The 126,245-nt window shown below is 44.1% G+C and overlaps 1 protein-coding gene across 3 annotated transcripts; it reads left to right on the top strand.

Annotated features, from left to right (window-relative positions):
* Positions 1-66,893: 66,893 nt before the first annotated feature.
* On the top strand, positions 66,894-121,148 carry LOC147443323 (histone acetyltransferase HAC1-like). 3 transcript variants are annotated; one of them, XM_086529207.1, is made up of 16 exons: positions 66,894-67,165; positions 76,470-76,867; positions 76,952-77,045; positions 77,131-77,881; positions 78,019-79,478; positions 79,576-79,872; positions 79,946-80,221; positions 80,346-80,474; positions 80,561-80,761; positions 91,607-91,749; positions 91,845-92,157; positions 92,318-92,460; positions 92,533-92,611; positions 119,417-119,809; positions 120,169-120,386; positions 120,475-121,148. In XM_086529207.1, exons 2-16 carry the CDS (start codon positions 76,716-76,718, stop codon positions 120,584-120,586), a joined length of 4,761 nt encoding a protein of 1,586 aa, XP_086385333.1. In that variant the 5' UTR covers positions 66,894-67,165; positions 76,470-76,715; the 3' UTR covers positions 120,587-121,148. The 3 variants fall into 3 exon arrangements, with proteins under 3 accessions (XP_086385333.1, XP_086385332.1, XP_086385335.1); XM_086529206.1 differs by having other exon boundaries at positions 76,476-76,867; XM_086529209.1 differs by having other exon boundaries at positions 76,490-76,867.
* The last annotated feature ends 5,097 nt before the right edge of the window (positions 121,149-126,245 follow it).

The following is a 126,245-nucleotide window of genomic DNA, read 5'->3' on the forward strand; positions in this document are numbered from 1 at the left end:
TATTTAAGGGTATACGCATTTCATCCCCCTCAGGTGTTACCCAGGTCGTCCCCCTATTTCCCCAAGTGTCTATGGTTGATGCTAGGTGGACCCAATCCACATTGTCTGATTCCGTCATACCCGGTAACACATCCATGTAAGGAGAATCTTGGCCAATGTCTGTATCCTTCTTACAAGTGTAACAATATTGTAGTGGGGCTGAGTGAACTGTGGTGTCAGAGCGATGATCAATAATGGTTTTACTCCCTAAGGGGTGTACCTTACCAGTCACCAAATCCACTCTAAGGACAGAGTCTTGGAATTGCAAATAGACATGATTTTTAGACCAATCGTGAACCATTTGTGCTTCCCTCATGAATGGTCGTCCTAAAATCATTTCATATGACATAAGGTGTTTAGAGAAATCCATTACAATGAACGTATGTCGTACCTTGTGTCCTAGAACTTTGATCTTAAGATCCTTGAGCATCCCCATAGGTTTGGCTATGGTACCATTTGCCATCTTTACCACGATGTTAGTAACACTGAGGCGGGGTTTTCCCATGGATTCCCAACAATCTTTTGTAACGATGCTAACTCCCGCACCACCATCAAGAATTCCCTTTATAGTTAATCCCTTGGTAGTGATGGGTAGGGTCGCATTAGACTCGTCGCCTTCAAAATACTGCCCTAATTCGTTAATGGGTACCTCGATCACAGACTCGTGTCCATCTAAGTCAAGTGATTGCACATGATTTTCCTCATCAATCATAATCGAGTCAGGCCTATTTGGTTGCGCAAACTGCGGTAATCCCGTTCGTAGCTCTCCGTTAAGGAATGCTCGAAGTGCAAGGAATAACTCAGGATCTCCATACAGCTTTGCTATGATCGTGGTTCGGACCTCAGAAGACATGAAGTCCACTAGTTTGGCAACATTCATTGGCGTTTTGCAGGGTGTAGGTCCTTGACTAGGAACTGGTGAGGATGGAATCTCATATTCCTCAATGGGATCAGGTATTCCTTCGTTAAACATCCTTTCCAATAAGAAGGGTGTATGCTCACTTTCTGATGTCCTGTCCTCACTCCCTTCTTGGATGATACTAGATATGGCTAACGGTCTATGGTTCATGTGGGGTGGATGAACTTGCGTGGGAAACACTGTGTCATGAATTTTTACATGCATGGGTTCTGGTTCTAGTTTCCTTTGAGTCTCCTCCACTAAACCTCTTAGATGTTTCACCTGCTTAATCTCGTCTACAGGGTTTGGGTACGTCCCAATCTTCTTTTTATGATTCTTCCCTTTTTGCCCCTGCGGTTTATCTTGGGGGTCTTGGATTGGATTTGGAAACACTTGTGGTGTTTTGAGAGGCTCTTTATGGTTTTCTCTCATTCGGTTTTCATTTGGTTCCATGTTACGGTTTTCTTTGTCGGTCTTTCCCTTTGTGGTATTGGTTCTAGTCTCCATTGTCTCGACTGAATCTGAATCATCCTCGAGGTCATTCATATACACGGGGTCATCTCCTGTTCCTATGTTTGTTTTGGAACTTGGCTTTGAATTTTCCGTATTCTGCGACTTCTTCCTTCGTGTCTTCCTTTTCTTTGCTTGGATAATTGACGCGGTATCTCTCTCTTCGAGGATATGTCCTGGCCCTTGAAGCATGGACCGTGTAATCGCATAAGCAGGTGCGACGGGTGGTATTGGTGACGTCACACTAGCAATTTCGACCAAATTCAGGGGTGTGATTTTAGGCGCATTTGGGTTATAGGGGCATTGGGCAATCAAGTGATCTATGCCACAACGATTACATGTGAGTATTGGCATTGCAGACGTGCTCCCTTGATTCACTTGCATCTGTGCAGCATTCTTTTGCAGCCTAATAGGGCACTCCGCTACTCGATGTGGTCCACCACACTCGTAGCATTGAAGAGGTGGCCTCCTAGCCTGGGTGTTGATATTTTGACCTCTGGATGCGAGAGCAGCAGCTTGATAAACCGGCTTGACTTGTCCCCAACAATCTTCCATGTAGTATATAGGACATTCTTCCAATGTATCAAGTCCGTAGGCAATACTAGTGTCTATTTCCTCCTCACAACCATCTGCATAAGCATTAGATGGCTCGCAACCCACTTGGTTCATAGGGGCGACTCTTGGATGCGGGGGCTGCGGTCCTAGCACAGGAGGTGGTAGCGGTGTAGCTTGTACAACATTTTGAGATCTAGGGACCATGTGTTGCGGTAGTTGCTCAACAGGTGGAGTAGGCATCAATACAGGAGCTCGAGGCGCATCCGTCCAGGCTACAGGTGGTCTATTTTCCATCATACGTTTGATCATTAAACAATCCTTAGCTTGGTGACCATACCTACCACATGCGTTGCAAGTTCCATTAAATTTTACTCTAAACGTAGGGCACTCACTAGTGCTATGTGGACCTAAGCAAATGGAACACCATTGTTGCTCCCTTCTTGGATACATGTGACTATTTTGAGGGGGTCGATTATCCTTAAGAGACTCTTGGATTGCCTTGGTGAGGTCTGTCAAGAATGTCTCAAATACCTTTGGCTCATTGGCAATGGGCTTTGCAGTCATGGGTTCATACTCAATGGCTTGTGAGCTAGTGGATCTCGTGTCAGTAGACACCCTCATGCCTGCTATCATCAAGTTGTCCTCTAATTGGATTGCATTGGCAGTGACATCTTCCCAGGTTGTGATACCTCTAATCACTAGTCCATTATAGATTCCTTCATTCCTCAACCCTCGAATGAATCGATCCAGCAGTTGGTTATTGTTGAAGCGCTCATTTACAGGGCAGCGAGAGTTTAAGTGCTTTAGACGACTAATGAAGTCCCTTACTGACTCTCCTTCCTTCCGTTCGGCCTTCTGTAGCTGAGATGCTACACCCCAAAGCACACCTTCTCGTATGTACTCCTTTAGAAACAACCTTCGAAGGGTAGGGTAGATTGTTTTCTCATCCACCCTTAGGGTCCTATACCAATCTCCAGCCTTCCCACTTAATGTCAAGCTTAAGGCATTGCACTTATGTAGTTCGTTGCGTTCCCCTAAGGAATCACATACTTGTTCAAACACTTCAATGTGTTTCCTAGCATCTTCGTCCCCATTGAATTTTTGCGTGAGTTTGGCAATTTGTACTGCCTTACTTCTAGGCTCTCTATCAGAAGCATGACGCATATTTTCCGCGATAGATCGACCTATGGTTTGAGCAAACGCTGCCAAGTCACCTATGTGAGGAGGCAGGGCCGGTGGAGGTACTCTTGGAATCATATGTGGGAGAGGAACGGGTACCGGTCTTGGCATATGTGTAGATGATGCAGGATATGGAACATAACCGGGCATAGGTCCACTCGGATAAGAGCTAGGGAGCGGCACTCGAGGAGCATAAGCAAGTGGTACAATTGGAGGTGTGGGGGCCATGTGTGCATAAGGGGCTAGAGGCACATATGGTCGAGGCCCCATATTAGGTACTACGACACTAGGTAGTGGCACTGCGCTAACCGTAGATGTCATCGGTACATTCTCTGTCAGGCTTATCCCTGGAGTGAGCACTGTGTTTTCCTTGATAGAGGGTTGAGCCAAGTTAGGGAAGCTAAAGTTTTCGCTCGGAGGCTCAGATTGCATAGAGACCCCAGGTGAAATGACGTAAGATGGGTCCATGGGGCTCATTAGAGGAGTCTCCATTTGTGATAGAGTAGGCTGTTGAGCCTTGCTCGTATCCAGAAATCTCATGGGGCCATTAGAGAGTATATTTACCCCTCGGTTTTGCCTTTCTGATTGAATAATGCCATGGATAACATTACAGATCATTTTCTGTTGATCTTCGATGCTCGTGGCACTAGAGGTGGATTGTACAATCTCTATCCATCCTACATGGTAGGCGTGGCCAGAGTGTAGATCCGTCAACACCTCAGTGTGGAGGTCGTATGTCCAATGATCATTAATGAACAATCCTTCTAGAGTCGACGTGTTAACGGTTTCTTGTGAGGTAGAAGCAATGTTGCTCCCCGTGGTTTTACTTGCCACCAACGGTACTCTAGAGGGAACTTCTGAAGGAGGCAGCTCAACAGGGCCTTCTTGGTAAGAGGTTGGTAGGATATCCACATGGACACTCTTTGGGGGTGTGGGGTCCACGTGCGATGTGAAAGGAGAGTCCACTTCCCCACCCCCTTCGCGTGCTTCATCTGCATCAGGTTCCGAGCGAGTAGCTCTACCTAATGTTTCCATGAAACGACTAAACATACTAGTACTAGGCTGTGGAGCTTCGGGAGGTGCATGGCCTTCTCTCTCAGTGTTTTGGGTAGGGTATGCTTCCATGATTTCTGAGTCGGAGGAGGAATCACTAGCGGCTATTTTAGGGTCTTGGGTGGTGCTACCTTGTGTCCCCGCTGAGGGTCTAGAGCTTATCGTGGATGGGTAATGGGTGTCCGTATGAACAGAGGCACCCTCAATATGCTCGTGTTCTAGCACCCGCCCAGAGCGTAAGTGCATGTGCTTTTGATACCCTAAGGTGTCAAAAAGCTGCTCTAGGAGGCCTTGTGACTAGTTTTTAGCGTGTCTTTTGTTTGTTTTTTTGCTAGATTTTTTTGGGCGTGTCGTGGAATGGGCCGTGTGATAGCTCAAAACGAGCGTATCGGTCAGAGGGTCGTGCCGTGCTTTACAGCCCTCCGTTTGGTCACTCTATGCCCTCGGAATCCCTAAAACTGTCAATTTCCAGTAGGGAACTAGGCCCAAACTAGAAAGTCTAAGGGTGCAAGTGGGAAGAGAAAAGGGGAGAGTGGAGGACTTGTCCCACATGCTCTCATTCTCTCTTGAGGGAGTAGGGTATATATATAAGAGTGAGTCTTGTATATATCATAAGATTGAGGACTGAGGCCTGGGCTTGGGCTTGGGCTTGGGCTTGGGCTTGGGCTTGGGAAAATGATCCCGATCTATCTTTTATACAAACCAAAACGTCCGTTTTAAGAGTCACGTTTTTTATTTTCGGAAAAATTTCGCCGCCCGTTCGCTCACGTTTTTAATTTCCGTTTTTTTTTTTATTATTATTATTTTTTTTTTTTCGAATTTATTTTTTTTTTTCTCAAAAAACTTTTTTTCCCAACAATTTTTTTTTTTTTTTTTTTTTGATGCAGAAAAGCGCAACAATTAAACAAAATGCAGAAAAACGCAAAAAAGCAGAAATTGCAGAAAACTGACAGAAAAACGCAGAAATTGCAGAAAATGCAGAAAAACCGCAAAAAAATGCAGAAAATGCACAGAAATTGCTGAAAACGCAGAAAATGCAGAAAAATCGCAGAAATTGCAGAACTTGACAGAAATTGAAAACGCCGAACTTGAAATTGCAGAAATTGAAAAACGCAGACAATAGCAGAAATTGAAACTTGACAGCAAATGTAGAAAACGCAAAAAACAGAAATCTTCCACACACTCCTTCCCTGCCCTTTCCTATGATACAAATTGCACCACAAGGAAGCGTAAAGTGCTAACCGAGCTTAGTGTAGGGCATATCCCCGACAGCGGCGCCAAAAATGTGCGCTCCTTGCCGCACTGTCGAAGCAAGGGACTTGCCAATACACCGTGTGCGAGCCACAAACGGCTCCAAGCACACAACAAGTCTAAACTAACAAGCTCAAGAAAACAAAGGGTGTGTCACTCACCGCTCTACGCTCGCCTTCGTGGTGGATTCCTCGCCGCGATGAAGAAGAAGCTGCAGTCGTGCCACGCTCAACCGCTTCGCCGCCGTCGTGCCTTCGTAATGCTCGATCGCACACACACTCTCCCTCTCTCTCTCTCTCTCACACACACACACACAAGGAGGTGAAGAAGAAGAAGAAGATGGAGATGGAGCAAGAGCACTCTTCAATTGCACAAATGAGAGAATGAGTAAAAATTAGGTTTAGTTGGCTTTTATAGGAGCTCACCCCATTCACACTTGGGCGCCCATGCTTAACCAACTAATCCCTTGAATGTCCAAGTTAAAGTGCGCCTCTCATTGGCGATCACTCTACCTTTCCCTATTGGTCCGACAAGCCCGGTACCTGACTCTACCAAATACATAATACGCGTCCATTGTAGGTGATGGGTGTCCGTGTGCCATGAGGGTTAACATCTAGCAACTCCAAAATATTCCACATATGGACATAGCTTAAATTTAAGCTATAACACATGTATCAAAACTATAACCTCTCCTCCTATGGATTCACACCTTCAAAACATCAATTTTGTGATTCCAACTAGTACAAACTCTACCACTACTCTGTCTACCTAAAAAGATTGAATCGAAAGATTATTAGGGATGAGCCTAGGAAGTTTAACAAAAGAGTGGCTCAAGTGAAAGGTGTGCTCAACTACTGTAGATGCCGCATCCCCGGTAATAATGCCAATCTTAGCAAGTCACCGCGATGGACTAATGTAGCATAGTTAGAACTGCTAAATATATGATTGTCTACGTGGATGTAGTGTAACATTTAATGGCCTAATAACTTATGTGTAGCGGAAATTAGCATGAACATAGTGGGCATTTCATTAGAATAGATTCCTAATGAGAATTACAAGAGTGCTTGGGTGGAGAGAGCAACAAAAAGCATAACACCTAGTTAGATAGCATCAACAATACTTTCAAAAGAGAGAGAAATTAAGCTATTGACAACAATTGAGGACCGGATTTGCATGGAGCCGGTCCCCCCTCCAAAAGGCTTTGTATTATGGTTTCTCCCATCAAGAGAGACATTGTACAATACAATTCTTTGTGTTCCTTCAAGACTAGCTAGTGCAATGAAGATGGAAACTTCATGCACTAAGCAAAACACTTAATCAAACACAACTTAATCAAACACATCTTTAAGCTTTTCGAAAGCATTGTTCTCCTTAGCAGACCATGTATACCTAACACTTTTCTTTGTTAGGTCATGTAATGGTCCCGCAATTTGTGAGAACTTTTCTATGAAGTGTCTATAGTATGCACACATACCTATAAAGCTTCTTAGTCCATGAAGATTCCTTGGTTTAGGCCATCCTTTTATTACCTCTAACTTGGATGGATCCATTTGGATGCCATCTTGAGAGATAATGTGACCTAAATACTGAATCTCTCCGCATCGAATTGCTGGATAAAGGCCAAGACTTTGTCCGTAGCACCAAAGGTACCATCATAGGTAAGGAAAGAGATGCTCTTCCCTCTCTCTTTGAATTTCTTCAGCTTGGACGACCTCTTCCATGCGGCATAGGATTTCCTATGTCCTCTTCTTTTTGATGGTTCAAAGGTTGCACCATCACTTTCTTCAGAGGGTGAAGAATTTGAAGAAGGTGGAGAAGAGGGTGACCTCTTTCTCGCCTTTTTCTTGTCTTGATCTTTGTCATCTTCACCATAGCTTTCATAAGAGGAAGAGGATGAAGAAGATGGAGAAGAGGGTGTCCTCTTTCTCGCCTTTTTCTTCTCTTGCTTTTTATCATCCCTCTTTGAATTGTGGTGAGGAGAAGAATACGATGGTCTTCTCCGCTTTGGTGGTGATGGAGAGCATTTAGCCCGCCGTCTTTGTGGAGCCATCTCCGCCGAGGTGGCGGGAGACTCGCTTCTTTCTCGTTCCTTCGGTGGAGGCTCTTGAGTTCTCCTTTGGGAAGGAGATACATCATCAAGAAGTAAATTCTTGAGCCCTTCGTATGGATTCTCTTCTTCTTCCCGAATCGGAGAGAGACCTCTTTTGGAAGTCTCACAAGGAGGCTTCCTAGGTGTTCTCTCGTCATGGTGGGGAGCTTGGAAAATCCCATGAGTACGGAGCTGCCGTTGCACTTCACTTTGGAGAGATGGATTGCCCATGGCTTGTTGAAGCCTAGAAACAAGATAGTTAACAAGCATTGAAGCATCATTAGTAGCTTGCTCATGAGCAAAATCAAAGTAATCAACATTAATTTCACTCTCTTTACTATTGTCAGCCATTCTAACAACTTTTAGGTGTAAACTTATTAGGTGTACTTTGGCACTTCAAGCCCTAGTTGCTACTCCTCTTTACCCCTTTAGAAAAAGCACTCAAGCTACTGTACCCGCGGCCGGAATACCATTAATTGCAAGGAATAGAAGAGAGGGTCTTTCAACACCAAAGCAGCACCGGCTCCTGTCAAGCTTCTAATAGCTCAATAGTGGTTAAGCCGTAGGCAAGCCCCGTAGGACTCCACTATTAAGACCATAGCTCTCAACGGTGATGCCCCGTTAACTGCACAAAGGCAGGCGCACTGCAAGGCTGAAAAATCCCTATTCTACTTACTCATAGGCAATTAATAATACCAACCATTTGTAGCTAGCTTGAGGACCTCCCTTCTTGAGCAAGAAAAGAGAAACCTTGAGCTCTGATACCAATGTAACATTTAATGACCTAATAACTTATGTGTAGCGGAAATTAGCATGAACGTAGTGGGCATTTCATTAGAATAGATTCCTAATGAGAATTACAAGAGTGCTTGGGTGGAGAGAGCAACAAAAAACATAACACCTAGTTAGATAGCATCAACAATACTTTCAAAAGAGAGAGAAATCAAGCTAATGACAACAGTTGAGGACCGGATTTGCATGGAGCTGGTCCCCCCTCCAAAAGGCTTTGTATTATGGTTTCTCCCCTCAAGAGAGACATTGTACAATACAATTCTTTGTGTTCCTTCAAGACTAGCTAGTGCAATGAAGATGGAAGCTTCATGCACTAAGCAAAACACTTAATCAAACACAACTTGAATTATCCCCGTTCTCAGACCCAAGACCTCACACACCTTCGAAGATGGTGAGAGCTAGCAGGGTATGAGAGTAGATTGAGAGGAAGAAGGAGTATCTTACGAGAAAGATGTACATCTCCTCACATAATCACTCATATTAGCATAGCTTAGCTTAGTAATTAGCTTGGTAGAGAAGATGAGCATGCATTGAAGCTTGGCTCTTGGTTGGATTTGCATCCACATGCCAAGAGAGTGTTGATGTAGGCTTCTATCTCACAAGCTTGGAGTAGGTGATGAGCTCTCCATTAAAGCTTGGGAGGAGATAGAGTATTCTTTCTTCACACATGGTCAAGTGTCAGTGTGTGTGTGTCCATGCCAAGCAAAAATCAGCCCCCTCTCTCTCTTGGGCGAGCCCTTCCTGCTAAATTGGTCTGGCTTTTGCCTCATTGGACCTCCCCAAGTCAAGCCAATGGGTGTTAAGCAACATAAGTGATAGCCTTCTGACATGTGTCCCCCTTTCCCCTTTTGTGAGAGCTTTAGGTAATTAAATAATTAAACTAAACTCTCATTGGACCCCTCCTGGCCAATAGGAATCAGGCAAGCCATTGGGCTCCTGAATGCTCATTGGACCCCTTGGGAGACTGCCCAATAGTCTTCTAGGAGACTTAATTCTCATTGGTTTCTTTTATTAAATGTTTTTAAATTAATTAAACTAGATTTACTCTAGCTTAATTCTCAGTGGTCCACTTCAAGGGTCTTCCAATAGGAATTGGGCACACCTTGTGGGCATCTGGCCTAGGGAGCTGACATGTGTCCCTAATTCCCTTTGTGTAAAGGGAGCCTGTGTGTGTCTGTGTGTGGCTTTCTCTCTCATCCCCTACTAAATGGGTTCGCCCCCTCCTTTGTAGGCTTTGAAGAAGACTTTTGTACACACACTAAGCATCCAATTTTCCCTAGGGTTGACCTTTGGACACAACCTTTGAATTTTGGAACCTTAGCATTTTGGAAGTCTTAATGGGCTGAACCTTAGGGTCTTTTTAGCCCATTGTTGCACATGGATCTTTTGCAGATGGCCCCCCCTTTTGATCCCTCTTTTGGATCCCTACTGTGGCCGGTCTGCTAGCTTAACCAATATTCTAGCTTTTTCTCCCCTGGTACCTCCCCACATTAAATGATCAGTTTAATATGAGAAAATCATTTAGGAGAATTAGATATTGATTATTATGACATGTAGCTAACTTGATTAGTGCATGGAAACTTTTAGCATGTGTCAAGTGCCTGATAGAATAATCTACCTTCCTCCTATGAGCTTGTGATTGGGCGGATGGGGAATCGACCTTGCACGGGAATGATTCTAGTGAATGTGAAAGGACTAGCGGATGCTCTGGATTGAGTTTAACCAATAGGATTGGGTGGAAATTAGAGAACTCACTAATTTTCACACTAATTACTAATCAAATAATTTTTATACATACACACATAAACGTGCAAAGAAGAGATTAATGATAAAAACTAGAGGGGAATGGCCCCTAATCTTTCTACACCCTTCCTAGAGTCCAAGTTATACTTCTATATATTCTAATCTTTCACTACTCACTTACTAACTTGCTAATCATACAAAGATCATTAGACATTTAAACTTAAACATCTAACATTCATTGGAAAGAGTGCAAGACAAGGAGAAACCTCCAACAAATGGTGAGTCGATCCAACAACCAGCATACAAGTAGTAAGAAATTTTTTTCTTGCTATTCGTGGCTTATTTGTTCAATTCTTAATCAAAACTTATAAAGATTAACCGGCATTCAGGTCCAATCAGTGACCACCGATGGTGCACTTTTGAAGTTTTGGAAGGTTTTATATGTTTATTATAAGGCTATCTGCTTGTATAAATCTCTGATAGTGTTGCAAACATTATGATTAACAAGTTAAAAAATCTTTTTAATAAAACCTAGAACAATATTGTGGCTTAAATAGAAGAAGGATGTGACCTAGTTAGTGGTCAACTATTATGATTGTCTACTGATTCTTTATATGCATATGAAGAGTGAAGTTTTAAAGAACTCATGGTTCATTTGAAGGTTTTCTCCATGAACATTTTGTTCTAAAACAGTAGGCATGCACGTTTGATTAAGGTTTATACATGATGAAGTATTCTCTATAAATAGGACATATAATAGGCTCGAACATGATCAAGTATTCTCCGTGAAGGAGGACATATGCTTAAAAGAGATGCATATGATCTGCATACATTTTTTAAAGGATACTTTTTGAATACCCAAAAACATGGTTATGATCTCTCATTGAAGCTTGAGAACTTAAGATATTGAAAGTTACAATTAAATCTAAATTGGTGTAATAAGATTGTTGAAATGATCTTATTCCACATATATTTATCTAATGCTCATGATGGTATCCCCATAAGAAAATTATGTACTTATGCAAATCCTCATGAGTGAAAAGCTCTCTGATCATTTTCCTCTGCTTGGAACCTTGATATTTTATTTAGAAGAATCACATCAGCCACCGCAAGGTGCCAAGAAACTTCTTATCACCTACCCTAATCTGTTTAAAAATGCTCACTTCAAGGCTCTAGTGTCTTGCATTGTGGAAGAGCTATACCAAGACACAGTCAAGGAAATGACCGACACGTGGAAGAGATTTAGTTTAAAAATCCAATCAGCAATCAAGAGAGTGGGTCCAATGCTGAAAAGGAGTAATAACCACACAATGTCAATCTACAAATCTAGGTTTGAAGAGCTAGGCCAGAAGAAAATGCAAGGTAAGGCCTCAAATCAGGAGCACATTGAATGGCTGAAGCTCAAGCAGACCCTGCACGAAAGGGATATGGAGGTGACAAATCTCCTTAGATTTCAATACAAGGAAAGTCACATCAAAATTGAGGATGTCTACAAACACCCTACTCAAAGTGATCAAGGTAAAGAAAATGTCAGAGTACCATCTCCTCTTTGATTGACCAACAAGGAGCTCAGATCAACAACCTTGATCAAATGGCAAAGTCATGTTAGATCACCTCAGGCAAATCATCAAAATGGAAGACTCCTCCTCTCCCATTTTCAGAGAAGCCAGAGTGAAGAATTTATTGGCCACCCCAACTTTAGTAGACCCTGAGTGAGAAAACTCTATGGAAAAGCCATTTATCCTAGATGAATGTTGGAGGATCCTTAAAAAATTGGATAAAGAGAAGTCGCCAAGATGGGATGGGATCACAATAGAGTTTTGTCCTCAAGAATTCTCGGACGTTCTAGGCCCGGCTTTCTTGCATTTGGTTAACAAAGCCTTTACAAAAGGTTCACTTGAATTATGGGTGAAGAAAGGATTGATTAAATTTATCCCCAAGAAACTTGCTTACTCTCAACTCAAAAACTGGAGACGAATTTCAATGATAACTATGGTTTACAAGGTGCTAGCTAAACTCATTACTAAAAGAATGTCCCAGTTGTTGACTGATGATATCTCTCCTCATCAAAATGTGTATTAAAGGAAGATCAATCTGTGACAACATCCTGGCGGTCATGATTGATATGGAATGTGCTAGGTTCAAGAAACAGGAATGTGTCCTGCTCCAATTGGACATTGACAAGGCGTATGACAGGATAACCTGGTCTTTCATGCAAGAAACACTACAGACTTTAGGGTTTGTTCCACAAATTTTTCAAGCTGTTAATACTCTTCAAGAAGGAAGCTCTTCACAATTGCTATTCAACTCTAGAATATTTGGTTGTTTTGAAGTCAATAGATCTATTCATCAAGGTTTCTCCTTACCTCCTCTTTGTTTTGCCACCTCCACCCACCCTCTTATTTCTATGTTGGAAGAAGCGGCAACAAGAGGTCGGATTCAAGGGCTGCAAGTCCAGGATGGCAAACAATTGATTGTGAAATGTTGCAGACGACTCGCTACTCTTCCTCCAAGCAAATGAAAACAATGTTAGGCAAGCATTGGAGATTGTCCAGGTGTTTGCCCCATAGCATCAAGGTCTCAATGCAACATAGAGAAATCAACACTGATTTCTTTGACGGAAGGTGACAACTTTGATGTTGCAGGTGGGACTAGAGAGGTTGTGAACAGAGGCATCATCTTTCATCACCTTGGGGTGCTTGTAGGAGAAGGAGTTACTCACAAGACTGCCTTTGACTGATTTCTTTGACGGAAGGTGACAACTTTGATGCTGAAGGTTGGACTAGAGAGGTTGTGAAGAGAGGCATCATCTTTCGCCACCTTGGGGTGCTTGTAGGGGAAGGATTTACTCACAAGACAGCCTTTGATTGGGTTCATGAGAAAATAAAAAAGAAAATGAAGTGCTAGGAATTCATCATGATCCCCTTCCACTACAGAGCTACAATAATCAATACCTTCTTCATCCCGTATATAACCTTCACATGGCCGCTCCTCCAATTATCTCGAAAAAAATGGAATTCCTTTTTTAAACCAATTAAGGAATTCTTATGGAGAAATAGGCTGACTGCTGGTAAACCCTGGCAATGGGATAAATGGGCGACGATCGCCCAACCAAAGGCTCAGGGTGGATTGGGTATATTTGACCCTGTCACGCACGACCTAGCGTTATGCGCTAAGTTTTTTCGCACGCTTGCCAATTCTAGTGAGAGTTGGGTTGTCATGGCAAGGGAAATGGTAATGGAAGCCTACATAAAATCTAAAGGTGGGTACGGTCCAATCTCAGCCTTCAAAATAGACTTCTTCCCCCTTTTGGCGTGAAGGCTCAAGTTGGTGGTTTTATCGAAAATTTTATTGAAAAAAATTATAAAGCAACCGTGGCACTCTAGTGGAAAGAGGAGATTAGATACTAGAAAGGAACAAGTAGGCTCTGGTCTCCATGGGTGTGAGGTCCCCATCTCATTACCAAAACCTTTTGGCAACTGGAGGGTACCTAACAGGTCGCTAGGCCCTAATCGCTTGAGAAAACAAAGTCAAGAAAGAATTGATTTCCAATGGACGACCTCTCATCACCAAGTAACTTGAGTCTGAACCATTGAAGAGGGCTCCTAGCCCTGTCTTGTAGGGAAAGCATGAACTAACACAAAACTAGTCTTGCTTGGTGGGCCTTGCTATATAACAACTATAAATGTAACAGGACATATGCAAATTGACATTTAGCATCTAGCACTAAAGGAAACAAGATTGTGTCTAACTCGGCAAACGACTGAGAGGGAAATAGATTTAGAAAATGTTATTATCTTTTTGGTTTGAGATAAATAAGTGGCATCAATTAATAAAGATTATAGGGTGATTTTTAAGAGAGTTAGTTGATTTTTAAAGAGAAGCATGCACATTTTAAAATTGTTATTGTGTTCATGGGAGCATACAAAGTTAAGTGCATCAATGAACTGCAACAAGAAATGAGGTGCTTTACTAACCTGCAATGTTGTACTTGTGATTTTTGTGGATTGTCAAATCCATAGGCCAACATTTGAGTCAAGCTACAAAAAAGCAATGTGAATAGTTAAACATATTGTTTTATAATGAAATCTTACATACTGAAAGTGCAAAATATAAAGTGCACGTCATGCAGAGGTGCCATACAAAAGTATGGTGGAGAGCTGGCAATGTGGTCTCTCCGAAAAATTATAAGAAACAAAAACTGTGCCCTGCCCCATAGCGTTTATGTGTTGCGCCAAGCAAAACACATGCGCATGGGAAATTGGATGCAACTAATGGACCTTGTAGTGTTGTTGAGATGGAGATGCGCTTGCAATCACAATGTCCAGTGCTCTGAATATATGTCCTCCTTGCCATACACAAAACACATATTAAGACAAATACAGAAGATGTAGGATAGTGATTAAGCTTAAAGAGAAGCAAATATAACTTTATGTTCTATGTCCTTTGATTGTGTATGGGTCTTTCATATCACATGGCATGCTGGTATATATTTAGATCCTACCCGCTGTTGTGGAATAAACTCCTACAATAGCTTTGTATCGTGTCGATTTTTGCCTTCACTTATACTATCATGTCTACCATCACCAATACATATGTTTCGGTCTTGTTCTTTCAACTTAGCTTCATGTCCAACCTCATTTTGTAGATCTTTAATTCTCCCTCAGAAAGCCCAAGGAAAAGTGAGTTTGAATGCTTAATTTGTTACTTGTCAGCCTCATGCTCAAGCTTATTTTGTAGATCTTTGGTTCTCCTTCTACCGTAAGGGACATAGAGTGCACAGAAAGATGAATCTGACTGTGTTTCTCATCTGGAGTCTTCATCAAGTCGTGATAGGCTACCGACAAAACCAACACCCAAGAAAATTCCAGACATGAAGAATGCCTAGAGGACATGATCTGCGTATTTGACACTGATGCTTTTCCAGTTGGCTATTGTTGGTTCTCTCCTCCCTTTCCCGTCACCAGCGCCTTCAGCACCCTCACTCTTGCATCAACCGTGGCGATGGCTCCTCCATATTGCTCGTCTTTCTTCCTCCGCACATTCGCCAAATCTTCCAGTCGCCAGAGGCTCGTGAAAACGCTAAAATTAGCTGCGTAATCCACCCCTTTCTTTGTGCTTGCAACGGGGTAAGTGCCTTCTTTCATGATGGCATCTAACATCGATGGCAAGCGATAGACAAGCGACCCAGACTGTGGATCAGACTGTGGATCAAGATCGGATATTTCGTGCGATCAAGCCATGGTAGACGTCTGTTCTAGTGCTACTGAAACAAAAAATATCAGATATTTTGTGCAATCAAGCCATGGCATAGGTCTGTTCTAGTGCTACTGAAATAGAAGATATCAGATTTCAATCGATGATCAATTGGCATAATCTGGACTCATCACCAAACCTGTTGCTTCTGGGAACCTGCAACTAGAATAGCGTGCGAACTACTTGTTGGAAACCTGCAAATTGCCTGCTGATTGTTGGAAAACTGCGAACTAGAACAACCTGTTGATTGTCAAGAACCTGCAAACTGCACGAACTGCTAACGGCTGCAACTGCACAGACTGTTCTACCTGCGAACTGCGCGAACTGCTGATTGTCGAGAATCGGTGAACTGCACGAACTGCTAACGAGTGCAACTGCATGAACTGCTCTGTCTGCGAATGTTATAATGTACGTTGTGGCGTTTTTATTTATTTACTTCTCTTTCTAGCTTTTTGCTGGCATAAAAGCTTCCAGTGAGAAGCTGACATGTGGTGTCTTGTGCGATTAGATAAGCGGAAAAGGGCCTTTGCCTCACCAAGTAAAAATTATATGTCCCTGATTCTCACCTTCCAAAAGAGAAAAATTTCAAATACCTTTATCTCTATAACTTTTAGATGCACGTATATTTGGGACTTCTCGATTCTTTGTACAATGAGTCTCTAATTTTGCTTCTCCTAACAAGAGGGAGTGGAGAGTTTCTCGACTAATGGAGACCACCCATCCTTGATTGGCAACTTGAGCCAATCCCCGCACTCACACTTTTTGCTTGTCTTCAACTTACTACCACACGATTGTTCACACACACAATTTCTTTTTAAGGTTCCCATCACAAGTTTGTTAAGACAGCCCTTCAAAAGTTATCAAATTGGCACCAAGAAAATCTTACCTATATAAAAACTCAACATACAACATTACTTAATTAAATTCCAATACTTTGGAATCATAGAAACTTCTTCCAAAGGATGTTTACTCCATCCGTTGTCGTTGGTTTCCCATAAAACCAATAGTGGACTACACCTCCTGGAGTAACTCTCTAGTATGCCACTTTATATGTTTATTGAATTAAACCAAGTTGTCTCATAGAAATGGATCAACTTATGCATAGAGATGCATGGCTCTTGCGTTGAAACACGAGCTACCTCCCTGTGATCAAAGGGAAGTTCTGACTAAATCAATATTGGAATAAAATAAAATAAGGTTGAGAGATTTCTTCTTAGGCAAACATATCTTTCCTATTTTAGACAATATATCCTTAAATAATTCCTTCCTATTAATTCAAACTTAAGAAAGTTAACAAGTTCAATTGATGCGGTTTCGAATTGGGGATGACCCAATGTTTAGGAAATATCTTCTTTCCTTATTACCCATGATGCAATGAACAAAAAAAAACAATGCTACCTAATCATGGGCAGTGACATCGCTTCCTGAGATAAATGGCACCTCTTCAATCATCGAGGCCTTTCCTTTGCTCTTTCCATCACTGGTTCTGAGATCCAAGGGAAGTAGGGTAAATGATTATAAGTGTTTTCATTCCAAAAATATATGGTTATTCCACACATCAATCCAAAAATGTATGCTTGCTTAATCCTACTGCATAATGAGTATCACGACTATGATTATGCAAGTAACATACTTGATTTGGTTTATTGTCATCTTGAAGAACCTTGAGTAATCATAGATTATATTTATAAGAAGTAGAGTTTCCATTGTCATCGGCAAGCTTTAGATAGATAAGAGTGAGAGTGGTAGTAGTAATTTTGGAGTTTCTCGAGAAGAGGAGAGAATATAGATGTAGAAGTAAATTGATGCAACAAATTTCCATTACCAGATTGTGCCTAGGAGTTTTTTATCTCTCAAGGCCTTGTAGAAGCTTCACCGATGAGTAGCCACAGCAGCAGAGTCTCCCTATTTGCAAGTGTGTCCCTTTTGTGTGTGTGAATTGCTCTTTATATAGAATTTTGGAGATCCCTTATTGCCCAAGTCTTGGCCATACCTCCCTACTTGCCCCTCCTTGCTAAATGTGTGTATGGAGGTGTCACAAGCTCCCCACTTACCCCTTAAGAGGTGTCCTGCCATGCCACATTAGGTGATACACCTCATGTAGTCCCCCATGTTCATAGTCAAATATTCGATAAAAGATGGGTCCATGGCTATGGATCATCCATGGGCATCCACCATGGACATGCCTACACATGCACATGCATACACATACATACCTTAGGCTATGAACAAATTACTAACATTAGGATAAGAATTAATTGGCTAAAGTAAGCTTAACCCATCAGAATTCAATTCTAAAAGTTGCTATTAAAAGATGAGCTTGAGAATGACAAGCTAAGGTGTCAGATGCATATACCTGCTATATTTAGTAGTTTTTGGAGCAGACATCTATTTTTATGCAAATTCAAGATGACGGTCGCGTCTAGGTGGGTGCAAGCACCTCAAAACTTACTATGTTTGAACAAAAATGACAAAAAAAAGTGAAATTGTCAATTTTGAAAGCCTTACTTTAATGTATTCATCTTTAGCTCATTAGAGGTGAAAATTTATCAAAATTAGAAACTTTCTATTTATGAACAAAATGGCGTGATATTTTTCCATTACATGGGAATCCCGTCTCCAAGGGTGACAGAGACCTTACATTCTCCCCAACTTGAAGAATTGAGATGTCCTCATCTCAAAGATAAGTACGGATGATCTTTAAGGAGAGATGTTTTAACTTCCCACGTTGCATCTTCTTCAGGGATATCTTTCCATTTGATGATGCTTCTATTCCTAAGTTTTCTCTCCCAAGTTTCTAGGATATATCCAGGTTGAAGTTCAAGGACTCCTTGGGTTGGAACAACTATTTGTTCGGTATCCAAAAGTTGATCGGGGTTAGAAACATAAGGTTTTAATAAACTAACATGGAAGACATCATGAATTCTGAGGTTATAAGGTAACTTTAACTTGTAAACTTGATCACTTATCACTTTGACAATCTCAAAGGGTCCACAATATCTTGGGGTGAGCTTCTTGTACTTTCCCAAGAATAGGTTGCTTTTCTTGGGTCTGCTGACCCACCCTAAGGAATACATAGTCTCCTTCTTTAAAGATTTTGTTTGATCTCCTCTTATCTGCATAATGCTTTTGTCTATCCTGAGTAGCTTGAATATCCTTACAAATCGCCTTGGTTTGAGCTTCCATGTCTTCAAGCATTATTTTTGAGGCTTCTACCTTGATAGTAGGATGTGAGAAGTTTAACGGAGCCAAACATTCTTGACCATAAAGAGCCTTAAATGGTGACATGTCTATGTTTCTATGGTCAGAGGCATTATATACATATTCAACCAAAGGTAGATATTGGACCCCATTTCTTTGGTTCCTATGAACAATATGCTCTAAGAATGTCCTCAATCACATGGTTTATTCTTTCAGTCTGACCATCTGTCTGAGGATGATATGTTGTGCTAAAACACAGTTGTGTCCCAATGGCTTGAAAGAGTGAAGTCCAAACTTTGAGGTAAATTTTGCATCTCTGTCGCTAAAAATTCTCTTAGGTAGACCATGAAGTCTAAAGATTTCCTTTACGAAGCTTTGGTTAATATCAGAGGCATGAAAGTAGTTTTCACTAGCATCAAGTGAGCTACCTTAGTGAGCATTTAAAAAACAACAAATATTGAATCATAGCCTCCAATAGTGGATAAACCAATAACAAAATCCATACTGATACATTCCCATTTCATTTGAGGTATATCAAGGGGTTGAAGTTGTCTAGGTAGTTTGATTCTTTTAGCTTTAATCCATTTGCAGGAGAGACATTGCTTCACATAGTGAAGAAAATACCCCTTCATTCCTAGCCAAAAAGTAGCTTCTTCTAACAACATTTAGGGTCTTTGCATACCCAGGGTGTCCTGAAGTTGACTATCATGAGCCTCAAATAGGATTGCTTTCTCCAGTGTTGGGTCCTTAGGTACACAAAGCCTCTATCAAAAATTAAGACATCCCTCCTGAATAGAGTAATCCTTTATTGAGAAGATCTTTGCTTCAGGTGTTATGCCTTGTTGAATCTGAAAGAATAATTGTTGATAATGCGGGTCTTTCAGGCTTCTTCCTTAATTCTCTCCTAGATAGGATTATTAGGTATAGAGATAGCACTAAGGAAAGCTTTGCGGCTAAGTCCATCAACCACCACATTGTTCTTCCCAAGTCTAAACTTTATGTCAAATCTATATTCTTGAAGAATTTCAATCCATCTCCTTTGCCTCATGTTGAGATTGGGTTGTGTAAAGATCCATTCAAGCTTTTATGAGATCAGTGACTAGCTAAAATTTGCGACTGAGAAGATAATGTCTCCATAACTTCAATGCATGGATGATTGCTAAGAGTTTCGGGTCATGGGTCGGGTAATTATTCTCATGATCTCCTAGCTTTTGAGAAGTATAGGCTACAAGCCTACCCTCTTGAGCAAGGACTCCCCCTAAAGCGAGTTTGCTAGCATCTGCTATAACTTCAAACTCTTTGTTGAAATCGGGAATCTTAAGAATAGGGGTGATACTAGGTAACCTTTTAACTTTGTGAAACTAGTCTTGTGTTCTACTCTCCATTTGATCCTCATCCTTTCTTCAATAATTCTGTCAGTGGTGTTGCAATAAGAGCATAATCCTTGATGAATATCCGGTACCATTTTGTGATCCCAAGAAATCCCCTTATTTCACTAACGATAGTAGGTTGAGGCCATTCCACAATGTTCTTGACTTTATCTGGGCTGACTGAGATATTCTTGGAAGATATAATAAATCCAAGATAGTTGACTTGGGGAGAACAAAAGATACATTTACTTTTCTTAGCAAAAAGTTGATGTTGATGTAAGAGTTGTAATACTTTATGAATGTGCTCTTCATGATCTGCCTCATCTTTAGGATAGATCAAGATATCATCAAAGAAAACCAAGACAAAATCATCTAGGTGAGGTCTAAAAATTTCTTGCATTAGACTATTGAATCTTGCAGGAGCGTTAGTAAGACCAAAAGACATTACAGTGAACTCATAATGTCCATACCTAGTATTGAAATCTGTTTTTGGAATGTCTAATTCTTTGATCCGTATCTGATAATATGGAGAGCAAAGATTAATCTTTGTGAAGATCTTAGCTTCATGTAGCCTATCCAATAGCTCATCAATCCTAGGAATGGAATACTTGCTCTTAACAGTAACTTGATTAAGTCCACGGTAGTCTATGCAAAGTCGTAAATAACCATCCTTCTTCTTTTGGAAAAGGACTGGAGCACGCCAGGGAGAAGTAGTAGGTCGGATGAATCCTTTCTCAATAAGTTGCACAAGTTTCTCTTTGAGTTTGATTGATTCAGGGAGTGACATTTTATACGGTCTCTTTAAAACGGGTTCACAACCAGGGATAGTCTCAATTTTGTGATCAACTTCTCTAGGTGGTGGTAGACTTGTAAGATCCTCAGGGAACACATCTGAATACTCTCTCAATCAATCAGGTTGAATCTATGTCTTCTACCTTGCTGAGTTTAATTGCATATATTTGTTGACCCTTCTGTAAGCCCTTTAGAAGTATATTACCCTAGACTAAGTGATCTTTAGGTTTCCCATTCTTTCCTTGAACTAGAACTTTATTCCCTAGTTCGTTCATAAAGGTAAAATTCCCTTGTGCACAGTGAATAAGAGCTCGGTTTTGCTTCAACCAATCCATCCCCACTATCCCATCATAATCCCTAGAGGCAAAGTGCGAAAGTGTGCGGAAGTAGAGTATCCCCCTAGTTCAAATTCTACATGTCTTACTGTATGTTGAGTTAGGACTTCCTTCCCTTTGCTAGTTCTACAATTAGCCTTCTAGCAGGATACTAGTTTAGTTTCAGCTTTCTCTTGCATTTAGGAGAGATAAATGAGTGTGTGCTTCCACAATCAATTAAGAATTCAATTTGTTCACCTTGGAAAGATCTTGAGCTTAATTGACTGCATACTGTTGGCGAGCACTAGGGTTGTCAATTGCGGTATGAAGAGTTGCTCTTTTTTTAGCTTGGTCTCCTACTGTTGGCTCTTCCATAATAATGGCATGAGTTCAATAGATCGCTCCTCTTCTATGACCTCTTCTTGCATTCCTTCCTCCATGATAAACAGGTTGACCTCTACCATTCAGTGATACACGAATGGCTGTGGTTGTTGCTATGTTTCTTCTAGGACACTGACTCCTATAATTAGCTCCATACACTCAAAGCATTGTATATTTGGATGTTGTGGTTTAGTTATTGTATTTGCTATTGCTATAGGCCGAGGTTGATAAGCCTGATTAGCATGCCTAGGGCTCCAATTTTTGGGCCTAGCCCTTTGATTTCTAAAGTTTCCTCTTCCCTAATTTCTATTCGTTTCTTTAGCCAGAGGTGTTGCTCTTAAGAGAGCATCCTAGAGTGATATGGGTCTCATCGCTTCAAGACAGGTATCCAAAGGTTGATTCAATCATTGACAAAATTGTGCTACCTGCTGCCCAATTGACATTTTTGGGGCATATATTTGCAAGGTTACGAACTTGGATTAATACTTCCCAACCGTTAAGGAATTAATATTTTAGATCAAAGAACTCATTGATTTTGGCACCCTAATGAGCGGGTGGAAGATATCGCGTTGTGACCGCTTCTTTAATATCCTTTCAAGATTAGGAAGATCCTGAAACACCCAAGTCCTTGCAATGTTGTTTCCATCATATTTTTGCATCACCAGTAAGACAAACATTGCAAGCATAGTTTGATTTACAAGTTGGGTCTCTACAGCTTTAAAATAGTCCTCCATTGCCTCAATCCAGGCTTGAGCATCACGCTCAATATGGGCTTCCTTGCCTTTGAATGTGGGTGGTTGGGCTTGTTTTGAGAGAAGTTGTTTCTCTGTTACGGCAGTGTATAAGACATTTGTTGGTGTCTACGCAATAATACCCTTGTCGATGGTTGATTTAAGAAACTCTCCACTCCCTCTTGTTGAGAGAAGTGAAATTAGAGAGCCAATCCCTGTTTTCTTTACTCCATCCGTTGTCAGTTGCTGCCCATACAACCAATAGTGGACAACACCTCCTGGAGTAACTTTTCAGTATGACACTTTATATATTTATTGATATAAACCACGTTGTCTCATAGAAATGGATCAACTTATCCATAGAAATGCATGGCTTCTGCGTTGAAATGAGAGCTACCTCCTTGTGATCAAAGGGGAGTTCCGACTAAATCAATATTGGATTAAAATGAAATAAGGTTGAGAGAGTTCTTCCTATGCAATATATCTTTCCTATTTCAAAAAATATATCTTCAAACAATTCCTTCATATTAATTCAAACTTAAGAAAATTAACAAGTTCAATTTATACGGTTTCAAATTGGGGATGATTCAATGTTTAGGTAATTTCTTCTTTCCTCATTACCCATGATGCAATGAATGAAATAAAAAAGTCCTACCTTATCTTGGGCAATGACATCGCTTCGTGAGATAAATGGAACTTCTTCACTCATTGGGGCCTTTCCTTTGCCCTTCCAATCAGTGGTTTCAACCTCGTGATCGTGTGAACCACCATAACGAGTCCTCTTGGGTGTCATTCCCACTACTAGATACTTAACTCGAGAAGTTATAAACTAAAGTATAAAGAATCCAATGGAAGTAGTGCAAATAATTATAAGTGTTTTCATTCCAACAATATATGGTTATCCCACACATCGATCCAAAAGCATATGCTTGCTTAATCTTGCCATAGTCTTATGATAAACATGCTTAGTCTTATGCTTGCTTAATCTTGCCATAGTCTTATGATAAACATGCATTATAAACCATACACTAATCACATTCCCATGCATTCATGTATGACCATAATATAAACTTGGCAAACTCATGCATACTATGATTACATTCCCATGCATTCATGTATGATCATAATATAAACTTGGCAAACTTAATGCATAGTATGATAATGCAATCATCTTATGTCACGTAGTTGATGATTAGATTTTATTCCATCTCTCAACTTTTAATGCAAATTAAACAAGACTCATGTACATAACAACACAATTGAATGCATAACGAGTATCACGACTGATTATGCAAGTAACATACTTGATTTCGTTTATTGTCATGTTGCAAGAACCTTGAGGAACCATAGACTAGATTTATAAGAAGTAGAGTTCCGTTTTCATCAGCAAGCTTTAGATAGATAAGAGTGAGAGTGGTAGTGGTAATTTTGGCATGTTCCTTCTCTTCACAAAAAATTAATCTCTACAAGACAATTGGACGATGAAGGTCACAACATTGCATTCGGAAACAAACGGTGGAAGATCTCAAAGGGATCTTTGGTGGTTGCCAAGGGAGAAAAGTTTGATACACTTTACTTGTGTACTATGAGCATGCAACCTTCAGCTTGTGCAGCAACTACAGAAGTTGACAGTGCGGTGTGGCACTACCGGCTTGGGCATATGAGTGCCAAAGGAATGCAAATCCTTCAAACAAAGAAGCTTCTACCTGGTTTGAAAGAAGTGGACTTAGAGTTCTATGAAGATTGTGTTTATGGTAAACAAAAGAGGGTAAAATTTCAAAAATCAGGAAATGAAAGAAAAAATAAAAAACTTGAGTTGGTTCATTCTGATGTTTGGGGTCCTGCAAGTACACCATCACTTGGTGGTTCATTGTACTATGTAACATTCATAGACGATGCGACTAGAAAAACATGGGTTTATGTCATGAAGAATAAATCCGATGTATTTTCCATATTTCAAAGGTGGAAAGCCTTTGTGGAGAATGAAACAGGTACCAAGGTTAAATGCCTCAGATCCGACAATGGAGGCAAATATTGCAGCCAAGCTTTTGAAAGCTTTTGTGCTGGCAATGGCATTCGAAGGCAAAGGACAACCCCAACGACACCTCAACAAAATGGGATTTCGAAAAGGATGAACAGGACAATCATGGAGCGAGCACGAAGCATGCGGCTACATGCAGGCCTACCGCTTGAGCTTTGGGCGGAAGCTGTAAGTACGTCTATGTACTTAATCAATCGGTCACCCTCAACAGCATTGGATGGGGGAGTTCCAGAGGAGGCATGGACAGGTAAACCGGTGAATTATGCATTTCTCAAAGTGTTTGGGTGTGAGGCTTCCATGCACATAGATAGAAGCCTAAGATCAAAGCTAGATGCAAAGTCCAAAAAGTGTTTCTGCATTGGCTATGGAGAAGGTGACTTTGGGTATCGCCTATGGAATCCTGAAGATGGTAAAATCTTAAGGAGTAGGGATGTAATTTTTAACGAACAAAATATGTACAAAGATTACTTGGAAAGAAAACAAACAAAAGAAACAGGTGATGAGTACATGGAGCTTGAGGACGGTGAAGACTCAAGGACTGCAAACGGTGACAATGTGCAACAACGTCAACCAAATGAGGAGCCTCAACCTATTCCCCGAAGATCTACAAGAGCAAGTAGACCTCCAGAACGGTTTGTTCCTTCCTTCAACCATCTCTTGATCTCAGATTCTGGAGAGCCGGAATCATACGAAGAAGCTATGCAACATGAATCCAAAGAATAATGGACAAAGAGCATGAAAGTGGAGATGGGCTCACTACATCGCAACCAAACATGGGAATTGGTTGAGTTGCCTAAAGGTAAGCCGGCACTTCAAAACAAATGGGTGTACAAGGTGAAGGAAGAAGAAGGTGGGAAGAAAAGGTACAAGTCTAGGCTTGTGGTAAAAGGTTTTTCTCAAAAGAAAGGTATTGACTTCAATGAAATATTTTCTCCTGTTGTAAAAATAAACTCAATTAGGCTTGTCTTAAGCCTTGTGGCTGCTCATGATCTAAATCTCGAGCAAATGGATGTAAATACGGCATTCCCTCACGGTGACTTAGAGGAGGAAATCTACATGCTTCAACCAAAGGGGTATGAAGTAAAAGGTAAGGAGAAAATGGTTTGCAGATTAAAGAAGAGCTTGTATGGTTTAAAGCAAGCATCAAGACAATGGTACTTGAAGTTTGATCAATGGATGTTGGATCACGGATTCACAAGATGCAACTCGGATCACTGCGTCTACACGAAGAATTTGGGAGATGGGAAATTCATCATCCTAATGTTGTATGTTGATGACATGTTGATTGCAAGTGCTAACATGCAGGACATCAAAGACCTAAAAGAGGAGTTGTCTAAATCTTTTTCAATGAAAGATTTAGGTGCTACAAAGAGGATACTTGGTATGAAAATATCAAGGGACAGGACGAAGAAGACAATAAAGCTATCTCAAGAATATTATATCAAGAAGGTACTAGAAAGGTTTGCAATGCAAAATGCAAAATCAGTTTCTACATCTTTGGCTGGTCACTTTAAACTAACGAAGGATATGTGTCCAAAGACACATCAGGAGATAGCCTATATGTCTAAAGTTCCATATGCTGCAGCGGTAGGTTCTCTAATGTATGCTATGGTCTGGACAAGGCCAGACATTGCACATGCAGTGGGAGTTGTGAGTAGGTTCATGGACAACCAAGGTAAAGAGCATTGGCAAGCTGTGAAGTGGATACTTAGGTATCTAAAAGGGACAACAACAAATGCTTTGTATTTTGGAGGAACTCATGTTTTTCTAGAAGGTTATGCTGATACAGATATGGCAGGTGACAAAAGTACTCGAAGGAGCACTACTGGCTATGTGTTCACGGTTGGAAGCACGGCAATAAGCTAGGCTTCAAAGCTGCAGAAAGTGGTTTCACTTTCTACCACGGAAGCAGAGTATGTAGCAATGACGGAGGCAAGCAAAGAGATTCTGTGGCTTCACAGATTCTTAGAAGAGCTTGGATTCAAACAAGACAATTATGTCTTGTACAGTGATAGCCAAAGCGCTATCCATCTTGCGAAGAACTTAGCCTTTCATTTAAGGACAAAGCACATTGAGGTGAGATATCACTTCATACGCACTCTTTTGGAAGAGGTACAGCTAAAGCTAGGAAAGGTGCATACAAGTGAAAATCCTGCAGACATGTTTACAAAGGTGTTCAACAAGGAGAAGTTGAGCTTTTGCTCATCTTCAATCGGCATTCAAGGATAAGAAGCCAGAATGGAAAGCAGTCACAGGTTTGGTTTGGAGATTAGTCTCCAAGTGGGAGATTGTTAAGTATGGAGCCTGATTTACCCTTGTAATTTTCTGTGGTAAAAGCGCACATTTGTAAGGCCCCCATTATGAGGAGAAGCCATCGTGCGTGAAGGAAAATCACTCACCGGAAACCAAAATTTTCAGAGTCAAGAATCAAGGGCAACTTTAGGGGCCTCGGGGGCGGAAGCCCCTGAGACTTTTTTTTTTCCCTCGCCGGAATATTATGACCGGACGGCGGCCGGAAAGTGGTCGGAAAACAACTGTCGGTTGGCCGATGGCCGGTAGTCAATGGCCGGTGGCCGGTGGCCGAATTCAAAAGCGGACTTGTCTTCTCAAGGGCGCCCACACATGGGCGGATTGGAGGGTCCGATTTGGACTTATTCACACAAGGGCGGCTACACATGGCTGCCTCTCATAAGAGAGGGCAGCCCTTTTGGCCTATAAAAGGAGGCCATTTCTACACACATTTCATAGTGTGAAGTTGATGCAACAAGGTGAGTGTGAGGTTGTGAGAGTGAAGCAAGACGGGAGATCCATTAAGGGTATAAATCCTTTGTAAACTACTTCTTGTTTTGAAGTACTAAAGCCATTGAGTGGCTGCTTTCCCGTGGACATAGCCCACATTGGGTGAACCACGTATATCGTGTGTACTCTCTCTCTCTCTCTCTCTCTCTCTCTCTCTCTCTCTCTCTCTCTCTCTCTCTACTCTATAATCTCGTGTATGTAAATCTGTCTCTCTCCATTAAGTAATCTACTCAATTATCTATTTAGCTACGTCTTATTTCCTAACACTTTCTTGTCCTTGTAGGCCATCTCGGAGTTTTATGACCATTCTCAATCATTTTCGGCCTCATGTTGTTGTCAAAGGCTGATCAACATTCTTTCTTACCTTTGACATTCTAGCCGTGTGTATATGGCTTTTGAGAAATGCTTCGTGAAGTGTCGTCATTTTCTTGGGCCTTCTTCTTTGTATTGCTCAAGCATCTCTTCAATCTTTTCATCACCTGGATTATGGAATTTTTTTCGGGGGTTTTTTTTGTGGAAAACCTCAAAAATAACGAAATAAAACCAAAAATCAACTCAACTCAAAAAGCAAAAATCATTTGAATAGAATGCTAAACCCTATGTACACTATGTACATGTCCCTCGGAGCTCATATATGGTTTTTGTCCCCGTACTTCTCCTTTAACGCTATTATGAGGGCATATACTCTAAAGTTTGTCAAAAAAATTATCACAATCAAACACAAAGATTCAATACAACTCACAAAGCATTGCCCTCTAATATTCATAATATTAGGTCCACATTTAGAATATCTCTCCCTCTCCTATTGGAGTCCTCCTAGACGATGAGGTATCGCCAAGGGTATGTGTTGTGCTTGGGCAATAAAATTTGTGTCAATGGAGGCCTTCTCTCATTGTGTGGATTGCAAAATGCAAGAGCTCCATCTCCTTCTCCAAGTTTGTTGAGAAGTGGAGAGCTTACACCAACACTCTTGGCTATGGAATGCAAATCCAACCAAGAGCCAGGCTTCAATGCTTAAGCTTGCCATCTTCTTCATCTTCATTACTATGCTATTATGCTATGCTAAGCAAGAAGAGTGATGATAAGTGAGGAACTATTTCTTTCTCGTATAAAATGTTTCTTCTTCCTCTTCCCTACCCTCATTCCCCGCTAGCTCTCTCCACCTTCGAAGGTGTTTGAGGCCTTGGGACTGAGGCTTGGGATAGTTAATGCTTTTTGCAAAGTTTATGTTAAGCTTGTGATGCATGAAGCTTTCCATCTTCATAGCGTCACCAAGGTCACAAAGAACACAAAGATTAAATTGTAACAAAAGTCTCTCTTGATGGGAGAATCTATAATACAAACGCCTTTTGGAGGGGGGACCGGCTCCAAGTAAATTCGGTCCTCATCTATTTTCATGTTCTGTAATATTCTCTCTTGCAAAAGTATTGTTCATGCCAAGTTAATTAAGTACTTATGTTGCTACCATCAATTAAGTTCACCCTCCAAGTTCTCAATGTAATCTCACAAAAATGCTCACTCCAATTCTCTTAATTCCACTATCCTCAAAGTTCATAGGCCATTTGCATTACATTGGTATCAGAGCATTTGGTTTCTCTTTTCTTGCTTAAGAAGAGAGGTCCTTAAGTAGCGTATGAATGGTTGATTTTGTTAATTATATTAGGGTAAGTGGGACTGGGATCTATTATCGGTTTTGTTGAGCCCACTATGTGGGATATGGTGCACACCTCGGGAGCTTTGGTGTTAATAATGGAGTCTTCTTAGACTTGCCTACAGCTTTACCATTATTGAACCATAAGAAGTCCGAAAGGAGCTATCCCTTGCAACTTCGCTATGTTAGACCCACTCCACTACTCTCTATAATTAACCAATTTGAGCCATGGGTTTAGATACTTAAGTCCCTATTTTCAAAGGCTAAGAGGAGTAGCAACTAAGGTTTTGAATTGCCAAAGCATACACTAAGTAAACACATAAGTTTAATTAACATGGCTGACAATAACCAAGAAAGTAGAATGAACATTGACAACTTTGATTTTGCACATGAAGGTGCTAATGATGATGCCCACATGTTTGTTAATTATCTTGTTACTAGGTTGCAACAAGCTATGGGCAACCCCGCTTTGCAAGCCGAAGCTACTCAACAACTTCGTGCTTATGGGATTTCCTTTCCTCTCTAAGAGGAGAGAGAGATTAGGAGGCCTCTTGACGAGACCCCCAAAAGAAGACTCTCTCCCATACGAGAGGAGGAATCCAAAGATCAAGAAAGTAATGAATCCCTAAGTTTCTCCGAATATGTGGTTCCACGAAGAAGGCAGACTAAACGATCGCCAACTCCTCCCAAGAGGAAACGATTAACCCATAGCCTTCTCCTCGTCACTCCAAAAGGGAAGCTGAGAGGAAACAAAGGAAGAAAAGGGCAAGAAAGAGGTCACCCTCTTCTTCTTCTTCTTCACCTTCCTCCTCTACCGATGAAAGCTATGGCTATTCTCCTAGAGAATACAAGAGGGGAGGACATCGCAATCTTACCCTGCATGGCGAAGGTCACAAAAGCTAAAGAAGTTTAAAGAGGGAGGAAAGAGTATCTCTTTTCTCACCTATGATGGCACCTTTGGTGCTACCGACAAAGTATTGGCCTTCATCGAACAATTTGATGCGGCCTTTGGAGACGAGGGCTTCATGGAGTCCTCCAAGCTACGCCATGTAGCTATGCACTTCCAAAAATCGGCTCATCAACGGTGGGCTAGCCTTCGTGGCAACGTCGAAGCCCCAAAGACATGGAAAACTCTACGAGTTTCCATCATGAAGCAATTCCTTGCAAGCGATGCAAAGGACAAAGTGCTCACTGAACAGCGGAGTTTGAGGCTTCTCTCACATGAGTCTATGCACAAATATGTGGACAAGTTTTGGGATTTACATCTCAAGGCTACTGTCTTTCAAAAGATAGACTTTGCCGAGCAAAAGCAACAATTTTATGTGGGATTACCTGAAGAGATGGCCGACTATGTCAACTCTCAACGGCCTAGTTCTATCAGCGAAGTAATCCACCATACCATGGTTGCTTCGCACATAAATTTTCAACAAGGGGCTAGACGGAATGTCAAGCCCATGGAAAATAAAGACAAAAGTGATGCAAAGGGAAAAATTAATGCCTAAAATTCTTCCCAAGGCCATTCAACAACAACAACAACAATCGGTCCATGGAGAAAGGAGTTTACAAAGGTAAAAATAAAATCTCTCCTGAAGAGCTTGAAACTTTTCGCAAGGATCACAAATGTTTTAAGTGTGGGGAGCAAGGACAAGGTTACCGTTCTTGCCCCAAAAGAAATGCTCGCAATGCAACTCCTAGAGCTTCCACTATCGAAGCTCCAAAAGAGGATGCTCATTGCAAAGCATCACCACTCTCCTATGCTTGGGGAAAGGCAAGGGATCATGATGCCTTCATCTTGTTTGACCCTGGCTCTACTCACAACTTCATATCAACGGAGTTGGCCACCAAGTTGGGCATTCAAGCTTTCGAGATGGGAGATATTGTAACGGCTGACACAGCTTTCAAGGGACAGCGAGCTTTCGTTACTCCCTTGATTGGGAAGTTGAGGCTTCATGTCCAAAGCTATGTCAACAAAGAAGACTTTTTCATCTCTCCTCTCCAACATGAGAATGCTATCCTAGGGGCGCCATGGTTTGATTGCATGGCTGCCAACATGAAGTTCCCTAAAAGGAGAATCTACTTCACCTACAGGGGAAAGAACATGTATATAGATGCTAATGAATCTGGTCATACTATACCACTTGTAAATCCACCAGCTTTTGATAAGTCAATAAAAAGCTTGATTATTGCATACATGATTTTTGTCAAAGAATCCACTAATGACGCTAATGGTTTATCAAGTGAAAATGGTAGGTTTCAAGAAGAGTTAGACTTGTCTAGCTTTCTAAAAGGATTCCAAGATGTGTTCGTCGATGATATCCCTATGGACTTGCCTCCAAAACGAGAGGATGATGACCATCGAATTGAGATCCTATCAGGAAGCTCACCGCCTAACAAGCCTCCTTATCGAGTTTCCCAAGATCAACAAGAGGAGATTATGAGGCAAGTACAAGAATTGGTAGACAAAGGGATGGTGAGGCCTAGATCCTCTCCCTTTTGTTCTCCAGTCCTTTTAGTGCAAAAGAAAGATGGTACATACCGCATGTGTGTGGACTATCACGCACTAAACCATATCACTATCAAAAACAGATTTCCCGTACCTTGGGTAGAAGATCTTGGGTAGAAGATTTGTTTGATAAGCTACAAGGGTCTACCTACTTCAGTAGGATTGACCTTAAAAGTGGCTATCAGCAAATAAGGATAGTGGAGGAAGATATCCTAAAGATCGTGTTTCGTGCCACGTTTGGTCTTTATGAATATCTAGTCATGCATTTTGGCTTCACCAATGCACCTGCCACATTCAATCGTTTGATGAAGAAAATATTTAGACCCTACCGCAAGTTCACTGGAGTGTTCTTTGATGATATCATCATCTACTCCAAGTCCTTGGAGGAACACAAGCAACATCTCCAAGTGATTTTTCAAGCATTGAAGGAGAACAAGCTTTTTCTCAACCAAAAGAAAAGCGAATTTTTCCTTCAAGAGATTCAATACTTAGGTCATATTATCTCTCAAGATGGTATCCGTATGGATCCATCAAAGTTAGAGGTAATAAAAGCATGGCCTAATCCAAGGAATCTACATGAGCTAAGAAGCTTTATTGGTATGTGTGCATACTATAGACACTTCATAGCAAAATTTTCTCAAATAGCAGGACCATTACAAGACTTAACAAAGAAGAACGTTAAGTATTCATGGACTGCTAAAGAGCAAAAATCTTTTGACAAGCTCAAAGAGAAGCTTACCTCTCAACCAGTCCTCATGCCTCCGGATCTCTCAAAGCCATTTGAGGTCCAATGTGATACTTGTGGTGATTGCCTTGGAGCAGTCTTACTTCAAGAAGGGCATGTCATAGCATATGAGAGCCGAAGGCTCAATACGGATGAATAGGTCTTGGGCATTTATGAGAAAGAGCTTTTAGCTGTTCTACATGGCCTAGACATATGGAAGCACTATTTATTGGGGACTCCATTCATTTTACGAACGGACCATCAAAGTCTCAAGTAATTCATGACACAAACAAAACTTTCTGAAAAACAAATGAGGTGGGCAAATTTTCTTTCTTAATTTAATTTCCACATTGCTCACATTGCTGGTAAGCATAATCAAGTGGCTGATGCACTTTCACGATGACCAAAAGTTAATATTGTGTCTATAGCAACTCACAATGATCTATCTTCTATGATAGATGAGTATGCTATTGACCGTGACTTTAAAGACATAATGTCCGCCCTTTCTTTGGGGAAGAAAGAGAAACCATTCACCTTCCAGGATAATTATCTTCTCCATGGCAATAGGCTATGTGTTACCCACTCCCTTCGTAAGAAATTCATGTATGAATCCCATGCTCTTCCCTATGCGGGACATAGAGGCATTCAACCTACTCTTTGAGGAGTAGAGACGTACTTTTATTGTCTTACCATGAAAGTGGACATACAAGAGTATGTCTCAAAATGTGTGGTATGCCAAAAGACCAAGTATGATAGAAGGAAGCAACCTGGATTACCCCAGCCATTGCCAATCCCTAATTCACCATGGGAGAGTATATCCATGGATTTTATCTTTGGATTACCTAAGTCTATCCATGGGAATATGGGAATATGGACAATAGTCTACAGGTTTAGCAAGCAAGCACACTTTATCCCTGTCAAGAAGACTATTAAGGCACACCAAATGGAAACTCTCTTTGTATCCCAGATTTTCAAACACCATGGATTGCCAACATCCATCGTATCAGATAGAGATCCTAGAATGACCAATAATTTCTGGAAAGGTCTCTTCAAAAATCTAGGTACAAGATTGAATTTCTCTTCGGCCTATCACCCACAAAAAGATGGCCAAAGTGAGATAGCCAATCTTACGATTCTTGATCTACTAAAGACCTATGCTACAGAAGTAGATCAACGCTCACAATGGGAAAAGTACTTACCTCTTGTAGAGTATGCGTATAATAACACTATCCATACTTCTACGGGAAAAGCTCCTTTTGAAATCATAGAGGGAAAACCTAAAAGTCCCTTGCTACTTAAAGTACATGGGAAGATCTTCATTGCCGATGAGTATAGCCGTGACCTGCAAGCATCTTTCAAAAGATTAAGGAGGCTATATCCATCTCTCAACTAAGGCAAAAAGCTGCTGCTGACAAGCACAAAAGGGCCTTAACGTTCAAAGAAAATGGCTGGGTCCTACTTAAGTTTCCTAAGGCTTGATTGAGGCAAACAACGGACAAAAATCCTACGGGCCATCAAAAGTATTATGCTAAACTAGCAAAAAGATACTATGGTCCTTTTCAAATTTTGAAGCCAATCAATGAGGTGGCTTATCAACTCAAGTTGCCTAACCATTGGCTCATACACAATGCTTTTCATGTGAGCTTACTTAAGCCCTACAAAGGAGAGCCTCCAAATAAACCAATTATTGAAGACCCTCCCGAAATCTATGACCAAGGAGAGGTGCTACAACCCTAAGCTATCCTTCGGCATGAAGACAAGGTACTACGACATGGTAATATTATCCAACGGTATCTTATTAAGTTCAAAAATTATCCTTTTGAAGATGCTAGATGGATGCAAAGAATCCAACTTAAGGATAGTGTCATAAAATCTAGTATCTAATATCTAACCAACCCAAATTATTTTCTCATATTAAATTGATCACTTAATGTGGGAGAATAAACGGGAACAAGTGTTAAGATATAGACATGTGCTTGTAGATCTATCTCAACACGGGGCCAATGGTACAGGGGCTTAAATAAGAGATGGTCTATCAAAGAGCAAGGCTAACAAATGGAGCATAAGACGTTAGGGTTAACTTCATCGAAGACCTCCAATAATGTGTGTAAAAGTCCTTTGACCTCAGGTAAGCTAGGGCTGAGCTTGAGGCGCGAGAACCCGACCCAGCTCGAGGTGCTTGTCCTCCTTGTCATGCTTGATGACTAAGGTGCTTGAGGTGCTTGATGATTGAGGTGCTTGAGATGCTTGAGGTGCTTAATGATTGAGATGCTTGAGGTGCTTGACATGCTTGAGATGCTAGGGTTGCACTTGAGGTGAGAACCCAGCCCAAGCTTAAAGTGCTTAAGAGCCAAGCTTGTGGTGGGAACTAGGCCTATGCATGAGGGGCTTGAGGTGTCAAAAAGTCAAATATTCAATCCCTACAAGGAGGGGGCGATCCCTACATGAGGGGGGATGAGAGAGAACACCCACACACTCACACAAGGCATGCATGGTAGAAAGAAAGCAAAAGGGACATTTGTCAAGTTCCTCCTCATGTTACCCTCATGGTGTGCCTGAAGCCTATTGGTTGGCCACCCAAGGGTCCAATGATAATTTAGAAGATTTAATTAATTGATTTAGCATTTATCTAGCCCTCTCTCTCAAAGGGTAAAGGGGGACACTTGTCTCAAGGCTACCCTTGCTGCTTGTAATGCCTCCTGCTTATGATTGGCAAGGCCTGGAGGGGTCCAATGAGCTTCAGGCATGAGCTACAAGGGGGGGGGGGGGGTTGCTTAGGGGGTATACTCACCCACACACACTCACAAACACTGCTATGCAAAGTGCAAGAGCTCCCTCTCCTTCTCCAAGCAAGTAGAAGTTGAGAGCCTACACCAACACTCTTGGATATGGAGTGCAAATCCAACCAAGAGCCATGATTCAATGCTTAAGCTTGCCATCTCCTTCTTCTTCATTACTATGCTATTATGTATGCTAGCAACAAGAGTTATGATAAGTGAGGAACTAGTTCTTTCTCGTACGATATGTTTCTTCTTCTCTTCCCTACCCTCATTCCCTGCTAGCTCTCTCCACCTTCGAAGGTGTTTGAGGTCTTGGACTGAGGCTTGGGATAGTTAAAGCTCTTCAAGTTTATGTTATGTTTGTGATGCATGAAGCTTTCCATCTTCATTGCATCACCTAGGTCACAAGGAACGCAAAGATTGTATTGTAACAAGTCTCTCTTAATGGGAGAAATCATAATACAAATGCCTATTGGAGGGGGGACCGGCTCCACATAAATCCGGTCCTCAACTATTGTCATGTTCTCTAAATTCTCTTTCTTGCAAAAGTATTGTTCATGCCAAGTTAACTAATTGCTATGATTCTGTTTCTATCTTCAATTATGTTCACCCGCTATGCTCACAATGTCATTTCTTAAAAGTACTCTGACTAATTTCCGCTGCTCTCAAATTAAATAGACCAATTCCATTACATTGGTATCAGAGCATTTGGTTTCTCTTTTCTTGCTTAAGAAGAGGTCCTTAAGTAGCCTATAAATGGTTGATGTTGTTAAGTATATTAGGGTAAGTGGAACTGGGATCTATTATCGGTTTTGTAGAGCCCACTATGTGGGGGATGGTGCACACCTCGGGATCTTTGGACTTAATAATAGAGTCTTTTTAGACTTGCCTACGGCTTTACCATTATTGAGCCATAAGAAGTGTAGATACTTAAGAGCCGATTTTCAAAAGCTAAGATGAGTGGCAACTAAGGTTTTGAATTGCCAAAGCATACACTAAGTACATACATAAATTTTTTTAACATGGCTGACAATAATCAAGAGAGTAGAATGAACATTGATAGCTTTGATTTTGCACATGAAGGTGCTAATGATGATGCTCCCATGTTTGTGAATTATCTCGTCACTAGGTTGCAGCAAGCTATGGGCAACCCTGCTTTGCAAGCCGAAGTTACTCAACAACTTCGTGCTTATGGAATTTTCCTTCCTCTCCAAGTGGAGAGAGAGCTTAGGAGGCCTCTTGAAGAGACCCCCAAAATAAGACTCTCTCCCATTCGAGAGGAGGAATCTTAAGAGCAAGAAAGCAATGAAAGTTTAAGTTTCTCTCAACATGTGGCTCCACGAAGACGGCGGTCTAGACGATCGCCCACTCCTCCCAAGAGGAAAAGATCAACACATAGTCCTTCTCCTCATCACTCTGAAAGGCAAGAGGGGAAACAAAGGAAGAAAAGGGCTAGCAAGAGGTCACCCTCTTCTCCTTCTTCTTCACCTTCCTCCTCTTCCGACGAAAGTTATGGCTATTCTCCTAGAGAATACAAGAGGGGAGGACATCGCAAATCATTTCTTGCATGGCGAAGGTCACAAAAGCTAAAGAAGTTCAAGGAGAGAGGAAAGAGTATCTCTTTTCTCACCTATGATGGCACCTTTGGTGCTACCGACAAAGTGTTGGCCTTCATCAAACAATTTGATGCGGCCTTTGGAGACAAGGGCTTCACAGAGTCCTCCAAGCTACACCATGTAGCTATGCACTTCCAAAAATCAACTCGTCAATGGTGGGCTAGCCTTCATGGCAATGGTGAAGCCCCAAAGACATGGAAAACTCTACGAGTTTCCATCATGAAGCAATTCCTTGCAAGCGATGCAAAAGACGAAGTGCTTACTGAATGGCGCAACTTGAAGCTTCTCTCTCATGAGTCTATCCACAAGTACGTAGACAAGTTTTGGGATTTACATATCAAGGCTACTGTCTTTCAAAAGATAGACTTTGCCGAGCAAAGGCAGCAATTCTGTGCAGGATTACCTGAAGAGATGGCCGAATACATAAACTCTCAACGGCCTGGTACTATTAGCGAAGTAATCCATCACACCATGGTCGCTTCAAGCATCAATTCCCATCAAGGGGCTAGACATAATGTCAAGCCCATGGAAAACAAAGACAAAAATGATGCAAAGGGGAAAACCAATGTTCAAAATACTTCCCAAGTCACTTCCAACAACAACAACAATCGGTCCAAGGAGAAGGGAGTTTACAAAGGTAAAAACAAACTCTCTCCTGAAGAGCTTGAAGCTTTTCGCAAGGACCATAAGTGTTTCAAGTGTGGGGAGCAAGGACATGGCTATCATTCTTGCCCCAAGAAGAATACTCGCAATGAGACTCCTAGGGCTTCCACCATCGAAGCTCCAAAAGACGATGCTCATTGCAAAGGATCATCACTTTCCTATGCTTGGGGAAAGGTAAGAGAGCATGATGCCTTCATCTTGTTTGACCCTGGCTGCTCTACTCTGAACTTCATATCAATGGAGTTGGCCACCAAGTTGGGCATTCAAGCTTTTGAGATGGGAGATATGGTAATGGCTGATGCAGCTTTCAAGGGACAACAAGCCTCTGTTACTCCCTTGATTGGGAAGTTGAGGCTTCATGTCCAAAGCTATGTCAACAAAGAAGACTTCTTCATCTCTCCTCTCCAGTATGAGGATGCTATCCTAGGGGCACCATGGTTTGATCGCATGGCTGCCAACATGAAGTTCCCTGAAAGGAGAATCTACTTCATCTATAGGGGAAAGAACATGTATATAGATCCTAGTGAGCGTGGTCGCACTATTCCACTTGTAAATTCTCTTGCTTTTGATAAGTCAATGAATAGCTCAGTTTCTGCGTACATGATTTTTGTCAAAGAGTCTCTAAAAGATACTAATGTTTCATCAAATGTAAATGGTAGGAATCAAGAAGAGTTAGACTTGTCTAATTTTCTAAAAGGATTCCAAGATGGGTTCATTGATGATATCCCTATGGACTTACCTCCAACACGAGGGGATGATGACCATCGCATTGAGCTCCTTCCAGGAAGCTCACCGCCTAACAAACCTCCTTATCGAGTCTCACAAGCTCAACAAGAGGAGATCATGAGGCAAGTACAGGAATTGGTAGACAAAGGGATGGTGAGGCCTAGTTCCTCTCCCTTTTGTTCTCCAGTCCTTTTAGTGCAAAAGAAAGATGATACATACCGTATGTGTGTGGACTATCGAGCACTAAACCATATCACTATCAAAAACAGATTTCCCGTGCCTCGGGTAGAAGATCTGTTTGATAATCTACAAGGCTCTACCTATTTCAGTAGGATTGACCTTAAGAGTGGCTATCATCAAATAAGGATAGTGGATGAAGATATCGTAAAGACCGCGTTTCGCACAACGTTTGGTCTTTATGAATATCTAGTCATGCCTTTTGGCTTGACTAATGCACCAGCTACATTCAATCGTTTGAAGGAGGAAATTTTTAGACCATACCGCAAATTCACTGGAGTGTTCTTTGATGATATCATCATCTACTCCAAGTCTTTGGAGGAACATAAGCAACATCTCCAAGTGATTTTTCAAGCATTGAGGAAGAACAAGCTTTTTCTCAACCAAAAGAAAAGTGGATTCTTTCTTCAAGAGATTCATACCTAGGTCATATTATCTCTCACGATGGTATCCGTATGGATCCATCAAAGTTAGAGGTAATAAAATCATGGCCTAACCCAAGAAATCTACATGAGCTAAGAAGCTTTATTGGTATGTGTCCATACTATAGACGCTTCATAGAAAAATTGTCTCAAGTAGCAGGACCACTACACGACTTAACTAAGAAGAACATTAAGTATGTATGGACTGCTAAGGAGCAAAATGCTTTTGATAAGCTCAAAGAGAAGCTTACTTCCCAACCAGTCCTCGTGCTTTCGGATCTCTCAAAGCCATTTGAGGTCCAATGTGATGCTTGTGGTGATTGCCTTGGAGCAGTTTTGCTTCAAGAAGGGCATGCCATAGCATATGAGAGCCGAAGGCTCAATACTGATGAACGAATCTTGGGCATTTATGAGAAAGAGCTTTTAGCTGTTCTACATGCCCTAGACACATGGAAGCACTACCTATTGGGGACTCCATTTATCCTACGAACCGACCGCCAAAGTCTCAAGTATTTCATGACGCAAGCCAAGCTTTCCGACAAACAAATGAGGTGGGAAAATTTTCTTTCGCAATTTAATTTCCATATTGCTCACATAGCTGGTAAGCACAATCAAGTGGCCGATGCACTTTCACGACGACCAAAAGTTAATGCGGTGTCTATAGCTACTCACAATGATCTATCCTCTATGATAGATGGGTATGCTATTGACCCTGACTTTAGAGATGTAATGTCATCCCTTGCTTTGGGGAAGAAAGAGGAACCATTCACCTTTCTGGATGGTTATCTTCTCCACGGCAATAGGCTATGTGTTATCCATTCCCTTCGTGAGAAAGTTATGTATGAACCCCATGCTCCTCCATATGCTGGGCATAGAGGTATTCAACCTACTCTCCGAGGAGTAGAGACGTACTTCTATTGGCCTACCATGAAAGTGGACATACAAGAGTATGTTTCAAAATGTGTAGTATGCCAAAAGACCAAGTATGATAGAGGGAAGCAACCTGGATTACTCCAGCCATTGCCTGTCCCAAATTCACCATGGGGGAGTATATCCATGGATTTCGTCTTTGGATTACCCAAGTCTATCCATGGGAATACAGGAATATGGACAATAGTCGACAGGTGTAGCAAGCAAGCACATTTTATTCCTGTCAAAAAGACTATTAAGGTACATCAAATGGCAACTCTCTTCATATCTCAGATTTTCACGCACCATGGATTACCCACATCCATCGTGTCAGACAGAGATCCTAAAATGACCAGTAATTTCTGGAAAGGTCTCTTTGAAAATCTAGGAACAAGATTGAATTTCTCTTCGGCCTATCACCCACAAATGGATGGTCAAAGTGAGATAGCCAATCTTATGATACTCGATCTACTCAAGACTTATGTTACCGAAGTAGATCAACGCTCACAATGGGAAGAGTACTTACCTCTTGTAGAGTATGCCTACAATAATACTGTACATACTTCTATGAGAAAAGCACCTTTTGAGATCATTGAGGGAAGACCTAAAAGTCCCTTGCTACTCAAAGTACATGGGAAGATCTTCGCCGCCGATGAGTATAGCCGTGACCTACAAGAATCTTTTCAAAAGATTAAGGAGGATATATCCGTCTCTCAACAAAGGCAAAAAGCTGTTGCTGCTGATAAGCACAGAAGAGCCTTAATGTTCAAAGAAAATGATTGGGTCTTACTCAAGTTTCCTAAGGCTCGATTAAGGCAAACGACGGGCAAAAATCCTACAGGCCATCAAAAGTATTATGCTAAACTAGCAAAAGGATACTATGGTCCTTTCCAAATCTTGAAGCCCATCAATGAGACATCTTATCAACGCAAGTTGCCCAACCATTGGCTTATACACAATGCCTTTCATGTAAGCCTACTTAAGCCCTACAAAGGAGAGCCACCAACTGAACCAATTATTGAAGACCCTCCCGAAGTTGAAGAACAAGAAGAGGTGCTACAACCCGAAGCTATCCTTCGGCATGAAGACAAGGTACTACGACATGGTAAGTTATCCTTTTGAAGATGCTAGATGGATGCAAGGAATACAGCTTAAGGATAGTATGAACCTTGTCAATGATTACAATGCTACATTAGAGTAAGCAAATGTACAAATTTCTTTTAAATGACTCATGTTTTTGTCTTATAAGACTAGTCCTCTTTTTAATTGTGCACAAATTTAACTAGTATGCATGCTTAGAATCATGTTTGTGATGACGACGTCTCTCAAACACCAAGTAGAATTTGTCACTCTAGTTTGGGAGAATGAAATGGACTAAAGAGCAGACATGCTTGCGGTAGCTATGTCTCCCAAGCACCAAATGGATTAGTCATCCATCTTGGAAAGATGTCGTAGGGTATAAAGGGATCCTCTACCCGCAAAGTAAAATTTACTAATGACTAAGGCTTTATCTCTTCTACCTCATAGTCGAGGACGACTATGATTTCAAGAGAGAGGTAATGTCATAAAATCTAGTATCTAATATCTAACCAACCCAAATGATTTTCTCATATTAAATTGATCACTTAATGTGGGAGAATAAATGGGAACAAGTGTTGAGATATAGACATGTGCTTATAGATCTATCTCAACACGGGGCCAATGGTAAAGGGGCCCAAATGAGAGATGGTCTATCAAAGAGAAATGCTAACAAATGGAGCATAAGACCTTAGGGTTAGCTTCATTGAAGACCTCCAATAATGTGTGTAAAAGTCATTTCACCTCAGGTAAGCTAGGGCTGAGCTTGAGACGCGGGAACCCGACCCAGCTCGAGGTGCTTGTCCTGCTTGTCATGCTTGATGACTAAGGTGCTTGAGGTGCTTGATGATTGAGGTGCTTGAGGTGCTTAATGATTGAGATGCTTGAGGTGCTTGACATGCTTGAGATGCTAGGGTTGCACTTGAGGTGAGAACCCAGCCCAAGCTTAAAGTGCTTAAGAGCCAAGCTTGTGGTGGGAACTAGGCCTATGCATGAGGGGCTTGAGGTTTCAAAAAGTCAAATATTCAATCCCTACAAGGAGGGGGTGATCCCTACATGAGGGGGGATGAGAGAGAACACCCACACACCCACACAAGGCATCCATGGTAGAAAGAAAGCAAAAGAGACACTTGTTAAGTTCCTCCTCATGTTGCCCTTATGGTGTGCCTGAAGCTTATTGGTTGGCCACCCAAGGGTCCAATGATAATTTAGAAGATTTAATTAATTGATTTAACATTTATCTAGCCCTCTCTCTCAAAGGGTAAAGGGGGACACTTGTCTCAAGGCTACCCTTGCTGCTTGTAATGCCTCCTGCTTATGATTGGCAAGGCCTGGAGGGGTCCAATGAGCTTCAGGCATGAGCTACAAGGGGGGGGGGGGGGGTTGCTTAGGGGGTATACTCACCCACACACACTCACAAACACTGTCATTGCGTGCTATGCAAAGTGCAAGAGCTCCCTCTCCTTCTCAAGCAAGTAGAGGTTGAGAGCCTACACCAACACTCTTGGATATGGAGTGCAAATCCAACCAAGAGCCATGCTTCAATGCTTAAGCTTGCCATCTCCTTCTTCTTCATTACTATGCTATTATTTATGCTAGCAACAAGAGTTATGATAAGTGAGGAACTAGTTATTTCTCCTATGATATGTTTCTTCTTCCTCTTCCCTACCCTCATTCCCTGCTAGCTCTCTCCACCTTCAAAGGTGTTTGAGGTGTTCGGACTGAGGCTTGGGATATTTAAAGCTTTCTTCAAGTTTATGTTATGTTTGTGATGCATGAAGCTTTCCATCTTCATTGCATCAACTAGGTCACAAGGAACACAAAGATTGTATTGTAACAAGTCTCTCTTAATGGGAGAAATCATAATACAAATGCCTATTGGAAGGGGGACCGGCTCCACATAAATCCGGTCCTCAACTATTATCATGTTCTCTAAATTCTCTTTCTTGCAAAAGTATTGTTCATGCCAAGTTAACTAATTGCTATGATTATGTTTCTATCTTCAATTATGTTCACCCGCTATGCTCACAATGTCATTTCTCAAAAGTACTCTCATTAATTTCCGCTACTCTCAAATTAAATAGGCCAATTCCATTACATATAGTATGAACCTTGTTAACGCTTACGATGCTACATTAGAGTAAGCAAATATACATGTTTCTTTTAAACGATCAATGTTTTTATCTTATCATACTAATTCTCTCTTTATTGTGCACAAATTTAAGTAGTATGCATACTAAGAATCATGTTTGTGATGACGACGACTCTCAAACACCATGTAGAATTTGTCACTCTACTTGGGAGGTTGAAATGGACTAAAGAGCAAACATGCTTGCGGAAGCTATGTCGCCCAAGCACCAAATGGATTGATCATCCATCTTGGAATGATGTCGTAGGGTAAAAATGGATCCTCTACCTGCTAAGACAAATTGACCAATGACTATGGCTTTATTTCTTTTACCTCATAGTCGAGGACGACTATGATTTCAAGAGAGAGGTAATGTCATAAATCTAATATCTAACCAACCCAAATGATTTTCTCATATGAAATTGATCATTTAATGTGGAATAATAAACGGGAACAAGGGTTAGAATATAGACATGTGCTTACGGATCTATCTCAACACGGAGCTAATGGTAAAGGGGTCCAAATGAGAGATGTTTTGTCAAAGAGCAATGCAACTTAATGGAGTTTAAAAGACCTTAGGGTTTAGCTTCATTAAAGACCTTCAAAAGTTAGTGTTAAAAAGTCCTTTGACCTTACACAAGCTAGGGCTAACCTCGAGGTGGGAATCGTACCCAAGCATGAGGTGCTAAGACGCTTAAAGTGATTATGGGAACCTTGCCCAAAGCTTGAGGTGATTTTTATGCTTAAATGATTAAGGTTTTTGAAATGTTAAATTCAAAGATCAGTTCTCAAGAGGCATGAAGGTCCATGCTTGATTGAATAAGTCCTTGAAGTATTCCATTCAACCAAATGACTTAATAAGCATAAAAGACACATGCTTGCTTGATTGAATAAGTCCTTGAAGTATTTCCATTCAACCAAATGACTTAATAAGCATAAAAGACACATGCTTGCTTGATTGATTAAGTCCTTGAAGTATTCCATTCAATCAAATGACTTAATAAGCATAAAAGACACATGTTCAAATGATCCTCCACATGTGGCCCTCATGATGGGCTTGAATGCTATTGGTTAGGTTTCAAAGGGGTCCAATGAGAATTTAGATATATAAAAATAAATTATTAAGTTATTTCTCTCAAAAGAGAAAAAAGAGGACACATGTCCAAAGGAAATAATAAAATAATACAAGAGAGGGAGAGAGAGAGAGAGAGAGAGAGAGAGAGAGGGGTGTGGACCAAGCATGAGAGGGGGTGGTATACTCTCCCACACACACACACACATTCTCTCATTGTGTGGATTGCAAAATGCAAGAGCTCCATCTCCTTCTCCAAGTTTGTTGAGAAGTGGAGAGCCTACACCAACACTCTTGGCTATGGAATGCAAATCCAACCAAGAGCCATGCTTCAATGCTTAAGCTTTCCATCTTCTTCATCTTCATTACTATGCTATTATGCTATACTAAGCAAGAAGAGTGATGATTAGTGAGGAACTATTTTTTTCTCATATGGAATGTTTCTTCTTCCTCTTCCCTACCCTCATTCCCCGCTAGCTCTCTCCACCTTAGAAGGTGTTTGAGACCTTGGGACTGAGGCTTGGGATAGTTAATGCTTTTTGCAAAGTTTATGTTAAGCTCATGATGCATGAAGCTTTCCATCTTCATAGCATCAGCAAGGTCAAAGAACACAAAGATGTATTCTAACAAAGTCTCTCTTGATGGGAGAATCTATAATACAAATGCCTTTTGGAGGGGGGACCGGCTCCAAGTAAATCCGGTCTTCATCTATTGTCATGTTCTCAATATTCTCTCTCTTGCAAAAGTATTGTTCATGCCAAGTTAATTAATTACTATGTTTATGTTGCTACCATCAATTAAGTTCACCCTCCAAGTTCTCAAAGTAATCTCACAAAAATGCTCACTCTAATTCTCTTAATTCCGTTATTCTTAAAGTTCATAGGCCATTTGCTTTACATCTCCCGACTCATAATTTCTCCAAGCTTCAACTATAGACTCTCCTTGATGTACTCTAACCAATCCAAGTCTCAATTTGTGATTCTGACACTTTTAGTCAAGTCTATCAGTCCTTTTTCCGTTTGGTTGTCTACAACTTCCAGGGAAGGTTTTCTAAGCCAAAAGTGATCCAAATTGAATGAAACTTGGTCTCTATGCCTATTTTATGCTGGCAAACACTTTTGTGACCTCAGATGTAAGTTTTGACCTCTAATTTGGCACTTGAGACATCATACGCGTATGATGTCTTTTGTGGCAAAATGAAGTGACTTTTGTTCCAGACACTCTTTATCACTCAAGTAAATCTCAGCAACTTCCAAAATTCAATTCGAACACTTCTTGTGTAAGTTATGGCCAATACAACATAAATCTTGCTCAATTTCTATCTTTTGGCCTTTGCAAGCTCAAATGTGCGCCAAATGCAATGAACTTTTGGCTAGGGACTTCTTTTATGCTCTAGGACACTAGGGTATACTTAGATGTATGATTTGACCCAAATGTGGCCCCTAAGACATCATACACGTATGATGTCTTTTTGCTCAGATTTCACTTATGCTTCTACCCAAGGTACTCCTTGATGCAAACAACAAGAATATGTGATCACGATAAATTTTGGATGCCAAAATTGCTCAAAATCACCACTTTTTCACCTTTACCTTCTTGTATCTGCAAAAATCTCTTTAAATGCAAAATTAGGTGACCAAATGAATTAAAATTTCACAAGCAAGCTTAACACATCATTCCCCAACCTCCTGTGTGGTCAAAAGTGCAATTGGATTGTCAGATCTGGCCTTGAGACATCATACACGTATGATGTCTATGTGCTTAGAATTGGCCCAAATTTGGTTTGTAAGCTTGTCTTATGGTGCTTAACACCCTGGTATGCTCAGATTTCAATTTTGGTCCCTAAAAGTGCCCTTTAGACATCATATGCGTATGATGTCTAATTAGTCAGTTTGAAGTGAATTTAACTCCATAGGTTCCTCACTACATTGGCAACTCAGGAGCAAGTTTCAAAATTGAATTTGACCACTTTTTATGCAAATTATGATCGATTCAAGCCTTTACTTTGCCTAGATGTGTCTTATGGTCTTTGGAAGCCCAAAAATGCTTCAAATTTGACGATATTTGGCTTATATGCTTCCTAAATACTGTAGATTACAAGGATGCACTCAATTGTAACTTTTGACCTCAGATATGGCCCCTAAGACATCATACGCGTATGATGTCCAAGTGATCAGAATTCAGTTTTGTTACTACTAGAGGTGCCCCTTAGTGTGTAGAACAAGAATATTTTCTCACCGCAAATTTTGGAACTCAAAAATGCACAAAATCATCCCTTTTTTATAAGCAAATGCACAAAATCATCCCTTTTTTATAAGGAAATCCCCAAAAGAGTAAAGTCCCCCCAATTTTCAATCTATAAGCCCAAATGATATGAAATTTGGTGTATGTGCTCAAAATAACATGCAGAATCACCCTTCAGACATCATATGTGTATGATGTCTGTTGATGAAATTTTGGACAGAATTCATTCACAAGCATCCCCAAGTCTCTAGTACTGGTTTCCAAGCACCTCTACCAAATTTCATGCAAAAACATGCTCAGAATCACAAGTTTTTCTATTTCTCGTTTCCTACACTCCGTCTTTTGTCTTTTGGGTGTCAAGAGTTGGTCAAAACTCTAGTCTCAATGTGTGCTTCGGGTAAAAACCCCCCTTTTAAACACTCTGGTGCAGTCAGATTTTTCAAATTTGGTCTCCAAATGCCTCTTGAGACATCATACACGTATGATGTCCAAGTTTATAGAATTTGAGTTTTCTTCACAGAACCCTTACACATGCTCTCTTATATGCTCATCATCAATCAATCATGCAAAAATGTCAACAGAAAGCTGTATATTGCAATTTTTTCTTCAAAAGCAGACTTTTCAGAGATCATGAATGCAAACAAGCACTTTAGCAAATGATTCAGTGATGAATAGCTCTAGATCAAAATCAGAATGTCCTACCTAAAGCTACTCCTACACATCATTTGGGGTTTTGCATCTATGAATAGAAAAATGCTTCAATGCCACACACGGACTAGCAAACGCTTTTATCACCTCACAAATCACTCAACCACCAACAACTACTCTAATCTACAACTAATACTACAAATCATAACTAAATCTACCTCGTCGCAGACTCTCGGCAAGACACACGCTTCCTGGCTATCCACTTGATCTCGGAATAACCTCTTTCGGATCCACTTAAGAAAAATGCTTTCTTTAGCCGAAACTAAAGCAAGCAACCGTCATATGAATGTTAGTATGAATACCTATCTAAGTCCTTGTATCCTTGGCAATGACACCAATGTTGCAGGAGCAAATCACACCTATAAAGTGCATGCAAAACAACCTAGACCAACATAATGTCAATCGAGGACACAAATGACACGATAGACACATGGAGGCAATCTCTTTAGCTTGTCAGGCTAAGACCATCCCATGCATACAACACTTTGGAAGGCTAACCAAACCATAGTCTAGAATGTCACTGCTCTCAACTACACCACCAACACACATGCACACAAACGGAAGGAAACTCACTAAATCATACCAGAATCGTATGAAACTTAAGGAACACCATCCCCTCGCTATGATACACCTGTCCTAAAGCCTCTACACTCAAAATCCTAACTTCAAATCCATATGCAAAAAACGCGTATGAAGAAAGAGCCGGATTTCGAAAGTGTCCGAAACTGAAATCTAAGAGTATCTATGCGTAGCTTATGTTGTCACGATTCTAATGACTACTTGCAAGCAGAAAATAGACATCTTTTGATATACTTACAGTCGCAAATAACTCATAGATGCACGAGCATGTTCGCTCTGTTCCGCGAGGAATGCTTGGCGTTGTCGTGTAGCTCTTGTTGAGCCTATCACAATGGTGCAATCGGATCCCCAATGTGATAAAAGAGTGGGGAGTTGCGTCAGGATGAAGCTCATGCTCTCTCTCTTCCTCTCTCACACACAATCGACATCAGCTTAAAACTTGATTATGATAAAATTTCTTTTACAAAATGACCTAGGTACCTTATATACTAAGGCTACCATAGGTTAAACCTAAAATAGAGTTCAATAGGATAAAATGGCTTTGTATGTACAATCTGGAAGTGCCATTGCACCCTGGCTTTTGCAACTAGACTAATTTCTCATTACAAATAATGTCTTTAACCATAATCCATAGCATTTCATAACTCTCAAAAAATAAGGCTTTGCTGAGTTATGTTGTGATGTTGACCCACGAGTCAACATGGATTGAATGACATTTGTGTTAGCTAATCAAGCAAATCAAAGAGAGAATGTGTAATGGTCACCGCTACAAGCATGTAAATTTGGGTATGAGGAACAAGAAGAGTACTGGTCATGGTTATTATGAAAAATGTTTTGATTGGTAGTACCCTATCTTAAGCTTAAAGATATTTGTTTGCTAAAAGAATGCTTTCCAATGCTATCTTTAATGCTTGATTGAAGGAATCACTGTGACATAAAGTTAAAAGAAACCATTATTTTAAATGTTAAAACAATGTGATAGTAATTAGAAAACAAAAGAATCATGTGTGAGTACGGGGTGGTAAGTGAGGATTGACTAAGGTTGTCAATCATGGACGGGTGGACCTGATTAGTCAGGTAACTATCCATCCCTGCGCACTAAAACGTTTAGAAAACTTCTTCACTTGGAAGAGGAGTCCTCACATCTGTTAGGGGAAGAAAAGCGTTGGTTGAGGATACCTTAGCCCAACTTGTGGATTCTCATAAATCTCAACTCCAATTCCATAAACACTGTAGTGACAAAAAATTATCATATACCAATTTCAAATCCAAATGTCTCCCAACATATACCCGTTTCAAATCTAAATCCAAATCCAAATACCTGGGTAACAAAATCATACTAAGGACAGTGGTGGTCAGCCACTACAGCATGATTTCATGATTGGTGTTGCCTAAATTGACAAATCTACACCAATAAGACGTGTTGCCTAAATCAACAAATCTGCACTAACACTGCCTAAATCGGTGAATCTGCATTTGGTATTGTTTAAAAATCATGAATTTTTAGTTTGTTGTTGTGCTACTTAAATCGACAAATCTACACTCGTGCTGCCTAAATCGACGGATCTGCAGCTTTCAATTATATTCTCGTCTTAGGGAAGAGATTATTTTAGCCTACTAATTCGGAAACAAACATGCACGAACTACCTAATATATGCATTAAGATTTCTCAATAACAAGATCTCTCTCCTAATATTTTTACGAAAGAAATAAACAAAAGAAAAATAGCAAGAATTGTGATAAGTACAACTTAGCTCCATATTTTGTTGCACATAAACCTTGGTTGTTATGATCCACAACTCACCAAGAACAACGCCCTACGCTCTGATACCACAGCTACAAAGGGGAGCGTAGCGGCCCTACAAAACATACAAATAGCACATAATCGATGATAAATTTAGTAAATTCACATACCTGCACAATCGTGTACGCAGGGAATCCATAGAAAATCTGGCACGAGATAGACATAGAGCGAGATAGAGAACGAAAGAGCACATGCAAGTGCACCTCCTAGAGCGGAGTGCTACGCCGGCACAACGAGAGAGAAGAGTGGAGAGGAGAGGAGAGAAGAACAACGCAGACACTGTGTGCAATTTCCCCACGTGCAAAAGTGACCATTTTCCTATTGCACGTATTTACTTATAGATTTCTTGAATGCTCATAGTGAGGACAAATTGGCCAGCCGGTCATAAGTGGCCAAAGCTCATAAAGAGCACTTGAATACTAAAATATACATAAATGTAGATCCGTTCACATAGACCTTTGCTCGGTTAAGCCTTTTCCACCTGTCATCTGCACTAGATAATAAAATATCAATTCCATTACACTTGTTGCACAATCCTGCAGGTAGTCAGTGCTTCCTTGCCACACGATCTTCATCAACCACAAAAACTGATGTGCAACGAGCAAGCAAAAGCTGAGAGCGCAGACAAAAATAACTGATAAATGATAAAGATAGGCGAGCTCAACGAAAATAAAACATTTGAAAAGGCGATGCCACGTGGACGAACGTCTTGTGAGATTTTTGAATCTCGCTATATGCTAATGAAGTAATAAATGAAAGGTCTACATTCTATAAAATTTTTGACTTAAGAAACCACTTGATACTAATTTTAATGAGGTTAACCAGTCACAAAAATAGTCCCCTAGAAGTAGGATACAAAAGTTACTCTCTAGGTAGAGATACATAGTGAGGCTTCCATACAATGAGAGGATTAGATTACCCCATAAACTCTTGCATTAGTCGTTGAAGAACATTATAGTGTGAGTGTTTATACGTGTGCTCGCGGATGATCTTGAAAAACTGTATAGGATTGGCCATCACAAAGTGTTCATAAATGAATTGCAAAGCGGCCTATTGTTAAGAGCGGGCGAGATCGATCATATAAAAAATTACATAGGGCTACTCTATAGCTGAAGTCAAGACTACACATTTCTTTTATTGATTCAGGGACTGCCACCCAAACTGCTACCCCTAGAAACAAACTAACGACTTCCTGCAAATGGGCCATAAGCCTCAGTCCATTATTAAACTCTCTCTTCAGCTTCTCCCTATCCGATTTGCATTCATCAATCATTCTCTTCAGATGCGAATAAGACTCATCCAACAGAACTTTCTGTTGTTTATTTATATTGGCGCTATTGTAGTAGCTCATGCAGTCCATTGGCACTTTATAGTTTGCTTGATATATCCGGCATTGTTCCAATTTGAGTTGATTAACCTGCACATAAAAATGTGAAAAAATCAGTCTCAGACTTTTAGTCTGGTAAGCCTCATCAAATAGACAGTTGTTCCGTTCTTTCCAAATGATCCAGAAAAAATCCCCTCGGATCCTATTCCATACTACTGAGAAGAGAGCAACTGAGTCTCCAATTAGAATTTGTTTCCAACTAGGAGTGAACCCTAAACCACTTATAAGAGGGGCTAAAATAGTTGTGTTAGCAAGACAGTTAATGAACAGGTGAGGTATATCTTCCTCGATTTGGTACATCGCTTACAAGTCCCTGCCCCCATGCCTGCACCCCACATTTTTTGACTTGTCCAAACAGCTTTTTGCATGATCAACCATAGTAGAACAAAGTGTTTGGCAGGGGTATCTGAGTGCCAAAGTGTTTAGAACTTAAAGTTCCATTGTCTTTTATCCATAGAGACATGCCATTTTCTATTGAGAGTAACGTGTAAAGGTTCTTACAGAGCTGGGGGTAGGTTTGGGGGATTAGGAAGAGCACCACCTCTTGACCAGTATAGTGCCTTGGGTGAAGGGTCCGACTAATTGGAGAGTGTCCACTCCATCTCTTCAGGGAACATGACTGTATGTGTATTGATAAGGGTCACCTCCCAGGGTTGAAGATGGAATCTGCACAGTAATTCCATGTTGGACATCCACCTATGTTCTGTTCTGTGCCACAGATCCCTCCAAGTGATGATCCTTTTGGCTGTCCTAAGTTGCCTCTAATTGAGAGGAGGAACTGGGGGGAAAGACCACCACATAGACTCTGCTGCTTTGAGATGAAAGCTATGTTTTAACTCCCAATTTATTCGCAATAGCTTTTTGTATCTATTCCAGGAATTCCAAAGTGACTTGAGTAGGTTTGAGCCGTTTGCTACCACATCAAAGGGCCCAAAAAAAATAGTGATCCCAAGGTAGGTTTCTGAACCCCTTCACTCCTCGGATTTGAAACCTGTTTAGGTTCTGAAATAGAAGTGAGGCCCATTCTTCCTTGGGTTGTTCTAGGGATCTGAGAATGAGCTTTACTGCCAACTTGTCGGCCCAGTGATTTATGTTGGTGAGACCCAGGCCCCCTTGCTCTTTAGGAAGACAACAAATTTCCCATTTAACTTTAGCCAATCCTTTCTTAAGAGGGTCTCCTGACTAAAGAAGGTTCCTGCAGATCCTAGTTATGTCTTTTAGATGGGAATATGGGGCCATTCTAGCCATGTCTTAGAGGTAGGTGCATTCAGCACTTGGCCATCATAAGACTTGTAATTTTACACAATGTTTGTGGGGTCTCCAGCATGAGGAAGAAGAGTACATAGCATGAAATGTAGTGCTTGATGACAACAGTGCTTCCTGCCAAATTAGCTTGAAACCCAAGCCATCTATTTTGTTTAGAGTAGAATTTGTCCATAACCCATTGCCACCTTTGTGCCATAGTGACTCTAAAGCCAAAAGGTATTCCTAATAATCTAAAAATAGTGCCATCCTAGATAATGGAGCACCCCTGCTCACCCACCCAACTTGGCAGAGGGGAACAGGATGCTCTGACGCCTGTTTTGGAATGATTGATCCTAGAGTTGAATACTGTACAAAACACATTGAGGCACTCCCAAAAGGCTTTCAGGGAATTGTCATCAATCTGTAGAAGCCCATTTGTGTCATCAACAAATTGGGAGAGACACTGCTGCCTCCCATCTGGCAAAGTGATACCTAGGAGGCTGCCTTCTTGAATCTTATCTTTCACCAGCCAGTTCAAAGAATTAGCTGAAGTGGCAAAGAGAAGAGGTGCTAGAGGGCATCCCTGTCTAACCGATCTGTCGAGTGAGAATGAATCTGACAAAGCGTTGTTTAATGCTACCCTGGCTTGGGCATTTCCCAGAAGAGTTTGAACATACCTTACTATCCTAGGGCCAAACCCCACCATGACCAAACATTCTAGAATGAATGACCATTCTAGTCTGTCACACATGCTTTGTTAAAGTCAACCTTGACAAAGACGAAGTCTCGATTAGAATCCTCCACATGCTCTATCCCTTCCCACATGGCTATGATTGCTTCCATTAACCTCCGACCTTTAATGAAACCCTTTTGTTCAGAGCACAACCATTCAAAATGAATTGGGGCAATCCTGAGAGCTATGGCCTTAGCAAAGATTTTGTAGGCTGAGTTTAACATTGTTAAGGGTCTCCAATTGGAGAAAATCTCTTTAGGGCCCTTTTTGTGCAGCAATTTAATAATACTTGTGTTCAGTTGTGTTGGGAGGGCCCCAAGTTTAACTCATTCTTCCCATACTCTGAGTAGAATTGGTGTAAGTACATCTTTGAATGTTTGATTGCTTCCATTAACCTCCGACCTTTAATGAAACCCTTTTGTTCAGAGCACAACCATTCAAAATGAATTGGGGCAATCCTGAGAGCTATGGCCTTAGCAAAGATTTTGTAGGCTGAGTTTAACATTGTTAAGGGTCTCCAATTGGAGAAAATCTCTTTAGGGCCCTTTTTGTGCAGCAATTTAATAATACTTGTGTTCAGTTGTGTTGGGAGGGCCCCAAGTTTAACTCATTCTTCCCATACTCCGAGTAGAATTGGTGTAAGTACATCTTTGAATGTTTGATAAAATTCGGCTGGGAGGCCATCAATACCCGAGGTCTTCTTTGGCTTAAGAGCATCGATGGCCCTTTTTATTTCCTCTCTCGAGAGCTTCGAATTGATTTGTGCACGCAAGTGAGGTGGGACCACTCTCTTATTGCACTTCCTTATGATTGCCCTTGCGAGAGTAACAGCCTCATCATGTCTTTTGGGGGGACTGAACAACTGACGAAGTGCTCCCTGGTTAGCTCTAAATTAGCCTCTTCAGAAGTGGCTTTTCCTTTAGGGCCTAACAGCAAAGGAACCAATTCTCTCTGATGTTTCTTCCTAAGATTCATGAGCATTACCTTGGACGGTTTGTCAACCTTTCCTGCCCACCATTCTCAAAAGAACATTGTTGTATGGTGAAGTGTAATGTCTTTATCTATCTTAAGCTGATGCCTAAGCATGGATATTTTAGTCTGGGTGTATGCATCCTCTGAGCTGGATGATTCTAGTTCTATTAGCTCGGTGTAGATGGAGTCTTTCCTTTTTGTTCTCATCTCAGTTACCCTTTTCCTATAGGTAACCAGAGAATGCTGAGTGTTGGCTATAGCCAAATTCCAAGCTTTGATTGGCGTGATGCCCTTTGAGAATGCTTGAACCCATATTGCTTTGATGTTATCCTGTACTTCCCCTAGCTGAAAGAGTGAGGAGTCAGTGTGAAACCAATGACTGCACATTTTGTTACATTTATCATCCAAAGTGATGATCAATGGGTATTGATCTGATGCACAAGAAGTGAGTCTTGGTGCTCCTTTTACCCTATTGAACTGCCTGGCCAGTGGCATGCTTACATAGCACCTATCCAGTCATGCCTTTCCGGAAAGCATTCTTTTTGAACAGTTTTGCCAGCTAAATTCTCCGAGAGTGCCTACATCCCAGAGATCTAATTTCCCCTTAAGTTTCCCCCATTCTTGTTGTTCAATACCTGACAGTATTTTCCCCTTCATTTGGTATCGGTCTTCCATGGACTCGACCATGTTGAAGTTCCCAAATAGGATGATCTGGCCCTTGAGATGAGCAAGATGACTCCATAGCCAGGTTCGGTCTTTGAACAGACCCTCCTGCATATATGGACACCATCAAACAGTTGATTGGGGACTCGATGGCTAATGCTACCCAATACTCTCCTACTGATGACAATTGATGATTAATCTTCCAGCTCAGGGGGAGCCCCATGGCAGTCCCTCCCGATCCTCTGAATGAGTTGAGTGATGCCACTTATGTTCCTTGGATATCGATTCAAGTCTTTGGCAGAGCTCCAGCCCTGCGGTTTTTATTTCCTGTAAACATATGACGTCTACAAGATAGTTGCTAATCCATGCTTTGATCTTCTTGGCTTTATTAGGGTCTCACAACCCTTTTATATTCCAAGATAGCACCTTCATCTATTACTTCTTCGGTCTTTGCGGTTTTTATTATGAGCCCTTGGTGAGGGCTGAGCTACAGAGTTGTGACTCCTCTTATTATCTTTGTGAACCTCCATAGGTGAAGGGCCTACATCGGGGTTCCCTACCTAGCTAGGGACAACGTTCTCCTTGTTGTTAATGTAACATTTAATGGCCTAGTAACTTGTGTGTAGCGAAAATTAATATGAACATAGTGGGCATTTCATTAGAATAGATTCCTAATGAGAATTACAAGAGTGCTTGGGTGGAGAGAGCAACAAAAAGCACAACACCTAGTTAGATAGCATGAACAATACTTTCAAAAGAGAGAGAAATTAATCTATTGACAACAGTTGAGGACCGGATTTACATGGAGCCGGTATCCCTCCAAAAGGCTTTGTATTATGGTTTCTCCCATCAAGAGAGACATTGTACAATACAATTCTTTGTATTCCTTCAAGACTATCTAGTGCAATGAAGATGAAAGCTTCATGCACTAAGCAAAACACTTATCAAACACAACATCAATTCTCTCCGGTCTCAAACCCAAGACCTCACACACCTTCGAAGATGGTGAGAGCTAGCGGGGTATGAGAGTAGATTGAGAGGAAGAAGGAGTATTCTTACGAGAAAGATGTACATCTCCTCACATAATCACTCATATTAGCATAGCTTAGCTTAGTAATTAGCATGGTATAGGAGATGAGCATGCATTGAAGCTTGGCTCTTGGTTGGATTTGCATCACAAAGCCAAGAGTTGTTGATGTAGGCCTCCCTTCTCACAAGTTTGAAGTAGGTGGTAAGCTCTCCATTAAAGCTTGAGAAGGAGAGAGAGTCTTCTTTACTTCACACATGAGATTGTGTGAGTGTGTGTGTGATAATGCTTTCCGTTAATCAACCCCCTCTCTCTCTTGGTCGACCCCTCTTGCTATTTGCTCATGCTACAGTCTCATTGGACCTCCCTAGAGCTAGCCAATGATAATTAAGCAATATAAGTGATAGCCTTCTGACATGTGTCCCCCTTTCCCCTTTTATGAGAGCTTTATGTAATTAATAAATGCAACTAAACTCTCATTGGACCCCTTTGCCTCCTGGCCAATAGGAATCAGGCAAGCCATTGGGCTGTTGAATGCTCATTGGTCCCCTTGGGAGACTGTCCAATAGTCTTCTAGAGAGATTAATTCTCATTGGTTCTTTTATTAAGTGTTTTTAAATTAATTAAACTAGATTTACTCTAGCCTAATTCTCATTGGTCCACCTCCAAGGCCATCCAATAGGAATTGGGTACACCTTGTGGGCATCTGGGCTAGGGAGCTGACATGTGTCCCTCATTCCCTTTGCGTAAAGGGAGCTTGTGTGTGTGTGAGTTTCTCTCTCATCCCCTACTCCCAAGGCTCGCCCGCTCCTATGTAGGGATTGATAAAGACTTTTGGGACACACACAAAGCATCCAATTCCCCCCATGCTTGACCTTTGGACACAACCTTTGAATTTTGGAACCTTAGCATTTTGGAAGTCTTAATGGGTTGAACCTTAGGGTCTTTTAAGCCCATTGTTGCACATGGCTCTTTTGCAGATGGCCCCCCCTTTGGATCCCTATTTTCCTTCCTTTGGATCCCTACTGTGGCCGGTCTGCTAGCTTAACCAATATTCTAGCTTTTTCTCCCCTGGCATTTCCCCATATTAAATGATCAGTTTAACATGAGAAAATCATTTAGGAGAATTAGATATTGATTATTATGACATTACCTCTCTCTTGAAATCGTAGTCGTCCTCGACTATGGGGTAGAGAAGATAAAGCATATTCATTAGTCCTTTTCTTAGCGGGTAGAGGATCCCTATGTTACCCTACGACATCATTCCACAATGGATGACTAGTCCATTTGGCGCTTGAGAGCCTGAGGCTGCCGCAAGCATGTTTGCACATTAGTCCTATTAATATTCCTTAGTAGAGTGACAAGCTCTACTTGGTGTTTGGGAGACGTGGCCTCCACAAACTTGATCTAAGCAGGCATACTACTTCATTTTTGTGCACAATAAAGAAAAAGAGAGTCTTATAAGACAAAAACTTTGTTCATTTTTAACATTTTGTACATTTGCTTACTCTTGGGAAGCATTGTAAGCATTGACAAGGTTTAGGTTATCCTTTAATTGTATGCCGTGCATCCATCTAGCATCTTCAAAAGGATAATTCTTAAACTTAATAAGATATCATCGGATAGTCTTACCACCTCTCAGTACCTGTCTTCATGTCAGAGAATGGACTCGGGCTGCATCACCTCTTCTTGGTCCTCGATCTCTGGTGGGTCTTCAATAGTTGGTTCTTGAGGTGGCTCTCCTTTGTAAGGCTTTAATAGGCTCACATGGAAAGCGTTGTGTATGAGCCAATGATTGGGAAACTTGAGTTGATAGGCCATCTCATTGATTGGCCTAAGAATCTGGAAGGGACCATAGTACCTTTTTGCTAGTTTAGCATAGTACTTTTGGTGTCCCGTAGGATTCTTGCCCGTCGTGTGCCTTAATCGAGCCTTGGGAAATTTTAATAAGACCCAATCATTTTCTTTAAAGGCTTGGGCTCTTCTGTGCTTGTCAGCAGCAGCCTTTTGCCTTTGTTGTGAGATAGAGATAGCATCCTTAATCTTTTGAAAAGATTCTTGTAGGTCTCGACTATACTCATCTGCAGTGAAGATCTTCCCATGTACCTTAAGTAGCAAGGGACTTTTTGATCTTCCCTCAATTACCTCAAAAGGTGCTTTTCCTGTGGAAGTATGTACAGTGATATTGTAAGCACACTCCACTAAGGGTAAGTACTTCTCCCATTGGGATCTTTGATCTACTTCCGTTACATAGGCTTTTAGTAGATCGAGAATTGTTAGGTTAGCTATTTCACTTTGGCCATCCGTTTGTGGATGATAGGCCGAAGAGAAGTTTAGCCTTGTCCCTAAATTCTCAAAGAGACCCTTCCAGAAATTACTGGTCATTCTAGGATCTCTATCCGACACTATGGACATTGGCAAGCCATGGTACTTGAAAATTTGTGAAATGAAGAGGGTTGCCATTTGATGGGCTTTGATAGTCTTTTTGACAAGTATAAAATGAGCTTGTTTACTGAACCTGTCTACTATCGTTCATATTCCCGTATTCCCATGGATCGACTTAGTCAATTCAAAGATAAAATCCATGGATATGCTCTCCCATGGTGAATTAGGGATTGGCAAGGATTGAAACAATCCAAGTTGCTTCCCTCTATCAAATTTTGTCTTTTGGCATACCACACATTTAGAAACATACTCTTGTATGTTCACTTTCATGGTAGGCCAATAGAAATATGTTTCAATTCCCTTTAGGGTAGACTGAATCCCTCTATGCACCGCGTAAGGAGGAGCATGAGATTCATACATTACTTTCTCATGTAGTGAGTTAGTAACGCATGGTCTATTGCCATAGAGAAGATAACCATCTTGTAAAGTAAATGGTTCTTCTTTCTTCCCTAATGCAAGTGCTGAAATCACATCTCTAAAATCGGGATCAATAGCATACTCATCTATCATTGAAGATAGATCATTGTGAGTTGCTATGGAAACCGCATTCACTCTCGGCCATCTTGAGAGTGCATCTGCTACTTGATTATGCTTGCCAGCAATGTGAGCAATATGAAAATGAAATTGCGAAAGGAAATTTTCCCACCTCATTTGTTTGTTGGAGAGCTTGGTTTGCGTCATGAAGTACTTAAGACTTTGGTCATCCGTTCGCAGAATGAATAGGAGTCCCCAATAAATAGTGCTTCCATGAGTCTAAGGCATGTGGAACTGCAAGGAGTTCCTTTTCATATATGCCTAAAGCTTGATCAATAGGGTCGAGCCTTCGATTTTCATAGCCTATGGCGTGCCCGTCTTGAAGCAAAACAGCTCCAAGGCAATCACCACAAGCATCACATTGGACCTCAAATGGTTTTGAGAGATCCGGTAGTGTAAGCACAGGTTGAGAGATAAGCTTTTCTTTAAGCTTTTCTTTAAGCTTTTCGAAAGCATTGTTCTCCTTAGCAGACCATGTATACCTAACGCTTTTCTTTGTTAGGTCATGTAATGGTCCCGCAATTTGTGAGAACTTTTCTATGAAGCGTCTATAGTATGCACACATACCTATAAAGCTTCTTAGTTCATGAAGATTCTTTGGTTTAGGCCATCCTTTTATTACCTCTAACTTTGATGGATCCATTTGGATGCCATCTTGAGAGATAATGTGACCTAAATACTGAATCTCTTCCAAGAAAAATTCACTTTTCTTTCGATTAACATAAAGTTTATTCTCTCTTAAAACTTGAAATATTACCTGGAGGTGTTGCTTGTGTTCGTGTAATGAATTAGAGTAGATGATAATATCATCAAAGAACACTCCAGTGAAGGTTCGGTGAGGCCTGAACAGCTTCTCCATCAAGTGGTTGAATGTGGCTGGTTCATTGGTCAAGCCAAAAGGCATGACAATGTATTCGTAAAGACCAAATGTGGTGCGAAATGCGGTCTTTACAATGTCTTGATCACTATCCTTATTTGATGATATCCACTTTTTAGGTCAATCCTACTGAAGTAGGTCGATCCTTGTAGCTTATCAAATAGGTCTTCTACCCGTGGAACGGAAACCTATTCTTGATACTGATCCTATTTAGTGCTCTATAGTCGACACACATACGATATGTGCCGTCTTTCTTTTGCACTAATAGCACATGTGAGCAAAATGGAGATGAGCTAGGCCTAACCATGCCCTTCTCAACTAACTCATGCACTTGGCGCATAATCTCCTCTTGTTGAGCTTGAGAAACTCTATAAGGAGGTTTGTTAGGCGATGAACTTCCTGAAAGAAGTTCAATTGCATGGTCATCATTACCTCGTTTAGGAGGTAGCTCGCAAGGGATGTCGTCAATAAAAACATCTTGAAACCCCTTGAGAAAATTGGATAACTCTAATTCCTTTTGGTTGCTTTTATTTTCCTTTGCTAAAGCATTAAGTTCATTTTGAGAATCTTTAACAAAAATCATGTACACGGAAATAGAGCTCTTTATTGACTTGTTGAAAGCTGGTGTATGTACAATGGGGATAGTGTTACCCATTTCCTTAGCATCTATATACATGTCTTTTTCCCTGAACTTAAAGGAGATTCTCCTTTCAGGGAATTTAACATTGGCAGCCAGGCGATCAAATCATGGTGCCCCTAGGATTACATCCTCATGCTTGAGAGGAGAGATAAAGAAGTCCTCTTTGTCCACATAGCTTCGGACATGAAGCCTCAATTTACCGATTAAGGGAGTGACTGAAGCTTCTTGCCCCTTGAAAGCACTATCTAGGGGTAGGACATCTCCCATCTCATAGGCTTGTATGCCTAGCTTGGTGGCCAACTCTATAGATATAAAATTGTGAGTAGAACCAGAGTCACAGAGAATAAAAGCATCATGTTCTCTTACCTTTCCCCAAGCATGGCATAGAGGAGATCCTTTGTGGTGAGTTTGGTGAGTCTCCTCCTCTTGGATTTCAACCAAGGTAGCTCTAGGAGGATCTTGGCGGTTGTTCTTTTGGGGACAAGCGCGGTACGCATACCCTTGTTCGTCGCACTTGAAACACCGGTTATCCTTGAGATAACGCTCAAGCTCTTCAAGAGAGAGAGTTTGTTTTTACCTTTGTAAACTCCCTTCTCTTTAGCTTTGTTGGAGTTGCCCTTAGGAGACTTTTGGACATTGTCCTTCCCCTTAGGCTTGTTGGAACCCTTGTTTTCTGTGGGCTTATTATTTCTTTTAGCCCCCGTTTGGAAATTGATTTGAGAGGCCACCATAGTATGGTGTATTACCGCCGATATGGTACGTGGCCTTTGGGAGTTGACATACTCCGCCATTTCTTCGGTTAAGCCCGCACAAAATTGTTGCTTTTGCTCTCCAAAATCCAACTTTTTGAAGACAGTGGCTTTGAGTCGTAGGTCCCAAAACTTGTCTACATATTTGTGGATGGATTCATAGGGAGAGAGCTTTAAGCTTCGCCATTCGGTGAGTACTCTGTCTTTGGCATCGGTGGCCAAAAATTGCTTCATAATGGAAGCTCTTAAAGCTTTCCATGTTCGTGGAGCTTCACTGTTGGCTCGTAGGCTAGACCACCATTGCCTGGCGGACTTTTGAAAGTGCATAGCTACATGGCGTAGCTTAGAGGACTCCGTGAAGCCCTCATCTCCGAACGCCGCATCAAATTGTTGGATAAAGGCCAAGACTTTGTCCATAGCACCAAAGGTGCCATCATAGGTAAGGAAAGAGATGCTCTTCCCTCCCTCTTTGAACTTCTTCAGCTTGGACGACCTCTTCCATGCGGCATAGGATTTCCTATGGCTCATAGCACCAAAGGTGCCATCATAGGTAAGGAAAGAGATGCTCTTCCCTCCCTCTTTGAACTTCTTCAGCTTGGACGACCTCTTCCATGCGGCATAGGATTTCCTATGACTCTTCTTTTTGATGGTTCAAAGGTTGCACCATCACTTTCTTCAGAAGGTGAAGAATTTGAGGAAGGTGGAGAAGAGGGTGACCTCTTTCTCGCCTTTTTCTTGTCTTGATCTTCATCGTCTTCACCATCACTTTCATAAGAGGAAGAGGATGAAGAAGATGGAGAAGAGGGTGTCCTCTTTCTCGCCTTTTTCTTCTCTTGCTTTTTGTCTTCCCTCTTTGAATTATGGTGTGGAGAAGGGTGCGATGGTCTTCTCCGTTTTGGAGGTGATGGAGAGCGTTTAGCGCGTCGTCTTCGTGGAGCCATCTCCACCGAGGTGGCAGGAGACTCACTTCTTTCTTGTTCCTTCGGTGGAGGATCTTGAGTTCTCCTTTGGGAAGGAGATGCATCATCAAGAAGTAAATTCTTGAGCCCTTCGTATGGATTCTCTTCTTCTTCCCGAATCGGAGAGAGACCTCTTTTGGAAGTCTCACAAGGAGGCTTCCTAGGTGTTCTCTCGTCATGGTGGGGAGCTTGGAAAATCCCATGAGCACGGAGCTGCCGTTGCACTTCACTTTGGAGAGATGGATTGCCCATGGCTTGTTGAAGCCTAGAAACAAGATAGTTAACAAGCATCAAGGCATCATTAGTAACTTGCTCATTAGCAAAATCAAAGTTATCAACACTAATTTCACTCTCTTTACTATTGTCAACCATTCTAACAACTTTTAGGTGTACTTTGGCACTTCAAGCCCTAGTTGCTACTCCTCTTTACCCCTTTAGAAAAAGTACTTAAGCTATTGTACCCGTGGCTCGAATACCATTAATTGCAAGAAATAGAAGAGAGGGTCGTTCAACACCAAAACAACACCGGCTCCTGTCAAGCTTCTAATAGCTCAATAGTGGTTAAGCCGTAGGCAAGCCCCGTAGGACTCCACTATTAAGACCATAGCTCTCGACGGTGATGCCCCGTTAGCTACACGAAGGCAGGCGCACTGCAAGGCTGAAAAATCTCTATTCTACTTACTCACAGGCAATTAATAATACCAACCATTTATAATTAGCTTGAGGACCTCCCTTCTTGAGCAAGAAAAGAGAAACCTTGTGCTCTGATGTAACATTTAATGGCCTAGTAACTTGTGTGTAGCGGAAATTAATATGAACATAGTGGACATTTCATTAGAATAGATTCCTAATGAGAAGTACAAGAGTGCTTGGGTGGAGAGAGCAACAAAAAGCACAACACCTAGTTAGATAGCATGAACAATACTTTCAAAAGAGAGAGAAATTAAGCTATTGACAACAGTTGAGGACCGGATTTACATGGAGCCGGTCCCCCCTCCAAAAGGCTTTGTATTATGGTTTCTCCCATCAAGAGAGACATTGTACAATACAATTCTTTGTGTTCCTTCAAGACTAGCTAGTGCAATAAAGATGAAAGCTTCATGCACTAAGCAAAACACTTATCAAACACAACATCAATTCTCTCCGGTCTCAGACCCAAGACCTCACACACCTTCAAAGATGGTGAGAGCTAGCGGGGTATGAGAGTAGATTGAGAGGAAGAAGGAGTATTCTTACGAGAAAGATGTACATCTCCTCACATAATCACTCATATAAAGCATAGCTTAGCTTAGTAATTAGCATGGTAGAGGAGATGAGCATGCATTGAAGCTTGGCTCTTGGTTGGATTTGCATCACAAATCCAAGAGTTGTTGGTGTAGGCCTCCCTTCTCACAAGCTTGAAGTAGGTGGTAAGCTCTCCATTAAAGCTTGAGAAGGAGAGAGAGTCTTCTTTACTTCACACATGAGATTGTGTGAGTGTGTGTGTGATAATGCTTTTCGTTAATCAACCCCCTCTCTCTCTTGGTCGACCCCTCTTGCTATTTGCTCATGCTACAGTCTCATTGGACCTCCCTAGAGCTAGCCAATGATAATTAAGCAGTATAAGTGACGGTCTTTTGACATGTGTCCCCCTTTCCCCTTTGTGAGAGCTTTATGTAATTAATAAATGCAACTAAACTCTCATTGGACCCCTTTGCCTCTTGGCCAATAGGAATCGGGCAAGCCATTGGGCTGCTGAATGCTCATTGGTCCCCTTGGGAGACTGTCCAATAGTCTTCTAGAGAGCTTAATTCTCATTGGTTCTTTTATTAAGTGTTTTTAAATTAATTAAACTAGATTTACTCTAGCCTGATTCTCATTGGGTCACCTCCAAGGCCATCCAATAGGAATTGGGTACACCTTGTGGGCATCTGGGCTAGGGAGCTGGCATGTGTCCCTCATTCCCTTTGTGTAAAGAGAGCTTGTGTGTGTGTGTGTGTGAGTTTCTCTCTCATCCCCTACTCCCAAGGCTCACCCCCTCCTATGTAGGGATTGATAAAGACTTTTGGGACACACACATCCAATTCCCCCATGCTTGACCTTTGGACACAACCTTTGAATTTTGGAACCTTAGCATTTTGGAAGTCTTAATGGGTTGAACCTTAGGGTCTTTTAAGCCCATTGTTGCACATGGCTCTTTTGCAGATGGCCCCCCCTTTGGATCCCTATTTTCCCTCCTTTGGATCCCTACTGTGGCCGGTCTGCTAGCTTAACCAATATTCTAGCCTTTTCTCCCCTGGCACTTCCCCATATTAAATGATCAGTTTAACATGAGAAAATCATTTAGGAGAGTTATATATTGATTATTATGACATTGTTGGAGGCTTTGGTCAGATCAATGGCGGTAGCTCTGTCTGCCTTGTTAACCTGATCTTCTAGTCGAGATCCTGTGCCGTCATGCTCCTCAGAGTCCTGCCCAATAGAGTCGGCCAGCTCCGAGTCTTCCCATTCAGGGAGTGTAGCTAGTAATGCATATCTATTGGGGGGTCTAGGTTTGACTCTCTCATTTGTCTGTTTTTTGACAAGGGGCCGCTCCACCCTAGTGGCCTGAGGGGGGATAGTTGATGAGAGAGCTTGGTTTTTCCATCACTATTCTCAGAGCTAACTGAGGTTTGAACTGGTTTCGGGTTTCTAATAGGGCAGTCACGCACAAAGTGCCCCTTAGTTCCACAGTGGAAATATGCATTTGGTAGGTACTTGTAGCTCAAGGGCTGTTCAAAGTATTCTCCGTTGTCAAGAGCAATCACCATTGACTGAGGGAGGTCTTCTGAGATATCCATCTCTATCAAGGCTTGTGGGAGCCAGGTAATCCCCTCGTGGGCGGCCTCCTAGGACCTTACCAAGTTGCGAGCCAGTTACCCGTAAGTGATTATGAAAGTGCAGTGGCAGATTCAGGAATTCTACCCAGACTGAGAAATGCGAGAGAGCATCTCTCTCTGCATTGTACTCCTTGTGCCATTTGAATAGGCACAGAGGAGATGTTCGTAGTAGCCACTGTCTCGTTTTGAGGACCCCGAAGGCCATATCTGCAGTCTTGAAAACAAAAACATACTGATTCTTGGGCAGGGCCTGTATGGTCTCCACTTTTGCCCCAATAGACCCCCATTGATTCCTAATCCATCCTCTCATAACGTCAGCCGGGGGACGCGGACCAACTAACAACCTAATCAGAGCCTCTGTTTTCTAAATCAGTTTGGGATTTTCGAACTTGAATAGAGGGCAGTATGAACAGAGGCTTACGGTCTGGAGTTTTGCCAGGGCTTCCTGCAGCAATGCCTCCGCTTCCTCCTGGTTGAGGCTCTGGGGCAGCATTTGTTGGGTATGCAAGCCCAATTATGGGAATGTCCGGTGTCTAGCTCGTGGGTACAGGCTCTATAGCATGCATATCAACTTTACTTGTAAGTCAAGTGGTGCATGGCTTTTTGCCTTTATATGTAAGGCTATACTTCAATAAACAATAATGTGTGTTTTTCAGGGCCTAATCTCTGCTCTCCCTCTCTTTCTCTCGCTTCTGCAATTGCATCCATCTCCAAGCTCGCCATGACTCCTCTCAGACGTCACCCTCCATAGCCCTCGTTACAATAGCTGGTATTAGAGCCATCTTGCCCCGGCCTTGGCTCTCGGCCCTTGACTCAGCGCGCGGAAACTGCCGCTTAAAGAGGGACAGCCTGAATTTCGACCTGCGTCAAACTGCTCAGATCCACCATCAAAGTGGTCGCCCTGGCTTTGGGAGAAGTCTTCGACACTTGATCATCTGCTTTTTCGGTCTCTACAGCACGATGCAAGCAGATCACGACATCGCGCTATTTCGATCGCTACAGAAAGGTGCAATTTTATTCTATTTTCTTTAATTTACTCAGTTAAAGTGATTTATCTCCTCTTGGCCCTTATTCACACCTTGTAAGAGCTGCCACATCTTTTGGTGCTCGGTCATAGCAGATAGACAGGGTTTGCAGGCGGATTTTGTATGGAGGATCATCTTTATTATGGGTGCAATTTTTGCAGGATTTCCAACCCCCTATCGGACAACAAATTTATTTTTTGGCAATTTTGCATGCAATTGGTTTGGTGGCCTTGCACGTTCTTGCTAGCATTTAACATATCCACGGTGTCGATGGCAGTATAGGGAATTAGCTCTTTTGCTTGCATGCTTTTGCTTTTCAAAACATTGTCTCCAAGTGGTGATAAAGAGGATCTTTGGAAGGTTGTTGATACATTTGAAAAGAACCGGACTGTTGATGATGATAACTTGGATAGTGATGCTAGCAAACAACAGAAGAGAAATTCCAAAATCAAAGCTCTTCTAGAAAGAAAGACAATGGTGATTTTTCAATGGTTTTACTTCAAGCACTCAGTACATCAGCAAATGCTACACCATAAAGATCTCCTTCAAGATTGCAGTACAAGTTTTTTCACAATTTAATGTCATAGTTTTGTCAGCTTCTGTCTATTGTCAAAACCATCATAAACTTTCAGTCAAAGCCTCTTTTTACATTATCTGTTGTCAGCCATGTCAAAAGTTGTACGGGATATAGACACTGCCATCTATAAATGGTAAGACCTCCCAATTTTTGTCAGTTCTCAGCCTATTTTTACCGCTTCTCATGAGGTTACTGGGTACACCTGAAACCCAAGGTTTGGCAGTGAACCAAAAACTCCACTTTTGGTAGCTAATTTTTGACCTATACCCTATCTGTTCAAGGGGGGGATACTGATCTAGCACCAGGTTATGGATAAACCAAAAATCCTTGGTTGTGAGAGAACCTAAAACTCTCGGTTGCCGAGTATACCAAAAACTCGAGGTATCATGAGTTGCTTGTCCAGTTTGGGCTTGAGGGGGGGATTGTTGGGTATGCAAGCCCAATTATGGGAATGTCCGGTGTCTAGCTCGTGGGTACAGGCTTTATAGCATGCAGATCAACTTTAGTTGTAAGTCAAGTGGTGCATGGCTTTTTGCCTTTATATGTAAGGCTATACTTCAATAAACAATAACGTGTGTTTTTCAGGGCCTAATCTCTGCTCTCCCTCTCTTTCTCTCGCTTCTGCAGCTGCATCCATCTCCAAGCTCGCCATGACTCCTCTCAGACGTCACCCTCCATAGCCCTCATTACAACAGCATTATGGGTGGTTGCATCGGCAATGCCTTGAGTAGGCCCAGGATATATCCCTGCTAGTGGGTTGGAAGAGGATGGTTGGGTGAAGAAACCGGCATCATGGCGAACTAGTCTCACTGCTTCGAGCTTGCTTGCACTGTCGTGCGGGAGTTGGTCACCTCCATTGGGAAAAGCTACAGTAGGGTTAAAGTGAGTAAAAACTTGTTAGTGAAAGCCATTTATTCGTCCTGCATGGGCGATCGGGGAGTTGTTCTGGACTAATGAGTGATAGGGCAACCCGCCTGACGCCCATATGTTGGGGGATCTTGTGTCAACAACTAGAGCGGGTGAGATGACCTGTGAGGTCATCTCACCAAGGGCGCAGTGGGGGCGAGAAGACAACGCTGCTACACGAGTGTAGTTAAGCCATCGCTAGGGTTACAAAGCTTCTTCTTCTTTGCCTCTTTTTCGTTCGATAACTGTAATTTTTTGTATGCTTCCACTTTTTTTAAAGAGTCCCTCTTAGGCTCCATTGGGGAGATACTATCAGAGAATGCATCAGATAAATATAATTTTGTCCTGTTTCTAATATAAATTCTCTCTCGCCCTTTATGGCAAAAAAAAAAAAAAAGAGTGGGCGAGATCTGCCGTAGGCAGGTTGCGCGCGCGCTCATTTTGTGAAGAATGCGAATGGACGTTTATGAAAGCACAATAGCCCCCCTCTCCCTCCCTTCTCTCTCTAAAGATGTGTGATGAAGTGAATTAGCAGAAAGCCTCGTTCTCGCGCCGTCTTCTGTTTCGTCAGTCTTTTGTATTTTCTGTCCTCCATCACACGGCTTCGTTCACCGCCACATTCGGATACAGCAGTGTCCCCTCTTCATCACGCTCTTGCTCTTCAGCAGGCTAAGCAGTAATGTCTAGTTACCGGCGATGTTGATGCCTCTGCAACTACCCTAACAGACAAGGTAAGCGTTTACTTTCGAAATGCTGTCATGATCGCTTGGATTTTTGCTGCGCATTCAGGGTTCTGATTAACCTAGTATTCCCAAAGTTTGCAACTCAATGCTACGCGTGATTTCAGGCGATTCTAGAGAGAGAGAGAGAGAGAGAGAGAGAGAGAGAGAGAGAGAGAGAGCTGGTGTAATCCGAAACCCAATTTTGATTTGTATAACCATGTCAATGTCGTGCATGTGTGCGTTACACCATACATTGGCTACCCAGCTACAGTGGGATTCCTTCACAATGGGCCATGGACTACGCAAGTCATAGTAATGGATGGTTATATTCTCATGGATGACTACCATGCGTCTATAGCTCTAACAGTGAATATGGGCTCTTCTAGGTGTAGATGGTGGGATTGGTACAATTGTGTTTATACATGGACATTGCCTAGCTTACAGCGCAATGCACGTCAGTTACCTCATCTCATATATTTGCTCACAATTATATGGGTTGAATCTGGATACGCGTACAAGCAATCATCGATGTGTGCTTTCCTGCCTCTTGTTGTATGTGCTCAACCACATGCATATACTTCCATACAAATGCTCGAGTCCTTTGTGTTAAGAGGAGTCCGGCCCTCCTTCATATAATGACAAACATTGTCAAATAGAGAACCCATTTGTTGAATTGTTGAACACATTGTGTCTGTTGCTTTTGAACCAATTTCTTCTCATTCCTAGCTCGAAGCATGAAGTTGTGTATTGGATCTTCATTGATGGGAGTTGCATGACTACTTTTCTAGGCATGGAATGAGAGGCAACCTTTCTTGAGATTCTCTTTATTGATTGCCTTAATTGATTGTTGTTGTGAGGTACATTACGAGTTTTCCAGGCATGGAATGACAGGGGACCTTTTCTCAAATTACATGGCGTTTTTCTCTCAACGCTTACTCAAATAACTTGTTTTATACACCATATCGTTTGTTCTTTACGTGGTAAATCTAAGGTTAGTTGACCGAAGATAAAGCTTTCGATAAGAGGAGTGAGTGTCACGTGACACATCCAACCCTATGTGTCCATGGACAAGCTAGAGCAGGACCAGGGTTCAGTTCAGTCAAGTCAGTCTAGAATAGGAAGTGATCTGGCACTTTTGTGAGTCTATTCGTAGACCGTGCATGACCAGTCACTTAGATTAGATGCATATCCTCCGGTTGCACATAGCATGATCATCAACACTCCCATCAGAATTCATCAGAATCTATTAGGAAAAATTTCAGTGCATTAAACCTATTTTCCCTATTTTTGACATTTTTCACTTATTTATTAAGTGACTTTTGTTGGAAAGTAGGTAGGGCAATTTTGCTAAGTTTGTATATAAGCAAACCTAGCGCTAGCACTTTTTGGCAGAAGAGGCAGCAGGAGCACCTTGCTCAATAGGCAACTTCTCAGTAGAACTCCACAGAGGCCTAGCGTTTTGCAAGAGACTGCAACACCTAGCGTTTTTGGACCAGATCAGCCAGTGTTTTTAATCTTGTAGATTCCTGGCGATAGCAAGAAGCAGAAGCCCCAACGTTAGCAGATTCACCGCAGCAGGACCATTTCCAGCTTAGCATTCTTGCATCAACCTGAAGCCATCAGCGTTTTTGTAGACCTTCGCGACAGTAACTCCATTAGACTCATCGTTTTCAGGTTTCAGCAGTCAGTAGATTCAGCAAAACCCTCGAACTTCGCAGATCTCACCTTCCCGCAGCAGATCCTCGTTGCACGGTTAGATCACGCAAAGTTCGCAGTTTCAGCCCGGAAAATGCAGATTTCAGCGCGTCGTCGTTGTATCATTGTCATCGCCGTCGTTATTGACATAGAGTCAGAATTCAACAGATAAACATTTGCAGATTTCAGCCCTTAGCATTTCCAGATTTCAGCCCGTCTCGATGTCGTCCTCATCATCGTCGGCAAGTCCAAGCATTGTAGAGATTTGTGCAATCATAAGTAGACCGCTCTTGCCATAGAGAGTGGGGCCTTCGGAGGAGGGTTTGACAATTTTCCGGTGTCGTATTCTCTTCTCTCTCTATCTCTCAGTCTCAGCACCTTCACGCACAGTGTCTACTCACTTTGTTTGTGATCACTTGCACTCTCTCATTAAAGAACGGAAGGCTCTCCCTTCCCTAAGTAAAAGGAACCCTTGAGCACAGTTGGGAGCACTCATCTTGAGCAAAGTTCAACATTCATTCCCCTGCCTGAAGTGTTTTGGAACCTTTGTGAGTCTGTTCGCAGACCGTGCATGTCCAGACACTTAGAGTAGATGCATATCCTCTGGTTGCACACAGCATGATCATCAGCATTACCATCAGATTTTCAGCCTAGCGTTTTTGCAGATTTCCGGCGTGAAGACTTTCTCTGCATCAGCGTTTTCAGTTTTCAGCGTCTAGACTCCGCACCGCAAGTCCCAAACCTCGCAGATCTCACCTTCCCATAGCAAATCCTCGCCGCCCAGTCAGATCAGCCACTGTTTGCAGATTCAGCCCGGAAAACGTAGATTTCAGCACATATGCTTTTAGCGCGTCGTCGTCACATCGTCGTCGTCGCTGACATAGAGTCATAATTCAGCAGATAAAGATTTGTAGATTTCAATCATTAGCGTTTTCGGATTTCAGCCCGTCTCGTCGTCGTCCTCGTCCTCGTCATCGTCGACAAGTCCATAGCATTGTAGAGATTTGTGCAATCAATATTAGACCGCTCTCGCCATAGAGTGTGGGGCCTTTGGAGGAGGGTTTGACAACATTCTGGTGGCATATTCTTCTCTCTCTATCTCTGTCTCAGCACCTTTATTCACAGTGTCATTCACTTTGTTTGTGATCATTTGCACTCTCTCACTAAAGGAACGGAAGGCTCTCCCTTCCGAAGTAAAAGGAACCCTTGAGCACAGTTCGGAGCACTCATCTGTAGCAAAGTTCAACATTCACTTCCGCTGCACCTTACATTGGTATCAGAGCTTTGGCAGTGTTCTGTATCACTCAAGGAAAGAACCACAAGATTTTTTTTTTTGCTTGTTGCGGTCGCACGTAACCCAAGTCCTCTTGGGCGTGTCGATTCCTAATCGTGTTTTTGAAGAGTGATAGGAAACCCAAGAAAGAAGGGCTTGTCCAGCCTCCGCTTGTGCCTCTTTTCACTCATCGAGAGCGGACCGTGCACTTAGCGGCCGACCAATAGACGTGAGGTGGGAAAAAGCAACCTTGGTGTGAGCGCAAGGCTGCCAAGGGGTGCGCGGGCGGAAAAGAGTAGTGTAAGGTGCAGCGGAAGTGAATGTTGAACTTTGCTCAAGATGAGTGCTCCGAACTGTGCTCAAGGGTTCCTTTTACTTACAGTAGGGAGAGCCTTCCGTTCCTTTAGTGAGAGAGTGCAATGGACAAGCAAAAAAAAAATAAAATTCTTGTGATCCTTGTGGTTCTTTCCTTGAGTGATACAAAACACTGCCAAAGCTCTAATACCAATGTAAGGTGCAACGGAATAAATGTTTGAACTTTGCTAAAGACGAGTGCTCCGAACTGTGCTCAAGGTTCCTTTTTCTTATGGAAGGGAGAGCCTTCCGTTCTTAACGAGAGAGTGCAATGGACACAAAGTGAATGGACACAGTGTGAGAAAGTGTATGAGACCGAGAGATAGAGAGAGAAGAGAATACGACACCAGAGACGTTGTAAAACCTTCCTCCGAAGGCCCCACTCTCGTTGGCGAGAGTGGTTTACTATTGATTGCACAAACTAGTACAGAGTGGATGCATGAGACTGATGCAAGTTTAGGCTATGTCGATGACGACGGCGGGGATGACGAGACCGACTCTAGGGCTGAAAATTGATGCACTTTATCTGCTGTCCAAAAACGCCAATGGCTGAAATCTGCTGCTGCCAAAAACGCAAGGAAAAACGCTGTTTTGCTGCAGGTTCTTCGTGTCTTCGGCTGCCCTAAAAAACGTAGATTTTAATTGCTGAATTTCTGAGGCTTTGTCGCTGATTTGCTGAAGCTATGCACTGCTGAAAATGCCAGGGAAGTGGGCGATAATGGTCAGCTGAAAAACGCCAGTAGAGGGGGGACCTGTGGCGATGAGGCTATGGATGGAAAACGCCAGGGGATAGGAGTATATGGCGATGATGCTATTGATGAAAAACGCCAGGGAATGGGAGGTCGCTTGCTTGGAGGAAAAACGCCACAAGGGGGGAGATCTTGCTTGAGAGAGAGAGAGGAGGAACCTGCTGCCTTTGGCTTGTGTTCTCCTTGCTCTTCTGCCAATTAGTGCTAGCCTAGGTTTGCTTATATATTATCTTACCCAATTTGCCCTACTCAGTTCCCAACAAAAGTCACTTAAATTAATAAGTGAAAAATGTCAAAAATAGGAAAAATAGGTTAAATGCACTGGAAAATTCCCTTGAAGGATTTCTGATGGATTCTGATGGGAATGCTTATGATCATGCTGTGTGCAACCAGAGGATATGCATCTACACTAAGTGCTTGGGCATGCACGGTCTGCAAACAGACTCACAAAAAGTGCCAGAACACTTGCTAATCTAGACTGACTGGGCTGACGGAACCCTTGTTATGAAGTAGCTTGTCCACGGACACATAGGGTTGGATGTGTCACGTGACAGGACACAAACAAAGTGGTGAACACTGTGAATGAAGGTGCATGAGACTGACAGATTGAGAGAAGAGAATACGACACCAGAATGTTGTCAAACCCTCCTCCAAGGGCCCCACTCTCTATGGCGGGAGCGGTCTACTATTGATTGCACAAATCTCTACAATGCTTTGGACTTGCTGATGATGTCGACGACGATGAGACGGACTGAAATTTGAAAACGCTAATGACTGAAATCTGCAAATCTTTATGTAAGGTGCAGCGGAATAAATGTTGTATTTTCTCAAGATTAGTGATTTTTACTGCTCAAGGTTCCTTTTAGTTCTTAGGGAAAGAGAGAGCTTTCCGTCTTATGGAGAGTGCTATGATCACGAACAAAGTGAGTGGATATTGTGCGTGCAAGTGAATGAGACTGAGAGAAGGAGAGAGAAGAGATACGACATCGAGAGGTTGTAAAACCCTCCTCCGAAGGCCCCACTCTCGTCGGCGAGAGTGGTCTACTTGATTGCACAAGCGTACAATGCGAATGCAATGGACTGATGCAATGGGACTATGCCGACGACGACGACGGTGATGACGACGGCGACTTAGGCTGAAATCTGAGGTCTTCTTGGTGGCTGAAAATGACTGTTTCTCGCTGGTTTTATGGCTGAAATTGATTGTCCTTGTCGGGGTCGAGAGGATGATGAAAAACGCTGGACCTTCTGCTCTTTCTGCTGCGTTTTTGGAGATGAATGCTTGGCTGAAAAACGCTGTGACAGCGGAGGACTTCTTGCTGAAAATGGCAGTTTCCTAAGTGCTTAATAACTCCTTACCAGGCCATGGTAGTCTGCTGCAAATTGCTTGATGAAATCACTGAATTGGCTGAGGTTTGTCTGGCGTTAGTAGTTGCCAAAAACGCTGATGTGACCAATGGGAAAAACGCTAGCTCTCATTGCTTGCTGGCGATATCTGCATGGGAGGAAAACGCTAGGGCAGCCAGAAGAGTGGGCGATCCCAAGTTGAGGATGATGCGGGGGAATGGGCCTCACCAAGATGCTTGGAGAGGGTCTTGCTGAGAGAGGGAGGGAACACCTGTTGCTTGGTAGCCTGCTCTGCTCCTTGGCTCATTCTGCCAATTTGTGCTAACTTGGGTTTGCTTATAAATTAACTTACCCAATTTGCCCTACTGAGTACCCAACAAAAGTCACTTAATAAATAAGTGGAAAATGTTAAATATAGGGAAAAATAGGCTAAAGTCACTTGAAACATCCCCAAAGTGGCTCTGATGGAAATGCTTATGCTTATGCTTATGCAACCAGAGGATATGCATCTACTCTAAGTGACTAGGCATGCACTGTCTACGAATAGACTCACAAAAGTGCGAGATCACTTCTAATCTAACTTGACTGGACTTGACGGAAACCTTGCTATGGTGTAGCTTGTCCACGGACACATAGGGTTGGGATGTGTCACGTGACACTTTATCTGCTGAATTCTGACTCTATGTCGATGACGATGTCGATGGCGACGATGCGACGACGACGTGCTGAAAACGCGGATGCTGAAATCTGCGTTTTTCGGGGTGAACTGCAAACTTCGCGAGATCTGACTGTGCGGCGAGGATCTGCCTCGGGAAGGTGAGATTTGTGAGGTTCGGGACTTGTTCTGCGGAGTGTCTATGCTGAAAACTGAAAACGCTGGTCTTCTTGTTGGTTCTGTCGCGAAGATCTGCAAAAACGCTAGGCCTCTTGATGATAAAAAACGTTACTGTTGAAACTGTGTTCTGTTGCAAAAACGCTAGCCTCTTGTTCTTGCAATCTGCTAACGCTAGGGCTGATCTATTGTCTCTGCTAACTCCAGGCTGTCCTTGATGAAAAACACTGGGTTGATCTTGGGTCTATGGCTGAAAACGCAAGGTTGACTTGTGGGGGGGGGGGGGAGACTGGCTGAGAAGGTGCCTGCTGAACACTTGGTTCCTGTTGCCTCTTCTGTCGGAAAGTGCTAGCGCTAGGTTTCTATATATGCCCTACCTAGTTTCCAACAAAAGTCACGCAAAAATAATAAGTGAAAAATGTCAAAAATAGGAAAAATAGGTCTATGCACTATAAAAATGCTCTTGATGTGTTCCGATGGAAATCTGATGATCATGCTATGTGCAACCAAAGGATATGCATCTAACCTAAGTGTCTGGACATGCACGGTCTACGAACAGACTCACAAAAGTGCCAGATCACTTCCTATTCTAGACTGACTTGACTGAACTGAACCCTGGTCATGTTGTTGTAGCTTGTCCACAGAACCCAAGTTCCTAGTGAACTTAAGAACCCAAGAATTCAGTGTATGGTCATTATCCGAAGCGGAAGGGATACTTCGCAAGGAGGTGATGAGCATGGAAGTGGCGAAGAAGAATTTTCCCCACCAAGAGGTTTTTCTGACCCTCCCCCTTCCCCATCTATGCGAAGGATTGCACCAACTCCTATTGACGCTTTCGTCAAGATGATGATGGACAGAAAGACAACGCGCGAAGAAAGAAGAGTAGAAAGAAAGGCCGAAATGGATCGTGACCACAAAGAAAGAATGGCAGCCATAGAGTGTGAGCGCGAGCAAGCACACTTGGCGGCCGAAGAAAGAAAAGCAGAATTGGATCGCGAGCGCGAAGAAAGACGGTTAGCCTTGGAGCGTGAGCGCGAGCAAGCGCGCTTGGCGGCCGAGGACAGAAGGGTAGCCTTGGCACGTGAGCGTGAGCAAGCGCGCTTGGTGGCATCGCAAAGAGACCAACACATTCAAGAGTTGGTCCTACTATTTTCTAATGTGCAGGTGCAGATTGAAAAGAATTAGGAGAAGGAGACTCTTTTAGTCTCTTCTTTTCCAAAGCACGACACACATGATTTGCTTGATAATGATAAGCATGATGATTTGCATGATCAAGATGTGATTATTCACGAGCATGATGATTTGCATGACAAAGATGTCATTGTTCACAAGGATGATGGTCTAGTTGATGCTTTTTCTTGTGAAGCTAACCTCATTGCAGATTCGATCAATCACGACGAACCGATCTTGGCTCTCGAGTCGAGGTCCAAAGAACCCCCACAGGAAGTATTCTGTGTTCGAATGATTAGTTAGCACACATTGTTCGAGTGTTTCATTCGTGATGCTTTCCTGAATTGAAGGAGCCACAGATGACTTTGTATCGCTTTCGGCGCGGCCCATAGAAGCAAGCGTTGCAGACCTTTAGGAAGTTCAAGTATCGCACCACCCACGCATCAAAGTGGGCCGGCAAAGAGTTCTTCACAGGAATCCAGACTCATAGGTCACTTTGGCCTTTTGAAGACGTTAATATAACATTTCATCATTTCATTTGTGTGTGTGTGTGTGTGTGTGTTCTTTGTACTTTCTGTACTCAGACATGATATCAGATTCACCAATTGTAACTTTTTGGTCTCATAGATCACTTTGGCCCAGCATGCACGACGCCCGGTCTGGCTATTGACCATGGAGGAGATTGATGAGATCTGCCAGCGACCTATGCTGGATCTTTTGTGATCTGTGATTTAGCTATCCCACCTATTTGCTTAGATCACACCTAGCTGTTTCAGATTCCATTGCATTTTATTCTGTCATTTTATTTTGTCATTTTGTTACTCTGACTTTGTATCAGATCCTTTCTGGTCTCATAAGTCATTCTGGCCTTCTGAAGACGTTAATATAACATTTCATTTCTCTCTCTGTGTTTGTGTTTTTGTTGCTGATTTACTGGCAGGGCTGCTCCCTAGGGGTGCCGTGCACCCAAGGGACTCTGTCCACACTGCTCTCCGAGGGTGCCCTTGCCCTTGCCTATTATACACCCAGAGGTCTGGGTTGGGCAGCTGTCCACCAGCCCCCATGACCTCTAAATAGGGCAAAATAGCATGAAATGGCACCAAAAGCCCAAAAGGGCCTACTGGCAAGGCTGGGAAAAATATCCCCAGCCTACAGGAGCATAATGGCCATGGAACAAAGCCAAAACCGAAGGCTAAACATGGCTAAACACAACCCGACATGAGAAAACAACCTCACACTAGCCGGGCACAGCTACAAAACAGCTTTCACTCCCTTACACCTGTCCGTGGAAGAAACTGGGACCGATTGGAGGAATCCAGAGAGATGCCTGAACTGTAACAGATGTACTCCTTGCAAATTTAATGCAAAGTTTCAGTGGTGGATGAGGATATTTTTTGACATACCTGTGAATCAAGGTTCTTTTGTTTTGTAAATGGTAAAATTATAAAAGCATCATCGTCAGACAGAGTTTGTTATCTGCCAACAGTTTTGGAAATGCTTTGCAGTTCGTATTCCCTTTCAGTGCAAGGTTGAATAGATACAGAGGTACGAAGATTGATAATGGAGAATGTTTGGGAAGCATGGAGAGCTTAAGGGTGGGCATTTATTATAATCAATTGTTATAGAGGAGTCCCTTGTGTATCTGTCACTGAGTGATACAAAACTGCTGTATGAAGTAGTACTGTGAATTTGCAAATCTTCCTCGGTAGTGAGAGGAAAAGTTTACCAATGTAGTGATATATAACTGATCCACCTGTTTCACTACTATTTTGACACACTGATCTTTGCTTAATTGGGAAGGCATGAAATTTTTTTTATTTATGTTATGGATCATACTGTTTTTGGCTTTCAGCTTCTTTATACCCTTGGGCATCAGTGTTCACCCTATGTTAGTGGCAGTTCTGGTTTTTCAGGTTTTCTGGATGTGAGTCTCTGTTGCAGAAGAGGCAAAAAAGATCAAAATAAGCTGAATTTGAAAGGTCCTTAGATCACCAAGCAAAACTTGGTCACAGCATTTATTTGATAGCCTTGGCGAGGACTGGTCATGGCAAATGAGTAGACTAGTTCTACACAGGTGGCTTCGATTGCGTGAACTGGAAAGTATAGAGTGAATTGAGGATTTTTGCATGAAAGATCGAAATGCAAACTCAGGCCCAGGGGGTTGGGCGCCAAGGGCAAGGCTCACAGGCCATGAGTAATGGTTTTAATGCCAGAAACTCATCTGCTGCATGTTGGAAACCTTGGCACAAAGAGGATGATGCAAATCTTCGTCGTGAGGTTTTTTCTCGTATGTAAGTGCTTCTGCACTTGATGTATTGTTTGTACAAAGTTGTATTTCAGAAAATTATTTCTTATTCTATTTTTTTTAATGACAGACTCCAGATGGTACAAAAGCGGGGGCTTGAGAAGAATTTACTTGAGATTGCCAAAGATGTGGAAACAGCTCTGTACTTGGATGCTGCCTCAAAGGTCTGACTTTACAGTTTTAATAACATGCTTGCGTGAGCTGCTATTTTTGGCTGGTTATTTATGGTTTGTTTATGTGTGTGAGCAGGAAGAGTATGGGGACTTTCAGACACTGGATTTTCGGCTTTATTCTCTAATGCTGCGGTTAAGAAGTAGTCACAAGCCTATCCAGCAGGGAGCTCAACCTGGATCTGGCTTTTCAAGAGCATCCGCACCTGCCTGTTCAAACGGAGGGTTAATTTCACCTGGCATCACCACAGGTGTCACACTGAGCAGAGAGAATACTGGCACTTCCTTTTCTTTTAATGTTGGAGGTGCTAGTTTGTCAACCGATTTTGGTAGCAACATGGTTTCTGGACATGGGTCCATGCCAGGTCAGTGCTTTAATCAGGGGCAAGGTGCTTTACTTGGTCAGTATGGGCTTGGAGGTACAGGTATTGCAGTTCCCAGTCAATATGGGCACAGTAATACTGGCACTGCAACAGCAGGAAGCTGTATGATTCCAACCCCTGGGCTGAATTTGAGAAGTTTGGGGTTCTCTCCAAAGCCTGTAGAGCCAGAGCTCACCAGTGGTTCTATGGGCGCATCTGCAGATATATTGATGCCTTCGGATCAACACAGTCAATATATTGATGAGGGCATCTGCTTTCAAAGACATGGCTTGCTTGGCAAGGAACCTGCTCTTGGAGATGCTGGACTGCCCAATTCGGGAAAGGTTGCTGCAAAGGAAGGGGGGATTGTCAATGGGTCCAATGTTTATGTTGAGGCACTGGGTTTGGAGCAGGCTCTCGCTCATTCTCACCATCCACACCATGCTAGACAACAGCTGTTGTCTAATGGTAAGGGGATGCTAGGATGGGATAATGGGGATGCTAGGATGGGAGTCATATATGTCTGATTAGGATCTTTTGACAACCTTAAACAACTGAATAAAGTGGTGCTCAAGTGTTTTATGTTACTTCTCCCTTTGATGCAGGTCTTGTAGGAGCTAACGTTCCAGCTGTGTCTGGTGATGCTGCCCCAGCAGGTGGTCCTTTCCATGCTTCTACCTTGGCCAGAAGATTTGGAGCAGGTAATTTAAGCTCCTTGGCTTCTGAAAGGCCGATTTCAGCTAAAGAGCAACAAAATCTGACAGTTCCGGAAAGTAATTATAATCATTGTCCATATGATGGTGGTGCATCCACAAAAAGCTCCACTTTCTTGCTGCTTTCTCAGAAGCAGGTTGCCGATAATCAGGTTGTGGCAAAAGCAAATTGTGTTGTAGAGAGTGGTGCAAGTGCGCTAAGGTCGTATGCGCCCCCTTTAGGTCAGTTCAATAGGGAATTGAGCTGTCGGGAGCAGGCACAGCATGTTAATGAAAATCAAACTGGTCATCTCACCAAAGAGCTTTGTGTTGAAGATCAGTGGCACTCACAACAAGCCCTCCAGTCAAATGCACCCGTAAATCCACAGTCCAATCACAGCGAGCAGGCTTGCCAAGCTAGTAGTGCTGACACAGGTCAATCAGAAGTAGTTAGCAATGGTGATGGGCTGATGCCAAAAAAGGTTAAGAATGCTGGAAGTTTGACGTCTACACAACAAGTGAAGAGGCAGCAGTGGTTGTTAATATTTTTACGCCATGTCAGTAAGTGTGTTGATCCTGGAAAATGCACAGTGACCCATTGTGCAATTGGGCGAGAGTCATGGAAGCATCTTACCAAATGCCAAGTTTATCCTTGTGCTTATCCAAGGTGTTCATCCCTGAAATGGCTACTTGGGCATCATCAAAAGTGTAGAAATTCCAAATGTATTGTTTGTGGTCCAGTGCGTCATTATTTTTCACAACAAGCAGCAGCTTTACGAGCTGAACTCAGGAGAGAATCAAATTTGCAGTGGGACAGCCCAAGAAAGGAGCCTGCATCTGTTGAAGTCGATTCACCCCCTGTGAAGCGAGCAAAGGTGGAGATCTTGAATCCAGACGTTCTCAAAGCACCACAACAGCCATTCAAAAGTGGTAGCAAAAGTTTCCACAGTAAACTGTCAACTAGCGTGAAAGGATCCACCAGTCCAATCACTGTTGCTATTGACATGGAGAAGCAGTGTTTACATCGAGGAACTGAAACTTTCCTGTTAAAAGTAGAGTCTCCCACGGAGTCATCCTTGAGTGCAGGGTCTCATTCGCAAGGAGGCACCAAGTTTGTAATTATAGACAATCTAAAAATGGACTCTTCGGTAACGGATGTTGGTGCCATTACACAGGAGGTACGCTCTGTGCTGCATGAGAGTGAGGTATCGGTTACCCCGGCTGCAGTTGTGAGTGATGTCGTTCCTTTCAAAGGTTCCTCAGACACTGTTAAGCCTGCAAAATCCAAAATTTCTGGAATTTCATTCATTGAGAGTTTTTCTCCAGAGCAGATACGACAGCATATTTCAAGCTTGCGGAAATGGATTGGCCAGGTATTTCTTGTTTTAAATTGCAAGTGCAATAGATTGTTGTGTTTCTTCAATTGACCATCTGCTGTGGGTGTCTGCCAACTTACATGATCGTGGCCAGAGCAAATGCAAAGCTGAAAAGAATCAGGCTGTGGAGCGCCAGATGCTAGCTTCAGCTTGCTCAGCATGTGGGGTGGAGAATCTGTATTTTGATCCCATTCCAATTTTCTGCACACAGTGTGGATGCCGCATAAAGCGAAATTATATTTATCACAGTACAGGTGCTGGGGAGAACAGCTTCAATTTTTGTGGCCCTTGTTATAGTGCTATTCGAGATGATGTTTTGGAGGCTGATGGTTTTAAGGTGCAAAAGTCCATGCTTGTGAAGAAGAAAAATGATGAGCAACGGGTTGAAGGAGTAAGACACCTTATTTGTAATGAATATTCACATTTATATGTGTGTTGTATTGATTATTTGCTTTGTTGAGCAGTGGGTGGAATGTGACAAGTGCAAGAAATGGCAGCATCAAATTTGTGTTTTATTCAATGCACGAATCAATAAAGAAAGATCAGAGTATGCCTGTCCAGATTGTTGCATAGCAGAGATGGAGAGATTTGAAAGAGTGCCATTGCTTGCCAACTCTGTACCTGGTGCGAAAGATCTTCCGAAGACAACATTAAGTGACTTCTTGGAAGAGAGGCTAGCTTCGAAGCTGGAAGACGAAAGGGTAGAGCGGTCAAGGGCACTAGGGAAAAATGTTAATGAGGTGCTTGTTGTGTGAATTTCATACATGCCTAAGGCATGCTTAAGCGAACTTCATACCTCTATGACTCATGGCCATTTTGACATTTATGACTCATGGCCATTTTGACATTTATGGTTTAATGTAGGTTCCCACAGCTGAAGGTCTTGTTGTGCGGGTCATATCATCTGTAGATAAGAAATTGGAGATCAAGCCTAAGTTTTTAGAGTTGTTCCAACAGGAAGATTACCCAAAGGATTTTTTATACAAATCCAAGGTGTGGATTTTACCAGCTTAAAACACTGTCAGTGCAAAATTTCCGAATTCAAAGGATAACGCCAAAGCTTATTTCACTTTTTGCAGATGGTAATGCTTTTTCAAAAGATCGAGGGTGTCGAAGTGTGCTTATTTGGCATGTATGTACAGGAGTTTGGTTCAGAGTGTCCTGAGCCCAACCATCGATGGGTGTATCTGTCATATCTGGATTCTGTGAAGTATTTCAGGCCTGATGTGAAGACATCCAAGGGAGAGGCTCTTCGTACTTATGTCTACCATGAGATCCTGGTAATTTTTTGTCAGCACACTGTGAGAAGTAGCTGCATTTCTTCCTATACTCCTTGGTGGATCTTCCTGAAACAATTTCAACAACGAAAAGCTTAACATGTTATGCATTGTCCAAAAAGAGGACCATACATACAAAAAGAGAGTTTAGGACAATACGTACCGACTTCCTTGAGATGCTACTTCATGATTCTCAAACATCCAGTCATCTTCCTTAAATGAAACATCTTGTTAATTCTTGTTAGCATGTCTAGAATTCTTGATCGTCCGACTGATGACGAGGCAATATGGACAGCTGATTTGGCAGAGGAAATTGCACCGTGATTCCCACTGCAATTTGCGCTGTCAATTGCAAGATGTTGACGTGGTAGTACAATTTATTAAAGCAGCTGACTTAAGACTCCAACAAAGAACACTAGAGCCACTTGGAAACGGAACAAAGCTATTTTGACAGAGAATTTGATGCAGAAACTGTTGGCCGCCCGAGTTTGGGGCCGGCTGCCCACTTGAGCTGCGCGACCACCTTGGGCACTCATATATATGGGGCTAGGGGGGGTACACATTTCATTACTATCTGGTTATTGTGTATTGGGGCTTCTGCTCAGGGGGATTGATCGCCCCCTCTTCACCATTTCTTGCGTTTGTGGTCTACTCTCTCTCTCTCTCTCTCTCTCTCTCTCTCTCTCTCTCTCTCTCTCTCTCTCTGTGTGTGTGTGTGTGTGTGTGCTGCCCTCGCGCGCTCTGCTGCTGCCTGCACGCTGTTACACGGAGCTCCCCTCAGCGCCGCTCTCCCGCCTCGCACCCTCTGCCCCTGCGCCCCCCTGCTACCCCGCGCGCTGCCCCCCGCTCCCCCTCTCTATCGCCCCCCCTCTCTATCGCGCTGCCTGCCCGCTCCCTCTCTCTATTGCGATAGGCCCCCCCGCCCCCTCTCTCTATCGCGCTGCCCCCCCCTCCCGCTATCGCCTATCGCCTAAACTCTTTACATTTTTTACATTTCAACTCTATCACCTATCGCCCCCCCCCCCCCCCCCCCCCCCCCCCCCCCCCCTTTTTTAACTCTATCGCCTATCGCCTAAACTCTTTACATTTTCTGCATTGTAACTCTATCGCCTATCTCGCCCTTTTTAACTCTTATCGCCTATCGTCCCCCCCCCCCCCCCCCCCCCCCCCCCCCTTCTCCCTCTCTCTCTCTCTCTCTCCCCCCCCTTACTCTATCTCTATCGCTTCTTTTTAACTCTCTCTCTCTCTCCCCCCCCCCCCTACCCCATGCACTGTCCCCTTGCCCCCCCCCCCTCTCTCTCTCTCTCTCTCTCTCTCTCGTCCGTACTCTATCGCTGACCCTCCCTTGCCATACCTCCTCGCGTTCCCCCACTCGCCTAGCTACCGCGCCCGCTGCTAGTGTGGGTGCACACGTGCGTTTAGTGACTCCTTTTCGGACGGCGATCAAGCATGAGGAAGCTGAACGATAAAGCCGACCCCCTAGAGGATGCCATTCAAAAGTGCAAAGAGGAAATGATGGAGACCATTACCAAGATGAACCGCAATCTCTTGGGCACAATAAACATGCTTGAAGGACGCGTGCTGATCCAAGAGAGCAAGATAAATACGCTGGAAGACCGAGTGACGACTCAAGATGAAGAGATTGCGTCACTCAAGAAAGATCTCGCTGAGGCACGATCAAGAAACACACTGGAAGAGGACGAACTGCAACCCTCAGTAATCGAAGAAATCAACACGATCAAGGAGCAAGTACGGGCCATCAAAGAGGGGGAAGAGCAACACAAAGAAATGACGACTTCTTGGGTGGATGTTCTTACCAAAACTCAACAGAAGGCGGATGAAGCCAAGAAATGGATCAAGGTGGCCAAGAAAGGAAAAGGAAAGGAGATAACGTCCACGTCCACACCCACTATCATTAATCAGACACTAGAGGAGGAGCAAAGAAGACGGGTGTGCGCTTTACATGTGAGAATTTGCGGTCTTAAAGACAAAGGCAATCTGGACGAAGAAGTAAAAGAACTCACAGCCTTGATGGGGGTTCATGAGCCGACGCACACAAGGGCATGGAGAGTGGGCAACATAAAGAAAAATGGAAGCAGTGGAGAAACCTCAAAAGAAAGAGCACTCATCCTTCGTTTTCCTTCCATGGAAGCGAAGAAGTCCGTCTTGAAGAAAAGACCAACTCTTAAAGAGACTGGCATCTTTCTCGGGGATGATCTCACCCTCTCACAGATCGCTCATATACAGGAAGTAATGCCGGAGATTAGAGTGGCAAGGAGAAAAGGCAAGATTGCCTTTTACCGAGATGGAAAAATGGTAATACTAGAGCGGCGCTCCACATGACGGTGCGAGACTTATGGGACCACACTCAAAGTGGCTGCCTGGAATTGTAATGGATCTATACGTCTTGATGTGGGTGCTTTTGAGGATAGCTTTATTGGAAGAGACATCATCTTTTACTCTGAGACATCAGTTTATGCATCACCTAGAGGACAATCCCCTTTCTCTATTTTGGATGATGACATATGGGAGTTCTCTAGGGATGGTGACATTATCATCCTAGGGGACTTCAATGCTAGGACTGCCCATCACCAGGCAGTGTTTTATGATACTTCAGAGGAGATGCTTAGAGAGCTAGATGTTGTAGAGACGGGCCTGTCCAGACTATCACACGATGTGGAATATACTGAGTATGGGCGACATCTGATAGACATGGGCACTGCACATGGATTGGCCATCTTGAACGGCCTACAAAGATTTCCTGCTGCGGGAGGTTTTACATGCTTCCCACACAGACATGGAGCCAGCACAGTGGACTATGTCATGGCACAGCCGAATCTCATCTCTAGTATCCAGGATCTCACAGTTGGGCCCATACCGGTTGGGGTGGCAGTAGATCATGCTCTGGTGTCGATGACCATCTCCTTCCAGTTCAGTGTAGCACACAGGCCACGGGTAGCAGCCCCTACTCGCTACACCTTCACACGGGAGACGGATTCTGTATACATGGACGGGATCTTCAGACGCCTATGCACTGAGGACCCGGGGCGACCTCTGGAGGAGCTAACTACTATACTGACACAAACATTACATGATGTAGCAGCAGAGGCATACCCACACACCCAGCCTGAGCAGAGCCGCCAATCAGGGAGCATGCCTCAGAACAACTGGTACGATGAGGAGTGCCGCCAAACTAGAGCCAGACTTCAGAGGGAGGTGCTTTTGGGGGATGTCACTCACAGACAGTCACAGATTGACTTCCGACGCCTGGTGTGGCGGAAGAAGAGGGCTTTTTTGGCTCGACTCGAGCAGGATCTATACCAGCTATTCTTGAGTCAGGACTCGCGTGAGGCGTGGCGGCTCTTTCATGAGCAGCCCCCCCCTCTCCCCAACCCCCCCGATCCATGCCCACACACATGTGCTTTTTTCATCGCTGAGATGGTGAAGAAAGCTATTGACAGGATGAGGACTGGGAGAGCATACGATCATGATGGCTTAGTCGCTGAGCATTTCATGCATGCCAAAGACCTACTAGCAGAGCTTCTAGCAGTTATGTTTAACCGTGCCATGTGTGAGGGCCTACCGGACACTTGGAGTCTATCTACGATGGTACCTATCTTCAAGTCAAGAGACCCCATGGAGCTTGGGAATTATCGCACTATCATGATTGGACACACACTGGCACGGTTGTATGCATCCATTCTTGAGCAACAACTGAGTAGATGGGCAGAGAGGGAATGAATGCGTGCAGCTAGGCAAGCAGGGTTCAGGAGAGGCTTCTCTACTCTTGACCATATCTTGACACTCAGGGCCATCATCGAGGAAGGCAGATCTCATGGGAGACGGATCTATTGTAGCTTTGTGGACTTCCGCAAAGCTTTTGACACAGTACCCAGAGCTAGATTGATGCGTAGATTACAGGAAATGGGAATACCCACAGAGCTCATTTGGGGGATCATGGCATTGTACAGATCAGTAGTAGGGCATGTACACACCTCTGAGGGACTTTCTACACCGGTTCACTCCACTATTGGGGTGAAGCAGGGTTGCCTGCTCTCTCCCTACTCTTTTCGGTATGTATGTGGATGAGGTTTCTGACTACATTGAGAGCGATGGGGATAGAGGTGCACTGTTGGCAGGGACATGGATTCCACTTTTGTTATATGCTGATGATGTAGTGTTGATCTCCGAATCTCCAGAGGGAATGCAACGTCAACTGAATGCTTTGCATAGGTTTGCCCACGAAAGTGGTTTGTCTGTCAACCTTGGTAAAACCAAGGTTATGGTGTTTAACCACCCCACAGTGGATCAGGAGGTCAGGAGACTGTGGAGTACACAAATGCTTACACTTACCTTGGAGTGGTTTTTAGCGGACCTGCATTCTCACTCAGAAGAGCAGCAGAGACCAGACTGACTGGAGCCCATGCAGCACTGGGTAGATTAGAGAAGATGTGTTCGCAGGTTCAGTTTCAGGAGCCCCGGACGAAGCTCTGGCTCTTTGACACTTTGGTGGCTTCAGCATTGCTCTATGGAGCTGAGATATGGGGACCTTCATTGGATCACCGCGGGAGGCCGGGTCGCATAGATGGATGGGGGAACATGGAGAAACCTCTCGTCTCTATGATCTCGCGGCTCATTAGAGCCAAGGCATCAGTACCACGGGCCATTATCCGAGCAGAGCTAGCGCCCCCCCCCCCCCCCCCCCCCCCCCCTAGTGGTGGAGGTGCTCACCAGATCAGTCTCCTTCATAAACCGCACATGGGAACTTCCTAGAGACAGATATGCTCGCATAGCACTTGAGTCCTCTCGACAGTTAGCCATACAAGGAGATACAACATGCTGGTATGGAGAGATGACATCATGGTTTCAGGCGCATGGGTTCAACATAGACAGGCTGCCACCATTCCAGTACTCATTGGATGCACCATCTCTCACTCTTACACAGTAAGAGCTAGCGGCCCCCCCACTAGTGGTGGAGGTGCTCACCCGATCAGTCTCCTTCATAAACCGCACATGGGAACTTCCTAGAGACAGATATGCTCGCATAGCACTTGAGTCCTCTCGACAGTTAGCCATACAAGGAGATACAACATGCTGGTATGGGGAGATGACATCATGGTTTCAGGCGCATGGGTTCAACATAGACAGGCTGCCACCATTCCAGTACTCATTGGATGCACCATCTCTCACTCTTACACAGTCAGAGATCACCAAGCTCATCCGCCAAGACCTGACCCAGCTAGACACTAGGAGGACATGGATACAACCAGCACATGAATTGGGCACAAAGATGGCTTTCTATAGAGACCACCTTCTCCAGCTTACGGAAGATGGTTTTGTGACGAGACCCAGATACATGGATACCCACTTGTCTCATGGGATACGATGTGCTATTGGCCAGTTACGCACATCTTCTCACCAGCTGCGGATTGAGACCGGGAGATACAACGGAGTACCAGCAGAGGCCAGGACATGCCCCTTGTGTGACATGGAGCCTGAGATAGAGCTGCATTATACATGCCGCTGCCCCGTCTACTACGAGATACGAGGCCGCTTCCATTGCTTGTTCAGAGAGGGTTTTGGACCACTCTCAAGAGTCATGGGATACGAAGATCAGAGATGCTTGGGTTTGTTCTTGCTCGAGCTGCGCAGACACAGAGATAGCTTGATGAATGGCGAGGCTAGCTAGTCTCACAGACGGATCACAGACTTCTTCAGAGCAGACACGGGACAGCCGCAAGAGCCACTCCCACAACAGAGCTCCCCCTCGTCTCACACTAGAGGCACACTGATCGACCGAGCGATTGAACTGGGGAAATCCAGGCACCCACGACTGCGGAGGACTACACAGCATCGACGGAGGCTACGTCAGAAGATTCGGAGCACGCTGGCCAGGCATGCACAACGCCCGGTCAGACTACTAACCATGGAGGAGATTGATGAGATCCGCCAACGACCGATGCTAGATCTCTTGTGATTCAGCTATCCCAGCAAGCCGCCCATTTTTGCTTAGTTCACATCGACCAATCTAGGATCCCATAGTATATATCTTTGTTTTGTACCGTTGTTATTTTGTTACTCTGACTTTGTATCAGATCCACCACCTTGTAACTTTCTGGTCTCATAGGTCACTATGGCCTTTTGGAGATGTTAATATAACATTTCATTTCATTTCATCTCTCTCTCTCTCTCACGCTTCCGCACACGCGCACTCTCACATGGCATCTGAGCTCAGGCATTACATGGTATGAGTCGCTAGCGTTGATGGCGCACCACCCGCATCAAGGTACTCCTCCCAAGAAGAACCAGCATCAGCGTTTTTATGTAGATCTGCCAGCGTTTTACAAACAACTAGGCACACGATCGGACAACTGCGTTTCCATCGCGGAGGACCCCCCTCCACCTTTGTTTTTGCAAGATCTCATTATTCTTGCTTGCGTTTTTGCTACTGGCTCCCAGCGCTAGCCTTTACAGGCCTTTTCTTCGCCGGAAATGCCCCTCTTCCATTAGCGTTTTTGTCTACCCTTGGCGTTTTTTGGGGAGCTGCGTTTTGGACAGCTGCTGCGTTTCCAGCACAGAGGGGGAGCGCTAGGCTCTGCCCATTCCGATCTTGTCTTTCCACACCGACTTGGCATCCGATGCCTTGCCGGTCCTCTTCCTCTTCAGATCATCAGATTTCAGCCACCTACCATTGCTGTTTTCTCTGTTTTCAGCCCATGTTGGGCTGCTACATTGATTCCCCACCCTCCCCACACCCTTTGCACTGCTCTGGACCCTGCCGGGAGCGTACGAGGACGCTGAAAATCGCTGGACAGCAGCGTTTTCATCACCTCGCAATTGCGTTTTTGGGTGGACAGCAGACACTTGGCTTGTGTTTTTTTACAGAGGATGAAGTTACCTCCTACCAGGACACCATCCGCTGGTGGTCCGCTCGGTCTCTTAGTGACTGCTGTAGTACACGGTATCTTCGACATTGACTTGATCATCTACGGGCGTACGATCCTTGGGAGATCCATTCATTCCAGCCATCATTTGGCGGTTGCGCACTCAAGAGGGGGTGGTGACTCGTGGTTTGCTATGGACACACCTATGCACTCATCAGAGGAGTTCACAGGAGATATGGCCATGCTCATGGCATATGGGATTCCGACATTCCCAAAGAAGACACCACCATCTTGGGTGGACAGACACTTACCACTTGACCTCGACACGTCAGATCACTTGCTTACACAGGAGCATCTACATGGACTTAGGGAGAGGATCTTCGATCTCTTCTTGGACGGGTTCATTGCTTGGATCTATAGACTGGAGTGGAACTTCAGTGCTTTAGACTCACTTGGGGAGTTTACTCGCGAGATGTGGGAGATCAGGCATCCCGTCACTACATCCGGAGTCACTCCGAGCTTGGCTTGGATGGTAGTGCAGCTGCTCTTCTACACCCTTGATCATTTCGATTGCTACCTTCAGAGTTGCTTACACTCACCCTCGGTAACCTTACAATAGACTTATCCGCCGACTTGGGCAGTCGGCCACTCCCAGCTCATTCACATTGAGAGCCACACCGAGATGCGGTTTGGTGGCGGCGTTGGCGTGATTCTGTTTTGGTTGACACGGGAGGATTGGAGGTGGGAGAGATAGGCAAGATGACGCAGACAGATTGGTCTGGCCTTTCCTCTTCTCAGAGGTCCTTCACAGCGTAGACTGTTCAGTCTGGCTTTCCTTCATCTTGGATTACCCTACCTGCTGACAGGACACCATCTGGTGGTGGTTCGTGCAGTCTCTCGGTGATTGCTGCAGCTTACGGTAGCTTCTATAGTGCAAACTGTTTAGTCTGGCTTTCCTTGTTTCGGAGGACATTTATGGTGTTGTCACAAATGGGTGATGTGGCATGGCAGTGGACCCCGGGATGACACGTGGCAGGTTGACGTGGCAGTACGGAATCCCGTGATTTCCAACGCAAAACGCGTTGACTGGCTGACATGGAACAATGTACGAAAATTCACTTTTCACAGAGGTGGTGACGTGGCAAAGCTTGTGGATATCCTAGATTTACACTGGCTGAATTTTATGGCAGCTTTTGGCTCAATTGCTTTATTTTTGAGAAGCTTTTGGATTACTGCTTTTGGGGCTCTGCTTTTGGGCATCCCTTGTAACCAATAAGTGGTTAGGCCCTCACTTCTCAGAGCATCTGGACGCAGAGTCTGAGAGTGAGCACCTACCCACTCGCTTGTACTTTGAACACAGATTAATTCAAAAAGAAATATTGAAAGGGGCGCTAGTCTTTGAGGCCAATATCTCTAGGCACGAAACTACGCCGGGCCGTGTCGACTTAAGTGTGAATTGTGAACTGTTTTGAAGTGAATCTTTGCTGTGTCGCGGTAGAATCTTGACTTGGGGTGTCCAAGTTTTTTAGAGTGGTATCAGAGCACATAAAGATTCTTCACACTCATGCCGATTGCTTTTGTGAGGGTCTGCCAGGCGAGTTGCCACCATCTCGTCCTGAGGATCATACTATTGATCTGATACTTGGAAGCACACCACCGAACCGGCCACCTTACTGTGTGAGCTGAGCCTAGAATGAAGAGATTGTGAACCAAGTGAAAGACCTCTTGGAAAAGGGTCTTATCGAGCCGAGTACTTCACCTTACTGCTCTCCGGTGTTGTTGGTTTTGAAGAAAGACGGATCTTGGAGAATGTGCATTGATTATAGAGCTCTCAACAAAATCACCATCAAGAAAGGATCGATGATATTCTACAGGGATCCTCCGATTTGAAGAGCGGATATCATCAGATCCGAATCACCGGGAGATGTCTACAAGACAGCTTTTCGGATGAGCTGCGGTTTATATGAATTTTTGGTGATGCCTTTTGGCCTTACCAATGCTCCAACGACCTTTAACCGAATGATGAACATGATTTTCAGAGAGTACAGATCTTTTGTTGGCACTTTCTTCGATGACATTATAGTCTTCTCCGAGGAGAGGCAGAACATAGAGAACATCTGCTACAAGTCTTTCAGGCATTGCGAGATCACAAGTTGGTGATCAATGCAAAGAAGAGTGAATTTCTCTTATCAGAGATACACTTTTTGGGACACATTGTCTCAGCAGAAGGAGTGCAGATGGACCTGGCCAAGATTAAGACTATACGTGATTGGCCCGATTTGAAGAATATCCATGAAGTTAGAAGCTTCTTGGGCTTATGTTCTTACTACCGGTGGTTCATTAGAAAGTTTGCAGAGGTTGCTTCCCCTTTGCATATCTTGACATAGAAAGGAGTCCCTTTCTCGTAGGGACCCACAGAGGTGACTGCCTTTCAGACTTTGAAAGAGAAATTGACTACGGGACCAGTTTTGACTTTGTCTGATTTGCAGAAGTCATTCGAAGTATATTGTGATGCTTGTGGTCGTAGTTTGGGTGCAGTCTTAATGCAAGAAGGCCATGTCATTGCCTATGAGAGCCGATTGTTTTTCAAGGCCGGAATTGACAGCACAGATATATGAGAAAGAGCTTTTGGTGGTTATCCATGCTCTTACTTAGTGGCGACATTACCTACTCGGAGCCGATTTTACGGTCTTCATAGATCACCAGAGTTTACGCTACTTCTTGTCGCTGCAGCCCACTTCTCTGGCAGCCCATTGAGCCTCTTCTCGACCATTCCCTCGCCGCATCGAGTGCTCCCATTGTTGTCCATCATTGGCTCTATTATCATTTGCATTTTCAGCCCCTTTTTACGTGACGGATCGGCTGCGTTTTTTCAGCCAGCTCTCAGCCCTTGTTTCCTCTCACATCGGGAGCGCAAATCATCCCCAGATCTACCCGTTGGTGGCCATCAACAACCCCTCATCGAGACGAATCCAAAGGTGCATCAAATCAGCTCTAAAGGTGCTTCATCCTGAAGAGTTACCGTGTTGACATTCCCATTCGAGTCAGTAGAGTCTACACTTGAGGTATTGAGTGTGTGTACATTCCATTTATGCAATCAAAAGCAAATACCACACTGGCAACGGTGTGGGGGGACCCTTGAGAGGGTTGGTTGGGATCCATCAGTTGTCATTCTCCTTTTCTCTTTCTCCGTCTGCGCATCTCTCTCTCTCTCTCTCTCTCTCTCTCTCTTCAGGGGAATAAAGGGAGCCATCTCTCGTGCTAAGTAGCACACATTAATGCAAGGAAATAAACAAATATTTGTGGAAGTGTAAAATCTAAATCTTGTCACTATATTCAATCCCGTTGCACCTGACACGAATCTATCAAGGACGTCTGTGAAATACTTCCATTAACCGAGGAAAATCCCTTGTGGTGTGTAATAGATCTCATACTAAGTGCATGAGCCCACGAACCGTCATCTCAGAAGTCAACTCAAGTGACTGCATGATACTCCGATTCATGTTGGACCATGAACGTGTACAGATCAGGTCATGAACGTATATGATAATAAAGGGCAACTTGTACTGTGGGGAGCAACATAGTGGTTCGAACCCCAAGAGTACGTCATAGCCCAATAAGTGTGAATGAATTGTTAATTCTCTGGTACCAAGCTCTAGGGGCCTGCTTGAGGCCGTACAACGCCTTTGTGCAATCCATACACATAATCCTCCTTTGCCTGCAACTCTGAACCCAGGCAGCTGCTCCACATAAACCGCTTTACCTGAAGATCTTGAGGGTTTTTTTAACCAATCGTTGTATCTTGTTAAATGGCTCGGGCCGTATTTTGTGATTGGCGTATTGGCTATACAAAGGGTATAAGCATATCAATTTTGTTTTTGAGAGAGATCCTATTATCTCAATTCGGCTATCTTTTAGATTTATATTCTGACTGGGATGATCTTGTGTTATTTTTGTATTTCAGATTGCGTACTTAGACTATTGTAAAAAGCGTGGCTTCAGCAGTTGCTACATCTGGGCATGTCCTCCTTTGAAAGGGGATGACTACATATTGTACTGCCACCCAGAGATCCAGAAAACACCCAAAACAGACAAGCTACGAGAGTGGTACTTGTTACTTTGCTGTCCTCTCAATACAAATTTGTTGCTGGTTGGGTGCTTTGTTTGGCTTATGGATTTTTTTGTTCTTTGGCTTCTCACAGGTACTTAAGCATGATCTCAAAAGCAAAGAAGGAAAAAATAGTAGTTGCAAACAAAAACCTGTATGATTACTTTTTTACAACAGGAAATGATTGTAAAGCTAAGGTGTCAGCTGCTCGTCTTCCTTATTTTGATGGAGACTACTGGCCAGGAGCTGCTGAAGATATACTTCAGCAGCTTGAACAAGAGAAAGATGGTTACTACAGTCAAAGGAGAGGGAAAATGAACAAAATAATAGCAAAGAGAACAACGAAGACGTCAGCTCAAACGGAGCTAGCGGGCAGTCAGTCTAAGGATTTTCAATTGATGACTAAGGTATTTGGAGGGGATTGGGCTTTTTAAATTGCTCAGGTGCTGCTTGCCCTATTCTTGTTGTTGGTAAAGAGACAATTTGGCTTAATGCTTGTAGAGTCTATGATTATTAAAGTAAGTGTAAGATGTTCTTGAGCTACAACGATGTAATTTGTTGCTGCAGCTGGGACAATCAATTGCTGCCATGAAGGAGGACTTCATAATTGTTCAAATGCACCACGCATGTTCACGCTGTCACTTGTATATTGTTTCGGGTGCTCGTTGGACCTGTGAACGTTGTTCTGGAAACTTCCAACTATGTGCTAGGTAAGCACCTGGTGGTTAATTATCAGTTAAGTTATCAATTCAATGATTGATTGTGGATTTGTTCCCTGGCAGTTGTTATGAAGAACATGAGAAGCTTGAGGAGGAGAACAGACATCCAGCTGGCAAGAAAGAATTCCATCAGCTAGTACTGGTAAGCTCTTCTTGAGCAAATAATTCTGTGCTTGCCATAAGGCTACATCTGAACCATTGTGCTATACAATGGCTGAGAGCCATAAGGCATCGTATCTCTCTCTACTCTCCTTGCCGCAAGATCTTATTTTGTTCCACATTTCTTACATCTTTGTCTTGCACGCTTTGTTCCATCCTTCTGGGGGTACTAGTGGAGTGTAAATCCTCGGCAATGATTGTCAACTACTCCATCATCTGTCAGGGGGTATCATGTTGATACACCTTCATACTCTTTTGAAGCTGTGGTTGAAGGCATGCTTTGAATTTTCGCATCTTTTCCTCCTTGGAAATCTTCATGAAAGAAGTATCTTTGAGAAGAACCGACCAATACTTGTCAACATAAGTCCTGATTTTCTCATGTTTCTTTTGGGCGAGCTAGTCCCATTCCTCTGGATGTCCTTCTCAAAGTTAGGCGGAAGGAATTGTTCATAAAATTCATCTTTGCGCTGAGTCTTCGTTTTGGCTTGTGTACCTTCCAAAATCGTGGCTAACCACTACTTGCTTGCCGTCTCCTTGAGAGACATCCCAACATGACGCAACTTGGAATTTTCAGTAAAGTTTCCGTCGACCAAAGCAATCTCAAATTGTCTGATAAAAGACAGTGCCTTGGAGAGATATCTCCGTCCTGTGTAACTGTCAAACGTGACATCCTTGTCACCGAATTTGAAACCCCGCATTTGTGGTGATGCTTGCGGTTATCCTTCTTGAATTTGGGCTTCTCTTTAGTGTTATGTAGGGAAGTAGTAGGCGTTCTCTTCTTGCAAGAAGGCTTAGATACTGTATGAGAAGTGGAAGTAGTATTATAATCAAGAGAGTATGATGGAGAAGAGATAGAGACATCCTTGCTTTCATTCAGCAGACAGTGTTCTTTTTCCTAGCCCTTGCTCTTTGTAGGCTATTTTTTCTAGATCCGGAGATCCCTTGTGCGCTAGTATCTCTTTCTGCATTTTCCTCTTGTGGGTTATTTCCATCAGCAAGGTTTTCCTGACGTCCATCGACATGAGTTCTTCCTTGGAGCTTCTTGATTCCATCCAAAACCTTCTGGATAGCCGGTAGCATGAGAAGTTGCTACAATTCTGCGAGTTGAACTTGTACTTGCTGAAGTTGGTCTTCAACGGTTCTCCCTTGATTCGTCATGGTTCTTCCCGTTCCTTCCCGGAATCGTCTTCCTTTGCAAAAAAAGAGAAACGGGAGCGTTCACGAATAATCAATAAGATGAAAATAAATAGAACATTGTCTAAAAGGGACAAGGGAAAAGATTGACATAGTATTGGGGACCAGAAGAGGGGTTGGTCCCCTCCCCCCCCCCCTTAAAGAGAATTTTTATTTAGAGAGAATCCGTTTTAAAAGCACAAGAACTGGAGAAAACCCCTGCCTTCTAGATCTTAGACTTGATGGTCGTTTCCTTCTCGTCAGGGAAATCTGAGAGACAAGCTCTCAACTCCTTTTTCGTGTGTATTCAGAGCATAAAGCTCCGCAAACCGCTCTGGTTTCCGTTTCCGGAATCCCCGAGCGTAGGCTAAAGCCTCCTTGCTCCTTCTCCACGATGGAGTACCTGCAAAACGCACAAATACAAAAGCAACAACTTGTAGAGCGTACTCACAAGTTTCACCTGTCGCTCCTAGTACGGAAAAGTGACCTCCATACGTCGACTTATTGCGATCACTTGCAGTTTCCAGGCGGCAGAGTCTCCTTGTGCTAGCGCTGGCATTTTTGGCCTGAGAGAGGGGGCGCTAGGTTGCTTTTCAGGCCTTTGGACCTGGCAGGAATAGTTGTCGAACTTCATGCAACAAAAGCAGAGCAAGAGGGCACTGGAATAGGTAGGAGGAGAGAGAAAAGGGTTCACGGCAGCTTTAGAGAGAGGAGAGAAAGGGATCAGTGGCCGCTTGGCTGTTTTTAGTAGATGTGGGGGCGTCTCCTCTTGGGCATGCTTTTTTTAAAGTGGCTGTCCACTTAGTAAGTGGGGAGCCGGTCACGTATTTTAAAAAGTGTGAACTTGTTTAAAACCTCAATAAAAACTCAGTGAGATGAAAACCGATGCTACACAACACTTCCCAGGCGTCCGTGGATGCAACCGCATGCAGACATATATTTCCTCGCGGGAAAGCATCTGCTTTCTCGGAAAGTGCTCAAGAATCTTGCTTTCTAGAAAAAGATTCTCAGAACCCATCTTTATTCTTGTGCGTGCGTCTTTACGCGTAATCCTTTATCTAGTTTGGATTTGCTTCCAGAACAACGGAATATTTTCTATCTGATGCTCTCCTCACCCATCATGTGACGCATCGGAAATACCCATTCTCCGGTCTCTCCCATCCAACTTAGGGATCAACTCGTTCACGATGCTTAATGTCGCCCATCATATGACACATCAGAGTTGTCCGTTCCTGATGGCTTTTATCAGTTCCAACAGATCTACAGTTTCCAACTTTTAACAATTGCAGTGTACACATTTAAATATCCTAATTTCAATAAATAGAAATTACTCAAAAAGAAAAGAAAATAGTCCATTTAGCAACACCCACAATATCGTGAAGATAATTTTGAGCATTGACCAATATGGATTGTTTTAGCATCCTTCGGTACCTCTAGGTACGTTTCGAGCGTTTCGTGTTTCGTTTCATTTTGAGGAGACGAAACACAGATTCATGTGACACTAAGTCTGTAGGAGTCATCATGAATCGTCTTGATACTTGGTAATGTCACAATATCGTGAAGATAATTTCATGCATTGAGGAATATGTATCGTTTCAAAATCCTTGGGTACCTTGAGGTACACCCACATCCCGAAGGTAGCTCGATCTTGGGCGGTCTTTATGCTTTCCTAATTGAGGACGGGCATTTTTTGCATGTTGTACAAGGAATCGGCTATAAATTGCATCTTAACGCCTTGAGTCCAATGGCAATTGGTGGTTTCAACTCATAGTCGTACATAACCGACTTTGGTGTGAGTGCGTGCGTGCGTGTGTGGGTGTGTACATAGATGTGAGGGAAGTTTGTATTAGAGTATGTTTTTTTTTTTTCCCGAGAAAAAGATCCTTCTATTAGTTAATGAAAGCTGCCCATAGGGCTACATCCACCTCTGCAAGAGAGGGCTACAACAAACACGGTGGGGAGACTCTCCCAATGAAAAAAACAACATATATACAATGAGGCTAAATCAAGAGATGGGAGGAGGGAAAAGCCACACAGGTGGACAGTAGTGCCATCTGAGCACCCCCTGGACCATGGAGTAAAACGGCCCAGGGTGCCAGAGACGAAGGAAAGCCTCGCGGCGCTCCCGCATGCGGTCGGAGCTGCCTTGTAGTCCCTCAAGCTGTCCTCTGAGAGTATGGATCAGCTCTAGCCAGAAGTCACGAACAGTCTCTGCTGGTGGTACAAGGCGAGCCTCAAAGATGCGGAAACAACGGGTCCGCCAGATGAACCAGAGAGCTAGGCCGCTGATGAGCTCCCAACACTCCGCTCTCACTGCTCCACTCCTGTGGAGTAAGGTCTATAGCAGGCTGGAGTGTAGGTCGACCCCCCTGTATCACTATCATCCTGCTGGTGGAAGATAGCTCAAACTGAAGTGCCGGGCCCGTGAGGGTGGACCAAGCCGCCGCCCCCCAAGTGTACTGTCGAGCCGTGGAAAGGGCAGGCATCAGCCGAAGAACTCGTAGCCACACCTGCTGGGCCGAGGGACAGTCCCAAAGACTGTCACGAGGACGTGGCAGTTATTAACCATGTCACAGAGATGTGGCAACTGCTAACCTTGGTTGTTGGTTTCTTTCCAATGGGGTTTATTTTATTTGTTTAAGACCCTCTTCTTGAAGTAGCAAACGATCGTACATTGTATGGCCAATGTGAACGGTAGATTCACCCGCAGACGGGAAGTGGTCGGCACTGGAATTCGTATGGTAAGAAGATGTCTAGGCTCAGAGCAAGATCATATAGGTCCCCCCGTCGCACTTAGCAAGTTGGTGGATACTAGGAAGTGAACTCAATTAAGGTGTAAAGTCAAGGTGGGACTACCAACAAAAAGTATCCGACAGTTGGGCCACATTGCATTTTTGGATGCGGTCCCAATCAGGATAGATGGTCAGAAGACCAGTGGGAGCCCAACGGAAGCATCTCCTAAAATTTAGGGAACTGCTATTTTGGGCCATGAAATGTGTTCGCGTCATTACCTTTGGTATGACTAGGGGAACACTTTACAACTCTGCCGCGAAGTCAACTGACGCACCAGTTGAGATATTTTTAGCAGGGAAAGCCCAAACTCGGAAACTGGGCGACGTGTCAGCTTGTGAGCGATTCTGCCACTCTGGGAGGCAAAAACGAGCTGCATATCATCAAAGGGGACGCCATTTTCAGCCATAGGCGGATTGCAACAGGTACAGAAGCTATGGAATGCTTACCTTGCCCTCTATGCACAGTATGGTGACGGGAGTGATGCCCCGCACGCTACATACTGCTCTCTTTCTCCCCTACGTGCAGTTATGTGATGCCCCACAAGAGGGCTACTCATTTGACTGATGTACAGTTGTGTGGGTTCATGCTTTTGTGCTGAGGCAAGAGCCTCCTTGAGCAGGAACAGGGGTAGCTAACTGCTGCTCCAAAGCAGGCACTGGTGAGGGTCATAACCTCACCGTACAGGTGCAAAATCAGCGCTGTGTATGCGCTGTAATTTGACTGTTTTTCAGCCATACGGACGCCAGGATCATTGGGAATCGTGCCCCACTGGCAAAGGACAGTTAGGGGACTGTTTGGGGCTGAAAACAGGGAAAAAACCAGTAAATACAGCGTGCTGAATTTACTGTTTTTGGACAGGAATCAGAGGGTATACGTCAGTGCAAGCGAGTTCCAGCAGGGGAATGGGTTTCGCGCAAGTTTTGGGGCTGTTATGCTGTCGAAATTTGGCCAAATCAAATGGTATCTAGGTGGATACACGTGAAGGATTCCCAGGACCTTACCTTGTAATTTACCCTCCTAAAGAATAAAGAAATACCGAAAGGGGCGCCAATTTTGGGGCCTACAGGTTGTCGGCGTCTGCTCGGAGCATTCTAGCTTCCGGGCCGTGTGTGAGTTGAAGTGTTAACTCCCGTCGCAGGTTCTCTTTGCAAAGTGCTCTGTGTGTGTGTATAAAGTAAAGAATTTCGGGTGAAAGCCAACGCCTACCGCCCTACGGGCCGGTTTCAAAGACAGTGTCGCTGACTCTCCACCAACTGGTCACAGGCTGTACATGCGGCCGAGAGACCACTATGTACAAGCCAGCTCCCTACTGCTGTGGCTCTGTGTGCAACCAACCAGTGGAGCAAGGTGACGCGCCTCGGCTGTCTGGAGTCCCACAGCCTCTGCCAAAAAGCTGCCAAGAACTCAACTGTGAGACCCTCCTCCTGCCAATGACGTGCTGCAGCGGGGCGGGCCTCTCTCTGTGCTGCAAGTATATGACGTCCAAGCCGAACAGTGTACTGAAAGAAAGGGACTCCTGGGCGGTCTGCAGAAGAGAATGGGTCCCTCCATAGCCACTCACCAGGATCCCACTGTACTCGTGCCAGTGGACAGCACTCCCAAGCCCATAGCCTCCAGTGTCCTGTCTCAAGAGCTGCTGGGTCAGGGTCTATGACGCAAGTCCTCCCACAGATGCCCACAACTCGGATCCTCTAGAAACAACACTCTGCTACCTGCGGGGCCTCTACTGCAACTCTCTGTAATCGTCCCCCACCCTGAAGCTCGAAGAACAAGGCTGGGACAGTCTCTGAGCAAGCCCTGACTGCAATGAGAACCTCCAGTCGTGTGAAGGCTCCCATCCACCGGGGTGCTACTGGCTCGAGAGGCGTGAGCCAATCAGCTGGAACTGACTCTGAGATGTTCTGACACATGCTCTGAACCCCTCTCATGCCCTGTAGCTGGACAACCTGCACCTCCTCTGACAAACCTGTGAACTCTAACCAGTCACCTAGAGAGCGCGCTGGACCTGCTGCCATGGGACCCCAAGAAACATGAGGCCTACTCCCAACCAAGTGGCCTCTCTGAGTGCTAACCATGGGGTTCCAGACGAGGGGCTGCCGTAGGCGCTCCTCCGTGCACGTCGGCTGCCGCTGCTCTAGGCCACGCCGCAATAGCTCCCAAGACCGAAGCAGACTCACAGCGAATCGGTCCTCCAGTCTCCTGCTCAAACCAACTCGGCGCAACTCTGTAAAGATCCATCTGGTCGAAGGTTGCCAAGGGCCTCCTGCCTGAGGCACCCTGGCACGAAGCCTCTGCAACAAGAACTCCTTCCAGGGCTCCTCGCCTGGAAGAAGTCCTCTGACGACGAACTTCCCAAGAAGGGCTCTGCTGTGCTGTGCTGGATCAATGATCCCAAGCCCTCCCTGAGAACAAGGAAGTGTGATGACCGACCAAGCCACCTTGGCTCGGGCAATCTGAGTGTCGCGACCAGACCAAAGGAAGTTCCTGATCAGCCTCTCTACCTGGCTGATGCAAGAACTCGAGAAGATCTAGCAAGAAGTGATGTACCACATAGTCGCCAACAACACCTGGTTGGCAACTACTACTCTACCAGCCAGCGAAAGTCGTGCTGAGCTCCAGTGTAACAGCTTTCTCCTGATGGATAGGAGAAGAGGAGCAATCTGCTGCTCGGGGGACAAATCCAAACCAACCTGACAACCCAAGTACCGAACTGCAGTCCCTGGAGGAATCCACCTGAAACCCTCTCCTGGCATCCAATTTGGCACAGGAGCACCACCAACTGAGAAAGCCACTGTCTTTCTCCAGTTGATCAGTGCGCCCGATGCACAGGAGAAGGTCTCCAAAGCCTGCCCACATCTGTGTAAATTGGCCTCCTGGCCCTCTAAGTACAAGGCTGAGTCGTCGGCAAACTCAGCGTCCAGAAGCTCATCTCCCCGTATAGGGAGTGCTAAGCCCCTCAAACCAACCTGCTGTGACACCAAAAATCTGCTCATCGCCTCCGCATAGAACAGAAAGAGAAAGGGGGCAAGAGGACAACCCTGTCTGACCGATCGTGTGAGCATGAAGGCTCACCTCTACCTCCTGCCAAAAGCACCTGACTGTGGGCCTGTCTGTACAAAGCTGACACCCCTCTGATCCAAGCCTCTGAGAAGCCCATCCTGCGTAGCGTGCCCTCTAGAAAGTCCCAGTCAACTCTGTCGTATGCCTTCTCAAAATCGAGAAGAAGAATCACAAGGTCCTCCCCACGGAGCCGTGCAAGGGCAGAAGCCTCCCAAAAAGTGAAGATGTTGTCAAGGATACTGCGTTCCTTGACAAAACCTGTCTGAGTCCCATGTATAAGGCTCTCCAAAAGTGGCTGAATCCTCAAACTCAGAGCCTTGGCAAGAATTTTGTAGGCTGAGTTGAGAATGGTGATGGGACGCCACTGTCGAATCTCATCCAAGGAGCCACCCTCCTTTGGAATGAGGTAAATCAAGCCCTCACTCATGCTATCCGGCATTTCTCCTGTGTGCAGAATGTACTGAAAGGCACTACAAAGATCTGGGCCAAGCAGATCCCAGTACTCCAAGAAGAAGCTGAAAGTCAGCCCATCCTCACCTGGACAGCTACCACGAGGGAGGGCCCTAAGAGCCGTGTGCAGCTCCTCAAGCTGAAGAGGTAACTCAAGCCTCTGCCGCATCTCCTCAGTCACAAGACAAGGCATCTGTGCCCAAACCTGCTCCCTGCATGCATCCCGTCTCTCTGACTCGGGCTCAGCCGACAGTAGCTCACGGTAAAAGTCAGTAGCAACTGCACGCATATCCTCTGGCTCGCAAACAACTGACCCATCGGGTCTCCTCAATTGATTGACCTTGGCATGCGAGTGCCGAGGTCCCACTGTCTCAAAAAAAACACCTGTCACTCTGTCACCCACCTGAGTCCACTGAGATGCCTGTCGGTGGAAGGCAAACTCATGGCGCCTCTCCTCTGCGCAAGCAAGCTCCTGTCGAGCCTGCTGTAGCTGCTCCTCCAACCATGGACTGTCTGGATGCTGCTCCTGCATCCTCTGTAGTGAAGCAATGCCTCGTCTGAGACGCTGCTCCTCCTCTCTCGCTACAGCCCGTCGAGCCAAAGACTCCTGGAGAAAGAAGTGGCTGAGCTGAGCTAGGCCTGAGGCCACTCTGTCTGCAGGTGGAGCCTGGCTGTCCATGCCCTCTGTCCATAGAGCCTCGACCCTCTCTCTGAGTGCTGAGTCCAACAAGACCCGCTCTGGGATGCGAAGCATCGTGCTCCCACTCCTCTGCCTGTCTGCCACTGTGAGGATCACTGGTGCATGGTCCGAGAAGGATGTCCCTGCCAGGATGCCCACTGATCCCCCCAAGTCACTGAAGTGGTCACTAGTGTAGAAGCGATCTATGCGCGATAGATTCACTCCTCCCACTCTGCGGTCCGATCTAGAGAAGGCAAGACTCTCTGGAGGCCTCACAAAGCCAGAATGCTGCCATGTATCCGAGACCCTCAACGTCATACAAAACCTCTCCCAAGCTGCTAACTCGACTCCATGCAAAGTAGCATGGCTGCCTCCGATTCTGTCAGAAGGGTCCTCCAACATGTTGAAGTCCCCTCCTACACACCACTGGTCAACCTGTGGCAAAGACTCAACAAGCTGTGACCAAAACTCTGCACGAGCACTCGCCACATTGGGCGCATAGATGTTTAGGAAACCCACAAGGCTACCCTGAACCTGCATAGTAATCCACTGAGCCCTGCCTGGTACAATAATCCCTCTGCCCACAATGGCCTGCTGTAATGAGTCCGCAATAGTCATACATACCCCACCCTGGATGCCTCCAGGTCCAAAAGCAGCTGACCAAAAGGTATCATAGCGTCCACGCAAAATCTGACCTCATCGCCGAATGCGGCTCTCAGATAAATGGTGCTCCTGAAGCATAAGGAGATCAATCTCTCCTCCCACAAGGCAACGCTGAAGCTCCTGACGCAATCGGCCCCGCTGTCGCTGAAACTGGGGCCCACCGAGTCCCTGCACGTTCCACGAGACGATCCTCATGGGGAGCGAGAGAGAACAGATGCTGCCGCAGCAGCAAGACGAGCTATCTTCGAAGCAAGCTTGGATAGGGAGTAATCCGCATCCAAGCGTCCTCTAGATAGGCGAGACTGCAGTGAGTGCCTGGTCCAAGCCCAAGTAGAGCGAACCGTGCGTAAAGCAACCTCCTCTGTCCAGGAGTCCTCATGAATGAATACATAGCAAGGCAAACACTGCGTATCAGCAAAAAAGTACACCACAATGTGTCTACATCCTGCTGAATCTGGGGGTGTCACCGCAAACTTGGCCAGTGGCCACAAAGTCTGCAGCAAATCTGTAACGCCAAGTTCTCCCATGTGGTGAGAGAACTCGAGAACCTGTGTATGCAACCATCCCACCACTGAGTCGAGGGACCACTCTGTCTCAGTCCTGCCACAGAGGGGGAAGGAGAAACCAACTGCTGAGTCCAAGGCCTCTGTCCCCCTAGCGGCGAGGAACAAAGCGTGGACTCTGAAGGAGGCTGCCTCGTGGTCTGCTGCGGAATCGCCAAGAAAACGAGTAAACCCGTAATCGAAGAAATCCCAGTGGCGTCGGAGGTCAAAGCTCGTCAAACCACGAGGGATAGCTGCAAGAGGAGATGTCTGAATCTGCATTGGGGGCCGCATGAAGGGCTGACCCTCTCTCGCTAGGCGACTCATGGCGAAGGCGCTGCCAAGAGATCTCCTGGCCGCCGGCAAGGGTCCAGTCTCCTGAGCCGACTATGGTACTGAAGCAGGAGGAGGGGGAGAAGGGGCTGGGGGGGGGGGGCGGGGGAGAGGAGAAGCGGGGTGGGGCGGCAGAGACATGGGGGGGGCGAGGTGGGGAGTGAGCGGTAGCAGAGGGCGGGGGAGGGCATGAGGAGGAGGAGGGGAGATCGGAAGGCGGAGCGGTTGGCGAGGGTGAAGCAGAGGTGGAGGCTGGCGTAGGGGGCTCCTCCTGCTCAAGAGGACCAAAGCGGTTCCCCGTGGGAACCCACTGCTGCTGAGTAGGCACCTGGGGGCCACTCTGAGAGCCAGGCTGTCGCTGTGGCCCCTGGCGTCGATGGCCACAGGCCTGCTGCCACCCCTCCTCCGCTGGAGCCCCAGGCTCGGAGGGTGGCGTTGAATCTGTGCTCTGTGTCGCTGGCTGTGGCTGCGGCCCAGCCTTGGCAGGCTGGGGCTGAGGCTGGGGTGCGGGTCGTGGTCTCCTCCATGGACAGGCCTTCGCTAGGTGGCCCATCTGTTTGCAAATGAAACACTGGTTCGGGAGACCCGAGTACTCCACACTCTGTCTAAACCAACCCCCACTCACCCGAGGCAGAAGGATGACCTTCGGGAGCGTGTGGGTATCTCTGACCAAAACTCGAACTGAAGGGATGCCAGCCGCCTTGGCAGCTAGTGATGCTGCCGTACGAGGTGTCTCCAGGACAGTTCCGATGGCGGAGCCAATCCTGGAGAGAAGTGGAAGGTACTCCCTCCGTAAACCCGGAAAGCAGACTGAGATGGGGATGTCCGCCTCCTCTACTAGCACATCCGAAGACGGGTCAAAACCATGTCGCCACTGTCGAAAGTGGGCGCGTGCTCGGATGGCCAATGGACTCATAGCTATGACCTTGGAGGCCATCTCGGAAGTCTCGAACTCAATCTGGTAGTACCCCCGTCCGAGAATCTGGACATCCAAGATCTTGCCCACCTCTGCGAGGAGGCGGGCCTGGAGAAGGTCTCGCAGCTCTCCTCTGCTGGGACGAGTGCCGAGAACCTTGCAGATGACAGAAGTCGCCTGCAAGCGTTCTACCTCTGTGGCAAGGCTCGCTTGCTCTGCCGGCGTAAGAGCAAGTCGAATGGTGGGCTTAGCGGGGTCGGGCGAGGGGGCTTCAGGCGAGTCCCTCCGAGGTGGAGCTGGAGCCTCCATCTGTGTCTACTGCTGAGTCGAAGAAGCGGGCGGTGAAGAAAATCTGCGAACGAGTACGCCAAGCACTTGTCCGAAGAGAAAGCGTTGCCGAGCCAGGCGCAGAAGACCTTGGGGAGCAAAGAGGACGGGGGGGGGGGGGGCGGGGGGGGAGGGGATGGGGGGACGGCGAGGGCGAAGAGGGCAGCCGGGTACTGTGCGGGTGCACAAGCGGCAGCGAGCAGGGGGATGGGGTGGGGATGGCAACGCGAGAGGAGGGCAGCGGGCAGCCTTTGGGGCAGCGCGAAAACAGGGGGGGGCAGCGGGCGGGCGGCAGCGCGCAGGGGCAGCGTGAGGGGGGGAGAGGTTAGCGCGCAGGGGCAGCGCGAAGGGGGGGGGGGGGGGGGGGGGGGGGAGAGAGGGTAGCGATGGCGCAGCAAGGGGGGGGCGAGCAGCAGTAGCGAGCGTACTTCGGTATTAGAGTATGTTTCTTTCGTTTGATTTCCTTAGTTTTTTATTTGCTGTTATCTTCCCCTGAGTTCTTGCCTTCTTTCATTCCTTGTATTCTTTGAATCTGTTTCGTTCGTTGGCTTGCCGCTCCGCTCTCGACTTGCTCTACCAGGTTTCTTTCTACATTAGGTTTCCAAAGCTGTTGTCGCTCTAGCCTCCTTCACTGTCTTCCTGAAATTCCCTCCTTAATTACGGTCTTTAGGAGCCACCTTCAGCAAGTGGACTGGTTTCTACCCTGGCTGATAGTTCCTTATCAGCTCCAGTCATGTGCTCTGTTACGCATCTTGTCGCATCCTTCTGCAGTTTTTTGGTGATGTTGGTTGCCTCTTCTCCCTCAGCTTTGTCAACGGCAGCTCTCTTTCTTCTATCTGTCCATTGCTTGTTGCTATCAAGTTCTACTAGTTGGCGGACAATGCCCACACAATGCCCAACGTTCAAGCTCTTGCCACTTTTTACTCTCTTTAGGAGAGGTATTCACCCTGGCTTTCAGTTTTTATAGTTGCTATGTGGCTAGTTATTTCCAGTTTTAACAGTTTCCAGATTAATGCTTACAGCTTCCAGATTATTGCCTTGGGGCTTGCTTTTGTAATCAGTGATGTACTTGCCCTCAGAATGGCCACTATGTGAGCGTTTTGAGAGACTTTTTGAGAGAGAGAGAGAGAGAGAGAGAGAGAGAGAGAGAGAGAGAGAGAGAGAGAGAGAGAGAGAGAGAGAGAGAGAGAGAGAGAGAGAGAGAGAGAGAGAGAGAGAAATGAAATGAAATGTAATATTAACGTCTTCAGAAGGCCAAAATGACCTATGAGACCAAAAGGTTATATGTGGTGAATCTAATACCAGGTCTGGGTACAAAAAGTACAAAGAACTGAAAAGAAAATAGTGGGTAGGGGTGGGGTGAAAGCTGATACAAGGGGAATACAAAGGGTGAGCTGATACAATGGAGCTCTCTGATAGTTGAGGCATCATATACATATACATGAGTATCCAAAAGGCTATAGAGATTCAATGTCCTCCAAGGTAGGCACTTTGTCGGGACGGCTCCTATGTCGCGCCGGTATGGTATGGATCCTCTGTCGCAGTTCGCGTCGATGTGGAGAGGGCCTCCTCATCCGTGGGTGATGGGACCGCCCCAACTCTATTGCCCGATCAAGTAGTATGCCTCTGGTGCCTCTTGTGTTGTTATGCTGTTGGGGCTGCTCGGACTCCTTTGTCTGTGACTGAAAGAAATCTGAGAGAGAGAAATGAAATGAAATGAAATGTTATATTAACGTCTTCAAAAGGCCAAAGTGACCTATGAGACCAGAAAGTTACAATGTGGTGGATCTGATACAAAGTCAAAGTAACAAGATGACAAAATGACAGAAATGACAAAATGACAAAATGAAATACTATGGAATCTTGAACTGCTAGGTGTGAATAAAGCAGCTAAACAGCTAGCCGGGATAGCTAGATCACAGGAGATCCAACATCGATCGCTGGCGGATCTCATCAATCTCCTCCATGGTCAGTAGTTTGACCGGGCGTCGTGCATATCGAGCCAAAGTGATCCGAATCCTCTGATGTAGCCTCCGTCGATGCTGTGTAGTCCTCCGCAGTCGTGGGCGTCCGGATCTCCCCAGCTCAGTTGCTCGGTCGATCAGTGTGCCTCTAGTGTGAGGCGACGAGCTCTGCTGCGGTGGTAACTCCTCCGGGTGTCCAGTGGCAGCTCTAAAGAAGTTTGTGATCTGTCTCTGAGACTGGCTGGCCTCTCCTCTCATCAGGCTCTCTCTGTGTCTGCGCAGCTCAAGCAAAAACAAAAACAAACCCAAGCATCTCTGACCCTCGTACCGCATGACTCTAGAGAATGGTCCAAAGCCCTCTCTGAACAAGCAATGGAAGCGGCCTCGTATCTCGTAGTAGACGGGGCAGTGGCATGTGTAGTGCAACTCTGTCTCAGGCTCGATGTCACACAGCGGGCATGTCCTCGCCTCTGCTGGTACTCCGCTGTATCTCCCAGTCTCAATCCGCAGCTGGTGTGAGGATGTGTGTATCTGGCCAATAGCACATCGTATCCCATGAGACAAGTGGGTGTCCATGTATCTGGGCCTCGTCACAAAACCATCCTCCGTAAGCTGGAGGAGATGCTCTCTGTAGATAGATAGAGAGAGAGAGAGAGAGAGAGAGAGAGAGAGAGAGAGAGAGAGAGAGAGAGAGAGAGAGAGAGAGAGAGAAAATGAAATGAAATGTTATATTAACGTCTTCAAAAGGCCAAAGTGACCTATGAGACCAGAAAGTTACAATGCGGTGTATCTGATACAAAGTCTGAGAGAGAGAGAGAGAGAGAGAGAGAGAGAGAGAGAGAGAGAGAGAGAGAGAGAGAGAGAGAGAGAGAGAGAGAGAGAGAGAGAGAGAGAGAGAGAGAGAGAGAGAGAGAGAGAGAGAGAGAGAGAGAGAGAGAGAGAGAGAGAGAGAGAGAGAGAAGATGAAATGAAATGAAATGTTATATTAACGTCTTCAAAAGGCCAAAATGACCTATGAGACCAATCAGTTACAAAATAGTGAATCTAATACCATGTCTGGGTACAAAAGAACTAGAAAAGAACTAGAAGTGGAACAAAATACTACTACTACTACTACAATCTAAAACTACGTGGGTGTAGCAGCTGATACAATAGGTACCCGGTAAACTGGATGTAACAGTGTGTGAAACAAAGATGGAAGAAATGGTGAGGATCCATCCTCATCTGCACTCTGGATGTCGAGAGAGTATGGCTCGAATCTTCTGTTGTAGTCTCCGTCGATGCTGTGTAGCTCCTCTCCTCAGTCACGGTCGTCTGTATCTCTGTAGCTCCAATGCTCGGTCGATGAGAGTGCCAGTAGTGGTCGAATGAGTGTGGGACGAGCTCTGCAGTGGTGGCTGCTCCTCTGGCTGTCCCATATCTAGTGAAAAGAAATCTGTAATGTGTCTCTGGGATTGCCTCTCTCTAGCTCTCCCCAGTAAAGTGTCTCTATACCTGTGTAACTCAAGTAGATATAGTCCAAGACATCTCTGATCCTCATAACTCATGACCCTAGATAGAGGACCAAAACCCTCTCTGAATAAGCAGTGGAAACGCCCCCGTATCTCATAGAACACTGTGCAATGACATATGTAGTGCAACTCTGTCTCTGGCTCTCTCTGGCATAATCGGCATATCCTGCTGTCTGCTGGTATCCCTCTGAATCTACCAGTCTCAATCTCGAGCTGATGTGAGGATGTGCGTATCTGACCAATGGCACAACGCAAACCATGAGACATATGTGTGTCCATGTAGCTGGGTCGAATCACAAACCCATCTCCCGTGAGGTGGAGAAGATGCTCTCTATAGAAAGCCATCTTCGTGCTCAACTCCTGAGGTGGCTCTATCCATGTCCTCCTGGTGTCGAGCTGGATCAGGTCCTGACGAATGAGTCTAGTGATCTCCACCCGTGTAAGCGACAGCGAGGGTGCCTGAAGAGAATACTGGAAAGGGGGCAACCTGTCCATGGTGAAGCCATGCGTCTGAAACCATGAAGTCATCTGTGCATACCAGCATGAAGTGTCCCCCTGTAGAGCTAACTGTCTGGAAGACTCAAGGGCCAGTCTAGCATATCTGTCTCTAGTAGTATCCCATAGGCTGTGCACAAAGGACACTGATCTGGTAAGCGCCTCAATCTCCATGGGGGGGGCAGCTAGCTCTGCTCGAATGATCGCGTGAGGTACGGAGGCCTTGGCTCTAATCAATCGGGAGATCATAGATACCAAGGGCCTCTCCATACGTCTCCAACCATCCTGGCCTACAGAAGGTCCCCAAACCTGTACCCCATACATCATAGCTGAGGCTACTAAAGTATCAAAGAGCCATAACTTTTTCCGAGGTTCCTGGAACTGAACCTGCGAACACATCCTCTCCAAGCCTCCCAAGGCCGCATAAGCTCTGGTCAGTCTAGTCTCTGCTGCTCTCCCCAAAGAAAACCTCGGCCCAGTGAAGACTATCCCAAGGTAAGTGTATGCATCTGTATACTCCACAATCTCTTGACCATACGTGAAGGTCGGTGCCGATCTCCTGATCCACTGCGGTGTGGTGTTAAACACCATGACCTTGGTTTTACCAAGGTTTACAGACAATCCACTATCCTCTGCAAAACTGTGTAATGCATCCAACTGTCGCTGCATACCCTCTGGTGAGTCAGAGATCAAGACAATATCATCAGCATATAACAACAATGGGATCCACGTCCCTGCCAGCTGGGCACCTCTATCACCCTCTCTGTCAATGTAATCAGACACCTCATCAACATACATACCAAATAGAGTAGGAGACAATGGGCAACCCTGTTTCACCCCGATAGTGGAGTGAACTAAGTCAGATATCCCCTCTGGGGTGCGTACATGTCCCATCACTGATCTGTATAAAGCCATAATCCCCCAAATCAACACTGTGGGCACCCCCATCTCCTGCAGTCTGAGCATCAGTCGAGCTCTCGGTACCATGTCAAATGCTTTGCGGAAATCCACAAAGCTACAATAAATCTGTCTCCCATGTGACCTGCCCTCCTCAATGATAGCTCTGAGTGTCAGAATATGGTCAAGAGTGGAGAAACCCCTCCTGAAACCTGCCTGTCCCTTTGCCCGTACACCCTCACCCTCTGCCCAGTTACTCAACTGCTGCTCAATAATGGATGCATACAATCGTGCCAGTGTGTGTCCAACCATAATAGTGCGGTAATTTCCAGGCTCTGTAGGATCACCTGCCTTGAATATAGGCACAATAGTAGACAACCTCCAAGTCTCAGGTAATCCCTCACACATGGCACGATTGAACAACACTGCAAGAACCTCCATCAGCATATCCCTAGCATGTATAAAGTGCTCCGCTACTAGACCGTCATGATCGTAAGCCCTCCTGGTCCTCATCTTGTCAATGGCTCTCTTTACCATCTCAGTGGTAAAGAAGGTGCTCGTAGGTGGACATGGCTCTGTAGGATCTGGAAGGGGATCCTGCCCAGGAACCGTATATAACGATGTCGCATACTGGCCCCACACATCAGGAGAAGTAATCACTGGGGGAGGGGAGTGCTCATGGAAGAGTCGCCATGCCTCGCCTGAGTCTCTACTCAAGAACAACTGATACAAGTCTCGCTCCATCTGGGCCAGGTAAGCTCGTTTCTTCTTTCGCACAAGGCGCTAGAAAGCAATCCGCGACTGTCTGTAGGTGATGACTCCTAAATGAAGATCCCTCTGAAGCTGGGCTCTCATCTCTCTGCACTCCTCATCATACCAACTATTCTGGGGCATGCTCCCAGAATGTCGCCTCCGATCCGGTTGAGTGTGTGGGTATGCCTCTGATGCTGCATCATGTAGTGTCTCAGTCAGTAAAGTAGTGCACTCCTCTACTGAGAGGCCTGGAGCAACTGTGCATAGACGATCCCAGATCGCCTCTGTATAAACCGAGTCAGTCTCTGGTGTAAATGTATAACGGGTGTGTGACCTGCCTCCTGATTTCTGGGCTGTACTGAACTGAAAAGATACGGACAGTGTCAAGAGAGCATGATCCACTGCTACGCCCACTGGTCTGGCTCCCACTGTGAAATCCTGAATACAAGGAATAAAGCTCGGCTGTGTCATAACATAGTCCACTGTACTGGCCCCATGTCTGTGTGGAAAGCATGTGAAGCCTGCTGCTCCAGGAAACCGCTGTAAGCCATTAAGTATGGCTAGCCCATGTGTAGTCGTCATCTCCGTGAGGTATCTCCCATACTCAGTCTGCTCTCTGTCATGTGAACATCTGTCAAACCCCAGCTCACCCACATCCAACTCTCTAAGCATCTCATCTGAAGTGTCGTAGAAGACTGTCTGACAGTTGCCCGTTCGAGCATTGAAGTCTCCTAGGAGGATGATATCACCATCCCTAGAAAACTCCCATATATCATCATCTAGAATTGAGAAAGGCGACTGCCCTCTGGATACAGCATATACTGACGTACTGGGGGGGAAGTAACATATAGCAATATATAGAAATCGACCTGTGTCAGCTCTCAGCCTCACCCACATGTATCTAGCCTGATCATCTCTCCGTACAATATGTAGTAGTGGCTGTAGCTCCTCCCTAAACAACACCGCTACTCCTCCTGAACCTCTACTCCCATGCTCAGATCTCGTGACTGTTCTGTGGGCTGTCTCCCATTTGTATCCCACCACATGTGGCAACAGTTGGCCAGGGGCCTGGTGAGTCTCTGAAAAGAAAACAATGTCCTTGTCTCTGAAACTGTCCTCAAAGGCACCAACATCCAACCTCATAGACCCATTACAATTCCAAGTCGCCATCCTCAATGTGGTCCCATAGGTCTCGCACCGTCATGTAGAGCGCCGCTCTACAATCACCACCCGACCATCTCTGTAAAAGGCCATATTCCCCTTCTCCCTTGCCGCTTGAATCTCGGGCATTACTTCTCTCATATGCGCAAGTTGTGAGAGAGTGAGGTCATCGCCTAAGAAAATACCTGTCTTCTTGAGAGTAGGTCTCTTCCTCAAGAATTCCTTCTTCTCTTCCAATGAAGGGAAGCGTAGTATGAGAGCTCTTTCCTTTGAAGATTCTCCGGGGCCCTCACTCTTCTTGCCCACTCTCCATGCCTTTGTGTGTGAAGGCTTCTCCACCCCCATCATTGATGTGAGGCTTGTGACCTCTTTTTCCACATTGTTTATGTCCTTGAGGCCGGTTACCCTCACATGTAGAGCCCGCACCCTCCTTCTTTGTTCCTCTTCGAGGGTCATGTTGATAAGAGTGGGTGTACAAGGAGCTTCCTTACCTTTCCCTTTCTTGGCAACCTCAATCCATTTTTCGGCCTCCTCTACTTTCTTTTGCGTTTCGGATATGACCGCGGCCCATGACTTCTTCTCCTCATTGATGTTGTCAATTTCTTCCCTCAAAGAGGGCTGAAATTCCCCCTCTTCAAGCCCATTTTTTGACCGTGTTTCCAACACTTCTTTGTGGAGGTCCAAAATGCTATTCTCCAACGTGGCGATCTTGTTGAGAAGATGATCCTTCTCGTCCTTCCACCTCTTCTCCTTTTCTTCATTTTCTCGGAGGAAAACGGTCTTCGCGTTCCTCCAATCTTCCATCTCTTTTCTCCATGCTTTCATTTCCAATTCAATGATGGAAATTCGTTTGGAGTGAAGCATATATTTGAGTTTGCTTGTTGCCATAGGTGAGGTTGGGGATGACATGAGAGAGAGAGAGAGAGAGAGAGAGAGAGAGAGAGAGAGAGAGAGAGAGAGAGAGAGGGATTGATGTTTCTAAAGTGCAGAAAATGCAGCAAACCCTAAAACGCAGATCTGTCCAACAACCCCAAAAAAAAAAAAAAAAAAAAAGTCGCGAACCCTAAAATATAGGTCGCGAGACCTAAAAACAGGTCGCGAACCCTAAAATACAGCAGCGAACCCTAAACGAAAGCATGGTAAAGAGAGAGAGAGATGGCGTGATGAGAGAGAGAGAGAGAGAGAGAGAGAGAGAGAGAGAGAGAGAGAGAGAGAGAGAGAGAGAGAGAGAGAGAGAAGTGAAATGAAATGAAATGTTATATTAACGTCTTTAAAAGGCCAAAATGACCTATGAGACCAAAGCGTTACAATGTGGTGAATCTGATACAACGACAGAGTAACAAAATGAAATGACAAAATGATAAAATAAAAGTACTATGGGATCCTAAACTGGTAGGTGTGAACTAAGCAGCTAGCTGGGATAGCTAAATCACAAGTCACAAGAAATCCAGCATCGGTCGCTGGCAGATCTCATCAATCTCCTCCATGGACAGTAGTTTGATCGGGCGCATAGTGACATAAAAACCCGTTTCAGCCCTCTGAAACCCCAAAACGGCGAAACGGCTGAAACGTTTCAATGGAACGTGCGAAACGAGTTGATTTTTTCTTTTTTGCCCCCTTTTGACCAGTTAACCGCAAACCACCCGTGCGGGTATTTTTGAAGCTATGCACAAAGGCAGCCTCAAAAAATCGATAGATTTTTTGATCCAACGCGCATCGAATAATGTCTCTCTCTCTCTCTCTCAACCTTACACGTCAGCATGGCCTCCTCGTCTTTATCTCCACGTTGTTGCAGCTAGCTGCCGACTTACCTTGTTCACTCGTGACTCAAGTCTCACATCTAGATTTTGGTATTTCATGTCTTTACAGATGAATTTGTATGTATATTGAATATATAATTATACGAACATACATATAAAACGAAACCTGTGTTTCGCTTTCTTTGAGCTCCGAAACGAAACGTTACAGAAACCTCGAAACCCCGAAACGCACGAAACCGTGAAACGTTTCATGTCACATTGACCGGGCGTTGTGCATGTTGAGCTAAAGTGGTCCGAATCTTCTGATGTAGCCTCCATCGATGCTGTGTAGTCCTCCGCAGTCATGGGCGTTTGGATCTCCCCAGCTCAGTCGCTTGATTGATCAATGTGCCTTTGTGTGTGTGTGTGTGTGTGTGTGTGTGAGAGAGAGAGAGAGAGAGAGAGAGAGAGAGAGAGAGAGAGAGAGAGAGAGAGAGAGAGAGAGAGAGAGAGAGAGAGAGAGAGAGAGAGAGAGAGAGAGAGAGAGAGAGAGAGAGAGAATGAAATGTTATATTAACGTCTTCAAAAGGCCAAAATGACCTATGAGACTAGAGCGTTACAATGTGGTGAATCTGATACACAAGTCAGATCCACCACATTGCATGAAATGCTAAGCTGGTAGGTGTGAACTAAGTAGCTAGCCGAGATAGCTAAATCACAAGTCACAAGAGCCTTCTTGAGTCTCGGCTACTGTCTCCCCATCCCATATCCGTGTGAAAACGTCTGCAAAATCCGGATCTGTGGCATACTGGTCGACCTTATCCTCAAAGCTCTTATGATGTATCGGGGAAATAGCTAGAATCAACGGCTTCTGAGACAAAGCATCTGCCACCAAATTCTTCTGGCCTTGAACATGGACAATCTGGAAGTGAAACTGTGACAAGATGTTCGCCCATTGCATCTGCTTTTCCGATAGCTGCTTCTGTGACAAGAAGTAGCGTAAACTTTGATGGTCTGTAAAGACATCATAATCCGCTCCGAGTAGGTAGTGCCGCCACTGAGTAAGAGCATGGATAACCGCCAAAAGCTCTTTCTTATAAATCGGTGCTGTCAATTTCGGCCGTGAGAACAATGGGCTCTTGTAAGCAATGACATGGCCTTTTTGCATTAAGACCGCACCCAGACTACGACCACAAGCATCACAATATACTTCAAATGACTTCTGCAAGTCCGGCAAAGTCAAAACTGGTCCCGTAGTCAATTTTTCTTTCAAAGTCTGAAAGGCAGTCACCTCTGTGGGTCCCCACGAGAAAGGGACTCCTTTTTGAGTCGATATGCAAAGGGGAAGCAACCTTTGCAAATTTTCGAATGAACTGTCTGTAGTACGACCATAATCCCAAGAAGCTTCTAACTTCATGGACATTCTTCAAATCGGGCCAATCACGGATAGTCTCTATCTTGGCCGGATCCATCTGCACTCCTTCTACTGAGACAATGTGTCAAAGTGTATCTCTGGCAGGAAAAATTCATTTTTCTTCGCATTAATCATCAACGTGTGATCTCATAATGCCTGAAAGACTTGAAGCAGATGTTCTCTATGTTGTGTCTCATCCTTGGAGAAAACAATGATATTGTCAAAGAAAGTGCCAAGAAATAGCCTGTACTTTCAAAAAATCCTGTCCATCATCCGGTTAAATGTTGCAGGAGCATTGGTTAGGCCAAAAGGCATCACCAAAAGTCTTGTAGACGTCTCCCGGCGCGATTCGGATCTGATGATATCCACTCTTCAAATCAATCCTGCTAAAGCACGAGGATCCCTGTAATTTGTCAAGTATATCATCGATTCTAGGAATTGGAAATCTGTTCTTGATGGTGATTTTGTTGAGAGCTCTATAATCGATGCACATTCTCCAAGATCCGTCTTTCTTCAAAACCAACAACACTGGAGAGCAATACGGTGAAGTACTAGGCTGGACAAGACCCTTTTCCAAGAGGTCTTTCACTCGGTTCATGATCTCTTCGTTTTGGGCTCGGCTCACACGATAAGGGGGCCGGTTCGGTGGTGTGCTTCCAGGTATCAGATCAATGGTATGATCTTCAGGACGAGCGGGTGGTAACTCGCCTGGCAGGTCCTCTGAGAAGCGATCGGCATGAGTGCGGAGAAAATCTTGGCGTTCTTTATCAAGTTCAGACATATTTGTCTTATCCTCATCACTCAAAAAGATCGAGTAAACAAACAGACTGGTTTTCATTAATTTGAAATGGCCGAAGCCGATACAATAGGGACAGACTTGCCCTTAAGTTTAATATCAAGTACAATGGTTCTGTCCTTCTCTGTGGTCAATGTCGCTTTCCTCGCCTGATAGTCGACCACGACGTTGTTCTTGTGGTACTTGGGAATTCCCAGGAGGACATCACAACCTTCCAAAGGCATTATGCAAAAGTCCTCATGCCCCAAATACCGTTGACAATGCAATCGAAGTTTGCCAATGACGGGTGCAATGGCTATGTCCTTGCCGGGTGCCGCTAGAACTGCCTCCGCAAGTGGTCCCATCCGATCGGGAGTGATCTCAAGCTGGCCGCCAATTCTGGTGAAATGAAGTTGGCCTTGGCTCCTCCATCAAAGAAGATCATGGCTTCTTGGTCTTTCACTTTGTCCGAAGCTCGACAAAGTTCTGTACTCTCGTCCAACGTGCTGGGATCGTTACCCACGCAATCTGGAACGAGTCTTGTTTTCATCTTGCCTTTTCTTCCACGTTCCTCAGCTGCTCTCGAACTCTCAGGCCTTTCTTCGTCCTTGTCGTTTTGTTCTTTCTGTGCCTTTTTAGGGCACTTCACGAAGATATACCCAGTTTCCCCGCATCCAAAGCACTTCCCCTCCTTGATGTAGCGAGCCCGCTCTTGAGGAGTAAGCTTGGGTCGTGCATCCTTTTCTTTCTTTTCTGGGTTGCTCTTTCTCTTTCTACTTTCTTTTACGAAGTCTGTTCGGCTCTTTGCGTCATGATCTCACCTGTGGGGTAGGTCAGACTTCCAGAATGAATGGCAAAACCCCGTTTCGCATGACTCATCAACTCCTGAATGGAAGCTGACTTTTGTTCCAAGCAGTGATCTCGGATCTCTGTAAGTAGACCCAAGGTAAACCGCTCAATCTGTTCCTTGAACGAGTTCTTCTTAAATGTAGAGGCGGGTAGAAAAGAGCTCCAGAATCTCTCGCAATAAGCGTCCACTGTATCCTTCTTAGTCATCCGAAGATGGTTCCAAGCAGTTCGTATATCGCGTTCATACTCTCGAGTCAGCCAAGAAGAAATAAAAGGCCTCTTAAATTTCAGCCATTTAACTGGCGCAGTCTTGTTTAATAGAAGCGTGGACCACCAAATTCGAGCATTCCCCTTAAAGTAAGAGGCAGCTCTCCGAATCTAAGAGTGCTCTGAGTAACGCACTCCTGAGAAAGCGATGTCAAACTGCTGTATAAAAGACAAAGCCTTCGAAGCATCTCTATAACCAGAAAACGTGTCAAATTTAATTGACTGTCCACCTTCCTTAAACTGTCAGACTTTCTTGCTTTTGTCTTCTAGAAAGACATACTGGTTGGCTTTGTAAAAATTCTTCTTCTTTGCGTAAAAGATGCTGTCATCAGAGTCCGAACTATTTGAAGACGAGTCCTCTGTAGAACTGTCAACCACTGGGCAAGATTTTGGCTTCTTTGCCTTTTTCTTGCCCTTTCCGAAGCTTTGCTTGTTGCTTCGCTTTTTACCTTTTCTGTCTTCTTCGCTTCAGTCAGATGAGCTAGAAGAACTGTCAGAAGAAGAAGAAGAACTGGGTACTCCTTCAAATCGAACACTCTTCTTTTGCTTTCTTGCCTTTTCAAATGTCGACTAACGACCCAAATAACCCGGGAAGTAGCACATTTCTTCTGCTTTTTGTCGTGCTTTTTATCTTTGTTTTGCGTGTCAAAAAGCTGAGCAATCCGTGCATCAACCACCTCTTCTAATTCTTCCTCTTTGTACATCTTGGGCATAGGAGGTTTCTTGAGAGCCCGTTTGAGGGGTGGCTTTGTGATCTTCTTCCACTGCGTATGCACCTCATCGAAAGAGGTCTCGCTCATATATTTTGCAAATTTTGGGTCCTGTAAAATTAAGCATCATCTTTGTTGCATCGCCGATCAATTGTTGATGCTTCATCTCTTTGAGCTACGCTTGAGTAGGCCGAGGCGGGCCGTACTACTCGCGTGAATCATCGTTGTGATCTCTCCCCGCATCGCTGGATGCAGAGGAAGTCGACCAATCTTTGCTTGAAGCCATAGGTGCCGCGAAAAAAAAAAAAAGGGATCTGATTTCCCGTAGAAGAGAAATCGGCTGTGCTCTGATACCACTGTAACAGACTTGGACACTCCAAGTCGAGAATCCACCGCACGACAACATAAATAAACACTTCACACAGTTCACAGTTCACAATTGATTCGACACTGGCCTGGCTTAGTTCCATGCCTGGAGATATTGGCCCCAAAGACTGGCGCCCCTTTCGGTATTTCTTTATGTATTAATCTGTGTTCAAAGTACAAGAGTGCGGCAGGCGCTCACACTCAGACTCTGCGTCAAGATGCTCTGAGTTGTGAGGCCCTGCCCACAAATTTAAAGGTTACAAGGGATGCCAAAAGCAGAGCCCCAAAAGCTTCCCATAAAAAGCTGCCCCTAAAATAGGCTTGCAATTAAAGCATCTTTTAAAATGAAAGCTCTTTCTCTCCCTCATGCTGTATTGCGTAACAAAAAGCAACTCTCTCTCTCTCTCTCTCTCTCTCTCTCTCTCTCTCTCTCTCTTAATTGCGTAGCTAAAAAGCTGACTGCTGCCGCAAATCTGCTGCCACGTAATCAACTGTCCATGAAGTGCATCGCGAATCGCGGAGGCTGCCACGTCACCCCCTCCCGACATGTCAAATTAGCGTTTTTGCAACAGCAAGGCCTAGCGTTTTTCAGCCACCACCAAGCCCTTGTGTTTGCAGTGCAGATCAGCCTCGGCAGTGGCTGAACAACACAGCACCTAGCATTTTGGCATCAGATAGCAGAATCAGCCTAGCGTTTTTGCATCAACATGAGCCCCTAGCATTTTGCAGATTCCTCGCGACAAGACTACAAGAAGCTTCAGCGTTTTCAGTTTTCAGCAGTCAGATCCCGCAGAGCAAGTTCCAAACCTCGCAGATCTCACCTTCCCGTAGCAGATCCTCGCCGCACGGTCAGATCCATTGAAGTTTGCAATTTGAGCCCAGAAACGCAGATTTCAGCATCTGCGTTTTCAGCACGTCGTCGTTGCATCGTCGTCATCGCCGTCGTCACTGACATAGAGTCAGAATTCAGCAGATAAAGATTTGCAGATTTCAGCCCTTAGAATTTTCAGATTTCAGCCCGTCTCGTCGTCGTCCTTATCGTCGTCGACATGGTCGGCAAGTTCAAGCATTGTAGAGATTTGTGCAATCAATAGTAGACTGCTCTTGCCATAGAGAGTGGGGCCTTCGGAGGAGGGTTTTACAACATTTTGGTGTCGTATTCTTCTCTCTCTATCTCTCAGTCTCATGCACCTTCATTCACATTGTTTACCACTTTGTTTGTGTCCATTGCACTCTCTCACTAAAGGAACGGAAGGCTCTCCCTTCTGTAAGTAAAAGGAACCTTGAGCACAGTTCGGAGCATCATCTTGAGCAAAGTTCAACATTCACTTCCGTTGCACCTTACACCGCCGCACTAGGCGTCGGAAGTCAATCTGTGACTGTCTGTGAGTGATGTCCCCCAAAAGCACTTCCCTCTGAAGTCTAGCTCTAGTCTGGCGGCATTCCTCATCATACCAGCTGTTCTGAGGCATGCTCCCAGAACAACGTCTATGCTCAGGCTGGGTGTGTGGGTACGCCTCTGCTGTTGCATCATGTAATGTCTGTGTCAGTATAGTAGTAAGCTCCTCCAGAGGTCGCCCTGGCTCCTCAGTGCATAGGCGTCTGTAGATCCCATCTATGTATACATAATCCGTCTCCCGCGTGAAGGTGTAGCGAGTAAGAGCTGCTACCCGTGGACTGTGTGCTACACTGAACTGGAAAGAGACGGTCAGCGACACAATAGCATGATCCACTGCCACCCCAACAGGTCTGGGCCCAACTATGAGATCCTGGATACTAGAGATGATGCTTGGTTGTGCCATGACATAATCTACTGTGCTGGCTCCGTGTCTGTGTGGAAAGCATGTGAAACCTCCCGCATCGGGAAATCTCTGTAGGCCATTCAAGATGGCCAATCCATGTGCAGTCCCCATGTCTATCACGTGTTGTCCATACTCAGTATGTTCCCCATCTTGTGATAGTCTGGATAGGCCCGTCTTTGCAACATCCAGCTCTCTCAGCATCTCCTCTGAAGTATCATAAAATATTGTCTGATGATGGGCAGTCCTAGCATTGAAATCCCCTAGAATGATAATGTCACCATCTCTAGAGAATTCCCATATATCATCATCCAAAATAGAGAAGGGGGATTGTCCTCTGGATGGTGCATAAACTGACGTACTTGGGGGAAAGTAGCAAATAGCAATGTAAAGATATCTGTCAGTCTTTGCTCTCAATCTCACCCACATGTACCTAGCTTGCTCATCCCTGCGAGCTATATGTATCAATGGCTACAACTGCTCTCTGAATAACATTGCCACTCCTCTTGAGCCCCGCCCTCTGTGCTCTGATCGTGTCCCCTGTCTACAAGTTGTCTCCCATCTGTATCCACCAATGTGAAGCATAGACTGCCCAGGGGCCTGATATCTCTCTCCCACTAAAACTCTCCTTAAAGGCACCCACATCAAGACGCATAGATCCATTACAATTCCACGTAGCGACTTTGAGTGTAGCCCCATAGGTCTCACACCGTCATGTGGAGCGTGGCTCCAATATCACCACTCTTCCATCTCGGTAAAAAACAATCTTACCTTTTTCCCTTGCAGCTCTAATCTCTGGCATTACCTCTTGCATATGGGCGACCTGTGAGAGGGTAAGGCCATCCGCAAGAAAGATGCCCGTCTTCTTAAGAGTTGGTCTCTTCTTCAAAAAGTCCTTCGCTTCCATGGAGGGAAAACGAAGGATAAGTGCCCTTTCTTTCGAGTTTTCCCCCTTGCTCCCACTTTTCTTGTTGCCCATTCTCCAAGCTCTTGAGTGCATTGGCTCATGAACCCCCATCAAAGCCATAAGTTCTTTTACCTCTTCGTCCACACACACACACACACACACACACACACACACACACACACACACAGAGAGAGAGAGAGAGAGAGAGAGAGAGAGAGAGAGAGAGAGAGAGAGAGATGGTGCAGGAGGAAGCTTGTGATGTTGCTGCTGATACCAAGGACAGAGATGACATGATGGAAAGTGAGTTTTTTGATAACAGACAGGCTTTTTTAAGCCTTTGCCAAGGAAACCAATACCAATATGATACCCTTCGCCGTGCTAAACACTCCTCTATGATGGTGCTCTACCATCTACATAATCCAAATGCTCCTGCATTTATCACATCCTGTGCGATATGCCATAGTGAACTTGAGGCCGGACAGGGTTGGAGGTGCAAAACCTGTACTGATTTTGATGTATGTAGTGCTTGCTATTCAAGTGGTGAAGTCCAAAGGCATCCACACAAGTTCACAGCACGTGCTGCAGCAGCAGAGCTGAGCACAGCGAATACAGATTTGAGGAAACAGAGAATGTTGCAGGTATGCTTTCCTCTTTAATAGCTGGCTGTGCCTGTGTCTTGAACATTCTTTGACCATATTTAGATTTATGCATGAACTTTGAAAAGCAAACCGTATTCTTTGCCCAGATAGGAGTTTGAAGAGCATTAAACTACTTCCACTGTGTAGACTGTAGGAGGTGATTTCTTTTCAAGACTGAAGAATGTTTCTGTTTGCTTTTCAGTTTTCCTCGTTTTTCCTGTCTCACTTTTTTAGTAATGGCGTTTCCTTTTTACTTACCTAGTTTGATTAGGAATGGCATATGCATATGAATACATGCATAGCCATATAAAGTACGGGTTAGTGATTATTGTTGTTGCTTTACTTTCCAACCCTTTCAGCTAAGGATGATGCTGGAGGTTCTTGTACACGCATCCAAGTGTCGGGACCCCTCTTGTCAGTATGCGAAATGTCGAAACATGAAGGAACTCTTCAGGCATGGCAATTCATGCTCAAAGAGAGCAATGGGTGGCTGCTCTATATGCAAACGAATGTGGTTTCTTCTCACTACACATGCTCGAGCTTGTAAAGAGAGTGTCTGTTCTGTACCTCGTTGCACGTAAGGCTGCCTCAAAAAGCTTGCCGTCAATTATTTTTCCTTGTAAGGAGGTATTGTTGATGGCTTTTCTTTTTTTGTTGGCATTCAGGGATATAAGAAAGCATTTGAAACGCACACAGATTCAGCAAGATTCTCGGCGCAGGGCTGCTGTAAACGAGATGATACGACAGCGTGCCGCAGAAGCTGCAGGGGTGCAATGATGTTGGCTTTGGTTGGTTTCTGTATTTTTGTCTTGGGGTCTCTGCTTGAAGTGTACATACCATGGTGAGGAGCTGATACCGCTAAAGAGCTCATTCATGTTCGTAAGGTGCTGACTCTCTCAAAACCATCCCCCCCCCCCCCCCCCCCCCCCCCCCCAACCCAGTCCCCTTCCCCCACAAAAAAAAAAGAAAAAAAAAGATCCTGGGCCCCACGTCGTCACACCTGGTGCTGGGATTATAAGCAATCAATCAGCGGTCCTGCTTACTGATTCAGCCTCCACTTCCTCTAAAGCAGACCTATTCCCCGCTCCACCTTTTTGAATGCTCCAGAAAGCAAGCGAAGGTTAGTCTTCAGAAGGAACGTAAAATGTTTCATCCGCGCTTTTTGGACTGCTCATTGGTGCCTTTGGGCTTTCTTGGCCATGTATGCTTCAAGGTATCTTTTGCACATGAAGCTGCACGGTTAATCCTGCTCTTGTATTGTAGCTTGAGGCTGGTTAACCATTCTTTTGATGTATTAGTGTTGCACACATCAAATCCAATAAGAAAGCTCTTTGCTCCCTGGCGTATTTTTGTCCATAAGGGGTTTTCAAGTTTCTCAGAACGTTGTAATATGTGGCAAGGTTTTAGTCAACGTTGTACAGGGAGCATTGATTATTATCTTGGAGAGATATTGCATGTCTCTTTTTTTTGTGGGGCATATGGTCTGCAGGCTTATATTTAAGTTGTGATGTGCCATTGATTCTGGGATTTGCAATATGATGGTTGTTGTATAGGCCTAAAGTCTTTTTGACCAATTATAGCTTCTTGTTCAGAACACTTTTTTGAGAACTTCAAGTGTTTTGAAAGCCTTGTTTGTAACATCTCTTTGATGTCTTGAGCAATCGGTTGTAGACCCTCCTCTTGCACAGCATGGTGCTTTGAAATGCATTGACATCAGATGCACTTTGCAAATGTGTGATTATATACGAGGATGGCTTTGTGTACATAGATAATATTGCTCATTGTGTGTGTACGGTCTATTTTGTAATAAATCTGGGTTCCAAGAATGGTCATTGCTCACAGGGTGAATCATTGACAATGATAAAGAGTCTAGAGGAAGCTGTAGACAACATGATCAGCATGCAATACTTTGTAATGCAACAATGTAAGTGCACAAGCCAACAAAAAACATTTGTTGGCACTGCCTTTCGGAAGAAAAGCATGGTGTATGCCGTGGGATTTTCAGCCCATCTACATCCAAGTACCCTTCCAATTTTCGTTTCATTTTTCTCCCTCTTTTATCCGTAGTCATTTCCCTCTTGAATAACAGGTCTTGAGTTCAACTCCTCGTCGGCTAGATCTTTAAGGTCTCTTGGTATAGTTTCGTGCGACGTTAAAACTCTCTTCTTCTCCTTCTTCTGTGTGTGTGTGTGTGTGTGTGTGTGTGTGTGTGTGTGTGTGTGTGTGTGCCCGGAGTGAAATGTAGTGCATGCGTTTGTTTCCAATGAGCACCTCATGTGGTGAGGTTGCCAATTGTTGCAACAAACATGTCAAATGTCTTGACATTCAAAACTTTGGCATTGTAAGCATTTGGCCTATATTCTGTAGAGGGACTTGATTGTGTTTGAGGAGGGAAACTTGATCTATGCAAAAACCATACAAGTGCTCTACAATGTTCAGGTGTGAACACAATATATCTTGCAAGTGTGTATGACTTGGCTTTAAGTATGTATTTATGTCCCTACCCGCACACCTTGGTCTGATTTATAAGCGTACGTGCACGTGCACGTGCACAAGTCGACAAAAAACCTTGCCTTTCGGTAGAAAGGCAAGGTTTATGTCAAGGGAGTTTCAGCCCGTGTACATCCAGGTACCCTTTTAATTTTCGAAGATACATTTCAACTCTCTCTCTCTCTCTCTCTCTCTCTCTCTCTCTCTCTCTCGGAGTGAAATGGAGCGATTGCAATCGTCTCCAAACGCCTTGTTAGTATGGTGGTACTCTTACAAAATCTAATAGCAAAGGTAATGTGTCCACTTGTTTCCAATGAGTAAGAACCTCATGTGGTCAGGTTGTCAATTATTGCAATCAATTTAAATGTCTCGACGTTCAAAACTTTGGCATTGTAAGCATTTGGTCTATGTTTTGTTTAGGGACTTGATTGTGTTTGTGAAGGAAAACCTTACAACTGTCAACAATGTTCAGACGGGAACACAATACTGTCTGCAAGCTTGTATGACTTGGCTAACAAATTTTTAAGTATGTGTATATGTGCGTGCACGCACTCCTCGGTTCGATGCATAAGTGTGTACATATGTGCATAGAGATAAGACACACAACCTGTACACCTATATAATCTCATACATACATATATACATTTATATAAGCATAGGAGGTACATACATGTATATATGTACCTATATGTTGGATGGCAAAATCAACAAAAGACATATACAACCTATACCAACATGTATGCACATGTTAATGCATTAAGATTATGTACTACTTATATCTATGAGACCACCATTGGACGTATGACAAAGTCTTGTCTTGTTAGGACATAGCGCCTTCATATTATGTACGATTTTGTAAACCTCTCTCTCTCTCTCTCTCTCTCTCTCTCTCATAGCCGTTTTCAAACTAGTAGACATCAATTCACTCTTTTGGTCATAACTCCATCCAAACTTTGATTTGGGTGATTTATAGCCTCAATTGAAGTCGACGATGCCCTTTATGCATTGATGTAAAAACAAAAAATTTCAGAGTTATGGAAGGCTTTTTTGCTGCACCATTTTTAAATTGAACAGTCATTTGTTCTTCAGTAAGGTCCACAACCATTGTGTAATAAATGATCCAAAATCTCTGAAGTATGGAGATAGTAACAAATCCACTCAACCAACGGCATCAGATACCATGAATATGTCATGCTTGGTATTGTTGCAAGAGACCGCAATCAAACAATGTGAAGACTTACAGACACTTGTAATGGAGAATGGCACATTAAGGGTCCTTGTGGTTGAGAATGAGATTGTCAAGAGGACACTTGAGATCCAAACATGACGTGTGATGCAACTTGAAGAGGAAGTCAGTGAGAGTAAACACTCTATTGTTTACTTGAATGCTTTTAAGGAGCACATGAGTAAAGTAGAGCATGACCATGTATTGAAAGAGTATCGTAGTATGAAGCAACAAAATATGCGTCACACTTGGTATATGATGAGAGGAATAAGAAAAGCAAGGAGATCATTCATGAAGAAATGGTGCCAAAGGAGGAGATAACTCCCTTCAGCAAATAGGAATGCACGACATATGAGGCTAAAGTTACAATTGAAAATATGTTTTTGGAATTGCAATGGATATCTATGGAATGTGGGGGTTGGCACAGATGAACTAACAAGCAAAGCCGATGTTGTACTTCTTGTTGAGACTTGAGAGCACAATATATAAAGGATTAACGAGTTAGAGAAGTACTATGTACATTTATTGATGTGGTCAAATAATCTCAAGCAAGGAAGAGGACTAGGAGGGGTAGCATGTATGGTTAATATATGATTAGAAGATGTTGTATCAATTGTGAAATATGACAAGCACAAACGTTATGTATGACTCAAAATTATGACAGCAAAAAGAGCATCCAATTTTGTAGATGGTTGCTACATTCCTTAATCATGATTCTCTCCTTTATGCTTGGATGGATAGATATGGACCATTTATTGATTTTGAGGACATTTCTTATTTCAAAGGTAAAGGTCATGTTATTTCTTTCGAGGATATAAATGGTCGCACAAAAACATTGCAACACGATAATTTGATGTGCCATACAAAGTTGGAGGAAGTTCACTTGTACGATCGTACTTCATTGGGTGGATGAGGAAGAGCAGGATCACTATGGAAAGTTACTTTCACACATGAATCAGACCATCAGACTTTATGTATTGAAGCATGATAATCTCAGCCAAAGGAAAGAGAAGTTATCACTTTGTATGGATTTCAAACGAACACCAATGTATATTAATGATTAAGCAAAAGTTATGGATGTTAAAACTTCAATATAACGCACTATTGGAAACTAAATGGGAAGCTTTGTTCTTGTGCCAAAGAATGCTTTGCCCATGTCAATGGGTATCTACAAAGATAGATCATGCAAAAGGTGGTTTGATAAACAATGCCAACATGCTCGAAAGTCTCTGATAAAGCTTGATGCAACTATGGACAAAGAAAACTATCAAAGTCATTTGCATACATACAAGACATTGATTGAAAAGAAGCGAAGAAGATGGGAAGCAAAACATCAATATTTTAAGTCTAAGAAAAGGCACGCACATGTGAAAGATTTTAAAGAAACTTGAGGGGCAAGTGGGTTGAGAGTTTTGGTAATTTCAGCCTTGTGGATATGTACACACATTATAAACAACTATATGAGCAACGAAATGCTAGAAAGATTTTCTTTTATGATTCACTCCTATGTATGTCCTCTTTTTTTTACTATTGTGGATGTGTGTGATAAGCTTAATAAGGTGACCACTCGCAAAGCAAGAGATGTTCATGGTATAAAGCCGAAAACGATTAAATGGACGTGAGATTTTACCCATGAGTGGATGTGTGACATGTTCAACCTTGCACTTTAACATTGTATACCTTGTGATTGGAGTACTAATTGGGTTAAACCTTTGCATAAAGGAGGGAAAGTAAAGAATATAAATAACTACCGGACTATAATGATTGGGTCTCTTATGGAAAATTTGTTTGGGTGCATAATGGAGATAGAATTGAGTGATTAAGATGAAGAGAACGGTAAGCGTGCAAAGGACAAGGAAGTGTCATCGTCGCCATAGCACCATTGACCTTGTCACTCTTTGTGTTCTCATGTGGAGGACAGATAAGCGATTGTATTGTTGCTTTGTGGACTTTAAAAAATCTTTTGACATGATTTCACGTAACTATTCGTGGAGAAGGATGAAAGAACTCGACTTGCGGTTTCTATGAGAACGTGATGTGTCAATTGCGCATGGGAAGAGGAATTTCAAAACTTTTTGCAATCACTATTGGAGCTAAACAATGATTTCCGTTGTCACTAACTCTCTTTGGTTTATGCATCGATCAATTTAGAGAATGTTATTTGACTTTATGCAAAAAGGAGACATTGAAGAGGTCACTCTTTGCAATGTGGCAATCATGCTTTTGTTGTATGCAGATGGTGTAGTGTTTGTAGCACACATTTTAGAGGATGCACAAAAGCTTATGGTTGTCCTTGAGAACTTTTGTTTACATAGTGTGCGACTTGGAAAGAGTTTGAGAATGTCCAAAATCATTTTCTTACAAACTTTCTCCAAGTTAAAACAAAACCACCATATATGCTCCTAGTTCTTGAGTCAGGATCTCTTCTATTTGAGGTTATGGGCATGAAAAGGGATGTGGCGTACATGATCAAGATGCATCAAAATCCTTCACATCGACTTACTCAATTGCATGGGAAGCAAGCAAAAAGTTCGAAATATACATAAAAGCAAGATCTTGAGAACGAGAGAAGATCTCCCGCTTTGCGAATGACAAACTTTTGGAGCCCATTGCACACATTCTCAATAGTAGAAAAAGAAGGCATATATAGAAGTGAACTATAAAATGATATTTTTCTAGCATTTGGATTTTCAATAGTACGTGATATTGAAGCTTTGTTAT

Source organism: Adiantum capillus-veneris, chromosome 14 (assembly GCF_014529385.1).
Source record: "Adiantum capillus-veneris isolate H3 chromosome 14, ASM1452938v2, whole genome shotgun sequence".
NCBI lineage: Eukaryota > Viridiplantae > Streptophyta > Polypodiopsida > Polypodiales > Pteridaceae > Adiantum > Adiantum capillus-veneris.

What these genes read in the sequence shown, in the direction of transcription:
- LOC147443323 (XM_086529207.1), top strand. Translation starts at nt 76,716, where the DNA reads ATGCAAACTCAGGCCCAGGGGGTTGGGCGCCAAGGGCAAGGCTCACAG. An exon ending in ATGAGCAACGGGTTGAAGGA is followed by an intron (nt 79,873 to 79,945) that starts GTAAGACACCTT and finishes TTTGTTGAGCAG; the next exon opens with TGGGTGGAATGTGACAAGTG. An exon ending in ATTTTCAATTGATGACTAAG is followed by an intron (nt 92,158 to 92,317) that starts GTATTTGGAGGG and finishes TTGTTGCTGCAG; the next exon opens with CTGGGACAATCAATTGCTGC.